Source organism: Cydia strobilella, chromosome 21 (genome assembly GCF_947568885.1).
Source record: "Cydia strobilella chromosome 21, ilCydStro3.1, whole genome shotgun sequence".
NCBI lineage: Eukaryota > Metazoa > Arthropoda > Insecta > Lepidoptera > Tortricidae > Cydia > Cydia strobilella.
This window is the reverse complement of record NC_086061.1, coordinates 9,319,440-9,463,618: the sequence shown is the minus strand read 5'-3', so window position 1 is coordinate 9,463,618 and position 144,179 is coordinate 9,319,440. Positions and strand designations below refer to the sequence as shown.

Below are 144,179 nucleotides of genomic sequence, written 5' to 3'. Positions count from 1 at the left end.
TTCAGGGTAGGTCCTATAGTAAAAGTTGCTCAGTATGACCTATATATTCAGCCCGTAAATTATTGCAGGTGAATAAATAAACACCCTAACGTAGTCCAGGGCGCCCCAAGTCCCTTTCTAACAAAAGCTGTAAAAAGTGACATCCGCTTGTATTACAAGTTAAAAGCTTTTGAGAAACGGGCCGTAACTCGCACACCGCAGCGGGGCACGGATACGCATAACCAGCAGGGAGCAGTAATAGCATCTTAAACATGATAGCTAATAAGCTTGATTGTCCTTTGATGTGGAAACTGTGTCAAAGGACAAAATCTATGTTTATTATTAAGTACTAACGTAGGCTAGGATCAACTAACACTCATTGGACCATTTGTTGTCTTTAATGAAATAAATAAATAACCGCGTAACACAGAAGTTACGAAATTCTTAAACCAGATGGCGCAAAATTCAAAACCCAAAAGGTTTGCGTTATTAAAATGGACGCCATTTTGAACCCTTTATTAATGTATGATCCCAAACCGGTTCAAAACGAGTTACAATTTTAAATATAGGTATTCGTCCTTCCTTTACGTATCGATTTCAAAGGAAATATAAAGAATGCGAATGAATGAAATAAAATGTGTTCTTATCCTTCTGCTGACGACCTACGAATCATTTGTCTTTATCTGTCATTTTGACTTGTGTATTTGTGAAATAGTCCCACTGGGCTGAAGCCATAATTTTAAAAGAAGAAGAAGAAGAAGAAGATTTTGTAAGATACGGTTCATGGAGACTATATAAAGGAGCCAAATCTCTATGTATGAAAAGTGTCCATCAGAAAACAGTAATTAGGCGGCGCCACCATACACCGAAATACTACCAAAAACAACCTACGTAATTTGGTCGGGTTATTTGTTGCCTTATATGGTTCATGTTATACTAATGTCCCAGAGCCTAACTAGCGCCACCGGAGAGATTAGGAACTATTATTTACAACTGAAAGCTGGTCACTTTTGCAATAGTTCTGCCATAAGAGATTGTCGTCCTTTCTATACCGTCCATAATACAGTTAAAACATATTTTAAGAGTCCCCGAAGCTCGGCCGAATTGCACCTTCCCAAACAAACGTAGTTCCGCTCTCATTTTAAAACTACGTATTCGATTGTAATGAAACTTTGCACATACAATGACATAAGGTATGTCTAGGTCTGAAATTAGTTTATATAGCTCCAGTTTATAAAACAAACGAAAACAATTACAGTCATAGATATACCTTATCCTATTGTAAGTACAAAGTATCAGAGCAATCTAGCTAGTCGTTTTAAAATGAGAGCGGAACTACGTTTGTATGGAGAACCGAGCTTGCCGGGACCCTTAACTAAATCAGGCCCGGAAAGTTATATGAATAAGGGGGTAAGTCTGCAAATAAAAGAAATCAGGTCAAAGCTTCAACGAGTTCATATAATTTAACATCATATTAACAGAAAGTTTTAATGTCAAGGCGTGCAACTACTGAATGCAAGTCAATGACCTTGCAATTAAGGTCAATAAGAGAATAAGGAACGAGGTAATATGGAAAACAAGTCTAATCGTAAGTTTACATAAGAAATAAGGGCACCTGCGTTAAATAAGTTCTGAAAACCATTTACTATAAAAGTACTAATTCCACTTTCTTGAGGGATGATTTCCGTAATAAAAACCCATATCCTTTGTCGGGATAAAAAAAAAAATCCATAGCAAATCGGGAAGAGGAGGAGGTTTATACGTTCGCATTTTGTAATAATTAATATATAAGTAGGGACCCACGGAACACCATAAATGGTGCAGGCCGGGTACAAGCAGACCGAAAAAAGATGGCGGGACGACTTGGGACGCATTTTATCAGGATTGGCGGGAAAGTACAAACGACAGGGTTGAGTGGAGGAAACGAGGCCTTTGCCCAGCAACGGGACACTAAAGTAGACTATAAAAGACCGGCCAAGTGCGAGTCGGACTTGCGCACGAAGGGTTCCGTACCATTACGCAAAAAACGACAAGAAAATCACGTTTGTTGTATGGGAGCCCCCCTTAAATATTTATTTTATTCTGTTTTAGAATTAGTTGTTATAGCGGCAACAGAAATACATCTGTTAAAATTTCAACTGTTTAGCTATCACGGTTCATGAGATACAGCCTGGTGACAGACGGACAGACAGACAGCGGAGTCTTAGTAATAGAGTCCCGTTTTTACCATTCGGGTACGGAACCCTAAAAACAGTAGGAATGTTCCTCTAGCATGACTACCAAAAAAAGCATTAAAAAATTCTTTGCCAATCCGCGAAATCGTAACGTTAACGTGCTGTGCTGACTTTCAGCTTTTATTTATACTTAAAACATCAATATAACTAAAGGTATTTATTTGGATGATCTACTTTTATACATGTTTTTGGAATGCGTGCACAACGGAAGCGACAGTCAACGGTGAAATGTACAAACAAGTTGGAACTTTAATTGCTGAAGGCTCAACCGGGTAATGAACGGATGTACCTGTGGAACTAGTTCCCGTTGCGACAACATTGATGATTAATACGCTATTATACTGGTTAGTTGGAAAGGGACGCAGTTATATGTTAGAATAAGAGCTAAACGGAATAATTAACAATAACACATAAGTTGTTTGAACCAAATTGCCACTTAGTTTATAATGGCCCGGAGGTAGGTCAACTGAACAGGAACCTAACCAGCGTTTTGTTTACGTAGAGTAATGTAGTTAGGCATTCCGCCCAGCCGAACATGACCCCAGTAAAAGTTGCATGGTTTTAGAGTTATCGATGCTGGTAGGTACTGGAAAATTCTCAATTTTTTCTTCGGTAATAACTCGAAAACCGTGCAACTTTTACTGGGATCATGTTAGGCTGGTTAAGGTTCCTCTTGAGTTGACCTACCTCCGGTGTGAGTGTGACGTGGTACTTCTGGGACAGCCTGTATATTGTTATATTCTTACACTCTTTGTGCTTTTTATAGCGTATTTATAGCTACTTCTTTTAGGCAATATTTGCACAATGTTTCGTGAAAGCTATGCCGTGAATAACTAAAAAAGCGCGCTTTCCGCACAGATGACTCCTAATTAAAAAACTTGCGTAAATTGGGTGCTATGGCGTAAATGAGATTGGATAAACACCTTTAGCTTTACCACGAGTTTGACACTGACCTGACAGTGACAATTTGCTAGCGTCTGCGTAACTTACTTTCTATGCAATATGCATCTCTGTCGCACTAATATTATGCCTGTACGAGCGAGATGTATAGAAAGTAAGTTGCGCAGACGTTAGCGAATATGTCAAGTGTCAAACTCTGTTGGTAAACTTGTCATGCTAAAAGTGACTAATTCTAATTTGTCATATGGACGCCACTGTAGCTCAAACAGTCAATAGAATTAAGTATATCCATAGTAAATATTATAAATGCGAAAGTGTGTCTGTCTGTCTGTCTGGTACCTCTTCACGCTTAAACCGCTGAACCGATTTAGTTGAAATTTGGTATACAGATAGTTGGAGTCCCGGGGAAGGACATAGGATACTTTTTATCCCAGAACTCATCCCTCAAGGGGGTGAAAGGAGGGTGGACATTTGGAAGGGGATTCAATAACCGCGAAACCGATTTAGATGAAACTTGGTATGGGGATAGTTTGAGCTGTGGGAAAGGATAAAGAATAATTGTTATCCCCAAAATCATTCCTTAAGGGTGTAAAAAATGGGGTGGAAATTTATAGAGTGGACCAATTTGGGGGTGAAAAAAAGGATGGATTTAAAAGCAGATTTGTTTAAAAATTAAGGCACCCAAATTACTAATTCCACGCAGACGAAGTCGCGGGCAAAAGCTAGTACCTAAATAAAGCAAGTTTGTATGTTTCTATACAAAATCAATGTTTTCCAGAACTCAAGCGTAAACACTGGCATCGTTCATCAAAGCCAGACAATAATGACTCACCAGAAAACCTATTATGGCTTCATTGATGAAACTTTGTATTACGAGATACCGCCGTAAGTAGTACACGATTCTAGAACTAAATACTCATGTCATAAGGACCGAGTTTGTGTGCATAACTGCATACAATCATATAGGCCAATTCGAGTTTTCGTTATTCTGTTTCCGATATGATACTGATCTGTCGGTGTCAAAGTGACGTTTTTGATTGAAGAAATGTACCTTTTGATACTGACTGATCAGTATTATATCGAAAACTGATCGAATAGCTAAAACTTGAATTGGCCTGTTAGTTAAGATAAGATTAGTTATGTAAACATAAATATTGTTCTCAAGGTGATTGTAGTCATCTTTGAAACAATGATCTACTGTGGGAATGGGTTTGTAGGTTATCTCTATATTTGTAATGTTGCTCAATTTCGCTGCATTTTTGAGTTACATATTTCTTCTAGAGGAGTTTCTACGGACGAGCGAGAGCGAAGACTGATATTAATATCTTAGTCAGAAACTATTGACTCTAGAGATCGCTCTTTAGCGATAAGACCGCCTGATGTCTGCCTCTAGCTTTAATCGACTGTTTTTCTAGCTGTATCTTTTACTGAAGTGTGCCAATAAAGAGTATTCTGTCTTTCTATATGTCTTACAGGGAACAGTTCGCCTTTGTACCTAATTTGGGGCATTTTCTATGAAATGGAACCTTATTGTGGATGGCGCTTACGCCGCACAGCGCCGCGCGGAATTGTATTTATATCGGAGCATAAATAATGACGTAAGCGCCATCGACAATAAGGTCCCTTTTTATAGAAAATACCACAATTTATGTACATGTGAACCTATTTTTGTACTACCACTACTATCTATCTTGAGCGTATATAAGTAGATTTACTTTACACATTACTTTTTTTTAATATCGAACAAAATTATTCTGCTTGATATTTACTTGATTATTAGATAGGTAGAGCTTATAGGGAGCGTATAAGGAGACTTGCCCAGGGTTGTCTAACAGGTATTTCAACATTTTACACTACCTATAGTCCACTTACTATCCTCCCCTATCATTATCTAATGTGTGACAGGGATGGCATAATATTATCTAGTTCACTATACTCAAAGCGTCTTTTGTGGAGTCTAGAGGCCCTCGAGACCTTGTTAAGGGGTCCGCCAAAAAATAACCTAACGAGCATGCACGGCAAGTGACGTCACATTTGTCGACTGAATGAGACGACAGGAGCTCTGAAAAGAAACAAAAAACGAGTCTCGACGTCAAAATAAGTTTGAGAACTGCTGGTCTAGTGGAAATAAAAGAACATACACATGTACATATCAATTTAAAAAAGATTTTACAATTTTCTTTCCGGTATAAGGTAGCGAATTGCATGACTTAGGCAAAGCTCTGGTAGAAAAGTGAAGTATAAACATTTTGGGCCCAAAAAAGTGTTTCCATTTCTCCCAAGCTGTCGCTTTAAGTTCCATTCCACCACGCACTTCGCCCGTCAATTAGATTAGGTACAGTCGAGTGAGTGTTTTTTAGTGACCCTCGGCCACTTCGATATAATCTGATCTGCTTGCGACTGTACCAACATATACAGACATATAATTTAAATAGAGGTGACACCATCCATCACGAGCCAGTGACAATTAAAGCAACTTACGAACTCAAGATTAAGCCGAGTCGACCTTGGACGCCGTTTACTCTTCTGTATCTTGTAAGTTTTGTATCAGATACATATAAGAGACATAAGTATCTCGGTAACCGCCGGATTACACACGAACCTAGGCGCCGCCATACAATCGAATTTACGTTCTCATTTTTAAAACACTTCCAATTTGGTCCGTTTGGAGAATATTTAAAAACAAACAATTACTAAAGAATTTAAATACACTTTAACTAAAACAAAAATTGTACCATACAAATGCCATTATGCCACACAACTCACTGTAAAAAATTTAATAGAAATTCCTTCTATATATAAATTAGTAGAAAAGAAGCTCGGTTCTTTTATGAACATTTTTATGAGTATAATTTTTTACACGTCATATACAGCAGCTAGACAGCTGAAATTTTCACAGATAATGTATTTCTGTTGCCGCTATAACAACAAATACTAAAAACAGAATAAAATAAATATTGCTCGCGCTCCCATACAACAAAAGTGATTTTTTGCCGTTATTTGCGTAATGGTACGGAACCCTTCGTGCGCGAGTCCGACACGCACTGGGCCGGTTTTTTGTATATCATAATGGTGAGTAATAGAAAATATGGACCACCCAAGACATCTGGCATATCAGATATAAATATAGGAAGTTGTAAAATATAGGTTGATCTGTTGTTGTGGAATTTTTAATTGGTTCTTTGCTTATTTTCATAGCTTCGTTTTATGACAGATATTTGGAAGCACATCGGTAAAGACATAAAAATAGGATAGAATTGAGCTCATCTCATATATTACTCATTATATGGGCCATCACACACACACACACACACACACACACACACACACACACACACACACACACACACATATTAATAGATTGGAATATCTATGGGTCATAAATAAATTAACATTAAAATACTATAAGTTATGAATATTGTCTGAATATCTATGATTTCAGAAAGAATTGTCTTTAGCCAATAAAATATTATCATTAATTAACAATTTATATACAAATAATCTGTGTGCAAAACAGTCACCTGAATTTATTCATAAGAACTAATATACATTCAGATCATACATTAAAATGTGTGTCATGGCTCTATATAGTGTAGTGGTGACGACGAAACCAACGGAGCGGCAGCTGACGTTCACGAGGGTTCATCATACATAGCCGTTAACCACTACGAGTTTTCGCCCGGGAGGCGATTGGTCATGGAAATCTGTTACTGGCCCGTGGCACAGGGCGAACACGCTATACACCAAAAATCACTTGCGTTTCTATGTGTGAACGGCACGTGGCACGTCTGTACACGCGTCATAGTGTGAGTAAGTTGCTTAAAAATAGTACTGAGCGGCCGGCAAACGGCCGTCAATCTGCTGTCGCAGGGCAAGGTAATTCGAGTCAGGGCGGGGCGGTGCGTGGCCGTTCTGTATGATAATACTATTACTTATTCTGTGGTCTATTGCCGCATAAGTCGCATGTATGGGTTTGTTGAGCCTCTGGATTTGAGACCAGGCTACCAGCCTGGTACTTGCACACAGCTATGTGATACATACGCAAAAGCTATACAATGCCATTGGGAGGCCATATTAATAATTAATTACAGAAATACAGGTGTATTGTTTCCCTTTGATTTTTTTATTACTAATCATAAATCAAGTATTAATTGCTTTATATTCCAAGAAGCGACTAGAAAGTTCAAAGCAAATAAATTACACATTCATATACTTTTTCTGAATTCCATACTAGCAATTACTGTTGACATCTTTCTGAGTTACAATGTAAATCTGTGTACATTAATAAAGTAAAAAAATAAACTAGTTGTTAACATAAAACAACAATTTTCTAGCATGATGTCACCAGCTCACTAGCAACACTGGAGTCAGAATTGTCACTTATCTGTCTGGACGTTAAGTCATTGTTATTTTAGACATTGAATAATAAAAGGAAGTAAGGGATTATTTTATGTAGGTACCCAAGATAGACAAGAGGTATAAAACTTATCTTAAGCCTCTTTTGTATGTAGTTGACACAGAGGTGACATAGTGAGGGGCGCTTCCAGAAGCACTGGAACCTTTTACATTGCTCGCTAGGTTATGTATGATTGTTCTTGAGTGTGTTATATTTTATTTTATTTAAGCTTTATTTGTTCTACAGTCAGGTTATTATTATTTTTGTTTTTTTTTATTTTAACTTTGTTTTGGGGCTGACTGCAGATCCCGTCTGCTGGGTTAAAGCCTCCTCACTTTTTCTCCACTCATCCCTGTCTTGGGCTTTTGTGAGATGTGAGGGTCGTGGTCTAATTCTCCACAAGGTCCAGTCAGCTTGATTGTGTTATTATGTACTAGCTTTTGCCCGCGACTTCGTCTGCGTGGACTTAGTAACCCCAGCTAGAGTAAGAACAGGGCCTGGAGAAAGTCTTATAGCAATTATTCAATTTGAGCATATTATGCACACAAATTAGCAGACACTTTATTAATTATCTCAATTCCACCCCGCTTTTTACTTTCTTAAGGGATGATTTTCGGGATAAAAACTATCCTATGTCCTTCTCAGGGACTCAACCTATCTCTATGCCAAATTTCATCTAAATCGATTCAGCGGTTTAAGCGTGAAGAGGGAACACACAGACAGACTTTCGCATTTATAATATTAGTATGGATATATTAATTTAAGGTACATACCTACTAATACTAGCTAGCATTATGTTTCCGATATAAATTATTTGAATTGAATTAAATAGTTACAAAGATGCATCATAAATTACTAAACATGACCTTGACAATTGTTTACTTGTCAGGAAAAATAAAGAGTAGACAGAATTAATCTAACTTTTTAGTTAGGTGAATAATGACACTGAAAACCTTGTATCCTGCCTGGGGATCAGAACCGGTGTTTTGCTAATCTTAAAAAAAAAAACTTTTTTTATACTTCAAATGTAAGACTCAGTTGTGTTTTAGGTAACAACTTCGTATTATCAGATTGCCCAATTAGAAATGAAATCATTAACAAAGAACGAAAAAAAAAACCGTTGCCCATACAAAAAATAGCAGTATCCTACCTGGTACCGTGTCCTGTCTATTCGTGTCCTGTCTATTCGGACACTTCACACAGGTTATTTTATTACTAATTGTGCTGTAATTACGGCTAAGGAATGGAATGCGCTCCCGCCATCTGTATTCCCTGATCAATATGACCTCAGTCTCTTTAAAACAAGAGTGAATAGGCTGGTACTGAACCGGTGAGCTCCATCTTAGGCCCCGTCTTCACTTTCCATCAGGTGTGACTAGGGCCAATCGCCGATCAGTTTATTATAAAAAAAAAAAAAACTTTTTTTATGTCTAGCACTAGTTTGCAAGCAATTTGGGTGGTTAGAGTATAGCAAAAGCATTAAATAAACAGCTTAGTGTTGCGATTAGCCGAGAGTATGAGAGTAGGTACTTATAGGTATACATATATTAAATATTTACAGCAGGTTGGTGTCTTGTTAAAAACTGTACATTTCTTAAACAAAGCAATGTATGATGACTGATAATTATACTTGTAAATGATATTTTTTATTTTTTTTTATTTATTGAGAAACAAACAGTCTTAAAGTAAACATAAGCAACTTAGCTAATAGCTACAAATTGATTTTTTATAGACCTATAGTTTCCTAATTCACATATCGAGGTACAATTAAAAAGTAATGATAAATAGTGCAAACTTGTAGTACCTAGTAGTTGTACATAATCAAAACAATACTATACCAACTAATACAATATCATATAAATGTATAAACAAGAGAAAAGACTTATACTTACACTTTTCACTTACTTAGACTTAAATTACTAAGATTACAAGTAATATCATGATTTAGATTAAAGTTTATATTTTAGCAATCAATCAATTGAGATTGGCTTTATTTAGAGATTTGATTACATTTCATATAGTATCTAAAAAAATGCCATTCATGTTGTTTGAATGTATTAATGGAAACTTATAAGAATTGTTTTTATAAGTCCGGTACAATAAACAAATTTTGAATTATAAACTGTAATAGATGTCATATATTAGGTGTAGTCGTGTGACTACTTATAAACACAAATCAAAAATATTTAATAAAATAATTTGATTTGTTCCCAAAGTTGAAATTTTGAATTAGTTTTTTTTTTATTGTTAACAAAATCTAACATTTGTAACTAGGTACTGTGCTGTGCAAAAATAGTCTGCAAAGTATTTTCGTTACTATTAAGATCTATGAAACAACTCTCTCTAAGTAATTTGGTAAAATTTAATGTATCATGACTAAATCCAACCATTTAACTTAACAACTGCTCAAAAAAACTCCGCAAATTCAGCACGCGACAAAAGCCACACGATAACAATTTCGTGACAAAAACTGACCATAAAAGCGTTGCCTTCGGACCAGCCTACGTGCCAAACTACCTGTGTGGATGTACTCAAAGAAATCTAGGACAACCGGCACCGCGCCCTACACGCTCGGTCCCAGTACATTCCAATAAGAATAAAACTATTTAGACTATTTACTACCTACTATACAAATTTTAATACTATAGTAACGTCATATTACGTGTTTTACACTTACAATAGTTTTTAATTAAAAATTTGCCCAAAATATGTATGAAAACTTAACATTTTCAGTCAGATAAGAACTGCTAAATCAAGAATGTTAAGTTTACAATCGTAATTCAAAAATACTGACCTGATAATCAACAAGATCCCATTAAACGGCAAGTGCGAAGCCCGAGCACCGCTATGTTAACTCACAATACTCCGGTTTTAGCACGTAAACACTTCAGTTTCAACAAAATAAAGACAGAACTGGTAAATACAACACCAACCACGAATCCACCTTTACAAACGCAGTTTCACAACGCACTTTTGAGGTCCAACAATCAGATTGTTACTTGAACAATTTCGTACACGAGTTATTCACCGTTTTTATTCATAGCAAGGTGAAATCGTTTGAGACGAATGGCAGTTGCCGAAGATACTACGGGCGCGGGCGGCAGGGTCTGCGCGCGTCATCCGCCATATTGGACAATTACGTCATCTTGCCAGTATGCCAGTGTTGCCATGCTGTAAACGACCGAACCTGAAGCCACCTCCACACTCGTGCGAGAATCGCGGCGCGAAGCCGCGAACGCGAGTGTGGAGTCAAGTTCGCTAATCAGTGAAATCAACTCCACACTCGCGTTCGTGGCTTCGCGCCGCGTAGTCTGGAGCGAGCTTTTAGTTCCGCAGGCCTCAATACAAGAACGTTTCGCACGCTGCATTTTTTAGCTGGAAATAATTTTATTGCAACAGCAAAATTTAACGACATCACCATGGAGACTAGACTAGACTATACCATCCATAGACATCACTATCAGATTAGTTACCAATCTTTTCATTCGTTCAATTTTACGTCAAAAGTGTCAAAACTCGATTAAAGTAAAGGGCGAAAGGATTTGTCATCGTCTTAGTAAAATAAAATAAATATGTTTTCTATTTATTCGCGTTAAAATTAGTGCGTGTTCCACTCAATTATTACCTTTCTAAGCTTGCCTTACGTTTAATCATCACCGGAATACGTTTACAATGCAAGGTTTGTACTTTTCTTCGTGATCTCATGTTTATCCTTTGTGTTTCCCAATTATCAGCAGTTTACCACTTTTTCAGACACAAGACCTGAGTTATACGAAGAAGTTAAGCTCTATCGCAATGCCAGAGAGCGTGAAAAGTAAGTATTTTACCTGAAAACCTCTTATATTCTCAAACTAACGAATTATAATCAATATTTGTCTATTGCTTCCAATTATCAATTTTTAGCTCATTTACTAGCTTTATAGCCTTGTTTAAGACTTTAGTCATTTATAAAAATGTTTATGCTATTTTTATCAGGCATGATAACATGGCAGAATTGTATGCTGTAGTTAGTACACTTCAGCATCTCGAGAAAGCATATATGAGGGACTTGGTGCTGGCTCCAGAATATACTGCGGCGTGTAGCCGCCTGCTTGTGCAATACAAGGTCGCGTTCAAGCAAGTGCAAGGCACGGAGTTCCCTAATATTGAGGCCTTCATTACTAAGTTCAGAGTAAGTCCACCCCAGTGTTTGATATACCTTTACATTTTCATTAAAAGGTTCCTGGTCAGTTATTCAATATTTGCTTCAATACTGATGTTAATAACTTCAAAGATGTTAAATAAAATTTATTTATAATGGTGTAACTACCAAAAAATGTGAGGTTTCGAATTTAAACTGTTGTGAGACATACTAACATTAAAATAATTATTAAACATGTCGTGCGAGTCACTAAAACATGTGAATCTAAACTGTAATAATTATTTTAATTTGAGGTTTGGCAATATTACTGACCTATTTTAGTAGTTAACAAGATAAGATCAATATTTCATCACTTTAACGCCCAATAATTTGTAACTGTATTTTTTTTAATACCACTAGAAACAATGAGTCATTTTTGTTTTATAAACCTAGAACAACAGATATATTATAGCTCTCATGTTAAATGACAGTTAATTTTTATATGGCTGTCATGTAAAATGATTGTACACATTTATTGAAATTTTAGCACATTAATATATTTAGTAATGGGGTGAAAAGTGCTTTTATTAACACAACATTAACAAAACAGGAATAAAAACTAAATGTAATGTAACATTTAAGTAATAGAAATAGTTAAAACATATTTAAACTGTCACATTTTGTGTTTTTTTTTCCTATCTGGCTTTTACTCCCTGCAATTTTACAATGTTGGTTTTTGACTTTCACATGTGAGGAGAATGTTCGGTATACATTTTGTGTTGACTCAGATATTTTGTAAATATTTCCAGTTAGACTGCCCGGCTGCGCTGGAGCGGATAAGAGAGAACAAACCCAACCTGATCAAGGATGACAAGGGCAACACCAACAAATACATTGCTGAGATTGTTTCAGTGAGTATCAAACATAGACATAGTATATACAAGTAGTTATAGACATGCCACCAAGCGACCGGGGGTAAGAGAAAGAATATTCATATAAAATTTGGGCAGCATAGGATTTTTCTCTTTCACTCTTATAAATTTCGTTATTTCGCCATCACCTCCTACCTATGATGCCACCCGGTCGGGGATAGGGACAAAGCATGGCACTATATTCTCTTTCCTCTTATAGCAATCGCAATAAGACTATATTTCTCTATCAAAGACTGGCCCTTGGTATCAAACAAGAGTGCCTGAGTCACCCTTTGACCTTTTCGCCGCCATCGACTTTATTTAAGCCAGTACATTTCGTGCCCCACACTCCACAACTTCATATGTTGTACTTGTTTACAATTTTTGACATCGCTTTGATGAAACTTTATTACTTCATGGCGGCGAAAATGTTAAATTCTAGTATGGTATTTAAATTAACCAAACATGTATTTTTCTGGTAGTTATAAGCCTTTTCCACAATGAGCCATCCATGAACCATTATTATTATTATTTGTATCTCCGTTATAAACTCTCGGGTTTTCAGGCCCGGTCATTTATAAGGCGTGCGTGGGGATATAGATCCAACACGTAGATGCCGTTTGGAGAGTTTTGATGTCATGTAGAACGCCTGCTGGAACCCATTCACGGGTACATAAATAGATACCCGTAAACCGGTTTCAGCAGGCATTGGGAGCTATTATAGAAAAGTGGAAAGAGTCCTGGTCTATGGCTTAAATTTGGGTGGAATATAAGACTGGGCTATTGCTAAGAGTTTCGGACACCTGCCATAACATTGTGCTATACAGTGCTATCGAGGCAGGCGGTGACTCGCCACTCGTTAGATGGGCACCTGATGCGCCATCGTAAAGACGGCCAGGCGCAACACCGGCGTGGGCGGCTCAGGGGTGTCGAGAGGTGTGCTGCGCTTTCTCCGAAGTTACTCGCGGCGTTATGCCCTTTAACACTTCCACCCCTGGAGCATATAGTTCTTACGACTCCCCTCTGGACGGCCAATGAAGGCAAGCCAGAGCTGAGAGTCCTACGGGTCCCCTTGGGGTCTACTCCGACCGACGAAGACACACCGGAGACGGAGCCCGACTCTCTGGAGCACTCGGGCCCGTGGGGTCGTCACTCCCCAACAGCTCGCCACAAGCTGCCCTGCGGGCTTATTATTATTATTATTATTTTTATTCATTACATTTCACGGCATAACAGTGATCCAAAGCACTGTGAAACCAATAGACATTTCATACACATAGTACACAAATCAAAATTAACATATAACAGAAGAAGGCCGTTCATTCCTCGTCTCGCAGAACCTCAAGCATTCATAACACACGATATAACCATGATAATATAATGTGGTACAATAGTTTTTCTTCTATTACTATTACAATAGTTCTTCCAAGAAACTGTGCTGCTATTGTCACCTGGCTGAGGGCTGACAGAAAAACAACAATAAATGTAACGTTTTCACCCAAGAGGTACCACATTGTCGGTTGTCGATAAGGTTGATTTCAAATAGAAGCTATATGGAAATAGCGCCTTATCCGTTTTGGTTGAAAATGGCACTAATAGTTGATTCACCTCTAAAGTATAAAACAAATGTTTAAGTATACAAAATTAATCCCGGAACCAGTATATCCCTATTCTTAAGACTGGGAGCATTCCCTAATATTAATAAACTGTTGTATGTTTCCAGCTATTCATCACCCTGATGGACAAGCTCCGTCTGGAGTTCCGTGCCATGGACATGATCCAGCCCGAGCTCCGGGACTTGCGGGACACCATGGACCGTCTCATGATGCTGCCCGAGGACTTTGAAGGGAAATTGAAGGTTAGTAATGTCAGCCACTCTGTTAAAGTGCCTCTGATGAGCTCCGTCTAGAGTTCCGTGCCATGGACATGATCCAGCCTGAGCAGCCTGAGCCTGCGGGACATCATGGACCGTCTCATGATGCTGCCTGAGGACTTTGAAGGGAAATTGAAGGTTAGTAATGTCAGCCACTCTGTTAAAGTGCCTCTGATGCGCTCCGTCTAGAGTTCCGTGCCATGGACATGATCCAGCCTGAGCAGCCTGAGCCTGCGGGACATCATGGACCGTCTCATGATGCTGCCTGAGGACTTTGAAGGGAAATTGAAGGTTAGTGAATAATAATACACGAGTTGACGGCTATTCTGTAAGCTTTGGTACCTCAGATAGTTTGAGTTGGTGTGCCGGAGCCACGCCAGAACTGAGAGGTGAAATCTCGTTCTGATTGGTGAACTTTTTCTTTTTCACCTATGAAACAAGTGACGATCTAAGAACGGAACTAGTGACGAATTAAGAAAACAAATTATATTTAATTGTTAATTTCTATTAGGCCCACTTGCACCATTCCACTAACCCGGCGTTAACCGGTTAAACATATAGTTACCAGTACAATGGTTACCAGTACAATTTGACACTGGGTTAACAGTTTAACCGCTTAACCCCGGGTTAGGGGGATGGTGCAAGTAGCGCTTAGGGAGATTATTTACTAATCCATCCATCAGCCTGTAATTTGCTAATTCCACATTTGGAAACAACTACCGTCATCATACTGCCCTGGCCGGTTTCGACCACGGCGACTGTTGCACTGATTAATGAGAGCGACGTTCGTGATTCGTGAGCTTTCAGGTGGCTGATATAACCGACTTTAGCAGCAAATGTACTTCCACACTCACTGCAAGTCAGCAACCCTTCAACAAAGTTGTATTTGATGACTGCAGGTGGTCGGGCCTTTAACTCGTCACGCTTTGCGTCGAGTTCCACTCGCCTCTGCTCTTCGAAGGCTTTCGCTTCTGTCCTCACTGTCACCAACCGAGCGTTTCTTTTTTTTTGCCATTTTTTTTATGTGACGTTTTTTGCCACTTTTGTGTTGTTTCTAGTCAGGATCGCGAGCCCTTTTAATGCAAAATTAATGAAAATGGCATTTTTTTAAAGAAATGCTCACCCACCACTACCATACTATTGACGAAGTGACAATGTTGACAATATGATCCTCATATTTTTTATGTATGACAACATTTCGAGCAGACCTGTCAAAGTTCAATTCTTATTGGCGATCAAAGTTAATGCAGTAACATTAAAACTTTCAGGTCGAAGAATGGCTGGACAAGCTATCAGAGATGTCGGCCTCCGACGAGCTGTCCGAGGCCCAGGGGAGACAGCTCATCTTCGACCTGGAGACCTCCTACCAGGCCTTCAACAAGTTCCTGCATAAGGACTGAAACTACCATGTAAGTTATAGTATGAATGGCTGGACAAGCTGTCAGAGATGTCGGCCTCCGACAAGCCTCAGTACATCAGTTTTGTTACCAAAACGACTATTATTTTCGTAGTTGACATCAGTCGGAATTATCAGTACTGCTACTTGACAATAGATGTCGCGACAAACGGAAAGTTAATGCTCAACGATTTTCAGCTAATATTATAACCGGAACTCTATTTTCAACTCCTTCTGCTTATAATATTAGTTGTAAATAGGGAATATTACGCGAAACTCTCGCAAGGGCGCCACTACCACAATCTGAGGGTCTATCGTGAAACAAGAAATTTTCTTTATCTAACATCTCTGTCACTCTTGCATATTCGAGCGATAAAGAGGCAGATAGCGAATTTTCGGATTAGCGTTTCCCGGTAGGTCCTCTGTAAACAAACCGCCTTGATGCATCAATGTCATAATATTTTATTATCTCTGAAAACTTGTCAAAAACCTATTAAAGGTACAGTATGTATAACTTACTCTATGGTTTACTAAAAAGGCTAGACCTGCACTCTGGTGGCAGAACATTGCAGTAATATCCCCTATTGTTGTGCAATACACTTTTCGTCAGTCGCGACACAAGTGACATCTAGTGTCGAGTAGCAGTACTGATAATACCGCTACTTGACGCTACATGTCGACTACGAAAATAATAGTCTTTTTGGTAACAAAACTGATGTATGCAGTGAGCACTCTATGCTTACTTAAGTCTCTTTGGTTTAACCAAAATGAACTTCAAATTGGTTAAAAATAAATTCTATAATGTAATTATGGCCCAATTTATAGACGTTAGTCAGAATAGACAATGAAGGGTGAAAATCAAATCGTAAAGAAGTAAATAAGTTAATAATATCTCTCACTTTTCTTTTCTCAAATTTTACCACGAATTATTATTAAAAGACATCTCTGATCTGTATTTTTAGCGCATTCATTCTATTTTATTTCGAAAAATTAAATAATCCTTAGATCGTCGTGTATCTATTTTCATCACAATGGGGTTGGCCGGTCGAAATGTTTAGCAGATGGCGCCAGCAGGAGCTTGCCCTGTTTGTTTTTTTAATGCCCTGGATGCCAACCCTTTAAGCCAAATCTCATAGAAAGAGGGGCAAGCTAGATGGCGCTATCTCTGCAAACCTTTGACAGTTGCCAACCCCATTGGATCATTAACAAAAAAGTTTGCAATGGCGTTTTTTTAATTTATTTTTTATATATTTGGAGATACAACAGCTGTGATAAAACTCACAGTTAATGAATTGTGGACTTTTTTTAATTTTGTCAAATCTAAATTGAAACTTATACGATTTTGACGTGTCTATTTATTGAAAAACACTTTTGAAAAATAAGTCACAGCAAATATGTAATGACAAACAGTCCAGTTAGGTAGGTCCAACTTCGAGAAAGAGGTCACTCGTCGAATCCGACTCGGTTGGGCAGCGTTCGGGAAGCTCCACAGTATTTTTCGTCCAAATTGCCGCAGTGTCTTAAGTCAAAAGTTTTTGACCAGTGTGTGTTGCCAGTGATGACATACGGATCTGAGACGTGGGCGCTAACGATGGGCCTCATAAGAAGGCTCAAGGTCACGCAAAGGGCAATGGAGAGAGCTATGCTCGGGGTTTCTCTGCGTGATAGAGTCAGAAATGATGATATCCGCAGTAGAACTAGGGTCACCGACATAGCTCGCAGAATTGCAAACCTTAAGTGGCAGTGGGCGGGGCACATTGCTCGCAGAACTGATGGCCGGTGGGGCCGGAAGGGTCTGGAGTGGCGTCCGCGTACCGGAAGACGAACTGCCGGTAGGCCTCCAACGAGATGGAGCGACGACCTGGTGAAGGTCGCGGGAATTCGGTGGTTGCGAGCGGCACAGGATCGGTCGGAGTGGCGAGCCTTGGGGGAGGCCTATGTCCAGCAGTGGACGTCTATCGGCTGACATGATGATGATGATGATGAAATATGTAATAATTATATAGCATATATGTTCATTTACATTCTTTTGGTTTCATAAGTATTAGTTACTATATTTTTAAAGCGTTTTTCAATAAAAAGACACGCCAAGATCGTGTTGTCTTCGCTAAATCCTAAAAAAAAAACCGACCAAGTGCGAGTCGGACTCGCGCACCGAGGGTTCCGTACTTTTTAGTATTTGTTGTTATAGCGGCAACATAAATACATCATCTGTAAAAATTTCAACTGTCTAGCTATCACTGTTCATGAGATACAGCCTGGTGAAAGCCAGACGGACAGTGGAGTCTTAGTAATAGGGTCCCGTCTCTACCCTTTGGGTACGGATCCCTAAAAAGGGGTTAAACATCCCACTGCCTCCTCTCGCTGTTCAAGAGGGGTTGGGCAACAGTACAGAAACATGATTATTTTTTGTTCCAGGTATCCCACGGAGCTCAAAAGTGTTGTGTATCTCATACCCATGTAGCTTCACTGTATCTATTACTTATAATTATTATACATATACACTGTTATTAGGCAACAATCGTGCAATCAAAAAATCCTTATTTTAAATAATAAGTTTTTAAATTACACTACATAATATAATACTTGTTTGCTAAAAGCATTAGAAAAAGGGTAAACAATCTTGACGTGTCTTCTTGTTGAAAAATAATTCACAGCGAATATGTAACAAATATATAGCATATATAATACTAGCGACCCGCCCCGGCTACGCACGGGTAGTTCAACTAATTTACACAAAACCTTTACAAATTATACAAATAAACCTTCCTCTTGAATCACTCTATCTATTAAAAAAAATCCGTTGCGTAGTTTTAAAGATCTAAGCATACATAGGGACAGACATACAGGTCAGCGGAAAGCGACTTTGTTTTATACTTTTAGTGATGATCATTTACATTTAACAATAAGAATAAGAAAAAAAATATTGCCACACAAAAAAAAAGAGAGATTACAGGAGTATATTTACAAATAACATTAACAATTGGCATGCGCGACAAAAGGAAAGGGCTCAGCATATGCTGCGCCAGCCATTTCATTAAGAATTGACCGCACAGCGCTGATTAGCTGAGCTTGATTTATTTGGTTTCATAAGTATTAGTTACTATTTTTTATATGCATTTTTCAATAAAACTACACGTCAAGATTGTTCACCCTTTTTCTTGTGCTAAAAAACGTTTTAGAATGTTTGAAGATTTAAAGTGAAGTGTATTAACAAAATTACTAGTGCATTCTCTGCCATTTAACCCTTTAAATGAAGTGTTTTAAAAATAGCAAAATAAAGACTTGGCTTAAAGGACTCGCATCCAGGCCATAAATGTAAAAAAAAAAAAAAGTAGCCCATGTCACCCAAGGACAAATCAAATGACATCTCAGTCATTCATCAAAATCTACTCAGTAGAAAACGTTATACAAAGACTGCAACTCTTTCTATCGTGTTAAAAAAAAACAATCAACAAGAAAAATGCTTCAAGTCTAAATGTAATTTTTTGGCATATGCAAAATTTTAAGGAGTGCTCCTGAAGTGCTGTGTTAGACCACAGAATAAATAATATTACTACCGTACAGAAAGTTTGACAGTGGTTCAGGGTCGAATCATGATGTCCCTTTCTAATGTATGGCACTATCCCTTTCGGCTATTTAGGGTTGTCAAAATTCAGGTCATTATCTTATCTGTGGTCGTGCACGCAAAGGGACGTCAAGTTGTGTCAACCCTAATAATTGCTCGGAGCAATGCTGAGCCGGGGACTTCCGGTTCGAGCGCCATCTTGATAGTTAGCATCGTGATTAATTACTTTGTTTTTTGCTTATTAATATTGTTTAAAGTGTAATATCGATAGCTTATTATACAGTAAACTAATGTGGTAGTGTGCAGTGAATGGAGAATTAATTTTGAAGCGCGTTTAACCACCATCTTGGAGTCAACGGCCGGTAGTCCACGTGCTTCTTGTAAAGTCTAGCTATCGATTTACAAGAGCTAACAAATCACCGTACACTGTCTTGTACAACCGTACAATTTTTGTCGTTTGTAAACCTCTCAATACCTTGATACTGGCGAAATAGTCCCACTGGGCTGAAGCCATAATTTTAAAAGAAGAAGAAGAAGAAGAATGCTGAGCCGAACGGAGCCGAGTTTGCCCGAAGCTAGGAGTTTCGCACCCCTGGTTGGACACAAATTTACATTGTTTTATTTTTTAATTTAAACGTAATTTGCCCTAAGCTAATTGTTAAGCATTTTATCATATCGATTAGTGATTTATGAATGTATACAGATATTAAATACTTCAGTTATGTATTCAAATACCTTATACTATATCGACAATACCATGTGTTTATAAGATACTTAAGTCATTTTTAATTAAAATTTGTAAAACTTATAGTTTTTTGTTTTAGTAGCTAATAAAAGAAATGTTTCATTGTCTATACAGAAGTAGTAGTGATCACTTTATTGTAGACAAGACAGTTTTACATAACATTTACAGAAATAGTTATAAAGTCGAACTTATCCCTATAAGGGATCTCTCCATGCTAACCTTCGAGTAGATGAGGGTAATTTCCTAATAATGACGGTAATAAGTGCAGAATAATCCCACGCAACCCATCATCATACAAGCGCAGCCACACAACTCGCAGATTATACAGGTGAGCTTTTGTAATCAATAAATTTTCCATTTTTCCAATTATGACGTCGCTGACGTCACTTTGCTGTCACGTCACTTTGGGAAGTTGGGAAGGGAAGTGAAGGCGTTCGGTAGTGTCTGCTCGAGGTCGAGGGACTATGTTCTACAAATGGATGGCTAGCTTTTTGTCCGGTAGACTCATATGAGCCGTAGTAGACGGAAGCTCCTCCAATCGCTGGCGTTCCGCTAGGTTCTGTGCTATCCCCAACGCTGTTATTGCTGCATATCAATGAATATCATTGCTATGCAGACGATAGTAGGTACTGGGGATGCGTATTACACAGGCCGTACTAATATCCCTCGTTCTGTGGTGCTGGAAAGTCGTGAAAATCTTGAACCTGATATCGAGAGCACTCTATCCCAGTTTCGGCATGTAATGCATGTTATTTAAATTTTACCAAAAAATAGGGGAACGGCAAAATTCTGGTCGACCCTGGGCAGCAAAATTAAATATTTTTTTGGCCCAAATTTGCCGCCCCCTAAAATCTGCCGCCCTAGGCTTCAGCCTACTCAGCCTAGTGGTAAATCCGCCACTGGATGGGCTTGTGATCCAGAGTCGCGAGTGAACCTCGCCCGAGACAGTGATTTTTATGATTTTTAAGAGGCCGGTGTCGATTTTGGAGCAAAAATGTAAAATTGATAGATTTGGTCGTTGAAATTATACTCGTTTTGTTACGTTATATCTAAATAACAAGTATGGTTACTATTAGCACGTCTTCTCATCTTGCCTAGGTCAATAATGAGGTCGCGAGCGTGCGTCGCCGGTAATATATGAAGGGGCAGTTTTTAAAATTCATCAAAAAATTATGGTGGTGAATTATACAAATTGACATCAATTTAAGAATAGTTTCAGCAAATGTTGTAGATTGTTTAAGTATCAAAATTACGTAGATTTTCGGAGAAATTGTCACTTGTTTTGAGGTCATTTTTGGAGAAAATTGAATTAACTTTCATTTCCTCGAGGGCCAGGAAATAAAAGGCCCAAAAAAAGGTATAGAGGGAAATGCAAGGAACACAATTTTTAACTTCGTAGCTTTGTTAGGACTAGTTAGGAGATGAACATATCAAAAGTCCCCGGTCATAACCCTGGTGCTGGGGGGGAGAGGGGGGTTTGAAGGTTCCATTTTTCGGTTTTCCGATTTTATCTCGGAAACTATGCGTCTGAGCGACTTGGCCACTTATACAAAATGAAAAGAGATTTAATTTGTTACAAGTTTTATTCAGTCAAGTTTTACGATATCTTGTAGTTTTTGAGATATCCGCTCTTCAAGGTTTATTTAGGGCTCTCATTTTTATCTTGATTATCTACATCGGTGAAGCTGCTAGGCCGGGTTTGGGATCGTTTTCGTATAAATCGGGGGTGCTGAATTCATTTATGGTATCAACATTGTCACCATTCCTAAGTAAAAACAAAATTTAAAAAAATGATTATCTGTAGTTATAATATCATTGCTTAATTTCCCCACATTTATCACGAACTATTCTGTGTCAGGACTGTCAGGTGTCATCGAAGGCGCAGCATCAGCCCCAACAACAATTGTTCCTGCAAGTAGCCAGCCAGGAAGACTCCTAGTAAACTCGACTCGGGACTTCAGACACGAACGGTTTTTTTTGCGCAATCTCGTAAAAACGACTTCTTCAAATTAAGACTAGTTCCAACCAGTTTCAGCCTTAAACTCAGCTACCTTCGACTAGAAACTCAGAGGGCTTACCGCGAACCACGTTCGACGTGTTCCCCCCTGCATGTCACGCTTACGTACGAAACTAACGAATTTACGAGTGCGACAGAGAGGTAACACGTCAAACGTGGTTCGCGGTAGGCCCACAGCAACTTCTTTACTAACCGCTTAACAGGTGGTACAGTCGCCATTGACTGATGACAGAAGCTATTAAACATGAAAATGTACAGTTATGTGATTTTGTAAATAATTTATTTTATATTAAGTTTAAAATTAATGTAGTTTCTTTCAAACTTTCGGTCAAACGGCGTCATGAAATAATTTGAGAAACACTGGGATAATTCGGTTTCGGCATACTATATATAGCCAGGTATACATATAGGTACCTACAAATATCCCACGACACCGCGCACGTCGGGTGCAGCGGCGCGACGCTGCCGGTCTTCGCTATCAAAAAAAATCAAACCAAAAAACACAAATTAACGTTATTAAATATTTATCATTCAAAATCATCATTTAAAATAAAATTCAACCGGCCAACATAAGGAAATAACTCAAAATAAATTGCAACTTTCTTATCTGTTTTTGAACAATAAAAAGAGCCTTTATCTTTGGTCTGGTGAAAAAGTATTTAAGGTGGTTCGATTTTCATACAAAATTCAATCTGCTTTAATTAAGGCACTACACACTATTACTACACAAATATTTGCTCATTTATCTACTTTTGAATATTCGTTTGCGCTAAATTAATAGAAAAACTTTGTTTCATACAGAAATCATACATAAATCAACGTAATTTTTTCATCAATTTTACGTATGTGTGTGTCACAAATGTCGTGTACAAATACGTTGCGTGCGGCGTTGCCACTCTATGACGTTGGCGACGTTGCCTGGCCGACCTGGCAGGATTTGCAGTGCCGTCATGTTTAGTGCATTTTTATTTGACAGTGTTGACACTGACACATAGGGTCATGTTTATTGTGTCAATTTGTTGGTATAAATTGAAAATGATAGCAACGTCTAAATCAAGTTACAAAAATCATCGGTGTTCTGGTCCGCGAAAATCCAGAAAAATTCAGACTCAATTGAAGCGGAATTCATGATGGTGAAGTTTCGTAAGGTAGGTACAGTTTCATTCCTTCATTGTACATTGTAATTTTCTCGTGCCGATCTTTTTAGAAAATAATTCTCACTTCTTCCGTAATGGTAGATATAAGCAGTGAACAATACCTATATAATGTAATTATTACTGTTTTGGTTGCCGAATAGTCAATGTGTCACTAACTCTAGGTTTTTTTTAGGTATTGTGCAAAATGAAGAGGCATTCTTGGAAATAAAATGTTTTCCTTCATTAGCCAGAAAAAATCAGGACATCCTCACTGCAATAAAGTAAAATAAAACATTTCCTGGGGATGAAAATTATGGAATTTTGTCTATGAATGAAAAACACAATTATTACTAGGTAAGTAAATGATAACTTTATTAGAATCCATATTGTTGCATCATCTTTCTTCCTATAACATTAGAGATTTTGTGCTATCATGATATTATTTTTCTTTCAGGTACAGGGACAACTACGGATAACAAATATGAAAAAATGTTATTTCATTTGTTGTGTGAATCCATCTACACCAACAAGACATCCACTGCTGGACATAGACCTCCCCAGGGATCTCCACAACGACTGGTCTTGCAAGACCGGCCAAAATATCGAGAAATAAATAATATAAATAAACATGATAAATATCCCGTTTTCTATAATAGTTATAATTAGAAGGCCATGCAATGTTGTTACTCACTGTACCTACTTAAATCCAAAAAAAATATATAAAAAAAGTTTTAATTTTATTTTACAATTACTACTTTATTATTAGTACATTACGATACAAGTGCGAAAAGTAGGAAATTGGCAACGAGTGGCGATAAATTGAAACACGACCGAAGGAAGTGTTTTAATCGACACGAGTTGCGAATTTTCTCTTTTCCGCACTTGTATCGTAAATAACTATTTCAAACTGCAAGGGTACGATGATAGATCTCAATTCAATATAATTTTGCAACATTTGGCATTATTAGGTTATAAATTGTATGGAGATGAAATCTATCATCGTACCCTTCCAGTTTGAAAAATACTATAGAGGCTGGGTAGTAAGGGATTGCTTTACTTGTAGAACTATATTTAGCCCTTTAAAAAAAACTGATACCTAACACTTACAAACCTGGACTTCCTTGGGCTAGTGCTACTAAGAATCGTCAGTATTCTCCATCCTTTCTGAGTTGGAAGAACCCAAAAAGGTGAGATTTGTGAAAGTCAGGTTTTCAATATATGTGGCGTTTTCAACCAAACGGGTACCTACTTATTGTTGTCATATTTCCATAAAGCTTCAAAATGAAATCAACCTAATCGACAACCGACAATGTGGTACCTTTTAGTTCAAAACGTCACATATTTTTATAAAACGTTATAAACTAATTTATTAATAATACTGAATATCTGGGAGAATAAGAAAACATAAGTAAAAACTCAAAAATGCTCGTTTTCCCAGAGATAAGACCTAGCTAGATCGAACCCCTTACAGCAAATTTCATCGAAATCGTTAGAGCCGTTTCCGATATCACTGAAATATATTTCGGTTATATCGGAATCGGACAAGAATTCGAAGAATAAAAGGTATAAGAAACATAAGATAACACAAAAAGGACAAAAAAAAGTACCCCTGTCGTACCAGTCTCGAACCCGAATCCTCTTGCACGTATTTCCACGAACATACCGCAACGCCATTGCAGCATACTTACACTGCATGAAATTGTCTACTACAAGCATCACGGAAACACTGTTTGCATGTGTGAGTAATAGTAGGAAATAGCATGACAGAAACACTCTGTCGACTTTAAAAGTGTTTTTTGCACTAATGAAGTATTCAATGTTTATTATAATAGTTCAATATTTATGTAAAGAGTGCGCTAAACATACTTTTAAGTATACAGATACCAACACTATTCCACAAAAAAATAAAACCTGAAAACTTGCGAAAGTGACGCCATCTAGCGGGGTTTAAGCTTTGGGTAACCTAGTCGAACCACCTTAAAAATAAACAAAAAATCATATGAAATAATTAAAAAAACAAACGAAGCACTTATATACCTACGTAAAACTGAAATACATATCAATAATATTTTTTTAATAAAACGCTTTGCGTGTTTTATGAGTAAGAACAGTAAACAGAGATAACTGACCCCCCTAAACTTAAACTTATTTGCAGGGGGGTCAGTTATTTCTGCAGCTTAACATAGATGACGCTCCCGATGGTATGTCCCATTGACAGATATGATGAAAGAACCTAGTGTTCGAATAGGGAATATTATGCATAACTGCGTAGGGGGCGCCACTAGCACAAACTCTAATATTTAATGTTTTAAAATTCGCTCGATATCCTCCTTAAGAAGTAACACCATTCGTGCCTTTTTCTCAGCGTCCGCACGTATGATGGAGCAATCACGATCCATTTTGTTCTTCATGTATGCGGTGATTTGCTTTTTATGGCTGAAAATTGCAATAAAAACAATTTTTTACATTATAATAGTGTGATGAAACACCGTGGGATTGTGATTGAAAATAATTCATTATTTATTATTGTGTTAATAATGATGAAATTGATAATTCAATGAATACCTATATTAGGTAATCTGTATTTTTTGACATTTAGATTTTTATTCTAGAAAGTTTCTAGACTAGTATTTTTTATACAATTTTGGTGTTTGACGATCCTTTTGTGAATTCTTATTATTAAGTTTGACATATCTATAATAATTCAATGTTTTTAAGAATAATAATAACTGCATCAATAAATTGCTCTGATATTTAGATTAAGGTAATATTTAAAACTTGACAATTTAAAAGTGCTTGTTGCTAGGCCTATTTGAATAAAGATTATATTGACTTTGACTTTGTACCGATTACCGCGCCGCATCGCGACCTTGGTGCGGTGCGGCGCACGTATCGATAGTGTGTGTGGTCGCCGTACGTGCGTTAAGGACACAGCTATAAGTGAGAGCGAGAAATAAACATTTTGACCGCACCAAGGTCGCGGCGCGTTGAGTTATGAGGTAGTCTGTTGCGGCTTTAAGGGGATCCCATGCCCCAATGACCTTCGATTTGAATCCCTTAGTTTTCTAATGTTTTTTGTAGCTTATCATATTAACAGCAACGGATTTTAGCAATATAGTATCCCATATTTACTTCAAAGTTCATTGTTTTCGAAATATTTGGCATCAAAGTTGAACAATTTTAGGCCAAAAAACTGGTTTTCTGGCCATAACTTTTGTGTTAATTAGTTTAAAATTAAAAGCTTAGACAAATTTTAAGAGACGTCTAAGACGAACCCAAATATGTAGATTTCGTATAAGTAAGATCTTTCACAGCAATCGAGATACGAAAAAAGTGTTTTTTTTTTAGACAATGTTTAAAACAATCATAAATAAATAAGTATTAATTTTTTTCACAATCCGGTGGACAAAAATGGAGATAAAAGATTGAAGAACCGATAGCCGCTTGTCTTATAATTCTATATGTAGTGCAAAAGTAGGAGATACGATTCAGAACTTGTCAAAAATCGATGAAAACGTCAGGTAGCCCCTTAAGTATTGTCCGACCGAAGTTTCACCGAATAAACTTAAGTGAAGTGTTCATGCCAAGTATCATGTAATATAAACGTGTCGTTTTATAATGAGAGCGTTACTTCGATTGTATGCGAGCGGCATTTTGGCGGCGGGTTCGTTTTATAAAACGTGCTCCTGATGCCTCAAGGAAATCAGTAAGATAATAAATTTTCTGAAGTGACGAGTGGCGAAAGACAGGGGAGGCCTTTGCCCAGCAGTGGGACACAATATTGTCTATAAAAAATAAAAATAAACTGATATAAATACCTTTCATTCAAACATTTCAGCTCTTCTAGATCATTTACGAAGGCCGCTTGCATCCTAAAAAGTGACGTTAAAGTCAGCCAAGGCAATATGGATTATTAAGCAAAACTCTGCGTATTAGAGGGCGTCATTAGCACAAACTGAGGTTCTATCGCGAAACACGAAAATCTAAAGTTCGTTATCTCCCTCTCTATCACTTCCATATTCGAGCGATAGAGTGGCGGATAATTTCGCGGTAGGCCTCTGTAAACAAACCGCTTTGAGAAAACCTACCGGGAAACTCTAATCCGAAATTTCGCTATCTGCCTCTTTATCGCTCGAATATGCAAGGGTGACAGAGATGTTAGATAACGAAATTTCGATTTTCTTGTTTCGCGATAGACCCTCAGATTGTTTTAGCGGTGCCTCTTACGCAGAGTATCGCGTAATATTCCTTATTGACCAGTTGCGAAATGGGGAAACAATAATTATTAAAGTAAAGTAAGGACGCCAACATAGACCCGCCTGTTCCTGTCTCTATCGCACGCGTATAATGTCTATATTGCTGCCCTGCCCCGCCGATGATGCCGGCGGTCAATGCCACTGCAGGTCAACGTGCTCACTAGCGCCACTGCTAAATAATTGTAATTATATAAATTTAACGATAGATATTTAAAAAAGGGGGCTACGTACTGTATTTTGTATTTAAGTACCTTTTGAATACATTATAACAGTTTTTACGTTGCTGGATTCGTCAATCTATGCGTCCGAAGTTAAAACGGTCGTTTTTGTTTTGAGTTCATAGATCGACGAATCCAGCAACATAAAAATTAGTTTGTGTATTGAAAAGGTACTTAAATACAAAATATGGTACATAGTGGCCCCCTTTTTTAAATATCTATCGTTAAATTTAAATAATCACAATTATTTAGCAGTGGCCGCTTATAGATGGGCGCCGGCGTGTAAATACCGGGAAAATACCCGGAACTACCCAATCTACTCGATATTCACCCGTATCAAAGATAGATATAACTCCGTAATAGATGGATACAGTTACAGTCTAAGGAAAAAACGTGCCTCGAAAATTACGAAAATTTGATTCTCGATCAGATGGCGCCACTAGTTTTGGCCTACTCTCGTATAGAGGGCATTGACGGTTTCGTTCGTTATTTATAATTTTAACGCATATCAGTGAAAGAACATGGGTCAAAATCATATAAAAATGAAAAATGCAAATATAAAAATCATTTATCCATATTTAAATACATTTAAACGTATTTTTATAAATCTTCATTGTTATTTTTAAAGTATGTCGATAGATGGCAGTGAATTTACAGGGGTTACAAAATTTACTATGACAGTACCGCTCTATCTTATTATATCCTCTTTGCCCGTATCTACCCAAATTGTTGGGTATATATACTTGTAATTTGTTCATAATTGACAAGATTCATTGTATAAATTAGATATATCAATATTATTATCGTATAAATATGAAAATAAATTAAAATACAGTATAGAAATCACACGACATATTTAGACACACTTTTATTTTCGACGAGTGCACTGTTTTGTTCACTGTTTTGTGGTTTAGGAATGAACATAACAACATTATCTCAACTCAATTTATTACTCCGTTTTAGTTTTATTTATCTACCTACCCACTCATTTGGGTAGAAAAGATAAATACCGGGTAGACTGCGTAAATAGCCGATAAATACCGGATATCTACCCCGGGTATTTACCCGCCGCCCATCTCTAGTGGCGCTAGTGAGTACGTTGATAGGCACCCTCTAGTGCATATATGTCACAAAAAATATTTGTTCGAATTTGAACTTTAATAGATGTCAATAGAGTTCAATATTATAACTGCCATATATGGCTTCTCATGAATTGGGAGGGATAAACGTGCGCGTGCGATAGAGATAGAAACTTTTGCTTAGCGTCCTGACTTTTTTTTAGATACATAAATAAAAATACTTACGCTTCATTATTTTTTTCATTGATTTCCACCAAGGTGTTCAAAACCTTCATCACCACTTTGTACAGCATTTCTATCTTTATTGATGTTTCCCCTGAAATGTCAGAATGCATTTAGCCACATATATAATAAATCTAAATAAAATAAAATATCAGCGCAATATACCGGATGAACCGATTTTGATAAGCTACCACCGGTAGGAAACCTGCGCTGAAATAAAATAAAAGGGTCATTCTACAAAAAACTCATTCCCCTGGCATTAGCATCTCATTTTTGGTGACTGTGTAAGTAGAGTAACCCGTGCCAAGTTTCATCGACAACCATAACTGCTTAGCGGAATCTCCTGGGAATTTGCGAATAGGTATACTCGGTATAGATAGACAGGTGAATGAGATTGCTGTAGAATGACCCAAAACCGGTTCACCTGTTTAAGAGCTATGGTGCCACAGACACACGGTAAAAATAGGTAAAGGTTTTGACCAGAGGTTTAACCGCCGAACTAAATGGATGGACATGGAACTGAGACATGAATGATAGGTACGTTAGGGAAGCAATTTTGTAGACATTGTCGGTCTTCTTGTTGTATTCGTATCGTATTGTCTATTGTATATATAAAGCTTTTAAACAGAGCTCGTCCGAAGAATATATTCAGTATAATTTTTAAAACCACAAACCGGATGCGCCATAAAAAAAGGGTCGGAACGATGTTCAATGTTTATATTGTTTATCAATTATCAACTGTTGTTACCCGGTACATTATTAATGAACAATCAGATGTAGGGGGTGGTCCAATCCATTATGAATCTACTGCCCATGTCCATAAAGATGATAATTGACAAACATTAAATAGAGCCATGAACCTTTTTTATGGCGCCTCCCGTTCGCGGTTTTAAACACAATAACTGAATAGATTGTTGGGACGAGCTCAGTTTAAAAGCTAAAGACTATATATATGTATATATATATACAGGTAAATACCTTTCTTCGATGACCCCGCCTCTGCATTCTTCTCTAGCCAGCTCTGGACGCTAGCCACACTACTACCCATTTCTGACGGATCCACAGTAGACCCAACAGTCCTATCATTAGATAAATTTTTTGTCTGAGCTGATTTGCCCACACTTTCTTGACTGCTTATACCTTGGTCATTTACTTCCTCTGCCAAAGACTCGACACCTTCTGTTCTTAATTTTTCTATATTTGATGAAGATCGAGTTCTGCTTCTGAGTGTCATGTTAGTTCTGGTGTCTCTAATACTAGTTTTGTTTGTAAGATCTACGGTATCGAAATTTAATTTCACTGGGGGAATGCTTTCGCATGAAATACAAGGTTTTAATACAGATTTTCGTCTTGCTAGGGTTTTTCTAGGGACTATCTCTGGTTCTTTTTCGATAACATCTTTCGTTTCTGGCATAGGAAGCCACTTGTTAATTTCATCAGACGTAATCCTCTTTAGAACGATTACAGGTTTTGATTCATTGGTGCTTGATTGGGTGGGAATTACTATTTTTTCTGTCTCTTCAGAAGACTGGAAACTCTCGTTCAGTGCGTCCAAATTTGGTGGAGATTCATCAAGGTCGTTATGGCCAATAATGGAAAATCGACTGCCTGTTTCTATTGAATTCTCCGAATTTACATCTGATATGTCCCCAGCTTGTAGCTTGTAAGCAGCGACTGACAGTTGCGTGCCACGGGTCGTATTCAAGCTGTCCACGTCTGTGTATATCTTTTTGAGTTTCTGAAGCAAATTGGCGTCTAAGGAAGTGTTTTCATCTTTTGGTGGTACTGTTTCTACCACAAGTCCAGGTAGAGGGCTTACCGTTGCACTTTCTCTTTCCGTTGGTACATTTTTAATTATTTCCTTGCTCCTCTTGGTTATAGTTGGCTTTGTGAGTTTCACGCATCTCTTTTTCGAGCTCTTCTCAGTCTTTATTTTGATTATTTCTTGTTTATTAGGTGTTTGTGGTTTACCTTTCGACACTATGGGCTCATCATATATATCAGGCATGGTTTCTAAAACAGGTACATTTACCGAAGGTTGAGGTTCTTCGGGTACATTCTTATTGCCCTTTTCTTGGACGAAGGAAGTTTCTAACACTTCAGGTTGATCATTTCTCATTCGTTCGTCAATCAAGTCAGTGCTCTGTATTTTTTTAGCTTTACGGCTTCTGGGTTTCGTTTGTTTACCCGCTTTTTTTACGACCCTCTGGCACTCATCTTCTGATGAATAGTACGAAGTATAATCTACGGGCTTCACCGATCTCCTACGTTTAGTTATGGGCTCTAGACTGGACAAACTAATACATTTTTGGCCTTTGAAATTTTTCTTCTGAAATAATTCATCATCGCTTTCACTCGACACATTATAAAGCGACAGATCTTTGTCACTTTTCTTATTGACGAGCGTTATTTTCTCATTATCAACAACATTATCTTTGATATTATCGAATATATCGTTCAACTTCCTGGTTTTAGGCGAAATTACAGGTTGTGTACTGGCTCTCCTCCTAGGGAGTCTTATGCGAGATTTGCGGGCGTTCTCCAATTCTTTGTAGCAAGCCGCTATTGGAGATTCAGTGGAACTTGATGGTCTTCGTTCTTTTCTGAATCTAGGGATTTCATTGTTTTCATTATCGTCGTCCTTGGGTGAATAAAGCTTGCGCTTTTTTTGAATTACTTGTTTTGTGGCATGCCGATAAGTGCTCTTTTCTGGAGTATCGACTTCGTTTGCTATGTCTTTGGGTGATTTTAATGTGTTGTTATTCATTTTCAGTATTTTAGACGTATTATTTGTCTTATCAATATTCTGTACAGCTCTCGAAATATCAATTTGTTGCTGCTGTTCTACCAGTAGATCAACATGTGTATCAATATCCAAATTCAGTTCATTTTCTTTTTCCGTAACTATTTCTATGTCATCAATTATATAGCAATCATCTTCGCTATCTTCGTCTCGAGAAAGACTTTCACTGATTCTCTTAATTGTAGCAGGACTTATTAATTGAATTATGTTTTGCTGTTGCTGGCAAAAGTGTGTGTCAACTGCTTTCTCATTTATAGTTTCATTTCCATCATAATTTTTTTTATTTGTTTTGTCACTTTTATTTCGACATCTTTTTCTCCAATCGTAGTCATAACAAGGGGTATCATCGACGACGTCAGAGTCATCGGTGGTATATCCGATCCCTTCAATTTCTTTAGGTTTGCGTTTTAAGCCCAACTTTGCACGATGCGCTGTTTCTGCAAATGGTGTGTTTTCAACGATGTCGCTTTCTTGTGTAATAGGCTGAAGATCTCTGGTATTTATTCCGCAGTAGCGTTTTGGTTCACCGCTGCTTAATTTTTCGTATTCTTTTTCTATGAGTATAGGTAGCTCGGGGGTGGCGGCGATTCTTGCGGGTACTTTGGTGAAATTTACTGGAGTAAATAAGGTTAATTTCTCGCGAAGCTGGAATAGGAAATCAGAAGGTAAAATTTGTGAGCGTCAGAATGGCAGGACCTTGTTTTGAGCCTAGCTCGTTTTAGGGATAGATATACTGATTTCTAATGAAAGTTTACACAGGTACACTGAAGGTACAATATGTGGTATTTTCTATAAAAAGGGACCTTATTGTCGATGGCGCTTACGCCATTATAAACGATGCTCCGATATAAATACATTGCCGAGCGACGCTGTGCGGCGCAAGGGCCATCGACAATAAGGTCCCTTTTCATAGAAAATGCCCCATATAATATAACTGCATACTTTTAGTGGGGTATAATGCAAAATGTCATAGGTCCACCCGCCATCCTGACGTCAGAATGGCGGGTGGACCTTTTTTCTTAAATCTCGTTTTAGGGAGAGGTACACTGGTTTTAATTAAAGGTTACACTGCAGTACACTTAAGGTACAATATGTTTATAAATATTTCGTTGAAATCGCCGAGGTCTACCCGCCATCCTGACGCTCACTAAAATTTGTACTGCCCCCCTTATTTCTGAAGCTAAAATTATTGCCTTATACGTTGATTTAGACTAATAATTGTAAAACGGGGCTTAATAGCGTGCACTTATTATTATTATTTGGTCTGACGTTTCGAACTTGACATCTCGTTCAGGCAGACTGGCGAGATAAAACTGCTGGCTGGGATAACAGAAGTAAGTGCACACAAACAAGTCCCGTTTCCGTGTTACAATAGGGAATATTACGAAACTCTGCGTAGGTGGCGCCACTACCACAATCGGAGGGTTTATCGCGAAACAAGAAAATCGAAATTTGAAGCGAGCGATGAAGAGGCAGATAGCGAAATTTCGGATTCGCGTTTCCCGGTAGGCCCTTTGTAAACAAACAGCCTTGATGCAGCAATGTCATATTTTATTATATTTATATTATATTTATTTATTTAAGAAACAAACAGTCTTTTATAGTGATACATAACACTGGAAATTTTCTGGAAGCTAGACTTACAGTATCCTTAATGAAAATATTTTAACATCATGTTTAATAAAGTTTCTACAGAGTAAAACAGAGCTATTTGTGCAAACAAGAACAAAAACAATAATAAAAATAATGAAAATAAAATGCAAGAGTATCAGAGTGTTGACAATTAATTTGTATATAAACATAAACCCTATATATTAAATCACATTTAGAAACGGGTCTATCGCGAATTTATTTAAATGTGATTTAATATGTGTTTAAACCGCGAAAGTTTTAAATGTTATATAAACCCTATATATTGAAAACTTATCAAAAACCTGTTAAAGGTACAGTATGTATAAGTTACTCTATAGTTTACTAAAAAGGCTAGTGCTGCACTCTGGTGGCAGAACATTTCAGTAATATCCCCTATTGTGAATTTGCCTTAAATGCCTTGATTTGAAGATTCAGTAAAAGGGTGAATTTAAAAACAAACCTCTAATATCTCCCTCTGTATCGCACTTATATGATAGACAGAAAGCGTTTTGTTGTCGTAGCGTAAACGATTGTCATCTTGGCTAGGCGCCCTGTTCGTATTTCTATCACAAGCGCATAATTATATTGCTCTTCTGCCATGATGCCGGCGGTCAATGGCACTGTGCGAGCGGGACAGCTATATAATTATGCGCGCGCGGTAAAGATAGGAACAGGCGGGTCAACGTACGAAATTAGTCGTCCTTACTGTTGTAATGCGCGGCTGTGCGCGCCATTACAGTCATCACACTGTATTACCTATATGCTACTCTTACCTGCGCTAGCGACGTTGTGGATGTACTGGAGGGCGAGTTACTACTGAACACAGGTTGAAGGGTCGACCGTGTGGCGAAGCCTGTAAGATACATGATTGGGTCATATCAAAAATAGATATAACTCTAAGGATACAGTCTAAGGAAAAAACGTGCCTCGAAAAATCAAGAAAATTTGATTCTCGATCAGATGGCGCCACTACCTTTGGCCTACTCCCGGAAAGATGGCGTTGACGGTTTCTTTCGTTATTTAACAATTTTAACGCATATCAGTAAAGGACATGGGTCAAAAACATATAAAAATAATTAATGCAAATAAAAAAAATCATTTATCTACATATTGGACCCGGGTATGTCCTTAAACTACGTCCAAAAGAGAGGTATGGGCACTGTGGTAGGGCACAGGACAGCGGATGTCATTCCAGATCTAGAGCAGAGCCCAACTGGGGAGGTACCTTAGAGAAAACCGCAGCCAAATAACACTAGACCCTTCTAATAGTGTTGTGTTCCTGCCGGTGAGTAAGGTTGCCAGAGCTCGAGGGAGAGGAGTGTTAGGGTCGACAACGCGCATGTAACTCCTCTGGAGTTGCAGGCGTGCATAGGCTACGGAGACTGCTTAACATCAGGCGGGCCGTATGCTTGTTTGCCACCGACGTAGTATAAAAAAAAAATATATATACATTTTATGGTGTTTTTATACATCTTCATTTTTAGTTTTAATCGTGTGTCGATAGATGGCAGTGAATTTACTGTGGTTACAAAATTGACTATGACAGTACTCCTCTATCCTATTATATTCTCTTTGATCATATTTCGACCACGGGGGCATATTGACAGGTCAGGTAGGCTTAGCACGCACTGCGATTAATTTGTGGCGGTTTATTCTTGCAAGTGCGTGCGCTTATAAAGCATGCCGTAAGTTACACTTTTTGCGGTTCTGAAATCGCAAAAAATTTATCGCATTGCGTTAAGCCTTAGGGAGTTCCTATATCGATAAACTCAACTATCGATGCTTCTCTCATGTGCAAAAGTTTTATATGAAACAAAATAATAACTAAAGTCCCTTCTTTATTTTAAAGGGATTTTTGAAAATTCTCTCATTATATAACTGATTTTTAAACTAGAGAGCATATAAAATATTGGGGAGAAGTATCGACAATTTATTTTATCGATTTAGGGCCTGTCACTAAATTATGCCCCCTAGAATCCCAGGTCTGGTCATGGTCATACTGATTTAACTTGCACCTATGGACGCCTCCGGACAAGACAGACGGACGGACAACAAATAAGTGATCCGTACATCGAAAGGAAAAAACCAGGCAAGTGCGAGTCGGACTCGCGCACGAAGGGTTCCGTAACATTATCTATAAAAACCGGCCAAGTGCGAGTCGTACTCGCGCACCGAGGGTTCCGTGCTTCTTAGTATTTGTTGTTATAGCGGCAACAGAAATACATCATCTGTGAAAATTTCAACTGTCTATGGTTCATGGGATACAGCCTGCTGACAGACAGACGGACAGCGGAGTCTTAGTAATAGGGTCCCGTTTTTATCCTTTGGGTACGGAAGCCTAAAAACGGCAATAAAATCACGTTTGTTGTATGGGAGCCCCCCTAAATATTTATTTTATTCTGTTTTTAGGGTTCCGTACCTCAAAAGGAAAAAACGGAACCCTTAAAGGATCACTCGTGCGTCTGTCTGTCTGTCTGTCCGTCTGTCACAGCCTTTTTTCTACGAAACTACTGCACCAATTAAGTTGAAATTTGGTATACATATGTAAGTTTGTGACCCAAAGATGGATATGTAACGTAAACAAATAAATTTTAAACATGGGGGCCACTTTTGAGGGGTAAATGAGAAAATTGAAAAATAAAGTTTTTTAAACTATATTGTGTTACATACCAAATGAAAGAGCTCATTGTAAGAATCTCAAATATATTTTTTATACAATTTTAGGACAAACATATTAGAAGTTATTCAAGAAAATAGGCAAAAATTGACCATTCCCCCCCCCTTTATCTCCGAAACTACTGGGCCTAAAATTTTAAACAAAATACACAAAATAGTTATTTATCTATAGATGACAGGAAAACCTATTAGAAATGTGCAGTCAAGCGTGAGGCGGAAGTCCGAAGTAATTACTTAGTTTTTGATCCGACCCCTGCGGGCTTTTTCAAGACTCACGTTTCACATAAAAAATACATTGCTTAAATTGTGTAATATACGGAACCCTCGGAACGCGAGTCCGACTCGCACTTGGCCGGTTTTTTTAGTATTTGTTGTTATAGCGGCAACAGAAATACATCATCTGTGAAAATTTCAACTGTCTAACTATCACGGCTCATGGGATACAGTCTGGTGACAGACGGACAGACAGACCGTCCGTGTTGTCCGTCCGTCTGTCTGTCTGTCAAGACCGTTTATCTCAGAAACGCGTGGTGATATCGAGTTGAAATTAAGACCATACTCAGGTCTAGCCCAGCCCCTTGAAGTTGTGAAAAAATTAAACTTCTAAGTTAACGTAAAAAAAAAAAAAAGATACGGCCATTTATGCCGCAAAAAACGTATTACTTAGGTATATTTCGACCATTCGACACACTCAAGGGGAATCCAAAGGCCATACCGGGATGAAATTTGCGAAATGGCGCTATGGGCACAATTCAGGCTGGCTCCAATAAGTATCATCTAATATTCGATATTATTCATTGCCTAAAAAGAAGAACATCAATTAACCCATATATGCCCATTGGGTCGTTTTCGACCCATGGGGGGAAACATGTAGATTCGATTGCAATCTTTCAAAAAATTCATGCATGAAGCTAATTGTAATTTTTATTACATTTACAAAAAAAAAAATTCTTACCTGCCCTTGAGCTTCGTAGCTTAGGAAGACTCCGTTCTTGTTCCTGGACAACATTTAAATGGTAAATATCACAATGACACAATTGTTATCAATGTTTTTATATACTGTTAACTAATGTGAAGTTCTTCTTCTTCTTTTAAAATTATGGCTTCAGCCCAGTGGGACTATTTCGCCAGTATCAAGGTATTAAGAGCTTTAGAACGACAAAAATTGTACGGTTGTACAAGACAGTGTACGGTGATTTGTTAGCTCTTGTAAATCGATAGCTAGACTTTACAAGAAGCACGTGGACTACCGGCCGTTGACTCCAAGATGGTGGTTAAACGCGCTTCAAAATTAATTCTCCATTCACTGCACACTACCACATTAGTTTACTGTATAATAAGCTATCGATATTACACTTTAAACAATATTAATGAGCAAAAAACAAAGTAATTAATCACGATGCTAACTATCAAGATGGCGCTCGAACCGGAAGTCCATGTGAAGTTTAATAAGTAAAATAAATAAATGACATTGACATATTCACGATTTTTTTTAAACTACCCTCATTAGACGCATTTATTATAAAAACGGGTATACACGGTACTGCTTGCGGCCCTGCAAGTAGGCGGGGCAGCTACCTATACATTCTATAGTATTGTATTGACAAGTATACAAGGCGCAATTTTCTTCGAGGTGAATAAATCCTTATTATATTATTATTCATTTTAGACTAGGCACCATAAAGACATTTTAGTTTTTGAATATCATCAGGAATAACAGTATTAAAAAATCTTTCGGGTTCCTCGTGAGCACGCTGTATATTATGGTAAATTGTGTCGTTTTCAATCAAAAGGTACCACATTGTCGCTTGCCATAAGGACGCTCTGACAGGTTTTTCGTATAAAGATACAAGCTATTTTCGTCCTTATGGTAACCGTAACTGACAATGTGGTACCTTTTGATTGAAAACGTCACAATTATTACCATCTCACTTGATAAGGAAAGGGGACGACCGGTTCTCCATACAAACGTAGTCCCCATTTTCCCCTCTGGACATTGACATTATGGAAAATATTTTGATAAAATTTGATGTTTATTAACTTATTAGTTACGCCCCTTCGTTTGATTTTATTACATTTGTTGGGTTATTCTCACTAGTTACCACCAACTCGGTTTGGTGAAAAGTGTGATTTTTAAATTAACTATTTTAGTTAATTTTAGTAGTAGGAGAAATTTACGTTTGGATGAAATACCAACCAAGAATTTTACTGGGTTTTTTTTTTCTTAGTAGTTACCACTGGTAACAACTTGGTGGTAGCTTGTGGGAATAACCCGATTTGTTTAATTGTTGTAACAGTTAGTAGCAAAAAACTAATTAAATACAAAATATTTAAAAGCTCCTGACTCTTATAATAATTAAAAAATCTAAAAAAAAGAAATCCCCTTCATTTCTTTTTTTTTTGATTTTTTAGTTAATATACATAGCTTTAGTTAATAAGCATTAAATTGTGTAAAAATATATTCCATAAAAACTTTTATAAAAAAAAAAGATAAACCGACTTCAAAAAGGATGAAATAAAATATTATCCTTTTTAGGGTTCCGTGTTTAAGTATATGCGTTACCAACTGATATTTTTGAAGTCGGTGCCAAGCCAAATTTTAAACCATATATTCATAATGATTTTGGTGCAATTCGATAAAGATACATAGATATAGAAGTGTCCTACGAGGGCGATCTCGTTGCGAACGCGAACGCCTTGGGCCGGCCGCGCCGTGCCGCGTCGCTTCGCTTCGCGTTCGCGAGTGTTCGCCTATGTAAGACGCAGCGTACACGACGACAATAAACGAACTTTCTGTACACCTCAGAACAGAACACACGGTTGAACCTTCTTGGCGCAGTTCGTACCATGCTTGTCGGCACGTTAGTGTAAATCTAATACGTTTTGTCGTCGTATTTTTTTAAAGAGCATTTCTTACTAATTCTTGAACAGTCATAGCACGCAAGTGTGGGATTGGGACTGTCGCTTATCCAGAGGACTACATTTCAAAATATAAAACAATTCAAGGAACCTTCATGCAAAATTTCAGCTAAAGCGGTTCAGTTGTTTAGCCATGAAAAGGTAACAAAGAGGCAGACATAATTGCTTTCACGTTTATAATATTTGTACAGTTGTAATGGGATTTATAGACATAAAGCTGATTATTTTTGACTGGTATTGTTACTACTTGGAGTACTTGGCTTGGCACCGACTTCAAAAATATCAGTTGGTAACGCATATACTTAAACACGGAACCCTAAAAAGGATAATATTTTATTTCATCCTTTTTGAAGTCGGTTTATCTTTTTTTTTATAAAAGTTTTTATTTTTCAATTTTTAGTTTTAAAACATTGTTAAGAGCGTGATGCATGAATGAAAAACATAATGATGTTTAACTGTAAATTCGTAAACTTTATTAAATAATCAGAATTTTCCTCGAGTCCGTCTGGGAAATCATTCCTGTCACTAAATCCATTCTCCGCCCCGCCACTGACCCAATCCCTCAAACCCGGTGATCACTCAACCTCACAGCACATCAACCCCTGATCACTGAACCCCTCGACCCTAAACCACCAACCCTTCAACCGCCATTCCCCGACCCCTAACCCCAGACCCCTTAACTTCTAACCCTAACCCCCGATCCCTTAACTCCCAACCCCACACAGTCCCCGACCCATCAACTCACCTCCCCTCAACCCCCAACCTCAAACCCCCCAAACACTAATACCCTCTACCTTCACCTCTCAGTCTCTTTGGTTGTTTCCAACACTACCTACATCAAAAATCATAATACACATACGAGGGAAGTTATCAGTAGCCTTACCACGAGTTTGACATTGATATATTCGCTATCGTGTGCGTAACTTACTGTTTATGCATCTCGCTCGTACTAGCATATTAGTGTACAAAGTAAGTTACGAAGAATATTTAGTGTCAAACTCGTGGTTAGGCTACAGTTGCACTACATCAAATTGGTGGTTTTGGGGAGGAAATGCTTGAGTTACTTTAGAAAACACCGAAATTACCACACACGTGCCTTTAAAAATTGAGGAGTTCCCTCAATTCCTCACGGATTCCATCATCAGATCAAAACCAAAAATATTACGAAAACACCTTGGAGAGGTAACTTCTTTCAAACAGAAAAAGAATAACTCAAATCGGATCATGGGTGCCGGAGTAATCGCTGAAATCATTATCATCAAAACAATCATCATCATCAGCTCCACTTCATCAAATTGGTGGTTTTCGAGAAAAAATGCTCAATTTGCTTAAGAAAACGACCAAATCACCATACATGTGCCTTTAAAAATTGAGGAGTTCCCTCAATTCCTCATGGATCCCATCATCAGAACAGCACCAGATTAATGTGGGACCACCTATGAGGTAGTTCCTTTCAAACAAAAAAAAAATTGTTCAAGTCGGACCACGGGTCTCGGAGTATTCGCTGAACATCCTACAATAAAAAAATCATCATCACTATCTTCAAAACAATCATCATCATCAGGTGCAATTCATCAAATTGGTCGTTTTCGAGAGAAAATGCTAAAGTTGCTTATGAAAACACCCAAATCACCATACATGTGCCTTTAAAAATTGAGGAGTTCCCTCAATTCCTCAGGGATCCCATCATCAGATCAGAACCAGATTAATATGGGACCAACTTGGAAGTAGCTCCTTTCGAACAAAAAAAGAATTACTCAAATCGGACTACGGGTCTCGGAATAATCGGTGAACATACATAAAAAAAAAAAAAAAAAAAAAAAAACAGCCACAACCGAATACAGAACCTCCTCCTTCTATGAAATTGAAGTCGGTTAAAAATTGACAATACCCATGGAGGAAAATAAATAATTAAATATTATAGGGACATCCTTACACAAATTGACCAAATCCCACGGTAAGCTCAAGAAGGCTTGTGTTGTGGGTACTCAGACAATGATATATATAATATACAAATACTTAAATACATAGAAAACGTCCATGACTCCGGAACAAATATCCGATGTGCTCATCACACAAATAAATGCCCGTACCGGGATTCCAACCTGTGACCATCGGCTTCATAGGCAGGGTCACTACCCACTAGGCCAGACCGATCTTCCAAATGCGAAACGTTTGTACTGAGGACTGGAGGAGGTCGTCCACTATTGTCTTAACTTTTATCCAATAGAAAATTTGCACTTCAAAGCTTTTTTATTTTATTTTGAAAGACCCAATCTAACGACATCCCACACTAAAGGTTTTTAGGGTTGTAGCATAAAAAACTACCCCACTTTACGTGTATTTAGGGGAGACTCTAATTTTACATATAAAGTAGGAACATATCCTACATATAAAGTAGGGATGATTTTTTTTTCAGTTCAACCCTATGGCCTGGTGTATAAATAGATAGGTCTTTGATCTGGTATCACGTAAAAAAATAGCGATAACAAATTGACTCTATACTTACAGGGCCGATGGAGAAGCGACGGGACCTGGCTCGGCAACTGTCTGTTGAGCCCAATCCAAGTTGCCGCGATCCCTGTGGTATTTCTTCTCGAATCCTATAGGAAAAACAAATATTATCTTTAAAATTAAGCAGACAGTGAGCTGTTTTATATTTGTAGTTAGACTAGTTAGCACATGGCTGACATTTTTGCACATATGGGAAAAGTTAAAAGCTGATCTCTACTAAACAACGGTTTAAAGATTCTTTATCTTCTTCTTTTACACATTTAGTCACAAAAGTAGCGACAGATACTAATTAAACATATAAAGCATTTATTATACTTTGCCGGATGGTAAATTTATGTATGATAGCATTACACTAGCACTTTTCCTATAAACAGTATAAACTTTGATACACCATGTAAATAGCTAAGTAAGACCATTGTAGATCAAAGCAGATCAAGCACAAATTAAGGCGCCAAGGTAGACTTTTAGAATAAAATAACACCTTTTAACTGATATAAATAAAATCACGGATATACAAAAAATATTTGGAAGTATTGTTATAAAGATTTCCAGTATTTAAAATATAATAGAATTGTCAGAAACACAAAATAGCTACTCATTACCTAAATATTTGGCAGAATAGATAGACTTCAACTGTTTTGTAAGATTATTCTATAAGGAGATTCACTTTATTCAAAATTCAAAATTCGTTTATTTTTTAACAAGGTTTATCCTGGGTGTCGAACCCTCCTTTTAAGTTTGACACTTGTGTTAGGAGGTATTCGCTCTTTCATACAAAGGTGAGAAAAAAATTATTATTTTTTTCCTGTCGGTGTAGGTGCATTAAGCGTTCGCGGTTGTAATTATAATATAATATATATACACATATATACACTATATATGTATATGCATACATACACACATACATACATATATTAAATAAATTGAAATTGAAATAATATATATACATTTAGATTTTACATAAGGTGTGTAACCTTACATTTCAAATAAAGAGGGTAAAGATCTTAATTAGGTAGAATAGTAAGTGTGTAAGAGTATGTGTGTATGGTTGCATGAGTCGTGCAAATCTCGGATCCGGTGCGATAAAGGTCAAGGTATCATTGTTTCGGTTTCTTCGTATGTTTTACTTTTTAACCATATCGTAGTCATGAAATAAAACTATGAAAACGGATTATATCGCGTATATTGAATTTATAATACATCCCGACGTTTCGAACTCTTTACAGCGTTCGTGGTCAAAGGGTGACTGAGGAAAAATTACAAAATGCAAAAATACCCACATACTAAAAAAATGAACAATCATAGACTACAAACTTTAAGGCTGGTTGTACATGCAAAATCGGTTCATAAGGCTAGTTATACACTATAATTATTTTTCAAGTAAAGATATATATATATACGCGATAAAAATAAACTATGCCGGCTCCAACCCTACACCACGGACCCGAGAAGATTTAATTCCCTCCTAAATTGTAGGAGGGTATCCCAATATGGGACCGGCAACAAACTCGGCGGGACACATCTTTTCAAAACATCAGAATGTTACCGCACCCAGCTAACCACAGTAATAGACAAACTAAATAAAACACAAAGACTAGCATGTGTGGCTGCAACGGGCTGCATGAGAACTACTCCGACTGCAGCTCTAGAAATAATGCTAGGACTCCTGCCACTACACATGTACATACAGAAAGAAGCGGCTGCCACAGCTCTTCGTTTGAAGAATCTAAACCTATGGACATCTTTCAGCTCATCGCACAAGAAGATCTATGAAAATACGATCTCAAAAATGCCCATGCTGGAAGCGCCTATCGACAAAATACCAAAAACTATGATCTTCTGGAAAGATTACGCCATATCCTTAACAGAAGATCCGAAAGAAGGACTAAACCAAACAAACCTAAGAATATTCACAGATGGCTCAAAAACAAACGAAGGGACAGGATGTGGTGTCTTCTCAGAGGACCTGAACATTCACATCACAAAACCCCTTGGTGAACACAATACGGTATTCCAAGCTGAATGTGTAGGAATAATAGAAGCTTGCAATGCTATTACAAGACGACAAGTGAAACACGAAACCATACTAATACTGTCAGACAGTAAATCGGTACTACAAGCGCTATGCAGCGACAAACTTACCTCAGAGCTTATACTTGAATGCCATCGGAGCCTCACTGAAGTGAGCAAAGAAGGCAACAAAGTAAGAGTACAATGGATAAAGGGGCATAGTGGATCAAGAGGAAACGATGCAGCGGATGAACTGGCCAGGAAAGGTTCAGAAACACCGGCATATGGACCCGAGCCAATTATGCCTCTACCAATATCCTACATACACAACCAGCTAGAACAACATCACAGACAACTGCACAACAAGTACTGGAATGAAATGAAGACATGCAGGCAAACCAAAGAAATTCTACCGGAACTGAACCACAAACTTACCAAAATATTACTGAAAACACCAAGAAGCCAACTACGTAAAATAGTAGGATTAATAACAGGACATAACACACTAAACAAACACCTACATATTATGGGTAAAACGGACAGCCCCATGTGCAGAGCGTGCATGGCAGAAGAAGAAACAACAAAACATATTCTCCTAGACTGTAAACAGGTAGAAGTATATAGGAGCAAATACCTAGGAAATCCATGCACACTAAAGGAAGCTACTAGCAACCTGAAGACCTTGCTAGGCTTCGTGGAGGAGCTGGGGTGGTTAGAGTAGCGCTACCTCGTTTCACGCAAAATAGGCACATTGGATGTCGAGTTGCGGAAAATGCCCAGCAAAACTAACTAACTAACTAACATCAGAATGTCCAGCATCATCCAACACTACGGTCTCACAGTCTATGTCTCGCTTGCTCCTTTATCAGGTGGACTACAGGATCCCAAGCTGGTGGTAGAGAAAAACCACCAACTATCGCGGTAACCGAAGACAATATTACATATCGTAGTCTTTAATTTACACTCGTTATATGATTTATTGTTTCTGTTCGCTTTGTTGTAAAGATGAATAGATGTTGTATTAAATTGCCTTTTAGCAAAATAAGTCCTACCAATACTTAGTTGATTTATAACTGAGTAAGGGGTATTACAAGCTTTTTATTATTTTATTTCTTTATTTATTTTATTTATTTTATTTTTTATTTTATTATTAACTTGCAATGTACTTATGTATATAATATGTATGTAACATGTTTGTAAGGGTCAAATATTGCAAGTTAAATTTGACCCACTTCCCGGTTTCCGATGAAGCTGAAAATTTGCATACATATGTAAGTCGGGTGACAATGCAATATTATGGTATCATCGAGCTGATCTGATGATGGAGACAGAAGGTGGTCATAGGAACTCTGTGATAAAACAACGCAACCTAATTGTGTTTGGGGTTTTTAGAATTGTCTCGATGAATATTAGTTGCCTGTGGTTGGTTGGTTCAAGGTCGTATTGCTTAATTCTTTAGATGGAGGTTGCAACTTGCATCTAAAGAATTAGACTGATAACAGTTTGCCGCGAAACAAAACGTTACTTACATGTCAAAATGCCTGTTATGAGATTCCAATTCCATAAAACACAAATCGTATTTATTAAATTTAACAACTTTTTTCTCAACACACTGAAAATGCACTCCAATCAAAATAACAAGTTCCCGCGAAAACGAAGGGAAGGGGACGTAAAAAAAAACAAAAGAAAAATAGACGCTTTCAATCTTGCCATACCAAAAAATTATGAATCTAGAACTGGATCGGGCATGACGGGTGGGAGGAAATGACATCATTTTTAGGGTTCCGTATCCAAAGGGGACCTAAAAACGGGACCCTATTACTAAGACTCCGCTGTCCGTCTGTCTGTCACCAGGCTGTATCTCATGAGTCGTGATAGCTAGTTGAAATTTTCACAGATGATGTATAAGATGTATTTCTGTTGCCGCTATAACAACAAATACTAAAAAGTACGGAACCCTCGGTGCGCGAGTCCGACTCGCACTTGGCCGGTTTTTTTTTTATTCCTCACCGATTTAGTATGGTTTATGCATGGAGACTATGGTTTATGGTGGGCTACTAATCTACTCGACCAATCATATTGTCGCATTGCGTATGTTCTGTCCCTCACGGGCGCACGCGTATAGCTGATCTATGTAAATGCTAGGTCTATAGGGCCCTCCACACTCATGCGCGAAACCGCGAACGCTCAGAATAATAGTAATATAAACGAAACGTTTGAAAGGCACATTTTTTGTACGGAGTTATCGTTCTTCTCCTAGTGAGCAGCGTTCGCGGCTTCGCGCCGCGATTCGCGCACGAGTGTGGAGATTTGTCCCTAAAAAACTTGACGTTGGCAAAGTGCCCTAGCCCTAGCAGCAAAAGCCATTATAACCAAAAAAAAAGGGCGGAAAGGATTTGTCATCGTCTTGTAAAATAAATAATAAATATTTGTTTTCTATTTATTCTCCTTAAAATTAGTGCGTGTTCCACTCAATTATTACCTTTCTAAGCTTGCCTCACGTTTTAGCAACACCGGAATACGTTTACAATGCAAGGTTTGTACTTTTCTTCGTGATCTCATGTTTTTTCCAATTATCAGCAGTTTACCACTTTTACAGACACAAGACTTGAGTTATACGGGACTTGGTGCTGGCTCCAGAATATACAGCGGCGTGTAGCCGCCCGCTTGTGCAATACAAGGTCGCGTTCAAGCAAGTGCAAGGCACGGAGTTCCCTAATATTGAGGCCTTCATTACTAAGTTCAGAGTAGAGAGATGGACCGTCTCATGATGCTGCCCGAGGACTTTGAAGGGAAATTGAAGGTTAGTAATGTCAGCTACTCTATTAAAGTGCCTCTGATGAGTTCCGTGCCATGGACATGATCCAGCCTGAGCTCCGGGACCTGCGGGACATCATGGACCGTCTCGTGATGCTGCCCAAGGACTTTGAGGAGAAACTGAAGGTTAGTGAATAATAATGAAAGAATTCACTGCTAATACTGCTATCATTCATTCATTTATTCCTTTATAAAACATAGTTTTACATGTCAAACACAGTATTTCGTATAAGCCTATAAGCTAAGCCTCTAAGCCTAAGCTTATCCTGTAAGCTTTAGTACCTCAGATAGTTTGAGTTGGTGTGCCGGAGCTGAGAGGTTGAATCTCTTTCTGATTGGTGAACTTTTCCTATTTCACCTACGAAACAAGTAACGAATTAAGAAAACAAATGATATTTAACTGTTAATTTCTTTTAGGTCCACTTGCACCACTCCACTAACCCGGTGTTAACCGGTTAAACATAGAGTTACCATGGTTACCAGTACAATTTGACACTGGGTTAACAGTTTAACTGCTTAATCCCGGGTTAGTGGAATGGAGCAAGTGGCGCTTAGGGAGATTATTTACTAATCCATCCATAAGCCTATTTTCCACATTTGGAAACTACCATCATCATACTGTCCTGGCCGGTTTCGACCACGGCGAATGTTGCACTGATTGATGAGAATGCGAAGTTCGTGAGCTCTCAGGTGGCTGACGTAACTGCAACTTCAAATCAGCACCCCTCCAACAAAATTGTATTTAAATTATTTTAAAACGGGTCACTCACGTATTATGAAGTCGAATAGCTCGACATGTTTCGTTCCAATTTACGAGGACCGTCTTCACGGAGCAACGACACGTCTTCACTGGTCGAGGGCGCGCGTGTGTGTCGTTTTAAAATAATTTTATATGTTTGAGTCTCTCTGTATTTGATGACCGCGCAGGTCGCAGGTGGCCAGGCCTTCAGTTCCACTCGCCTCTGTTCTTCGAAGGCTTCCTCTTTTGTCCTCACTGTCTTCAACCACCACTACCATACTATTGACGAAGTGACAATGTTGACAATATGATCCTCATATTTTTTATGTATGACAACATTTCGAGCAGACCTGTCAAAGTTTAATTCTTATTGGCGATCAAAGTTAATGCAGTAACATTAAAACTTTCAGGTCGAAGAATGGCTGGACAAGCTGTCAGAGATGTCGGCCTCCGACGAGCTGTCCGAGGCCCAGGGGAGACAGCTCATCTTCGACCTGGAGACCTCGTACCAGGCCTTCAACAAGTTCCTGCATAAGGACTGAAACTACCATGTAAGTTATAGTATGAATGGCTGGACAGGCTGTCAGAGATGTCGGCCTCCGAAGAGCCTCAGTACATCAGTTTTGTTACCAAAACGACTATTATTTTCGTAGTCGACATCTAGCGTCAAGTATAGGAATTATCAGTACTGCTACTCGACAATAGATGTCGCGACAAACGGAAAGTCTAATCTCAACGATTTTTTAATATTATAACCGGAACTCTATTTACAACTCCTTCTGCTTATAATATTAGTTGTAAATTGTTTTTTCACTTTTCGTCAGTCGCGACACAAGTGACATCTAGTGTCGAGTAGCAGTACTGATAATACCGCTACTTGACGCTAGATGTCGACTTTTTTCAATAAAAATACACGTCAAGATCGTGTAGTCTTTTTTAAATTCTAAAAAAGGGGTTAAACATCCTACTGCCTCCTCTCACTTTTCAAGAGGGGTTGGGCAACAGTACAGAAACATGATTATTTTTTGTTCCAGGTATCCCACGGAGCTCAAAAGTGTTGTGTATCTCATACTCAAGTAGCTTCACTATATCTATTCGTTATAATTATTATACACTGTTATTAGGCACCAATCGCGCAATCAAATAATCCCTATTTTAAATAATAAGTTTTTAAATTACACTACATAATATATTTATACTTAAGAGTTTTGAATGATTCACGGTTAGTTTCACTAGACTTATATTGACCGGGATATAGACCGTGATTACGTTTTGAATTGAAAAGGTAATCACGGTCTATATCCCGGTCAATATAAGTCTAGTGAAACTAACCGTGAATCATTCAAAACTCTTAAGTATAAATATATTATGTATTATGTAGTGTAATTTAACGGACGGAGCCGAGTTCGCCCGAAGCTAGGAGTTTCGCACCAACCATTTGGACACAAATTCACATTGTTTTATTTTTTAATTTAAACGTAAGACAATAAAGAATATAGTTGCCCTAAGACAATAGGCTATTTGACTAATTTTTGAAAATGGTTTTAATTGATTGTTTATAACTTAATAATTACACTACATTAATATTTCCGTGAAATTTCCTGTATTAAATATAAAAAAACAATGTTAAAGTTTGTTTATTTTGAACGCGCCTTAAACGCTGTTTTTGCAAAGGGGCTAATCACGTGACACGTGTGACGTCACACGCGAGTAAACTCAGTCAATGACCTTAGTAAATCTTATGGTTTATGTGCATTGAGTTGATTATTTCACTGTAAAATGGTATATAAATGGTGTATAGTGCCGCAATGTTCAAGTACGACTATAAAAAAATCCAGATAAATTGTTTGTTTCCGTTCCAACGAATCCCAAAAAAAGAAAAATGTGGTTAAAACTAGCGCGAAGAGACCCAAAGAGCATTTTAGCGCAAACAAATGTTTTTATGTGTGAAGACCACTTCAATGTAAGTAATATTTAACTGTAAATAAATATGGTAGTTAAAGCAGCGGATTTAGTTGTATTTAACGAAACAAGATCTGGGTATTTAATGTATTACTACATAACCTCATAACATAGCTCTTTCAGCATTAGTAGGTAGTTAGTAGCATACTTTTTCTTTCAAACTAAAGTGCAGTATGGAGATACTATTCTCGTCATCGTATTCTATATATATATCGTCGTCGTATTCGTATCATCGAAATCGAAATGTTCGTAAATAAACAATTTCTACGTATACTCACACAGCTGTTTTTACATTTCTAAGTTCCGCAGCATAGTAATCCGGTTTATCTTTAAAGAAAAGTGCAACCATTAATGCGTCTATGTCTGGTAGGTTGCCGCTATCAGCTTTCACATATTTCGGCTCCATTTTGAGATTCTTATGAATATTGTGCTACGTACTACGTACGTGCTGTGTACGGATAAATCGGAATATATCAGAAAACTGTGGAACAATAACTAAAATTAACTAAATACAAATAAAACAGTTAAAACACTCAAGGCAATCAAGAATGTTTACCCGCGTGTGACGTCATCCGAGCGTTGACCAATTACAGAGCGTTCACGTCCCTGATGAAATTTCAAAAAATATTAAATTTTCTTTCGTTTATATTCCAAAAACTAAACACAATTTACATTCAAATATAGTGAAATATACTTTATTAGTTTATTATCTTTCAGGATGACAGCAATTCGTTATATATTTTTAATGTTGTCAAATACCCTATTGTTAAGCATTTTATCATATCGATTAGTAATTTATGAATGTATACATATATTAAATACTTCAGTTATGTATTCAAATACCTTATACTATATCGACAATACCATGTGTTTATAAGATACTTAAGTGATTTAAAATTAAAATTTGTTAAACTTGTAGTTTTTTATTATTTAGTAGCTAGGTAATAGAAGTAGTAGTAGTGATCACTTTATTGTAAACAACACAAGTTTACATAAGATTTACAGAAATAGTTATAAAGTCAAACTTATCCCTATAAGGGATCTCTTCCAGCTAACTTCAAGTAGATGTGGGTATTTCCCCTCCCATATAGACAAATATCTTCGTATGTATGGCACGACATGTTTTTGGCCGGATTCTTAGTATCTCCATATATTCAAGTAAAAACAATTCATATGTACAAAAGATTTATTCTGATGTTTTAAATTAAGATATACCTACACATTACATATAAAAATAAATTAAATAGTATGTAAAATAAATTAAATCTGAAATCATACACTTTTATCGCTTTGTGATTCTATTATAGAATCATTCGCTTGCTCAGGATTCAAATATTAGCACTCACAGCAAAAACCCTCTTTACACAAATAGCTAAGTATTTTAAATAGGGCATATTACGCAAAACTGCGTAGGGGGCGCCATTAGCCCATACTGAGGGCCTTCCTTGAAACACGAAAATCGAAATTTCGTTATCTGCCTCTCTATCACTTGCATATTCGAGCAATAAAGAGGCAGATAACGCATTTTCGAGTTTCACGGTAGACTATGTAAACAAACCGCCTTGACGCATCAAAGTCATAGTGAAAACTTGTCAAAAAAACTGTTTATGGCATAGTATGTATAAGTTACTCTATGGTTTAGGATGTGCTAACCATAAATAAATATTTGTGTGTGTGTGTGCTACACTCTGGCGGCAGAACATTGCAGTAATACCCTCTTACTCTACAATGTGTGCTAGTGCTGCACTCTGGTGGCAGAATATTGCAGTAATACTCCCTATTGATTTCCAATTATTTCCCTAAGAATAAGAAACTACAGGCGCCCTCTAGTGTAAAAGTCTTCTCGTGGCATCGTCACTTGTATTATTGACGATGGCGAATATCGTTGCAAAGATTGGCTGATTTAACACATGGCTCGGAGATTTTAGTCTGAAAAGCGTAAAAAAAACATTATTAAGTATAGAACTGTCTCATTTCAAACATAGACAGAGAGAATCATACTATCTTTGTCGTACACTAGTACTAGCACCCAAAAGCAAAGGATGAGTATAGTTTTTTTTTGTTCTTATTTACTGCCAATTTGGTTTGACCAACTATACTTAATTAGTTAAGTACTCTAATCGATTTTAGTGTTGAAAATATTCTAATGTTGCTTTTATCAATTATATTTTTAATTAAATTTTAATTATTTCGAATTTTCGGCTGTTTCTGTTAAAAATATAATTGCCAAATACGTTACACTATCACAGGGTGTGGGGGGTGATTGCCAATGAGGGGGACCCCTCGGTCAGAATATCATGAAATTCGTGTGACGCAATTTGTGGATGAGCCCCAATACGAGTAGGGGCCGTGAGCGTCATAGCGGCAATTCGTTGTATGGTTAGTTACCTATATTTTTGAATGCAGAACTTACTTGGTTTTCAGCAGATCCGTTAACCGCTTCCACTTGCTCGGGAAGTGCGTCACGTTGGCCTTGTCTTTCATCAAGTCCGTGATTGACGCGTTCACCACCTATAGGTTAAAATAAAATATTAAGGCCCATTCGCACGAGAGCTTAAAAAGCGTTGCGTGTGTGACGCACCATAAGAGCGAGAAAGAGATATCGCTTTCTCGCTTTACTTATGGGTGCGTAGCACACGCAACGCTTTTTAAGCTCTCGTGCTAATGGGGCCTAAGAGGTCGAGATCCTCGGTCCGGTCTCGGTCGCGAGGGTTACCACTTACAGCGTATCTTCTTAGTAATTTGTGCTTACGGCTGACATAGCCACGAGCAGGGACCGGCCCGCTATCCCTTATCGGGGTTTTATAAGGGTATTGCATAAGGCTTAACTCACCATACCCTTTGCCAGACGAAACCCTTTGTTTTGGTTTTAAAAACCCTTATATAAAGCTACCACATTTGAGTGATCGGTAGCCCAAATACCCTTACAAAACCCGTATCATCCGCTCACCAACACCTTGCATATTGCTTATAAGGGTTAGCCTTATAAAGGGCTTCCCTTTTAGCATATAAGCGTGCTAATTTAAGTCGTCTACCTTGTTCATAAAGCACACATTACTTCGAATCCGAGCGATCGTCGGCGGCGACGGCGGCGTTCTTTGACTAGGCACGTATTTTCTTTCCTTTTCATACACTACCGTAGATATATACTACTCCTGTCTCTTTCACGCAAAGGGAAACCTTTATAAAAAGCGCTTAAAGATAAGGGTAACCCTTATTAAGGGCTAGCCTTATTTTTGGTTAGCATTTCGGTAAGGGTTAGTCAAAGGTAAGGGTATGAATGGGCTTGCAGTTCAAAAGGAAAAGTCTTTCAATGTGTTAGCCGTGTTTAAGTGTTGCCCATTGAAAGGGTTTTATCGCGGAAAGGGTTGTCCGGTCCCTGGCCACGAGTGCACAGGTAATTATTCATTTAATATTTTGTATTTAGTTTTAGATTTATTTGTTTTTTTTTTTGATTGGGTGACGGTACCAATCATGGACATGTTAAGCACAGTAGTACCCAGTAATGGACAGCAAAGGTGTAATGACTTATAGCCTACCATTTATGATCTTTACTAGTTATTAGGGCCATCAGTTATCTGAACATAGTGTGGTTAATTTAAAAATATAGTCTGTTTCTTAAAAATTGAGTTCACGGGGAAAATATGTCATTAATTGGTCCTTGTCCATTACTGGTGCCGCCATCTGTGTTTAAGTATCATTAAATACAGGTAGATACAAACAACGGATATCAACATTATCAACTCACCTATGGATGGTATAGAAAGGATGCACATCTCTTATGGCAGAAATGTTGCAAAAGTGACCGCTTTCAGCTTTAAATAATAGTTCCTAATCTCTCCGGTGGCGCTAGTTAGGCTCTGGGACATAAGCCATATAAGGCAACAAATAACCCGACCAAATTACGTAGGTTGTTTTTGGTAGTATTTCGGTGTATGGTGGCGCCGCCTAATTACTGTTTTTTGATGGACACTTTTCATACATAGAGATTTGGCTCCTTTATATAGCCTCCATGAACTCACCTTTAAATACTCGCATTCGTCTGTGTAAACATCGATCAGGAGTTGGTCGAAGAACTTCGGCACGAAGTTGTTGAGGCATGTTTGTACGTTGTAAATAGTGTCGTTCATATCTTGAGCGTGTTGTCTGGTCTTCACCGTCACTATGGTGCCCAGGCTTTGTTTCATTACTTCGTTGAATCTGGAATGTTTGAATTCATTTAGATTTGGATTTGATATAAATGTGTTTATGTTTTTTTTACGTATGTTTATTGATAATAGTTAGTTGTATTCAGATAGTGACTTTTATCTCTCTGTACTGATTTTCTTTTCCGCACCAATTGTAAATTTTCTGTTTGGCCCACTGGTTGACTGGTAGAGAATGCCTTACGGCATTAAGTCCGCCATTTGTGCTTTCTTGTACTGTGCAATAAAGGTTAAATAAATAAATAAAAATAATAAATTAATTCAGCACCCCCGATTTATACTAAAACGATACCAAACCCGGCCTAGAAGCTTCACTGATGTAGATAATCAAGATAAAAATGAGATGAGAGCCCTAAATAAACCTTCAGGCGCGGATATATCAATAACTACAAGATATCGAAAAACATGACGTAATAAAACTTGTAACAAATTAAATCTCTTTTCATTTTGTATAAGTGGCCAAGTCGCCCAGACGCATAGTTTCCGAGATATAATCGAAAAACCGAAAAATGGAACCTTCAAACCCCCCCAGCACCAGGAACGGCCGGGGACCTTTGATATGTACACACCTTCTAACTAGTCCAAACAAAGCTAAGAAGTCAAAAATTGTGTTCCAAGCATTTCCCTCTATAACTTTTTTTGGGCATTCATTTCCTGGCCTATCATTGGCGAAATACCGAAATTTATAAGGGAAAGAGAAAACATCCTATGCTGCCCAAATTTTATACAAATATATATTCTTTCTCTTACCCCCGGTCGCTCGGTGGCGCGTCTATAACTACTTGTCTATGGTTTGTACATACAGGGATAATTTTAAAGATAGACCGAGAGATGGCGCTGTACCGCACGCAAACTAGCGAACGACATGTCGACGTAGACTTCAATATATTCAATATACCAATTAAAAAAATTACAGGAAAATGTCAGTCTCAGATGTAATTGGACCATAGAGTAACTTATACTAGAGCGGTACTGTCATAGTAAGTTTTGTAACCCCAGTAAATTCACTGCCATCTGTCGACACACTTTAAAACTAAAAATGAAGATTTATAAAAATACGATAAAATGTACTTAAATATGGATAAATGATTATTTTTATGATTTTGACCCATGTTCTTTCACTGATATGCGTTAAAATTGTTAAATAACAAACGAAACAATCAACGCCCTCTATACGAGTGTAGGCCAAAACTAGTGGCGCCATCTGATCGAGAATCAAATTTTCTTGATTTTCGAGGCACGTTTTTTCCTTAGACTGTATCCATCTATTACGGAGTTATATCTATCTTTGATATTTATTAAATGATTTTATGTCGTATCTGTAATATGTAAATAAATTGGAATATTTTTTTAAGCCAGCGTCCGGTTTGAGACGCTGGAGGAAATATTACGCGAAACTGCGCAGGGGGCCCCACTGCCACAATCTGAGGGTCTATCCGCTATCGCAAAACATGAAAATCGAAATTTCGTTATCTAACATCTCTGTCACTCTTGCATATTTGAGCGATAAAGAGGCAGATAGCGAAATTTCGGACTCGCGTTTCCCGGTAGGTACTTTGTAAACAAACCGCCTTGATGCATCAATGTCATATTTTATTAACTCTGAAAAGTTGTCAAATGTATAAGTTACTCTAAACGGGCTAGCCATGCACTTTGGTTGCAGAACATTGCAGTAATATCCCCTATTCATTTAGACAAATTTAGATTTGGATATGCCCACATGAGCAATTTCAATCAATACTCTACAAAGAAATGTAGAGTAGGTATAAGTTGGTTTGTACATACAGAGAGAATTTTAAAGATACACCAAGAGATGGCGCTGTACCGCAAGCAAACTAGCGAACGACAAGTCGACGTAGACTTGTATAAATATAAATGATTAAATTACGCATTAATTTTCAATCTACGACAAATTGATAAGTCACAATTAAACAATTTTTAAAAGTCGGTGTCCGATTTTAGGCGCTGATTAATTATGAAATAATATTCATTACGAAAGTTTTGGGAACAAATCAAATTATTTTATTATATATTTTGTTTTGTGTTTTTTTTTTAAGTAGTCACACTACTATATATAAATTAAAAACTGTAATAGATGTCATATATTAAAGAAAAAGTGACGAAGCCTTCCAGTGGTGAAGGCCGGAATTACAGTTTTTAATATTTATTTATACATCAAATTAATCTATATCTAATATCTATTCTACAGGATGGCTAAAAAATAAGTGCATTCCCGTTGCTAGGGAGGTTTTGGGATTATACTGAGCAGCTTTTACTATGGGACCAACCACGAAATTGCGAAATAGTACATTTCGATGCTAGTGCGGAAAGTATGTCATTACTCCACGAGTACCGAGATATGTAAAGGTTGGTAAAGGTAAAAATAACGAGATACGTACGACGTTTAAAGGAAACTAATATAAACTAATACTCATCAATAAGTAGTCATGAATTGGAACAAGTAAAAAAAAATAAAAATTGGAAAAGTAAAAAGCACTAGTTCGCGAAAACCAACTTTCCGCACGCTAAACGCAGCCACGAAAAGTAGCACGTTTTGAGCAACTGTATTAAAAAAGAATTTACCCTCCCATAGAAAATGGACCAATTATTTTTTAGCCATCGTGTATAAAATTGAAGGTAAGCGGTAAGCGATAAAAATGTCTATATATCTATGGAAAGGTCATTTTGGCTACGAAATCCTAAATACGCTCATCATTTCTCATTCATTTCATAAATAAACTTGAAGAATTAGAAAAAACAAGAAGACTTTCGTAAATAATCAATATATTAGATAGAATAACACCGGTAAGTAAACGCATAAGACCGAACGTCCACCATCGTACTACTAGCGACTCATGGCCATTTTAGGAACCAAACATTAAAACTAAAGCGCTGTCTATGACGGCTATTGTATTCAGCCATTACTAGTATTCAAGTAGTTTATTAGCTTTCATGTTGTTGTACATAGGTTCTTATAAGATAAAAGTATCAAACATGAGCCCCGTTAGGGCATGGCAATTCTTAAAAGTAACTTAAGCTAACTTAAACTAATGTTTTTTATACACAAGGTAACAACTGTAACTAACTTATTAAACAAAAAATTACATTTTAGAGTTGGTCGTATAAATATTCATTTACAAAATAGTAGGTTTTTGTTACAAGCATTTGTTTTAATTTCTTCGCAAAAGTAGTTTCTTTTTCTTCTTTTTTAATTTCTTCAGGCAATTTATTGTACAATTTTATTGACATTTTTAAGGGGCCATACTAAATTTCTATATTCAATAAATAATACTTACAACACAGCTTGGTGAAGAATACAATGTGCTGTAGCAACCTCATCGGGCAACTGGTCATTGCATTTATTTACAGAGTCAAAGTTCCGGACATCCTCAAAGTTCTTGATGACATCGTGAAACTGGTCCCTGAGGTCTGCTAGCTTTTCCAGCGGCTCTATTAGGCAATGTTCTGTAATGTTTACTATCTGGAAAAAAAGGTTTTTTACATCATTTAGAAAAAGGGGTTTTTCTTCCCTGCTAGGAGGGATCAAAGTGGCACTTTTCTTCCCTGCTAGGGGGGATCAAAATAACACTTTTCTGTTCTAGGACACTATTTGTACATTTTTTTTGCACATTATTTTTTTAGCTTAAATAATATTTTTAAAACATCATAATTTGTACGTGTGTTGTGTTGTGTGTTTTGTTTTGTTTTTAATGTATTTACTAACACATAGCTATAACGATAGTACTAACAATATTGTATGGAACTTTGAACGTTCCGAAATAAAGATATTTTATTTTATTTTTATAATTACCTCATCGGTGATGTGAAAAGCAGTATGTGTCACATGGGAGCAAAACTATTTCCATCTTGGACGTAACACACTTAATCCCTCACTACGCTCAGGATTCTACTTTAGAATCCCTCGTTACTCTCGCTTCGTTTAAGATTCAATGTACGCCCTCGCCGTAAATATGTCATTTTGCTCCCTTGTAACACAATTTACTATTTCCTACAAGTGCAAAAAAGAAGTAAGTGAAGCAATATCCACGGTATGACGTATTTTTTGCTATCAAAATAGTTATTTGTTATACAAGGGTGCAAAGTTGTATTTTACCCGCGAGTGTTTTAACACACGAGAAGTAAAATACATTTGCACCCGTGTGTAACACAAAACTTTTCCCCTCACTATAGCGAGGAAAGTGCAACATCCACAGGCGTTAGATCATCTTCATCAACTGGAATCACTCATTTTTTTACGATATTATAACAAAAAACTCTGGAAATTCTGTACTTTTACGTGAGAAGATTTTAAGTAAAATTTTTGTTGACAATGTTGACATTTCTAACGTATGAAATGTCAATGATGCGTTTTGAAATTGCATCGACAACTTGTGCGTTCAGAATTATATTTAACATAATTATTAAAAAACAAACGTTTATGATGGAATTTTAAGGTAAAATTAAGAGATATCAGACAGCAATACTTTCATATTCAATATTAAAATCATTAAATAAAGCTAAATCTGGTATTTTTTATTAGATTCTCAAACCATTTATTTAATGATAATTAATATCGAACGAACCATTATTATGAGCGTTTTACGTTTTGTTATCTGTCAAGCTACTTAAACACGCTCCATTCAAGGTCAAATTACTTTCCCCACTAGTGGATAAAATGCGTTTTTCCCCGCTTGTTTTAAAGGATAAAAGACGGCTTTCCGAGCTAGTGAGGGGAAAAATATTTTGGTACTTATTAATGCCGTCAAATGGGGTAACTGGGGACAGATGGGATAACTATAGACAACGTTTTTTGAGTATGTTCTAATCTAGCTAGTTGAAAAATTGTCCCTTAGACTGATAAATCGTGATTCAAAGATTACAAAAAATATATACATACCTGTCAACCAAGTTTGCATAATTATTTTTTTGTCTATTGTTATCCCAACCGTCCCCAGTTTCCCCAATTGACGGTGCTTCATATTTCTAAACGTTGCTTAGAAGTGTAAAACTCATGCTCACCTCCTCCATCGATATCATATAATTCGTGAAATCATGAAAATACTTTATTTTATAAAACTTCACAATGGCGCCCCGCAACTCTCGTCCCATAATGTCGTTCATAATCTTCACCAAATCTAGAAATGTGTCGATTGTGTCTAATGATTTTTTCTTGAGTTCGTTATAACTATTTCTGCCTCGGTTGAAGATCATTTTGGACAAATTGTAGGCTTCTGACACGAGGTAATGTTTTTTGTCGATATCGCCGTACGATAGTTGCGAACTCTGAAACTTGTTTATTAGGTAAAAACTAGACAATCGTCCAAAAGTCGCTTGTGATCAAATTTTTTTTTTTTTACAACTTCAAACTTTAATAAGTGAACGCACCCAGGACAAAAAAAAACATCACCCTAATTATGAGTTTTACTGTGGAATACAGTTATTAAATGTACCAGTGATCAGGTACTAAATTAAAATATATATATATATATAGTTATCAATAAAATACTCACTTCATACACGTATAAAATTAAAACCAGTGCGACGTAACACATTCTCCTCCGCAGCATTATTAATTAAAAAAAATACTTTAACAACATAAAATAAACGTAGGTATTTTTATTCAGTTACAGTCAAGTTGTGATCTAGTTTTGACGTTATTTTTAATGACTCCAAATGGTGCTTGTGCTTTGATACTGAAATTCTGCTCCTACAACCTTGATGCTGGCAAAATTATCCCAATGGACAGATGCCATAAGAACCAAAAACTGAACTGAACTGAACAATGACTAGGTTTCAGAAGTCAGTGTATACGATGAGTAGTAAAATAATTAAGTAGAAGTATGTACATGTGGATACTTAAAATCGTAACTTTATGGTTTTTTGATTAGTTTTTGCCTACGCATGGCAATATTTTCCGATTGTAGTATTTATGTCGTGTGTGATTATATAACGAGTATCTACAAGTACAACTACGCAAGCTGCTGTAAGTATTTAGTAACAATTGCGCAGTATAATAAAATGCAAACGTGACGACACTAAAGTTAGGTAGGGTAGGATAAATACATGCAACTACATGTGTCTAAAGCCTGCCTAATTGCCAGTGCCGGATTAAAACATTTTGGTGCCCTAAGTATTTCTAGGCCAGGGTGCCCCCTCACCCTGGATTTTTTCAGATTTGACTGATTTGGTAAACCAGGTGTGGCTGCAATGAAGGACGTGACTAGGGTTTGCAATATCCGTCAATTTTTCAGATCCGGATATTTCGGATAATACGGATATGTATAAAAAAGTTACGTTCTACAAGGATTCGGTATAAAAAGGCTTTTTTCACTGATAGTAGGATTTATTTGAAATTAACGTACTGAAATCGGTGTAGAAAAGTATGACAAAAATTAAACATTTATTCGCAAATTAACAATTAAATAATAACAACCAGTCTTTATAGAAAAAAAAATACAATGCTATTATGTACCACATCAAGCACGTGTTATTTATTTTAACAGAAGATGGGGAACCGACACGATAACACAAAAAAGTCAATGATCACAACACGACACGCACAAGCACTAATGACGTTCCAGGTGACCCACAGGCGACTGGGCGAAAGCCTGATAACAAAGGGTACTACCTAGTCAAATCAGTTTTTTTTATAACTGTCAAAACGATTTACTAATATGGAATCTATATGAAAAATTAAATCGTGACGTCACGGTCAACCAAAGAGGACATAATAAGATAGAGCGGTACTGTCATAGTAAATTTTGTAACCACTGTAAATTCACTGCCATCTATCGACATACTTTAAAACTAAAAATGAAGATTTTTATAAATACGTTAAAATGTATTTAAATATGGATAAATGATTTTTTTATTTGCATTAATTATTTTTATATGATTTAGACCCATGTTCTTTCACTGATATGCGTTAAAATTATAAATAACAAACGAAACCGTCAACGCCATCTATACGAGAGTAGGCCAAAACTAGTGGCGCCATCTGATCGAGAATCAAATTTTCGTGATTTTCGAGGCACGTTTTTTCCTTAGACTGTATCCATCTATTACGGAGTTATATCTATCTTTGCGGTCAACTAACCTACTTTTTATACTTCAATCCAATTTATAAAATAACTGCTATCTATGTTTTTCTAATAATTATCTGGTGCTTTATTTCATGCATGGTGTGAAATAATTTATTTTAAATACAGTGTAATACCCTATTACTTTAAAACATACTAATACTTACCCTTGCGATTACCTTGTCGGTGCTACTAGTACTACTATTTCGTTAAAGCAATATTTTATTTAGTATTTATTTTATGACGTTATCGCGTGATGTACCTAGCTTGAGGTATTTGAATTTAAATAAAATAAATCATTCATTAATTTTATTCGAAAATTGTTTGTGCTATGCCATGCCATGTGCCATGAGTTCCATGACCAATATTTAACGGATCCGTGAGATCCGAAATATCCGGATCCCATGAGACGTTGGATCCGGATTCTAGATTCGACGGATATCCGGATAATTCGGATATCCGGATTGCAAACCCTAGACGTGACCAATCTACGACATTGTGTGGTGTGGATGTCAAATGCACTTAACTGAGCTTATTGTTGGTAAAAACTCGAGTCGAGGAACCCGACTCGCTTTTACGAGACTGCAGCGGAGTTTACAAAACTATCGATTCTATGTACTCGTACTCGTACGTAGTCTCGACTCGAGTCATTTGTTGTATTTTTTAAACTCAACTTAAAAGGACTCGAACCTTGGAATAATAATAATAACTGCATGATTAATTGATTAGTGTACCCTGTGTACCTACCTAATTCATGAATGTTATGTAAAATAATGTGTTTTTAAAATATTTGCGGAACGTGCTGAATGTTGTGTGCTTTGATACAGAGAAAAAAAAAATGTAATAAAAGTATGAAGTGGCAGTTGATGGCCTTTACTAAATTAAACAGCTACTTTGTTTCACTCCCTGGAGTGAGGAAAGTCGCACTTTCTTCACTCCCTGGAGTGAGGAAGTCTGTATGTCAGAGCGCGCTGAATGTCGGGCTTCGCCCGACCTTTTAGTGTGAAAGGCGCCCTATATTGAAGTGACATTTGACATTTCGAACTATGGAAAAGACCACCATCTACACTAGCGCCCCTAGCGACGAATTCACACGCGTTATCATGGCGTTAGCCCTCATTGTGTCAAATTTTTGTTTTTTTTAATGCCCTGGATGCCAGCCCTTTAAGCCAAATCCATAGACCTAGCATTACATAGACCAGCTATACGCGTGCGCCCGTAAGGGATAGACATAGATGACGTCATAAACGCGGGGATACCATATTGGTAAAAATAACCCCAATATTTGATATCACGTTGGGGCGATTACCCTGGAGGCAAAGTTAGCTTGTTTGACGGTATTAAAAAATTGTTAAATAAAATGTCAATGGGCCGTTCTTTTTAGGCGTATAAACAATGAAATACCTCCTATAATTCGCGCAGGTGGTACAAAACTAAACATGTTTAGTAAATAAAACGTAAAATAAAATTTATTATGGGTTTTAATTCAAAGAAATAACAAATCGCAATCACACCAATTAATGTACACCACATTTAATCTTCACAACATTTGTTTATTTATTTTTTGGAATTAGAAGTACGAAAAAACTTCGAGGTCTAAATTACCCATAAAATTATGATATTTTCATCTGGTATCCCTAACATGATTGTTATGCAGCTAAATTAAGAAGAAGTTTAAAAATGGCTGACCTCAGACTCCTACCTACCTACGTAATTTGGGCGGATAATTTTACAAATAATGTTTTGTTAATTTGCGTAAATAATTGTGATATTTTTATTGAAATCGTTTGATTCTACGTTGCTTTGAGTGTAACGTAATTTTACGATGTTATTCTCACATATTGCGTTAAGAGGAAGGTGTAAAATACCGTACTTACGTGTGAAAGGTTATGATCTCATATTTTTGCTCAGAGCGGCTATTACAGCCGATTACAGAACAATTCACCAGTATTTTATCAAAGTTCAAGCATACAAAACGCTAACCATCACTATATTTCATAAGAGAAAGCACAATTTCATACAAAACAACGATAATTAAACAAGCAACGAACAAACATGACATGTCACGTACTTATTTGTTTGCCACAACCTCGGTTGTGGCAGCGGTGGAAAAGTGAAACTATGACAAGGACAAACAATAACAGCGCTTTCTCTGCTACTCCTACTGAAAGATACATAAGACTATCCCGTTCGGTCATTTTCCCCCACTCCTCATGACCGATCCAGTTATACTAGATTCATGGCCAAATCTCATAGAAAAAGGGGCAAGCTATGATGGCGCCATCTCTGCAAACCTTTGACAGTTGCCAACCCCATTCATTTGCTCTTTCCATTCGTTCAATTTTACGTCAAATTTCATGTCTCTGGTCTCATTTTGTTGTTTGTGACACTATACATATACTATATACTCTTTGTTTGTGACTTTGTGTTGATATCTACAAAACGCGCGCCCGTTCTTGTTATTTCTTAGCAAAAGCTATATTTCCTATTAAAAAGTTCTTTTTCGATACGTACATGCTCTCAAAATGCCTAAAGCTATGCGTGAGATTTTTCAAAATGGGAATTCTTACGACGAAACGGACCGAATGCCCGATAACATTACAATAACCAATCTCGATATTATTATGTACGTTGTGGCGATTGTTGGGCACTTCGTAGACTTGGGAGTGGATATTAATGTGGCTGTACAGTATTCCTTGGCCGGCCATATGATGGAATTCGGATGGACGCTTGCTTTCATACTTTTACCAGCGTTCGTAAATACCGCAGTATCAATACGCATGTAAGTATACTTTTTAAGCTAAGTATTTTGTATTCCACTGCGATGCAAAGGTCTCCTGTCCGCCAATTCGATGATGAGCTTATTACACACTTGATGGTTATCAAGATCGGTTTGAATAATATGTCTAACGCTATAATAACACCTATGAAGTTTTGAATAAAACATGCATTCTGGCTTAGACCATTGACCATACTGCCTAAACTTAGTTGGTTTTTCTATAAGTGTAGAGCATACTTCAACTCTTCTCTCTGGGCGATTAATGTTAGCTTCCCGTGGGTCTTACTTTCATCAGCAATAACATAATATACCGTTTTTAGGGTTCCGTACCCAAAGGGTAAAAACGGGACCCTATTACTAAGACTCCGCTGTCCGTCTGTCTGTCTGTCTGTCACCAGGCTGTATCTCATGAACCGTGATAGCTAGACAGTTGAAATTTTCACAGATGATGTATTTTTGTTGCCACTATAACAACAAACACTAAAAAGTATCGGTGCGCGAGTCCGACTCGCACTTGGCCGGTTTTTTATTAAGCTTTTATAGCTAAATTAGCAAAACAGAGTTTACTTGCTTGTGTGTCACAGTTTTCTTATGGCTTGAGCAAATATCTATAATTGTGTAGTGTGTAGTAGCAGTGAGAATAACAAGCAATAGATTTATTGAATATCAACTGCAGATATACTTTGGTTGATATTATTAAACTGTTTTATTACTTACTTGCTCAATATTAACATCAAGTAGATCTGAAGATTGCCATAGCATCTTTGTGATGTATGTAACAAGGAAAACCCATTGAGATTGGGTTTGTACAGAAGTGCATTTTAATATTTGGCACCCTGGGCCAGTGAGCCTGGGCCGCTCCATGTAATAAGCACAAAAGCATACTTTTTCTCAGCACCTTCTGGAAATGTGGGGCATGTGCCACTCTTCGCCTGCCACCCCAGGCAATGGCCCCCTTGGCCCTAGGGTAAATACACCCCTGAATTTATATCTCCTTGATGAGTAGATTACTTCTTCTTCTTCCTCGACCTAGCGTTCTCCCAGCCTAGCACCAGGGTCCGCTTTCCTACTAAATCTTCTCCACTTTGCCCGGTCTTCGGCATCCTCAGGAGTGAGATTGTTTTCTTGCATGTCCGCTATCACGACGTCCAGCCAGCGCTTCTTAGGCCTACCGCGGCCGCGTGATCTAGGGCCTTGGACAATGAGGTTGAGGCATCTGTTTCCGACGTAGTCCACCGGTCTGCGGCTTATATAGCCTTCATCATATCAGCCCTTTATCGCCCACTGCTGAGCATAGGCCTCTCTTCCAGTACGCCACTTGTCCCGGTCCTGAGCTAATCTCATCCAGAAGTGACCCGCAACCTTCCGGATGTCGTCCACCCAACGAGCCGATGGACGCCAGGGGCTTCTTTCATTCGAAAGCGGCCACCATTCCGTTAACATTTTAGTCCACCTGCCATCACTCTGCCTAGCAACATGTCCCGCCCAACTCCATTTTAGTTTGGTAATGGCGAAACCAACGTCTTGCACCTTGGTGCGTCGACGGATCTCGACATTCCTTACTCGATCTTGAAGCTTGATACCGAGCATGGCGCGCTCCATGGCTCTCTGTGCTACGCGGATTTTATGCACAGCCTCCTTAGTGAGCGTCCATGTCTCGGCACCGTATGTCATAAGTAAATTATAATAAGTAGATTACTAGCCTTATAAGTAGATTACTATCGAAAGAAAAACACAATTGGTTGGAAGATACATTTTATATATCATGGCAATGAAATTGACAGTGCAGTTATTTTGACAATCTGAGACTATTTTTTTTTTTTAATCATAATTTTATAATTACATAGCTAATCTACAGTGATAAAAATCTTAATCCAACTTGTATTACACATGCTCTAAATACCTATCTGATATCACTTCCATTGATAACTTGTCATTTCTAATTAAGACTATCATAGCTACGGCTGTAAGGGCTACGGGAGATCGAGACTGATGTAGGTAAATCACATGAGCTGCAAAACCAAGTGGTCACGATCCTCAGTAACGAGGGACCGACAAAGAAGAAGCAGTCATACTAAAATTAAACAAAATTTTTGGTCAAAATTTTTGATATTTTAATCACTCGCGCGACATGTTTTGTAGAGCAAATCTCCATTTTACCAGTGCAGTGGTCATATATGTTGCCTGCGCGCCACATACTGTCACTAGTTGCATATGCATAGCTCGGTGAGCTAGTGTGAGATAACCAATGAGAGGTTTTAAATGACTAACAACACATGACAAACACCCGTGCACAGGGAGATACAGACGCGGAAATGGCATTGGATTGGACATATCCTCAGGAAACCTGACACCCACCTATCCAAAGTGGCCCTGACCTGGAAGATGCCCGGCAAGCGGAAACATGGTCGCCCTAAATCCACTTGGCGTCGTTCTGTGGAGCAAGAGCTGGGTGTATTGGGGATGGGGTGGGAGGAGGTTACCCAAGCTGCCCAAGACCGTAGTCAATGGAAAGACAAGATTCGGGCCCTACACCCCAGCAAGGGGTAACAGGAAAAGAAGAAGAAGAAGAACAACACATGACCCGTAAAATTTGTTAAATATAGGTTTGTATAAAATAAATCGTTTCCCCCCCGAGGGGAAACGAATAACGCAACCGTCGCTTTCGGTTGGAAACCGCCGGACGGAAGCCGTGGCTCCGGGCGCCCTGTACACTCTTGGCAGCGGTCCGTCATGAGTGAGCTACGAGCGGTCGGGTTGAGCTGGAGCGAGGCCAGAAGGGTCGCTGAAGATAGGAAGGAGTGGCGCGAGCTTGTGAAGGCCCTTAGCACCTCTGGGGTGCCATAGGACAACAACATAAAATAAATATCTTGGGGGACAGTCTTATACAGATCGACCTAACCCCAAACCAAAGATAATTACATGTAACTCCTATCATCATCATCATATTAGCCCTTTATCGCCCACTGCTAAGCATAGGCCTCTCTTCTAGTACGCCACTTGTCCTGGTTCTGCTCCGTATAAGATAAGTAGTCTAAGGAAAAAACGTGCATCGGAAAATCAAGAAAAAATTATGCTTGAATAGCAACACCTTTGGCCTATACTCGTGTAGATGGCGTTGACACCGTTTGATACTTAACAATTTTAACACATATCAGTTAAAGAACATGGGTGAAAATCATATGGCGTTGTAAAAATAATAATAAATTATTCATCTATTTCATTTTTAGGGTTCCGTACCTCAAAAGGAAAAAACGGAACCCTTATAGGATCACTCGTGCGTCTGTCTGTCCGCCCGTTACAGCTTATTTTCTCCGAAACTACTGGACCAATTAAGTTGAAATTTGGTATACATATGTAAGTTTGTAACCCAAAGATGGACATGTAACGTAAACAAATAAAATTTAAATATGGGGACCAGTTTTGGGGGGTAAATGAGAAAATTAAAAAATAAAGTTTTTCAAACTATATTGTACATATCAAATGAAAGAGCTCATTGTGAGAATCTTAAATATATATTTTTTATAATTTTAAGATAAACAGTTTAGAAGTTATTCAAGAAAATAGGCAAAAAAAGACCATTCCCCCTTTATCTCCGAAAGTACTGGGTCAAAAATTTAAAAAAAAATACACAAAATAGATCTTTACCTATAGATCACAGCAAACCCTATTAGAAATGTGCAGTCAAGCGTGAGTCGGACTTAATTACTTAGTAGTAGTACTACGGGTTTTTTAAAGACATTTAACATAAAAAATACATTGTTTAAATTGTGTAATGTACGGAACCCTTGGAACGCGAGTCCCACTCTCACTTGGCCGGTTTTAAGTTTAAGCCTGTGTCAAAAGATGCCAGTAAATTTACTGTGACTACAAAATTAACTATGACAATAACTCTATACACTATATTATCTTTGCCCAAACTAAGCAAAGCTTGTACTATACATTTTATATAGATGAATACATACTTAAATATATAGCAAACATCCATAACTCAGGAATAAATATTTGTGATTGTGATAAACAGTATTTGACATATTAATTATTATTATTATATTCACTATTTAAATTTATTGGATCGTGATTTCATTGTTGAGAGTTTTGTTTTTAATGAATTTACTAACACATAGCTATAACGATGGTACTAACAATATTGTATGGAAATTTTGAATGTTCCGAAATAAAGTTTTTTTTTTATAAATCCACAAATAAATGTTTGTACCAGGACTCGAACCAGCTTTGTAGGCAGAGGCAGGGTTATTACCGACTGGGCTAGGAGGAGCAGGAGGCCAATAAACTAATTCATTCATTTAAAAACCAGGTATGCTCAAGACAAGCAGCAAGACTCCATCAGCAACGAGGTGACAAAGCGTCACTGGCTGCGGATCTTCATTCTGGTGCTGCAGATGGCTCCCATACTCAGATTCATTGATGCTTTAATGTAAGTATTATTTGTTTAACAAGACAAGCAAGACACCACCAACGAGGTGACAGAACGTCACTGGCTGCGGATCTTCATTCTGGTGCTGCAGATGGCACCCATACTCAGATTCATTGATGCTTTAATGTAAGTATTATTTGTTTAACAAGACAAGCAAGACACCACCAACGAGGTGACGGAACGTCACTGGCTGCGGATCTTCATTCTGGTGCTGCAGATGGCACCCATACTCAGATTCATTGATGCTTTAATGTAAGTATTATTTGTTTAACAAGACAAGCAAGACACCACCAACGAGGTGACAGAACGTCACTGGCTGCGGATCTTCATTCTGGTGCTGCAGATGGCACCCATACTCAGATTCATTGATGCTTTAATGTAAGTATTATTTGTTTAACAAGACAAGCAAGACACCACCAACGAGGTGACGGAACGTCACTGGCTGCGGATCTTCATTCTGGTGCTGCAGATGGCACCCATACTCAGATTCATTGATGCTTTAATGTAAGTATTATTTGTTTAACAAGACAAGCAAGACACCACCAACGAGGTGACGGAACGTCACTGGCTGTGAATCTTCATTCTGGTGCTGCAGATGGCTCCCATACTCAGATTCATTGATGCTTTAATGTAAGTATTATTTGTTTAACAAGACAAGCAAGACACCACCAACGAGGTGATGGAACGTCACTGGCTGCGAATCTTCATTCTGGTGCTGCAGATGGCTCCCATACTCAGATTCATTGATGCTTTAATGTAAGTATTATTTGTTTAACAAGACAAGCAAGACACCACCAACGAGGTGACGGAACGTCACTGGCTGCGGATCTTCATTCTGGTGCTGCAGATGGCTCCCATACTCAGATTCATTGATGCTTTAATGTAAGTATTATTTGTTTAACAAGACAAGCAAGACACCACCAACGAGGTGACGGAGCGTCACTTGCTGCGGATCTTCATTCTGGTGCTGCAGATGGCTCCCATACTTCATTGATGCTTTAGTGTATTGTTCGTTTAACATTGCTTGCTACTTGTATTGAAAAATTATACCTAAGGTGACTTTACCAAAAACTACATATATTTTTAATTGTGCAATCTACGAATTCTTTGGGGCGCGAGTCCGATTCGCACTTCGTTTTTTTGTTAAAATTTATTTAGAGACACGATTTTAAACTTTTTTTTTGCCTTAGTTATGCTATAAAATCTCGCAAAGCTGAGAGAAAACGTGACCACGCCTCCCAGCGCCATTACTATAAGCTGATGTTGAAAGAAGACGCCGATGCGGCGCTACTCAGGATCTTCGAGTGTTTTCTGGAAGCTGCGCCGCAGCAGGTGCTGCAGACCAGTTTATTATTCGCTATGGCCAACCAGTTCAGAGGTAAGGAGCTTGAGCATAAATATTTAATCATCTGAGCTTGTTTTGCTTAAGTCTGTCTAATTTTGCCTTGGTCATCGACTTTTTTGGGCTGTTGACAGTTGGAACCTATTATAAACTCTGTTTTAAACCTCATTAACTAATTAAACAGTCATTTTAGTATTTGGTATATAAAATACAACTTAAAAGGTAATATTAAAGATGTCTATTTATAAGTGCCTAATATTAGTATAATAACGTCTTAATTGAGCAATAAAGGACATTAACTTTATTTTCAGTGCACCAAATCCTGTCAATCTGCTCATCCATCATCGGCATGGGCTGGTGCCTGGCCGCGTACCAGCGCGCCGTGCGTTTCGCCCAACAAGACAAGGAGAACATGAGTTGGACCGGTACTATACTGCAGACGCTCTGGCATTTCCTAGTTACACGTAAGTTTCGCAATGATTGCTGGTGTATGATTTTATATACTCGCAACAGAACGGAGAGGCTGAGAGGTTGATAAGACATTCGTCGCTGGTATATGTTTTTACTTATTACCAACAAGATGAGAACGTGAGTTGGACCGGCTTAATACTGCAGACGCTCTGGCGTTTCCTCGGCAAGATCTACCTATGTTTTTCTATTTATCCCGATGCTATACCACAGAATAAGTTATAGTATTATCATACAGAACGGCCACGCACCGCCCCGCCCCGACTCGAATTACCTCGCCCCGCGACAGAAATCTGGCGGACTTCTGGCGTGCTCTTTAAGCAACTTACTCACACTATGACGCATGAGCGCATGACGCGTGTACGGACGTGCCGTTCACACATGGAAACGCGAGTGATTTTTGATGTATAGCGTGTCCGCCCTGTGGCTATACCGCGTTCTCCTCACGCGTAAGTTTATTACAATCGTCGCGGTTGTATGGTTTTACTTCGCAACGGAACGGAGCGGCTGAGAGGTAGAACCTTAACCTACCGCCTCTACATATAGGCCTGTTTTTTTTAATATGTACTTATCTTGCGCGCTGGCATCAAAACGTACTATTTTTTGTTTCAGTGAGCAGAGTTATGTCAATATCAATGATCGCCTACCTCTTCCCCTATTGGACGATTCTCGCCTGCGCCATCCACATCCTAATCATGAGCACGTGGCTTCAACTCTTCGACCGGTCGCCATTTTGTTCACACAACAAAATGGCCGAACTGTCATTCTCACTCGCTTTAGGGGCTGTGTATCTTTTCACTTACATTCTACCGATTGAAGGTAAGACTAGATATAGATTCACTGTTTATTATACTGTATGTTTCATACAGAATGTTGTTTGTGGTATACTTTGGTTTTTATATGCGTCTGATGCCATGAGAGATTCAGTAATATATGTACCTGCGTTAATTCTTACCGTAGTGCCATATGTAGTAGGTTTAATTTTTATGGTGGTTTATTATTCCTTCTTCCATCCTAAATTAAGAAGGGAGAGTAAAGACGTTAATGTGACTTTTAAAGTTAATGAAGAGTTGTCTGAATTTAGTTAGCTGTGAGACATTTTTGCAGAATGTCATCTAATATTTTAATGTAATAATCGGGTTGGCCGGTCGAAGTGTTTAGCAGATGGCGCCAGCATAGCTTGACCTGTCAATCCCTAGAATTGTGTCAAATTCTTGCTTTTTTTAAATAGAATTTTATGCCCAGGATGCCAGCCTTTTAAGCCAAATCTCTTAGAAATCAACTAGAGAAAGGGACAAGCTATGATGGCGCCATCTATGCAAACCTTAGACAGTTGCCAACCCCATTAATTCAGTACAAATATCACCAAACTATTTTTGAATGAAATAGTTGATATCGTCAGGTGACAATTAAAACTTACTACCTACTTAATTGCAAAAGGACTTCCGGTTCGAGCGCCATCTTGATAGTTAGCATCGTGATTAATTACTTTGTTTTTTGCTTATTAATATTGTTTAAAGTGTAATATCGATAGCTTATTATACAGTAAACTAATGTGGTAGTGTGCAGTGAATGGAGAATTAATTTTGAAGCGCGTTTAACCACCATCTTGGAGTCAACGGCCGGTAGTCCACGTGCTTCTTGTAAAGACTAGCTATCGATTTACAAGAGCTAACAAATCACCGTACACTGTCTTGTACAACCGTACAATTTTTGTCGTTTGTAAACCTCTCAATACCTTGATACTGGCGAAATAGTCCCACTGGGCTGAAGCCATAATTTTAAAAGAAGAAGAAGAAGAAGTAATTGCAAAAAAATTATTAAACAAAAATTGTGGTATTTTCTATAAAAAGGGACCTTATTGTCGATGGCGCTTACGCCATTATTAACGATGCTCCGATATAAATACAATGCCGCGCGACGCTGTGCGGCGTTAGCGCCATCGACAATAAGGTCCCTTTTCATAGAAAATGCCCCAATTAACCTTATTATGATATTAGAATAACTTGTGATAATAATTTTATTAGTGAGTTTCGGTTCACCTGGATAAATACACAATGGTATTGTTTAGCTTATTAGTTAATCCAACTGTTTCTATTCTCTTCTCACTGTATAAGGTTAGGTTACCTACCTACTTTTGTCCTTCTCATATTTATGTGCTCGATAGAAAGAGAATGTTATATGCCTGTCGGGTTTTAAATATGAACAATTTTATGTACGTCAATATTGAAACTATATGTATGTCTAGAATATTTAATTTAACTATTTCTATTTTGAGGTACAATCTACATTCTACGTGATATTTTTTCTTATGAGCAAAGTGTCTCGAAGTAATGTTTAAATTAAATAATGGTTATATGTCATATCAAATAATGTGTTCTTAGTAGGTGGAACAATGTTAAATATGGTAAGAGCAAATTAAATTATTTTCTATGAAAATATTTTAATTTGTGGTTATTCAAGTAGACACTACTATTTAAACTATAAACTGAAATAAATGTCATATACGAAGGAAAAAATGACCAAAGCCTCCAGTGTCCAGAGCTGGAATCGAACCAGCGTACCCCGTTTACCGGACAGGTGCCTGAACCGCTGAATATAAAAGCATAAAAGCATGTTGAATATAAAACTTAGAGATATAATAAAACTGAAAGACATTAGAAAGAGAACAAAAATAATCGACGTAAACCACACTATTAAATTAAATTAAATATATCTTTATTTCAGACCCACAAGTCCATATATGGTTAGTTACATTAACTTAAAAGCTATGTTAGTTACCTACACTAATTATTTTTAATTAATTTTTTTTTTATATACACCTAGGTCACTTGATATAGGTCAAAGTAGACCTAACCTGCTCCATCCAGTGCCACATTATGGGGCAGCTAAATCTGTTAGCAATCACCTTCAGAATGCTGTTTCGACTTTCCCTTACGCGACCCATTAGCGACGTGATTTTTTTACGCATAATTGCGTGAAAATCGTCCGTGTGCGCTTGGGCGAACATTCCAGATGCACTGCACCACTTTGGAAGTCTCAGCAGCATTCTGAAAGCGTTGTTGTATTGAATGAAAACACTATGAAAAAACTAAAATGGAAGTGGACCGGCCACATGCTCCGAGACAAAAGAGAAAAATGGTCAAAAGACATCACAACATGGTACCCAAGAGACGGAAAAAGGGATGATGGAAGACAAAAAATGAGATGGGAAGACGAGTTCAGGCAGGTGGCTGGAGCCTTCTGGAGAAGACAGGCTCTGGACAGGGACTCGTGGAGGAATATGGGAGAGGCCTATGCCAAGGGCAACCAGACAAGACGTCTGCGGAGAAAGGCTAGCAGTAAGCAGTAAGCCTGAACCGCTCGGCTATCCGGTCACGATGGCATGGGTCGAAATTTCCAAGTATATGACAATTCCCGAAGACTTGTGGCGCCCCCTGGCCGTCTCTAAGGTAGAACAGTATGGTTCGACCTTCTAACTGAATCAACTCGGGTGATTACACCCTAGTTAGACACTGATTAGTGGACACTGGAGGCTTTGGTCATTTTTTCCTTCGTATATGACATTTATTTCAGTTTAATGTTAAATATTTTTGTACACAGGCTAATTAGATAAGTACCTAGAAAATTTTAGTCTGTGATTGATAGAATGTTTTTCATACATTGAATTTTGTACCTGCATACAGACAGATACAACTAAGTCAATATTTAAAACAAGCCGCTGCGCTCTGTGGTTCGATATGATTCTCGTAATATTAACTTTTATTTGTGGCAATAAGGTGAAAAACAACAAATGTTTTTACAACGATTTTCATATGTATTGTGATCAATTTGTGTACTGCGTTGATTTTAATTATTACAATTCAGAAAAACAATAAAAAAACCGGCCAAGTGCGAGTCGGACTCGCCCACCGAGGGTTCCGTACTTTTTAGTATTTGTTGTTATTGCGGCAACATAAATACATCATCTGTGAAAATTTCAACTGTCTAGCTATCACGGTTCATGAGATACAGCCTCGTAACAGACAGACAGACGGACAGTGGAGTCTTAGTAATAGGGGTCCCGTTTTTACCCTTTGGGTACGGAACCCTAAAAACAAGTCAATTCATAGTTCGTGATCACCAACGCAGGGCCTTCGTCAAGCGCTTACAAAAACAAATCAGCTAAAGGCTATTTGTGTGTCTGAATCTGAATGCTAAAAATATTTGTTTCAACGGTTTTACAAACATACACCTCTAATTTGTCTTTTCTGTTGCCGACAAATAAGTAATAATAAGACATTAAATAATCAATAAGGTTTTCCTGTATAATGTAACACATATTTTTGAAAAAATAACACATTTGATGCAACAATTATGACCTTATTATATTATTACATAGCAAATTGCCCATATCAAGTACCTTATGTGTTCTTATGGTGTGATTGGTGTGTAAACATAATTATCTTCTGTAATTAACTAAATGTAATGAAAAAATATGTCAACAAATTATTGTAATGCTCAATTTTTTGTAAATCAATGAATCTCAATGCATTTGGAAATATTTTATATTAAATGATTAGTATGTAATCTTTTAAAACTTATATGTTAAGGTAATAATAATACTCCATATCGTAATTATTTTTAAGCTACCTAATATGAATGAAAAATTACCATTATGTTGCCATTTAAAGTTTTATGAAAACACGCAGTTTTTTGTATTTTTGCTTAGGTAATACTTAGCATGCTATTAAAATATTACATACATAATGAAATAAGTACACCTACTTTTAAAATGCGGTTCGAACATGGTGTGCCAATAAGCAATACATCGCCAAACTACTGCAAAGGAGACAAGACTTGAGACTTAGCCGTAAGTGGCACTGAGCCATTGTAGCCACTTAGGAAGTCCGCTAGCTGGCGCGGGTGCACGGAGCGGGCGAACGGACGCGGGTGCCATGGTAGGTAAAATGCGTCCGCGTTTGTTAGCGTAGCTCATACCAGGGGTCGGAAACCGGTATTTGCTTCATACAAAAATACCGGTATTATAACGTTCTTTTGTTTATAATTTCATTTTTAATGGGTCGTTTTAATAATGCAAAATTGTTTCCTAAATACATGATTCAGTCCTACGTAATGAGCATAAAAAAATTCAAAATATTGGGCTATTTCGGGGTTTTTAAAAAATACCGGTTCCGAGCCCTGGCTCATACTACTCTTCGCTAACCCGCGCATCCGCTCCGTGAACCCGAGCCAGCTAGCGGACGCCCTTAGTGGCTCTGAACACTTGTGGACACTTTAGGCGCCAATGGACTGGATTTTTGATGGTGTCTTTTACACACATACACATACAGTGATAATTGTGAGCTGTGTTGCTAAACATATGAATTACGATATTGACAATTAACAATTGATTCATGAACAATTGATTGATGATGATTGGGGATTGAATTGATTTATTGCATTTTTATTTTTTATTACTTATAATAAAAATGGTTCCAGCTCCCGATATATCGACGCAGTTACATGCATCTTGTACACGGGTAACATGCAACTGCGTCGAAATATCGGGAGCTAGAAAACAATACAAAAGGTAATCACGGTCCATATAAGTGTAGTGAAAGTAACCGTGAATCATTGAAACTGTTAAAAATGGTATTCTCTAAAATTTTGTATTTTAATCAAACATGTGTCTGTGTGTGTGTCTAGATATTAGTTCTTAGATATGGTTTCAACTCACTGTAAAAAATATTTTATTATTTCTGATATTAATGAATGTTGCTATTTATGGCAAAATCATAATACTATAAGGATGTACTTAGTATCATAATGAACATCGCCCAATTTACAGTATTTTTTGAAATAAATTATTTTTGTACTTTTTGACACAATGTTTCATTACAATGAATATCCTATGTTAGTAATATGACCAGGGATTTAAGAGAACAACAGTATAATCCTTAAAGTATTTATTTCTAAGGCTACCATATAAATGGTGCTCTTTCCCTCAGTATTCTCAAACCAAACTTATTCCACTCCGTCTGATTAATCCACAGCTCCATAGCTGATTCTAAACAGGACATAACTGCAGCACCTTTCCATACTGTACTCGCAGGATCTATATCTTTCGGTGATGTCACAATTTCTAGCTGTTCAGTCTTGTAAGCGTACGGTATTTGTAACGCTAGTCTATTCTGCAACCACATGGATAATCCATGAATTTTTACACCTCCACCGACAATCAGAATACTGCTGTACATCTTACGTTTCAATTCCTCACTGCTAGCTCGGTCTATACTTTGCAATATAGCTGCGTCTAAAGCTAAAACTTGACCGGGAGCTAAGACGGCGTCCCCAGGACCTACTTCTAATGTATCAACCACAATATCTTCATCCGGGTTTGTCGCTAACTGACTCTCATTAACAGCTTCAAACTGCTGACTCTCATTCACACTTGGGTCAGCTGTTTCCCGTTTTCTACCAGTTTCCCTTAAAAATTCAGCGTCAAACGGATCTTCTGGGTCACTAGGTTGTCGATTCTGTATTTTAGTTGCTTTCAAGCCTGTTATCTTTAGCAGGTCTGTGTAGAACATTGATAGAGGAGATATGATGCATTCGTCCCCAACTTGCAGTGTGTATTTATTGACAATATCTCCTGGATGATCAACTAGAAATGATTTTTCTAGCGGACCACACACATCTAAGTTTACATGACAGAAGTTCTCATACAAATTCCTCATTAGTACTACATCTCTTGGTATGTTTTCGTTCCAATTCTTATAAGGGAACGCACTTTTATGAAACATCCAAGATAAAGCTTGGCATATATCGCCAGCCCCATAATCCATCCGCAATCTCGTAGTTTTATGAGAGATACCATCTTCAACACAGGATATAGCAGTTTTCTGGTCGCCGATGTCAACTACACATGCTGATCCGATTCCAGCCCCGAATGTTGCTCCAACACTTTCTTGGACTAAAAAGCAGTGACCGAATCCTAAATCCTTTAACAGCAGAGACATCAGATATTTCAAATGGCTCCTGGAATATAAATCAGGTATTAAAAGTACACATCGGTACTTTATGAGTTCTATTAAAGGTATCCCAAGCTTATGTTCTATTATGGAACTCCAAATTATGTATAAATCATTGAGAACTGAGGATATTGATCCTCCAACTTCAGAGTGTATGTTAAAATCGCCTCTTCTGTATGGGAAATGTATGTTAAAGGGTAAATCTGGGTCTATATCTAAGACTAGATCGCCAACGACGATGTCACATTCCACTTGGGCCCAAGGTTCTCCGTCACTGACTGTTTCCGGTAGAGATCTGCGATTAAAAGCAGCTATTTGTTGTGGAGGCGTGGCGTACCGCCGCGCTCCGTTGGACTGCATGCAAGACTGCAACGTATGCGATATTTGTAGGCGGCATTCTTCTAGTTCCTCAATCAACTCTTTTGTTTTCGGCACGCTTGGCGGTACGAAAGGATCGCGATAGATTTTGCCTCCGGGTCGACGTTTTCTCGCGATGCAGTGAAGTTGTTTCACTGGTAGGAGGTCGGAGGCTCGCCCGATGCGGACGTAGAGGGATCCGGGGTGTATTACGATAATCCTATTGGATGGAAATTGGTGAAACTGCTCTGGGCCGGGGTCGTGTGACGGCATACTCATTTTGAAATAAAGATGGCTGTTCGTTAATTGAACATATGCTGTAATTACTTTAAAGGAATGCGAGTACTTCTTTACAGTGAAATTACTCTTAAAATCAATCTTCTTGTCAAATAAACAATTCTATTGACGATTCTAACCAAAAATTATATCTGTCAAATGTCAATACTGTCAATAGTGTCGATCGAGCGTTTAGTGTTTTTTTTTTGCTATAAGTGCAGCAATATAGTTGCTCAAACCGAATTGGCAGTAAATAAGAACCAAAAAAACTATACTCATCATGAATCTAGTATAACTGGATCGGTCATGAGGAGTGGGGGAAAATGACCGAACGGGATAGTCTTATGTATCTTTCAGTAGGAGTAGCAGAGAAAGCGCTGTTATTGTTTGTCCTTGTCATAGTTTCACTTTTCCACCGCTGCCACAACCGAGGTTGTGGCAAACAAATAAGTACGTGACATGTCATGTTTGTTCGTTGCTTGTTTAATTATCGTTGTTTTGTATGAAATTGTGCTTTCTCTTATGAAATATAGTGATGGTTTGCGTTTTGAATGCTTGAACTTTGATAAAATAATGGTGAATTGTTCTGTAATCGGCTGTAATAGCCGCTCTGAGCAAAAATATGAGATCATAACCTTTCACACGTAAGTACGGTATTTTACACCTTCCCCTTAACGCAATATGTGAGAATAACATCGTAAAATTACGTTACACTCAAAGCAATGTAGAATCAAACGATTTCAATTAAAATATCACAATTATTTACGCAAATTAACAAAACATTATTTGTAAAATTATCCGCCCAAATTACGTAGGTAGGTAGGAGTCTGAGGTCAGCCATTTTTAAACTTCTTCTTAATTTAGCTGCATAACAATCATGTTAGGGATACCAGATGAAAATATCATAATTTTATGGGTAATTTTGACCTCGAAGTTTTTTCGTACTTCTAATTCCAAAAAATAAATAAACAAATGTTGTGAAGATTAAATGTGGTGTACATTAATTGGTGTGATTGCGATTTGTGATTTCTTTAAATTAAAACCCATAATACATTTTATTTACTAGACATGTTTAGTTTTGTACCACCTGCGCGAATTATAGAAGGTATTTCATTGTTTATACGCCTAATAAGAACGGCCCATTGACATTTTATTTAACAATTTTTTAATACCGTCAAACAAGCTAACTTTGCCTCCAGGGTAATCGCCCCAACGTGCTATCAAATATTGGGGTAATTTTTACCAATATGGTATCCCCACGTTTATGACGTCATCTATGTCTATCCCTTACGGGCGCACGCGTATAGCTGGTCTATATAATGCTAGGTCTATGATACTCATCCTTTTTTTTGGGTGCTAGTACTAGTGTAAGACAAAGATAGTATAATTCTCTCTCTCTGTCTACGTTTGAAATGAGACAGTTCTTTGACAAACTATATTTTAAAAGTTTTTCTAATGATAGTTTTATTAAACCACATATTTTAGTAAATAGTTTTATAGTCCTTTATATACACAAGTAATTTTACAAAAATATATTTATTGTTTATCCTCTACTTTTGTAAATTCTTCAAAAACAAATTTAATAAAACTATAGCAAACTTCGTAAACACCATTGGATAGTGACAGTTGACAATATGCAGATCTATTTTTCCATAAGTTTTTCACTTTTGTCATGTTTATGAATACCTGAAAATATATTTTATGAAGTCTTTCTTTCCGTTCAAACCATCCATAAGTTTATTGACTATTATATAATTAATATGAATGACAAATAGAAATTCACTAAAGCCTATATTTTATATTTAAAATCCTTATAAATATAAAATAATAGTTTCTATTAGTCCAATTAGGTTCGACAAAGTTGAGGTACAAAGTTAAAATACAACTGCCTGCTGTCAAATAAAACCGATTCACCGAAATGTCAGCCCCGATCTGTGTCAGACCCAGTGAAATAAACTAATAATTCCTATTTCTTAGCAAATATAGTGGTGAATTATTATTAAAATGGTATCGCGAAGTCTCACCGAAGTCTTCGTGCTAATGCGCAACAATGCTATCCACAGTCGACAGTTGTTTTCAGAACAGGTACACATTTTATCGATTAAAATGTAGATTAAGTAAGCTCTGTTTACCATAACTCGGTTAAATACAAGGTGTAATGTTTATGAGGGTGATAAAGTAAGTAGGACCTTTTTCTAAAGTACGTGTTTGCTACTATGACAGACAGTGAGCAGAGCTATAGCTAAGTATATGATGTTATTGTAGCTTGCATCATCTTTTCCTATTGGAGGTTTACTTATAATTTACAAACTAACACGGGACTTAATCGCGTACAAACTTAACCACCGCATACCATCGGATATCGTGAGTGTTGTGTGTACGCAAAGTGACAACCCTAGCGTACAATAATCAAGATCAAGTGCGGGTAGTTCGCAAAACCCGCGCGGCAAGAAGATGTTGATACAATTCCTCGCCAGTCTGCCTGTGACCACGAACGTAACGTCACGTTCGAAATGTCAGGCCATAAATAAACGTAAGTTAAGTGTTAGTTTTAAAATTATGAGTGAAAACGTGTTAGTTTAAATCAGTATACGGAGGTTTACTTGGTTATTATTGGTTGGTGTATACACTAAGGTATGTTATGTATGTATACTGAGAAAAAAAATAAGTGGAGGAATTATACATTAAGTACATACCTGGGACAACTAGTTTTCTTCAAAAACAGACTTGACAAGGAAGTAGACAGGATTAGTAGAGCGTGGCGAAAATATTGGTCTCTAAAATCAATTCTGAAGAGTGATATGTCGATGGCCATAAAGAAAATGGTATTTGATACTGCTGTCCTACCTACCTTAACTTACGGTGCCCAAACCTGGAGCCCCATTGAGAAACATATTCATAAACTGAAAATCTGTCAAAGAGCTATGGAATGGTCAATGTTAAAAATTAAAATTGAGGACAGAATCAGAAACGAAGTCATAAGAGAGAAAACTGGAGTAAAAGATATAATATACGCAATAAAAAAGAGCAAATGGGCCTGGGCTGGCCATATATGTTGAACAACGGATAGCCGGTGGACTAAACGTGTCACAGAATGGTCATCAATAGGAATAGCGAGAAAACAAAAAAGACCAAATAAAAGATGGAGAGACGAGTTAGTGACCTTCGACAGATACTGGTGGAGAACAGCAAAGGATAGGAAGGAATGGGAAAAACTGGGGGAGGCCTTTTCCGCACAAGCGACATGCAAATAATAAACCAATAATAATTGAAATTTTATGTAATTGTAAAAAAAAAGAAGCATGAAATAAAGGCTATTACTATTACAGTATACTATATGAAATGCTTGCATTAATTTATGACAAGATGAATAGCCGGGTCCACACAGAGCGAGCATACGCGCGAGGCAATTTCCTCGCGCACAAAACGAACAGTGTAGACGTGCCTCGGCCGAGGCGCGCGTGTTGTATCAACATTTATAGACGTGCCTCGCGCGCGCTCGCTATGTCTGAACCCAGCTATAGTCTATTAACCATTGGTGCACAAGCGCCCTCTATTGACATTCTTTGGGCAACCTGGGCAATGGAAATAATGAATAACAAAACATGAGTAAATTATTTACAGAACGAGTCAGAACGGGTCAGGCTCATGCGGAGCAACTCCAACGACATGGAGGCGGGGCTGGAGATACGGTCAGAGACAGCGCCACCACCCTGGACAGACGCCTTAGAGGAGGCCCATTATATTATTACTAGGTTTGTACATTGTCAGTATGTTATTTAAAAAAGAAACATGAATTGCTACACAGATGGAAAGGACACAGCCTAAAAGTAATAAGTAGTCTTTTGTAGATTCAAAAGTTGTCTAAAAAGTTTTGTCAATCTACTAGGTTCTTTAAGTGTCTGGATCTCTGCAGGACCTTTTATGTTTTTCAAATACTCTGTACCTAAAAAAGTACCTACTTTAGGCCCTTCTTAAAAAAAAAACACAAAGGGGTAGCATTAAAAATCCTTAGGTAACTGTTCGGGAACTTTGGAAATATTCCATTTTGGGCCTACTAGTGTTTTAATGCTAATAAAGGAAAAAGAACACGAAATAAGTATAAGCTAAATGGGTTTTGGCTTGGTTCTGATGCCTAATCCATGTAATTTTTCAGGCTAAGAACAAAATTATCTGAACTCCAATCCTGCCACTCGCGACAGATCCGACGACCGGCATTAGACGACACGGGAGAACAGGAACACATCGGCAGACTCACCACCGAGATAGGTCGGCACTTCACACACGCCTATACACATCTTACGGCTATCAAGGCTCAAGTCAGACATGGTATGTATATTCTATTTAATTCTGCTGGAAAAGAAAGGAAAGATCGGCCTAAAACTTTCGTCAGTACTAAAACTTTAGAGTATATTTAGAGTACAAGTGCCATTGGCACTTTACCCATGTACTCTAAAGATGAATTATACGTGAATAATAATGCAGTAGTGAGTTGGGAGATGTCAAAAATTTTTTTTAGTGTTAAGAGCCCATTAACATGCTCACTAGCGCCACTGCTAAATAATTGTAATTATTTAAATTTAACGATATATATTTAAAAAAAGGGGCCGCTATGTACTGTATTTTATATTAAAATACCTTTTGAATACATTGTAATAGTTTTTACGTTGCTGGCTTCGTCAATCTATGCGTCCAAAGTTAAAACGGCCGTTTTTGTTTTGAGTTCATAGATCGACTAATCCAGCAACATAAAAACTCTCTCTCTTCTTCTTTTCCTGTTACCCCCTGCTGGGGGCTGGGGGGGTAGGGCTCGAATCTTGTTTTTTCATTGACTACGGTCTTGGGCAGCTTGGGTAACCTCCTCCCACCCCATCCCCAATACACCCAGCTCTTGCTCCACAGAACGACGCCAAGTGGATTTAGGGCGTCCATGACATAAAAACTAGTTTGATGTATTCAAAAGGTACTTAAATCATCTTAAATACAAAATACTATACGTAGCGGCCCCCTTTTTTAAATATCTACCGTTAAATTTAAATAATCACAATTATTTAGCAGTGGCGCTAGTGAGCATATTGATGGGCTCTTAAGATATCATTATCATTTTCAGGTAACAAAACGGAGCAAAAACTAGCAACTAATGTAGTATTAGCACTAGTAACCACACTCCAAGAGCTAAGCGTCACCTTCCGAACCGCCCAGTCCAACTACCTAAAATCCCTCACTTCCAGAGAAGAACGGTCAAATGCCTACTTCGACTTACCCAACTTCGAAGAACTAAGTCTAGAAGATGACAATTTACTACCAGATCTGACAAACAATCAAACGGATTTACTTTTTTCACTACCTAGTACTTCAGGTACGCAGAAAAATAATTTCATGGATGATTATGAACAGCAGAATGATTTTGAAAAACCTTCTAATCAAAAGCAGTTATTGTTAATGCAGGAAGAAAATACTAGAGTGGTAGCAGAGAGAGAGCAGGAAGTAAATAAGATTGTTCGTTCTATAGTAGATTTAAATGAAATTTTCAAAGATTTAGGGCATATGGTGCATGAACAGGGAACCATTTTAGATAGGATTGATTATAATATAGAAGTAACTCAAGTGCAAGTGCAGGAAGGTTATAAGCAGTTGCAAAAGGCAGAGAGGTATCAGAGGAAGAATAGGAAAATGCATTGTATATTAATTTTAGCGGTAATGATTATCATTTTGATGGTGTTATTGATTATTATTAAGAGTTAGTTGTTGTACTTGTTGTTTGAATTTTGTTAAGAAATTTATGCGAGTGCTTTTTACATTATTTATGTTACAGTGTTACTTTTATTTATCTTGTAATGTTTGTATGTGTAGCCGCCGTGCAGATCTCGACGACAAATAAAAAGACTTCGATTTGAAGTAAACTTATAATCAATAGGTGCTGGTTACTTTACAAGGTACAGTTGACGTAAACGGTTAAAAGTGTAGAAGTTGTGGTAATAGTATGGAGGCTGATGCGAAAGTGGTTAAGCTAATTTTGAATGTTAGAATGGTAGTCTAAATTTAGGTGCCTCTAATTGGCCGCGATACAGGTTATGTGGAGCGCTCCTATTGGTGCATTTAAATAAGCCTCCGCATAGTAAGCGAGCCCGACGGCTGCGTTTTGCTACTGCATTATACACATAAAAGGTTGCGTTCGCAACAGTATGCATGTTCGGGTCAAATCTTGCAAGGTAAATTAGACCAACTTTCCATTATTCGATTGAGCTGGAACTTCACTTACATATTTATTTATTAACAACAATATATTTACACGGCATTACAGACAAGCCAATACACCGAGAAATTAAACATTACAAAAAAAACAGCATAGTATACAAAACACATAACATGTAACAGGACAGAATATAGGTGACCTCAAACACTTATATTCTATTCTATTCTACACGTATGTAAGTTGGGTGATCAATTAAACATTACAAAAATAACAGCATAGTATACAAAACACATAACATGTAACAGGACAGAATATAGGTGACCTCAAACACTTATATTCTATTCTATTCTATTCTACACGTATGTAAGTTGGGTGATCATGTAGTATTATTGTACCATCGAGCTGATCTGATGATGGACACAGGAGGTGGCCATAGGAACTCTGTGATAAAACAACGCAACCTAATTGTGTTTGGGTTTGTTAGAATTGCTCAGTGAGTATTAGTTGCCTGTTAAATGAAACGTACAGCCAGCGAGAAAAGCTTGTATCAAAAATGAAATCTGACAAAAAACTTATTACCAGTTATGATTACAAATGCACATGCATGCATGTCTTTTATAAATCATCCTTTATTCGTTTTTTTGTGTACTTCAATATTTAAATTAATCAAAATATTCATGATAGACATAATTAGTGTAAAAAGTACGTACATAGATTTGTTTTTAAAGTTTATATGCACTGAAAAATCCAAGGTTCAACATTGCCTTATATTACGTAGTTAAGTTCGAAATAAATATTCCCTAGACAACAGTTTTTTTTTTTAATTAAATATTTCATCAATTTCTTGTCCAAAAACTAATACGCAAATAATGTATATGCTCTATTTATTTGTATTAATTAACGAAGGAATTATTGTCGGTACCCCAGACCGTTTTGATCGGACTAATTCATGTAGATAGTTTTAGCACTTGAGTTATTTAAAGCTTAATCAAAATCATTCCTATTTAAGTATCAATATAAATTGTAAAATTTTTTTTTTTAATCTAAGTATTTTATTAAGGTTTCATTCCAAATCTACCTATATACCCCTAGTGTAAATTTTATTCTACGCGTATGCGTTAAGTCAATTTTTTATGGGATTTTGAGTTTCCAAAACGTCCCGCTTGTCGCGCTGTTCAAAATTCCATAAAAAACTTAGACTTATCGCAAAGGTACACTAGGGTACTAGGGGTTCTGACTGCAATTGATACTTTTAATAGTTAGAATTGGATTGGAAAGATACCTTTAATTTAACTTTTGATGTCAACCATTCTAATCAAAAACTAATTTCTGCAAAATTATAAAAAAATATTGTGTATAAATTCTCGCACGTGATTCTAGTCTTTACTTTAGCTATCGTGTATTTAATTGATATAATAATTTAATAAATATTCTTGTCGCCAAAAATATACCAACTATATAATAACTACCCGAATACAAAATAAATGTTCTAGCAAATTGTGCATGGCATTTGCAATGACAAAGTGTAGAAATGTCATCAATAATGTGAGATGCCTATGAAAATATGACGTTTATTGTCAATACGGATCGATCAGTTTTTATCACAGACCTAAAATTTACGTGGTTTTTATCACAGACCTAAAATTTATGCTCCTAGTTCTGTGGTTTTTATGACATAGTTGGACAGATTTAGTAACAGCATAGAGTAACTTATACTAGAGCCAGTAACGCTCTAGTATAAGTTACTCTATGCTGTTACTAAATCTGTCCAACTATGTCATAACAACCAATCAATTTACTGAAATTCACTGCCATCTGTCGACATACTTTAAAACTAAAAATGTAGATTTATATAAATACGATAAAATGTATTTAAATATGGATAAATGATTTTTTTTATTTGCATTAATTATTTTTATGATTTTGACCCATGTTCTTTCACTGATATGCGTTAAAATTGTTAAATAACAAACGAAACCGTCAACGCCATCTATACGACAGTAGGCCAAAGCTAGTAGCGCCCTCTGAACGAGAATGAAATTTTCTTGATTTTCGAGGCACGTTTTTTCCTTAGACTGTATCCATCTATTACGGAGTTATATCTATCTTTGGTAACAGTCACTTTTGGCGACAAGACCCAAATGCTTTTAAGTTTTATATTATTAAACTATTTTTATCGATATCGCCTAAATATTTGTATAGTTTTAAGTCGTACGTGCAATTAATGCTACTTTTCGTCAATATATTGTGAAAAATATCAGTTATGTTTAAATATCAGTTGTGTTAATGGCTGATTAAATATGAGTATGCATGGTGAAAATGATGAAATGGTTTTATTTTTTTCTGTCCCGCCCATATGCCGGCGGTCAATGCACACATGGGATAACTTGGATTCCACGTATTTAGAAGGAAGGTACAGTAAGCAGCAGAAGTTGCTAAGCGGGCGAGGTGTTTAAAATAGGGAATATTACGCGAAACTCTGCGCAGGGGGCGCCACTACCACAATCCATCATCATCTGACGGTCTATCGCAATACAAGAAAATCGAAATTTAAATTAAATATTAAATAAATAAATAATAAATTTTTATTCATTTGAAACCTTAGCCTAAGCCTTAGACTAATTACAAAAAAAAAAACTTATATTAGGTTTGTAACAGTTGCATTAGGATTGAGCCTTTGTTTCCTGAACTAGGACAAAGCCTGTGACTCAGGATTCAGTGATTTCGTTATCTAACATCTCTGTCGCTCTTGCATATTCGAGCGATAAAGAGGTTGATAGCGAAATTTCGGATTCGCGTTTCCCGGTAGGTCCTCTGTAAACAAACCGCCTTGGTGCATCAATGTCATATTTTTAACCGCCTTCAAAAAAAAGGAGGTTCTCAGTTTGACCCGTATGTATGTATGTTTGTTCGCGATTATCTCGCGTTTGGCTTAACCGATTTTGATGCGGTTTTCAGAAAAGTGTTTGTATTTTCTCTGAAAACTTGTCAAAAACCTGTAAAAGGCACAGTATGTATAAGTTACTTTATGGTTTACTAAACGGGCTAGTGGTGCACTCTGGTGGCAGAACATTGCAGTAATATCCCTTTACCTTATTACCTTACCCCATTACCTTGACACGCTCTTATTATCTTAACAATAAAGTCGCGTCAAGATAATTTTGAACACTTCGCCCGCTTAGCGACTTCTGCTGCTGACTGTAAATATCATTTTATGTATTTTCTTTGCGGTCGATCATGGAATAACACCTTAAACCTGTATAATGTTTGTAAATAGCTGTATTTGTTGCGATTTGTTCATTTATTTATATTAAGTGATATAAAAATGAAATCGATAACTACTCTTGTTTTCATTTTAATACTACCACACCACTGTAATTAAATTAAAGAAATTAACTACCCTCCTAAACGTAAATAATTAATTATATTCCTAAAGTCAAACCTGGTGGGCTCGAACTATCCGACATTAGGGAAAGTGCATGAATTGTAGGGGGCAGCACAGGACAGGAGCCCCCTGTTTATTGGCGTGAAGTGTAAATGTCAAGTTTACGCTTCTAATCTAGCCCGCAAGATGGCTGAACCTACAACGCAGAAGAAAACGTTTGTGAGCTATAGAGGGCAGCAAGTGTCTAGGTACAGTTCATATTTCCCATTCAGGCCACAAGAAGGCATGGCCCTGTAGGAGTAAATAATGTTTCATCAACATAGCTCCAATCCAATTTTGGCACTTTAGAGTAAGTACTTAATTTTCTGAAATAAAACAAAACCTATTTTTTTTATTGTCTATGTTTAAGAGTCCCCGGCAAGCTCGGCCGAATTGCACCTTCCCATACAAACGTAGTTCCGCTCTCATTTTAAAACTACGTGTTGGATTGTAATGAAACATTGCACACACAATGACATGAGGTATATCTAGGTCTGAAATTAGTTTATATAGCTCCAGTTTATAAAACAAACGAAATAGAGCAAAAACAAGTTTTGTATGAAATACTTAAATTCACTGTATTTTTTAAACTATGGTATCTGAAGCTACATAAACTAATTACAAACATAGATATACCTTATCCTATTGTGTTTTTTTTTTGTAAACGCCGATTTAGGCGGGTGGCCTACCATCAAAACTGCAAACACGAGTCTAAAACTGTCTATTGACCAAACGGATAAGCAGGTCATATATAGTAGGTAGGTATTGCTTAACTAGATCTAGATTTTTAATTTTGCTACAAAGCTGATTTATAATTTAAGGCAAGATAGTAAATATGTGAGCCAAATCCAAGGATTTAGTGACCAAAGTAATGAGACATTATGGTGATTACATTATACACTATCCCCTTATTTATAAACTTTTGAGCTTTTCTGCCTTAATTAATTAGTGGAAACTGTTTTGGCTCGTGTTTTATTAATATTAATTCATATTGTGTAAGATTGTAAGCTGTTTGTTTCTCAATAAAAAAAAAAACGTCTACTAAAGTTGACAAGCCGCTAATAATCGTTTGTCCCTTTCCATCATACTGATACGTCGGAAAGGGAGAAACGATTATTAGCGGCTTGTTGACTTTAGTAGACGTTTATGGATAAGGGGGTACGTCGATAGTGAAGAAAGTACATTACCTATTCGCACATGTATCGTACATACGTTTTACAGTACAAAATATATAGCTATTTAAATTTTCGAAATAGTTACGTTGTGCTAATCGCATTAGTGCGGTGAAGTAGCAGTTGAGTTATTTTTAATTTACAATACATACCTGCACCAGATTCTCTTATTCAACATTGGCTTACCCACGTACTTGTTGTGCCACCTTCTTCTTCCTCGGTCCCTCATTGCTGAGGATCGCGACCATGTATGCTCCGTCTCCATAGTGTGCGGTCATAAGCCACATGTCACGCACTGCATGTTGCCGCCAACCACCCTCTTCACACCATCAGACCATCTCGTGGGTGCTTTTCCTCGCTTGCCATCCATTTGACCCAAGATAATCTGCCTTTCTAGGTCATGCTTCTTAGACCACATGATATGTCCAAAAAAGCTGAGTGCGCGTTCTTGACATATTGTAGAGAGCCGCGTGGTGATTTTCAGCTCCTCTAGGATGGACTTATTGGTTCTCATAGCCGTCCAGGGTATGCGTAAGAGTCTTCGCCTTGTTGTGCCATATCGCCAGTTAAATATTCTAGTGACCTACCCCAGTTAAGAGACACACACACGCCGCTCAAACAACTTGCTTCAATTGCAAGAAACTTGGAATCAACATTTTAAGTAACATATTATCTGCACTAGTCTGATTGACTCGTGATTCGTGATTGGGTCGTGATTGTCTGGCACTAGTTTTCGTTGCTAAAAATTGTTATAGGTACAAAAAAACCGGCCAAGTGCGAGTCGGACTCGCGCACGAAGTTCCGTATCATTTCGCAATAAACTGCAAAAAAATCACGTATGGGATACATAGGAAACACCCATGACTCAGGAACAAATATTTGTATTCATCATACAAATAAATGCTCTTACCGGGATTCGAACCCGGGACCATCGGCTTCACAGGCAGGGTCACTACCCGCTAGGCCAGACCGGTCGTCGTTTGTTAGCTTGTTGCATCTGTCTGATAAATGGTGGTCAGAAGGTTAAACTGGGAGTCAAACAAAATCTTGTAAGTACTGTGAAAAATGCTGTTACTAACGATTTCCCACAGGGTAAGTATATAGAATTTTTTAAGATGTCCAAATAATATGAACATAACACTAACTTTAGCTAGGAATAAAGAAAAAGCAAATAGTGAATTGCACTAAAGAATTATATTTGTCAATGATCTTTCAATATACATTAATTCATTCTTCGGAATAAAACCAAGATTGAAGAGACGGGCTTATTGACAAAAATAAATAATGTTAGCTACACAATTAGAGAAGTTACCGAGAAATTAATTAGTTAACAATAATTACCATTTAAAGAAAGTTACTTGTGTCAGATAACAGTTTACAAAATAAAAAGAATAATGAAAACTAAAACGTAAGGAATGCTATAAAGAACAGCCCCGGTCAGAAATCTTACACGAGCTTTTTGTTAACAACTTATAGAAAATAATCACAAACAGAAAAACTTAAAACAAAAAGCTCCCGTCAACTCCATTCGGCAAACGCACAAACATTCACAACACAAAATACAACGCAAATCAAACCGTGATCATTAAATAAACTAAGAGTCTTTGTGTTTACTATAGAAATCATCTAAATGTTTCTTATAGGCGGGCTGGTTGGGCCAGAGGAAGGATGCTTGCTGATTCAGAGGACTCTGCGTGTTGGGCTCGGCTAACAAGCTCTGGATAGACAGTAATATCGTGCGAACGTCGTACAGAGCCGTCCACTTGTCTTTTAAAATATCTAAACATATTAACCCACAAGTATCCACGTTCGGGTGGAAGCACGGCGTCACGAATTTCACCACGGGAGGCGCGTACGGGTACGAATTAGGGAACTCCAGCGACAACTTGTACTTGTGTCCCGCGTAAACGGTATCCAAGGGTCCGTTAATCGTTCCGATCCATTTAAACAGGTTCTCGCTTTCTGGGAACGCGGATATTCCCTTGTCCGCGCAGCGCATCAGCTCCATCAACTCCTTCTGCAATCTGAAACACAGAAAACCACTCGTTCGTGACCAAACCCTTGGGAGAAAGCAGAAAATCGAACGCTTTGTTTCCAAAACTCACCGTTTGCTTACTGCGTGATTGTCCTTCAGTTTTATCGTATCCTCGTTCTGTTTAGCCGGATTTGACGATGAAGCGTAGTGTGGATTGATATTTTGAGCCATAATAACACGAGCAACAAAATCAGGTGTCTCCAATTTTCTGTTATAAAAGGCGACTTCCTGTTAATTTGAAAAAGCTCCAATCAAATTGCACATTTGACAGGAGACTGTAATGGCGTCAATCAACGTAACAAATCTTTGGCGCCATCTATGTCATCTTTTCGGACTTATGGTAAAGCAGTTTCAACGTTATTTTATTGTTATTTCACAAGATAACGCGTTACGCAATGTTGGATTACATAAATTACATTTTATGTCTAAGAATTAATTTCAAATGTATTTGCCGCCAAGTAATCATGTCAATTACCTAATTAAGCATAAATAAAGTTTCGATTACATCCAAGATAGATTTGTTCTGGTCTTTCTTTTTGCACAACTAGTTTGTGCTTTCACTTTCTTCCGATTATTAGGTGTTCATTGAAGCGTGAAAAAAGAGAGCAGGGTTCTTATTATTTAACAAAAAGCAGTTGTCTATTTAAGACCTCCCAATCATTGTAGAGTTCAGTAACAATAAAGATTTCGTCGTAGATATTTTGAGGTAGCCGCTAACTCCACAATGATTATGGAAGTGAGTATTTTGTAAATAATGTTTAATATAGATTGACATTAGCTTATGTTTTTGATTGTGTTGAATAGGTTCAGTTATCCGGTTTAATGTTCCGTATTCGTGCTTTTGAAACTCATTGGCCCAAAAAGTACAATGTCACCGTTATCGTTATTTTTTAGTTATTTTGCTACATCTGAATCTCGTCATGATCTGGCAATACAATGTTAAAAAAAAATGTCATAATTGTCATTCATTCATTCAACTACATTTTTCGTTCAATCAATTCTATGTCAAAATGACAATATGATTAATTTCATTCTTTTGTGTTTGCACAACAGTTACGTGGTGTTTTTCGATTTTCATTTAATTTTGGACATTTTCTAAACATCACCACCAAGCTTAATTAAAAGTAGTCATTATAGAATTATTTCATAAAAATGCCGTGCCAGATTTACTTCGAGGACACCGTCGTAACGGATATCAACAATGTCCAAGATGTGGCGTCATTGAAGTGCAATATTTCTCAAAAATATGATATTCCAAGTGAAGATTTATTCGTGACTATCAATGGGAAGGCTGCTTCAAGTGATTCCACGTTAGAAAACATTGATAATGTGGTCAGAGTTTTCACAAAACTCGTCGGAGGAAAAGGTGGTTTTGGGTCAATGTTACGTGCCATCGGGGCCCAAATTGAGAAAACCACAAATCGTGAAGCTTGTCGTGATCTATCAGGGCGTCGTTTGAGAGATATTAACGAAGAAAAACGTCTCAGGAAGTGGTTGGAAGGACAGGAAGAGAGAGAACGAGAAGCGGCCGAGCGAAAGCAAAAGAAATTAGAGCGGCTCATAGCCGAGCCTAAGATTGACGTGAATTTGCATCCTAGTTACGAACGCGAACGTCAGGAGCTACCAGAGCGTGTAAGCGCGGCTTTAGATGCTGGCTGGCAAGCGGCAGGGTCATCAAATGAGACTGGCCAGAAAAGAAAGCTTGTAGAAGAAAAAACTAAGGCCAAAAAGAAGAAGCTATGGATCGACGCAGAGTTGTCAGACTGTTCTTCGTTAAGTGAAGATGAGGAAGAAGAGGAAAGGAAAATCCCTGCACAGGTTGTGTCTACCGACAGTGGGAATGAGTCGGACAAGGTCTCGGAAAACAGTAAAGTGTAGAGATTTAACTGTGTAGCAGTGGTTAGGTGTCAAAATACTCATAAAGGATTTGGCTATACTAAAAGTACTCAATAAGCTGAAAATTAGGAATGCTCGTGGGAATTAAGTTCTACGGACAGTCTGCCACTGTTGTATATTGATATTTGTAACATTTAATTAAGTTGATACGTATTTGAGATTGTGGCTATTGGACTACTTTTGAAGTAAGATTATTTTTAAATAAATTATTATAAGTGAAAGTGCCTTGTTTTATTTCACTAATTTTCTCATCATAGATAAGACTGTACCTACTGTCCAGTGGAGCCCTCGTAAGGGGGAAAATGTTTTCTAATAAACCAATTGATTTCTGTACAATTCAGTGTACATACTGTTGAAATTCACTCACCATTCTGACAGTCGGTAATGGCAAATGGCAGGGCAAATTAGGTACAAACATTTGGTATGTTCCTTTTTAGGGTTCTGTATCTCAAAAGGAAAAAACTGAACCCTTATAGGATGACTTTGTTGTCCGTCCGTCTGTCCGTTCGTCCGTCTGTCTGTCAATTCGTCCATCTGTCTGTCAAGACTTTATCTCGGGAACGCGTGTAGGTATAGAGTTAAAATTAAAGCCATATAATGAGGTCTACAGCCCAGCCCCTTGAAGCAGTGAAAAGATCAAACTTCTAAGTCAACGTAAAAAAAACTTACGGCCGTTTATGCCGCAAAAAACGTATATTTCGACATTCTCAAGGGAATAAAAACTTATAGGGTACATCCCGTGTACCTAAATCTAGAACTATGAAAGGAGAGTAATATCGTCTAACTACAATTACAGGAAAAAATCTGAAAACTATAAACAGATCTATAACTAAAAAATAAAGAAAATAAAATAAAAAGTAAGTTAAATTTGTACGTAACCCTGGGTGGGCGAGTCCGACTCGCACTTGTTCGGTTTTTTATATTTATTTAGTTACACCCCCCGCCTGACCCGCCATCCTGACTCTCACCGCCATCTAGTGACCAGTAGCAGAAGTTAAGGCTATTTCTATGTTATTGCAGAAACGCTTATGTATCTTATTACTGCTGTCCCTGGTGGTCCTCTCCGCTGCGAGACCACAGGAGTTTGATGAAGATGAAGACCAAAGCCAAGCTGACGAGAAAAAAGGTAAAATAAAAAATATTGTAGTACATGCAGTTGGGCGAAAGATGGCACTTTTGTCAATCGATGTAATCAAGTTAGCGTTTATTCAAGATGAAACCCGCTCATACTGAAAACAAAGTAGCTAAGCAGGTGTAGTGTTCGACATGGCCACACTTTGTCATTGCAAGCTGTATGAACCTACCATACAGCGGTAATCATGTGCAAAGAGAATTAAGAAACATAGTGCTCACTCCATACATCAGTTTTGTTACCAAAACGACTATAATTTTCGTAGTCTACATCTATCGTCAAGTAGCGGAATTTTCAGTACTACTGTTTTTAGGGTTCCGTACCCAAAGGGTAAAAACGGGACCCTATTACTAAGACTCCGCTGTCCGTCTCTCTGTCACCAGGCTTTATCTCATGAACCGTAATAGCTAGACAGTTGAAATTTTCACAGATGATGTATTTCTGTTGCCGCTATAACAACAAATACTAAAAATAGAATAATATAAATATTTAAATGGGGCTCCCATACAACAAACGTGATTTTTTTGCTGTTTTTTTCCGTAATGGTACGGAACCCTTCGTGCGCGAGTCCGACTCGCACTTGGCCGGTTTTTTAAAATGTTAAAGGTTATTGAGCGATAGAGTGGTCAAATAACTAACCCATTCGACGGTTTCCTGTCCGGTTACCCCAATAAATCCCCCTTAGAGTCTATTTCCGGGCAGTTCCGCTCCAATTTTGTTTCCTGTTTGTATTTACGATAAAACAATTTACCAATTTAATTTGTTTTCAAACAGATGACGTATCCCGAGTACAAATAAAGGTTTACAGAGGACCCACCAAGCACGACGGATACGCACCATGGGGCTTTTGGGTCAAGCAGCCTTCCGACGATTAACGCTAGATGGCGCTACTAGTTATTACGTGAACCATAAGCATTTTTTATATTAATTAATAATAGACAAATATATGTATTTCTAGTATTAAGTTAAGTTAAATAAAAGTAAACGTAAGTAGCAAAAGATAAGATTGGATTATAGTTTTATAGTTTAAGTTTAGTAAGAGCTCGATTAGTTTATTAGTTTCTGCTTGGTTGTATAGATGGCGCTGTTACAGTTTGTGTTGTTTTTTGTAAAAACCAAAGATATCGTTGAATTGTTTTTTTGTTGAACTAGTTTAATAAAAATTGATTGTTATCCTCTTTTTTTGTTTGTGAATACCTAGATTTTCTCGTGATTTTTAGTGTTCCGTGCCAAATTTTGTTTTGACAAACGGAACACTTATGGGATCACTTCGGTCTTGCAAATCAGTTAAATGCGTTTTTCTCAGAGACGGTTTGTCATAGATACCTAAAATTTGAAACAGTTATAGCAATTACCACCACTAATATTGTAAATAAGTCAAAACCGCCTATTTCTTATTTTAGGGGGTTGAGAGGGGTAACCTGTTTTTTTTAAAGAAAGATTCACTCTTTAGTCTGGTTTATAACGCCTGTAGTTTTTGTATGAGCAATTACGTCGATCCGCCAACGCGTGCTCGTGCTCCCGTTGTAGTATCCCGTTATACTTACACATAAAAATAATAACAATTTATTTACACACATGACAGACAACAAAATCTCCCTGTATATACTACCCTCAGGTTACAGGCTTACAGCTAATGGTGTATCCACACCACTTTTAACTTCTGTAGAGCAACAATGTGCAACACCGTATCATTATAAGTAGGTAACTTTCCTAGTTACTGAGTACTGTTGTAGGTACAGTGTTTCTGCTCCACAGTTAGAGCGTTTTCACATTGTTCGATCCGATATCGGATGTAGGATCCTACATCCGCGTAGTCAGGCCGCGGGGGCGCGCCCGGGCGCCGTCTTCAGCGGTCACGCACACTAAAACAAACATTATGCCTACACATACGCACACAAACAAATATTATCGGTCCGACAACTGACGGGGGGCTCCGACATGGTTGAATTTATCGGAAGCGCTTTCCGATATCGGTTGTCTGAAGGCGCCTATGACAAAAACAGCTGCAGGAGATTGCCGTTGGCATTAAGTCCGCCTTTCTTGCGTTTTTTAGTAATAATGATTTATTAAATGCATAAATAAATACAGATAAACACATATATCTTACATTTCACAACCTTCCGATATCAGATCGGACAATGTGAACCCAGGTAGCAAAGTGACGTCAGCGACGTCATAATGACGTATAAATGCTAACCTGGGAAAACGCTCCACAAAAGAAGCCCGGTTCACATTTGTCTGTCGTGTCGTGTTGTGTTGTGTCGTGACGCATATCGGTTTCATACATTTAATATGGTTGCGTTCACATTTCTGATGCGCGCTGCATCAGACAAATGTGAACCGGGCTTTAACTGCGTTGTGCATGCACCTTAAAAATGGTAAACTTACTCCATTCCCCAGCCACCAATAACGATGTTTACCCTCGGACATACACCGTGAATCTACGTGTCAGCTGTCCATTATCAAAACATGGCGTGAAAACACGTGCATGCACAGCTAAATGCCGTTTATATATAACTAGCTTTTGCCCGCGACTTCGTCTGCGTGGAATTAGTAATTTGGGTACCTTAAAAACCTTAAACAAATCTGCTTTTTAATCCACCCTTTTTTCACCCCCAAATTGGTCCACATTATACAATTCCACCCCATTTTTTACACCCTTAAGGGATGATTTCGGGGATAAAAGTTATTCTATATCCTTTCCCACAGCTCAAACTATCCCCATACCAAGTTTCATCTAAATCGGTTCAGCGGTTATTGATTCCCCATACAATTTTCCACCCCCCTTTTCACCCCCTTGAGGGGTGAGTTCTGGGATAAAAAGTATCCTATGTCCTTCCCCGGGACTCAAACTATCTGTATACCAAATTTCAACTAAATCGGTTCAGCGGTTTAAGCACACAGACAGACAGACAGACAGACAGACAGACGACAGACAGACAGACAGACAGACTTTTGCATTTATAATATTAGTATGGATAGGGCAAACACCTACTCCTTTTCTAGGTAGCAGTCCGGCAAAGTTTAGAAACTTCCGACACTGAATTGGTATTCTGTCGCTTTCTGCTCGTTTCAAAAACACGTATTTTAATGCATTTCATTATGTAATTTATGTATCAGTCATACTACTATTAACAACAGAATCACACTATTATAGGATCAATGTCATGGTCTTCGAACACCTAATTTATTAGGACACATTTTTGACGAAGCGTCTTAATAGTATAGAATATCTGGGAGACATAAAAAATCAAAAATATGCGTTTTGCCAGAGATAAGACCTAGCGATATCGATTTTTCGCCCATGAAATCTCCCATATAGCAAATTTCATTGAAATCGTTAGAGCCGTTTCCAAGATCCCCGAAATATACAGGGTGATCAATCCAAATGGGTCAGTTGGGAGAAGAACTATGAGAGATAGCGAAATCTGTTCTTAGGAACCATGGCGTTGATTTTAGATTTAATAATAATGACATTCAAACTTTTTTTTTAACTCTCATACATAACCGGGAATCGAACCTGGTCAATATTCTTTATTGCAAAGATAGATATAACTCCGTAATAGATGGATACAGTCTAAGGAAAAAACGTGCCTCGAAAATCAAGAAAATTTGATTCTCGTTCAGAGGGCGCTACTAGTTTTGGCCTACAGTCGTATAGATGGCGTTGACGGTTTCGTTTGTTATTTAACAATTTTAACGCATATCAGTAAAAGAACATGGGTCAAAATCATAAAAATAATTAATGCAAATAAAAAAAATCATTTATCTATATTTAAATACATTCTATCGTATTTTAATAAATCTTCATTTTTAGTTTTAAAGTGTGTCGACAGATGGCAGTGAATTTACTGGGGTTACAAAATTTACTATGACAGTACCGCTCTAGTATAAGTTACTCTATGTTTATTGTAATCGCGTGAGTATTTGTTTGTATTATTGATCCTGAAATTTGAATGAAAAAATTGAAAAAAAATTGAATGCCATCATCATCTTCCTCGCGTTGTCCCGGCATTTTGCCACGGCTCATGGGAGCCTGGGGTCCGCTTGGCAACCAATCCCAAGAATTGACGTGGGCACTAGTTTTTACAAAAGCGACTGCCATCTGACCTTCCAACCCAGAGGGGACACTGGACACTAGGCCTTACTTTTAAAGCGTTGGTGGCCTAGCGGTAAGGGTGTGCGACTTGCAATCTGGAGGTCGCGGGTTCAAAACCCCGGCTTCGTACCAATGAGTTTTTCGAAACTTATGTACGGAATATCTTTGATATTTACCTGTCGCTTTTCGGTGAAGGAAAACATCGTGAGGAAACCGGACTAATCCCAATAAGGCCTAGTTTCCCCTTCATTTTATTAATCATCAAAATAACATAAAACCAAATAAAACACATTGTGCCCAGCTAAAGTTAAACCTTATTGTTACAGTATTGTACACAGTTAGGGCACAGAAATCCAACTTTATGATCTTGACTTATTATGTGTTCAAAGTTAATTTTACAAAAGTATGTCACACTTACCCATATTGACTTTATATAAGTTGGGTGACAATGCATTATTATGGCACACACACAGCAGGCAACTCTATGATAAACAACGCAATCTAATTGTTTGGGTTTGTAAGAATTGTCTCGATTAAATTATTAGTTGCCTATTGAAACAAAACTACCTAATATATCATTATCATTATATTTTGAAAAAACTTATCTCCTGAACCACTGACCCATTGGTTTATTGTCAGTCTGTACGTACTTACATAATTCTACCTACGAATACTAATTAGAAATTATACCTAAATCGATTTCATTTGGCTTTATGTGTTCTCATTTCTTTCATTTCACTATTAATTCCTATTAAAACTTTTAATCAGTACTGTCGAAAAAAAAGTATTTTGTACTTTGTTTTTTAATGCCTAGGTACTTTGTTTATTTTTTTTTCTACTTCAGCACTCATTTGTCGATTAAATTATTGCCAGTGAGATGGAAACCAACTTCATAAAAAGCGCGGCGCGCGGGGCCCCGGCGCAGTGTTCTTAGGATCCTAACAGCAGTGTTCTAAGGGATATTCATACAATATTATGCAACTGTTGTTTTTTTTTATTCTGACTTCTAGGCAAAGACTTACAATAGTTATTTGTTATACAAGGGTGCAAAGTTGTATTTTACCCACGAGTGTTTCAACACACGAGAAGTAAAATACATTTGCGCTCGTGTGTAACACAAAACTTTTCACCTCACTATAGCGAGGAAAGTGCAACATCCACAGGCGTTAGATCATCTTCATCACTGGAATCACTCATTTCTTTACGATATCATAACAGAAAACTCTGGAAGTTGTGTATTTTTAGGCGAGTCGGTAAGAAAAGGTTTTAAGTAAAAAAATTGTTGACAATGTTGACATTTCTGATGTATGAAATGTCAACGATGCGTTTTGAAATTGCATCGACTCAACTTGTGCGTTCAGAATTATATTTAACATCATTATAAAAAACAAACGTTTCTTATGGAATTTTAAGGTTTATGACTCAAAATCACTAAATAAAGCTAAATCTCAAACCATTTATTTAATGATAATTAAAATCGAACGAATCACTATCATAAACGATTTACGTTTTGTTATCTGTCAAGCTACTTAAACACGCTCCATCCAAGGTCAAATTACTTTCCCCACTAGTGGATAAAACGCGTTTTTCCCCGCTTGTATTGAAGGATAAAAGACAACATTCCGAGCTAGTGAGGGGAAAAAAATATTGTGTGCAACGCGGTACCTAGGTACATAATTAGGTTTGAAAATTCTCTGGCCTGTGTGATACTTTGCCCTTGAATTTTAAGAACCCTTATTATGTACCTGTTGCACAAATTACTATTGTGATTGTATTAAATTTAAGTGATTCATTTCAAACATAGACAGAGAAAATCATATATACTTACTATCATTATCTTACAGTAGTACTAGCACCCAAAAGAAAAGGATGAGTATGGTTTTTTTTTGTTCTTATTTACTGACAATTTGGTTTGACCAACTATATGTATTTTTTGTCCTATTGGGATCATGGAGACTATATAAAGGAGCCAAATCTCTATGTATGAAAAGTGTCCATCAAAAAACAGTAATTAGGCGGCGCCACCATACACCGAAATACTACCAAAAACACAGAGGCGTATTTAAAAATTTGGCGCCCCGGGCCATTGGGTCCCTGCCGCCCCCCATGACCCATGAAGCACCCATGAAGTAAACACAAAAGCATAATTTTTTCTTAGTGCCTTTCTGCAGAGCTTGGAATCGAACCTATAGCCAATTAATATAAGGGAATAAGGGTGGCTGGTGCGTCCGATTGCGGTGTAGTGCTGCCCTGTGAGGCTGAAGGCCGAACTGCAGAAGAAAGAGCTTAAAGCACTGGTCATGTCTAAGGGAGGCTGAAAGCTACGAATATGATTAAAGTTTTCTGCGGGCCCAAGAGACCGCCGGAGATCTCTCTCCGGCCGGGCGGAGGGCGAGTTTCAGAGGAGCTGAGCTGGGACAAAAACCTATGTCCAAGTAGACGAGCTCTGTATAGTGCTAAAGTCCCGGATCGTCCAATTGCGGCACTCTTCCGTGCAAAGCCAAAGGTTGATGTGGGAAAAAATCAATGTTGGGATTGGAACAATGACCATGTGACACGTGACACCAAAGGCCGAGCTATGCAAGGCCGAAGACAGAGCTGGAGGAGGGGAGAGTTTGGAATTGGCTTGGAGCTTGGAACTAATGTGATCTCGGCTCTCCTGCTACTCGACCTTTGGCGTTCGCTCCAATTAAAGCGAAGGCGCAACTTGCTGGAAATGCTGGAATGCTTCGGGTCTTCTGGAAGGCGCGACTTTTAAGTTTTTCAGGGCTCGCAACCTGACCTTTTAGTCCGCCATTCTTATTATGACCGAAGCGTCAGCGAAGGTCTCCGTTTTAACTCGGGCATTTTGCTTTCGTATGTCCAGGTGTTTTCCTCTACAGGTCGCAGATCTTAACCGATTCTCGTGAAATTTTGTGACCTGATTCTATGATAAAATAAATTTTTTTGTCGATCCAGGTTTAGGAATTTTTTCAAAATACGTAAATTGGCATAATGGACTTAGGGTCTCCCCAGATATCTCGACGCGCATTGAGCAAAAGCCGATAGTAAAAAGCTTTATGTCCGCGCAATAGGAGCGAAAAAGCAGGCGCCGGCCGATGCGAACCGAGCCGAATTACGACTTTTTCGCTCTTATTGCGCAGACATAAAGCTTTTTGCTATCGGATTTTGCCGTGTCCGCGTCGACATACGTTGGGGAACCCTTAAGCGCCAAAAGCTTCTATATGGCGCTTAAGACCATTGTGAGTTCACTGTGATAATGACTCAACGAACTAAGTTTTTTTCAATTTTACATTTTCTAAGCTAATTAATATATATAGTGTACGGTTTCCGGTTGACGTCGGCAACAGCGTCTGGACGCTGTGCGCCACAGAGGTACGGACGGCGTACACGATATAGCGGCTGCTGACGCAATGGATGGCGCCTAGATGTTGGTCACGGCGTTTATGCCGTCAAGCATGCAGCGCTAAAAAGCATTAACTGGAGCCCGCGGCCTTAAGGCCATGTGAAGAGCGACGTCACAGGGTGACATCATGAGTACTCGACGACAATCCGACGTGGGTAAAGATGGTAGAAGGCAAAGGGGCGTAAACGCACTGTAAAAATTGTTATGTCTACTGGAAGTAGACAACGAATAAGTTACTTACTTGAAATTAAATTATGTCTAGTACCAGTAACACCACAAAAAATAAATTGGGGCGCCACAGAGGCACCCAAAATTGAAAGCAACTGAAAGGCAGCGGCGGCCTGCGCCGCCCCCCGCAGCCTGCCGCCCCGGGCCATGGCCCCCTTGGCCCTAGGGTAAATACGCCCCTGCAAAAACAACCTACGTAATTTGGCCGGGTTATTTGTTGCCTTATATGGTTCATGTTATACTCATGTCCCAGAGCCTAACTAGCGCCACCGGAGAGATTAGGAACAAAGCTGAAAGCGGTCACTTTTGCAACAATTCTGCCATAAGAGATTGGCATCCTTTCTATACCATCCATAATTGGGATTCAAGTTATTTTTGTCAAAAGAGGATTGGTCAGAAACGTCAATTTCATGGAATGAAAAAAAAAAACAAATGTCACCCTACTGTTCGCGTTTGAAAAAGACATACTTAATGACAAATGTTTATATCAAGTTTATATCGTGTGTGTTGTATTAAGTATCAGTGCTAGTGTAAAAGTTTAGAATGATTCACGGTTAGTTTCACGGTTGGTTTCGACTTAAAGCGACCGGAATATGGATTGCGATTACCTTTTGTATTGTTTTCGAGCTCCCGATATTTCAACGAAAACAATACAAAAGGTAATCACGGCCTATATAAGTCTGGTGCTAGTGTATTTTTAGAGTTCCGTACCCAATGGGGAAAAACGGGGGTTGGCCTAAAGCAAAGGGGGTGCAAAAAAAGACTTAGATTTTTTTTAGTAGGTACAATAACATGTCTGTTCTGGCGTTCGCCGGCCGCTGCCGCGGCACGCTCGCTTCGCTCGCTCGGCTTCGCGCTCTGTTTGATCGCGATCATCGCGGTCAACCTAACACACTCCTCCTCGCTTCGCTCGTCGTCGCACCTATCTTGTCTCTGTTACTTAAATTTACTGTTCCAAATGATTGATTTTAATTTGTCAAGTAGTGGTTTCAACTTGCGGGTCAAATATCTCGGCCATTTTTGATTTTAGAAAAAAGTTTTTCGTACAAAACATGCTTATTTTAGCGTATTCTCTACGATAACACAATAAAAAATACGTGTCATAATAACATCACTCCGATGAAAGTGTCGGCACCCCCTTTGCTTTAGTCCAACCGATACGGGACCTTATTACTAAGACTCCGCTGTCCGTCTGTCTGTCTGTCTGTCGTCTGTCTCATGAACCGTTATACCTAGACAGTTGAAATTTTCACAGATGATGTATTTCTGTTGTCGCTATAACAACAATAACTAAAAACAGAATAAAATAAATAGGTATTTAAGTGGGGCTCCCATACAACAAACGTGATTTTTTGCCGTTTTTTGCGTAACGGTGCGCGTGCTTCGTGCGCAAGTCCGACACGCACTTGGCCGGTTTTTTAAATTTAATTTTACTAATAATGTATACAATACTTTTTCTACGAGTCATCTAAAATAACAATTTTTCAACTATAAAACCTAAATAATTAAAGAAAATTAATAAAGGTAATTATCTCAGTAGTACAAAAGACATCAACGCGTGCATAATATATGAACAGGTATTACTCATGAAATAGTCGCGCGTTGGTGTCTTTTCCACTGGACCGCGGCGCCACGTGATTGGTCAAATTCATTATAGTTGACTACAGCGTTTGCTTATGAATATTATAGTTGAGTTGGGAGCCCATACACGAAAAGTACGTAATTATAGTTTGGTATACGAAATCCTAACTCAACCATTTACAGATGACGAGTAGAAAAATAAAATATAAGCTATAGATCTAAAATTAGGAATACGTAAATATTGCATAAATCGTCTCAATTTATTTCTAATGTTGACACCTTAAGATCTCTCTACCCATTACACCGTACCATACCATGACCGTACTATAATTAAAATACGATCTACCAAAGATTTCTACCCAAGATATACCTACCTTTGGTAGACATATTTATAGGTTATATTTATATATTCATGTGAGCCTTGAGTGTCCCACTGCTGGGCAAAGGCCTCTCTCCTCCCCTTCCACGTATCCCGGTCTTGACCCGTCTCCCACTCTCCCACCAATTCCTACTTCCTATCAAAGGCGTCAAGATCATCTCGCCAACGCCGTCGAGGTTTACCGCGACCCTGGGTTCGAGTTTGTGGTTGTTTTAGCCCACAAGTCAGTCGGCAATACGGCAAACGTGTCCTGCCCAGTCCATAGGTTATATACCTTTTTCTCCTCAGCAGCTCGAACACTCCAGGGAGTGAAACAATGTAGCTTTTTAATTTAGTGAAGGCCATGATCTTCATACTTTTATTATATATTTTTTATGGTACGGTACGGTACGGTCCGGTCCGGTCTCGTCTCGTATCGTATCGTATCGTATCTTATCGTATCGTACATATTATATATAATACTTTTTTTCTGTTTATTCTGTGTAATTCGAAATACATTTTAACCTTTAATATGTTCTCACTACTGAGGTGAAAAATTATGTGTGCAACACGAGAGCAAAGTTATTTTACATCTCGTGTTTTTGAGTCCCTCGCTACTCGGGACTCAAAATAAACACTCGCAAGAAAAACCAACTTTCCTCACTTGTTGCACAAATAACTATTAAATTACTCATGCCCATATTTCGTGCGTATCGTCACATTCTCAATCACTTTAACAATATTGATAAGTTCGAACAGATAAGCCGGCGACTATCTTACTTTGTTTGTCCAAGGCGTTTAGTGATCATTCGAATTCCGCTGGCGCGGCCGTATAGGGTAACCTACGAATAGCGGCAAAAAGAAAAACAATTAAAAAATAACAAAGCGCGCGCGTCCGCGGACTCATTCGGCCATGAAAAAATTGGGCGTGACTTTGTGACTTTAGTTGTGCTACACTTCCTCTCTCTTTCGGTTTTTCTTGAAAAGAAAGAGAAGGGTTGAACATGTGGGGTCACGTCAGTCACGTAGAAGTTTATTTATAAAGTTTGTTAGTCTACAAGATTGCTTCCAACGACGATAACGTCGTTTCTTTCGAAGTATGCTCGAATTTAGAAAAAAAAACAACTACGAAAGTGACCAAGGTTTTTTTATTTCTGACAGTTACGAATCTATTGTGTGTTTATTATTAGATTAGTTATATTTAACATCGTTTAGATTATTTGAGTGCTCCAAATATTAAACTCCAGTGAGTGAAAATAAAAATAAAAAACAAACACATTTAAGGTTATAATGTCGTGAGTGAAGTGAAAATGTTAGAAGATAACATTCAAGTGAAGTGGTGACGGAATATTTGAAAAAGTGATGTTTACGAGCTGTTTTTCTGAAGGGCAGTTGTATTTTATTATTATGAGACGAAGACGGATATGCAAATTTATAGGTGAGTGTCAAAATACAGAGTTTGAGTTGTTTTTTTTAATGATGTATAGGCAGGCGTTTGACCACGATCCCACCTGATCGTAAGTGGTGACGCGGTCTACGGTGGAGCACGCTTACCTATGAGATACCTATATATTAACTCACAGTCACTGTGCATTTGTTTACCTATAATAAATAGATAAGGTAGACGTCCGAATACATGCCATCTTGAATATAATAGCAATAGAGGTAAGTAGAGAGTAGTGTGTCAATTATTGGGCATTAGCATGTCGAGCACTGGGAAATTTGGCCAATTTAGCCGTTACTATTTATTCGATGCTGTAGCAATGTATGGCGACTTTTAGGCTATTATTTAGCTATTTAGACTTTTATTGCATATAAAATAAAATAAAAGTAAAAATGGCATTCTCTGCCAGTCATTAGGCCATTAGGCCGAAAATATACGTTTTTCTATACCACGCTAGTGGCAAACAAGTATACAGCCTGACTAACTAAGGTTTGTGTTAGATTACGTCCAATTATAGGAGATGCCAACTTTGAAATGCGAAAAAAAATCTTTAACTAGTCTTACTTAAATGTTTTACATTTGTTTGTATTGCTCATATTGTCTATTTTGGATTAATATTACTTGATCTTAAATAATATTTACGGTTTGTTTTATAACAAATATAATTTAAAAAGGTAGTGTCATTTAGTTTCCGACCACTGCATTATTGAGTTAAAAATCGATTATATATTTCGTTTTTAGTTCTTAAGTTATATAAATAATTTTTAGTTGGTTTTATAGCTTCTGCCCGCGACTTCGACCGCGTATAATGATTATTTTCGTGATAAACCTAACCTATGTCCATCCTTGGGATTCAAGCTGTTTTCATACCAAATTCAACAATCCTTAATTTAAACCGGCCTATAATCAATTGTACTAAATACCATTTTATTCACGCACCGTTGACAAAGGACGTACACTAAATGCCGGCTTTAATAGGCGAAGACGAAAAACAAATGTATTTAGTAGATATATTTAAATAAAATTACCATAATAAATATTCGCCTAGCTATTTCGGTTTCCGTCCGTCCGTGGACGAAAACTAAAAATTCATTAAACTGATCATTTTTGGTTTCATTATATTTCTAAGTATACATCGGTGCTTAAAATATTACTTAAAATAGGTAGAACAGTTAATAAACTTACCATAAAAATTTCCTGCCTTAACTTTTTTCTCTTGGTTTTATGACTTCTGAAAGGCACGGATGCGTAGCTGCGACTAATAGGTATGTTTTATTTTTAATTCACTACTTGCGGAATATCATTTTTATGTAAATATATCTATTTTTAGCAAGGAATGGTCCTTGATTTTTAGACATTAAGGATTGCAATAAGTCTAAACTTGTGCGGTAAGGTAGGTTTATATTCAAATTATACGCAATTCTTTGTAGCAACTCCGTCAAGTGGACGGAAACTAGCACTGGACGGCAAACAGGCACAATTACCCTATGTGATCAAAATTTCGCCCTTACATAAAATTTAGACTTCCAAATCAATTATTATTCGATTAGACCATCGTTCTATTTCCAAAATGGATTGGCAAACGTAAACAGATCGAGGGAAAACCTTGATTAGATAAATATTTGCCGGTTAAAAGGCGAGTCATCGCCATTGGGCGCGTAACCATTACGCTAATGAAATAATATAGGTACCTAAGAACGTTATATATATTTGTGTATTTTAAGGAAATATAACTCAAGTTGGACGTCCCGTCCAATTAATTTTGCTGAGGCACGAAATTTAATATTGACCTTTAATGTCATACTCCATTTACTGGAAAATGAAAATGGTTACTGAGTGGGACCCACGGAGCACCATAGACGGTGCAGGCCGGGGTTCAGGCAGACCAAAAAGGAGATGGCGGGACGACTTGGACGCATTCTACCCCAAATGGTGGGAAAATGGCGATGACAGGGTCGAGTGGAGAAAACGAGGGGAGGCCTTTGCCCAGCAGTGGGACACCAAAATTGGCTAATAAAAAAAAAAAAAAAAAAATGTCATACTCATTATCTGTAATAGATGTGATAAATATAACTACATATATGCCTCCGGTAACATCAGGTGATTCGTCGTCTAGTTTGCCACTTACATCATAAAAAAAATAAAAAAAACAGGCTTTTGGTAAATTGTGCGGTAGTTTTCTAGGTAGCAGATTAGTTTTGGAATTAAATATAGTTTGTATTTAATGTTTACTTAATTAACATAATACAAAGCGGGCACAGGAAACCACACCTATAATCAGCCAGTTAATTAACCATAACTTATTATTACCGCCTCATATTGATAATTAGAGGAAGTATAAACACATATATAGTAGGTATTACTTTTAAATAAATTATTTCACACCATGCATAGATGATTTTTGATTTTTGATTTTTGTATGATTTTTGATTTTTGTATGACATTCCATTTAAAGTTAGTTTATCTGAAATTCTACGTGAATCATGTTTTATTTATTAGTTAATTTTTATTCTTTTATTTTTGACATGTTTCCAGTAACTTAGTTAATATTTTAGTAATACATATTTTAATTTTTAAGTTCGTATTTTAATTTTAATAGATCTTTATGTTTCAAAGCTTTTATGAGCCATGTTGCTTGAATTAAATGAATACAATACAATACAATACAATAAAATTAAGCACCAGAACATTGATAGAGGAACGTAGACAGCAGTTATTTTTAGACACAATTTCTATTTTATATATCGTATAGAACTAGTAGGTGATGTCATTTGCTAGTGTTTCATATAAATTCCATAGTGGCACATCGTTTTGACAGTTCGAAAAAAGAAACTGGGCTTACCGCGAATACCGAAGTTCACAAATTGCGGGCGTATTTCTCTGTCACTCCAGCCTTTAGTTTTTTTTCCGACCGGCGACCCCTGCATTATAATGTTAAGAAAAACCGGCCAAGTGCAAGTCGGACTAGCCCACCGACGGTTCCGTACTTTTTAGTATTTGTTGTTATAGCGGTAACAGAAATACATCATCTGTGAAAATTTCACGGTTCATGAGATACAGCCTGGTGAGAGACAGACGGACAGCGGAGTCTTAGTAATAGGGTCCCGTTTTTACCCTTTAAGTACGGAACCCTAAAAAATGCACGGTTAATTCCTTAACTTTGAGGTCTTCCACTTTTTAAATAATATTTTTTTCAACTAATTCTTTATGATTGTTTATTTTCTCTCATTAAACTAGATTATACCATTAAATCAAATACGTGTAACCTCTATTATACCGCCTTTACCCTGCATTAGCATACCCGACCCACTTTCGTCAATTTCGATTCCATGATGTCACGCTCGCCGAGCAAGGGCAAATTTCGGCGGACCGGCGCCTAAATGTATACAAACTACATCTACAGCCGTATGTAGCCGCCGTGCAGGTCTCGACGACTCAAAATAAAAAGCCAGCCAAGTGCGAGTCGGACTAGCCCATCGACGGTTCCGTACTTTTTAGTATTTGTTGTTATAGCGGCAACAGAAATACATCATCTGTGAAAATTTCAACTGTCTAGCTATCACGGTTCATGAGATACAGTCTGGTGACAGACAGACGGACAGCGGAGTCTTAGTAATAGGGTCCCGTTTTTACCCTTTAAGTACGGAACCCTAAAAAATGCACGGTTAATTCCTTAACTTTGAGATCTTCCACTTTTTAAATAATATTTTTTTCAACTAATTCTTTATGATTGTTTATTTTCTCTCATTAAACTAGATTATACCATTAAATCAAATACGTGTAACCTCTATTATACCGCCTTTACCCTGCATTAGCATACCCGACCCACTTTCGTCAATTTCGATTCCATGATGTCACGCTCGCCGAGCAAGGGCAAATTTCGGCGGACCGGCGCCTAAATGACAAATGTATACAAACTACATCTATTGCCGCATGTAGCCGCCGTGCAGGTCTCGACGACTCAAAATAAAAAGCCAGCCAAGTGCGAGTCGGACTAGCCCATCGACGGTTCCGTACTTTTTAGTATTTGTTGTTATAGCGGCAACAGAAATACATCATCGGCGAAAATTTCAACTGTCTAGCTATCATGGATCATGAGATATAGCCTCGTGACAGACAGAGGGACAGCGGAGTCTTAGTAATAGGGTCCCGTTTTTACCCTTTGGGTACGGAACCCTAAAAAACAGGCTACGATTTGAAGTTGACTGATGTAATCTTCCAAAGATACTGGTAGTTAAACGGTTAAATGTAGAAGTGGTGGTTATTGTATGGAGGCTGAAGATACTATGTACACTTTATGTATAAACCGATATCGATGGACCGACAGACTTTGAAATGACATTGTACTCGTAACTAAAATCTAACAAGTTGCTTTTTTTAAATATTATTTCTTCACATAAACATCACGCTCACAGAGCAATATTTCGGCAGGCCGGCGCCGTCTAACAACTCTAGGTTCAGTGTTACACTATGAATAAATATGTACCTAATAGTACCTATACAACGTGCCGCTGATAACCTGACAGATTTAGAAATGACAACCGTACCGTTCTTTTAAAGATAAAAATAATGTTTCCTATGTAAATATTCCATAATTTTTCTTTGGTAATTTTCGGACTTAGGGACATGGTATTTTTTATACATAAACATTTTGTTTTGTAGTGTACGATTAAGCTCTTTTAAATGATACCCCACTTGACCTAGTAGGTAACTGAATGATGAATGATCCTTCCGGCCGATTTCGACCATAGTAACTAAGCTAACTGTTACAGTTAGCACGGCGCTCGTGCGCCCGAATATGGCTGACGTAGCCGATCTTCGAGGCGAACCTTCGCGCACATTGAGAGCACGTGAGGACACCAGCCACATAGTGGTAATGAATGGAAGCAGGCTGGCGTGCTTTCCGCTCGTCGCGTTTAGCGTCGAGGTCAACTAAGCGTTGCTCCTCTAAATCGCGGACTTTGTCCACTCAGGACGCTGTGCTGCCAAACCTTCCCACTGAGAGGGCTCGATGTTGCATCTTTTCATGTTTCGTTTCTGAACATCTTTGTATCGGAGGAGTTGTCCGCCAGGTTTCCGCTTACCCTCCTCTAGTTTAGAAAAAAAGATGCGCTTCGCCACTCTCTCCTCCGCCATACGTGAAACGTAGTAGGTAACTATACTTTGAGAAACTACCGTAAAACGTGTAAGAAAGACACTCAGAAAGTAGGACTTAATACGGTGGTATTTTATTAAGGCGGTTCCCTGAGCCAGAAAGCGAAAAATCTCCTTATATGATCATGTTTTTCTCAGAGCCGTTGATATTCGTAGACGTGGAAAAAATATATGTAGTTCTTGACTATATTATCTTTAACATCATAGCTTCCCATACACGAATTATGACACTTCGCTCGATACAATTAATTCCCAAAGTAACCTCTAACTCGGACTTTTAATCCTACTTTTACTAGATGAAAAAACAATCTTAACATAAATAGTAATTGCATAGCTTTAGAATTTCGATATTGTAAGGTAACGTTTTTTAATATAAATAAAAACCGACAAAATTTGATCTAAATTGACACTTGGCGTGTATGTTCTTTCCCGTTCTTTCTTGCGAAATGTGACAAAGACAGCGGCAAACCGATGGAACGGCCTTAAATACTGGTTCGTACAAGGACCAGAAGCTACAGCTTGTTCTCATTTTTTTAGGGTACCCAAAGGGTAAAAACCGGCCAAGTGCGAGTCGAACTCGCTTTCCAAGGGTTCCGTATATTACACAATTTAAACAATGTATTTTTTATGTGAAACGTGAGTGAAATGTCTTTAAAAAACCTGTAGGGGTCGGATCAAAAACTAAGTAATTAAGTCAGACTCACACTTGACTGCAATTTCTAATAGGTTTTCCTGTAATCTATAGGTAAAGATCTATTTTGTTTATTTTTTTCAAAATTTTAGACCCAGTAGTTACAGATATAAAGGGGGGGGGGGGAATGGTCATTTTCTTGAATAACTTCTAAATTGTTTATCCTAAAATTATATAAAAATATATTTGAGATTCTTACAATGAGCTCTTTCATTTGATATATAACACGATATAGTTTGAAAAACTTTATTTTTTAATTTTCTCATTCATTCATTCAAAGTGGCCCTCATGTTAAAAATTCATTTGTTTGCGTTACATGTTAATCTTTGGGTCACAAACTTACATATGTATATTAAATTTCAGCTTAATTGGTCCAGTAGTTTCGGAGAAACAGACAGATAGACAGACGGACAGACAGACAGACAGACAGACGCACGAGTGATCCTATAAGGGTTCCGTTTTTTCCTTTTGAGGTACGGAACCCTAAAAACGGGACCCTATTACTAAGACTCCAGTGTCCGTCTGTCCGTCTGTCTATCTGTCTGTCTGTCTGTCTGTCTGTCCGTCTGTCTGTTACCAGGCTGTATCTCATAAACCGTGATAGCTAGACAGTTGAAATTTTCACAGATGATGAGGGCTCCCATACAACAAACGTGATTTTTTGCCCTTTTTTGCATTTTGGTACGGAACCCTTCGTGCGCGAGTCCGAACCGCACTTGGCAGGTTTTATTTTCACGGCTAAAGCGCTTTGGATGCCTTTTTGAGGTGATCCCTAATCTTCTTTGAACTGTATAATTATGAATAACACTAACACATAATATCTTTTCGCGAACGCTATGGCTATATAGAATTTTCTGCCTGCCGAGATTTTCTCAAGGCATTAAATTCGCTGTTCTAGAAAGTAGGTTTTTAAAGTATCGGCAAAGCGCATGTGACACTTCTCGAGTTGCAAGTGTGTACCATCATGTATGTATAATTCTTTGCCACCGACGGATATAAAAATAAATTGATTTGCTAGTTGCGTGCGATTTCGTACAAATGAGTTCAGTGGTGGTGGGTGGTGGTGACTTATCTACATCTAACCTCTATTATTAGGTTTGACTTGACCCGCGGATTCCGAGGCCATACGGGGTGTTTTCACAACATTAGACGTATTTTTCGGGGTGAATATAGTCATAATAATGAGAAACTTTTATGATGGGACTAAACTATAAAGCACTCTTCCCTTTGTAGATTTCTAATAAAGTATTATTTTATTTAACATTTGCTCAAATAGGCTTCTTTACTATAGAAATCCTCAGAATAATATTGGCGGCTTGTTTTAATATCTATTACTAAGACTCCACTCGTCTGTCTGTTCGTCTGTCACCAGACTGTATCTCGTGAACCGTGATAGTTAGACAGTTGAAATTTTCACAGATGATGACGCCGCTATAACAACAAATACTAAAAAGTACGGAACCCTCGGAGGGCGAGTCCGACTCGCACTTGTCCGGTTTTTTTGAAATCATCTCTTAAGGGGTTAAAACGGGGTTAAATTTACTACAGAATTACTAGTGCAGACAAAATCGGGGGCAGAAGTTAGTAATGAGTATCTTTAGCTAGCTTTTTCCCGTAATTGTGTCCGTGTATAACTCATCATAGCGAATTTTTCCCAAAATTGCATAAAACCCGTAGCAACAATGTGATGATGATTGAACATGTTTCAGCAAGCCGGAAAGGCCTCCTCTTCGTGCTGGCCACCCTGCCAGTTTTGTACTTGTCCTGGCAGCTCAGCTGTGCGGTGGGCCAAGCGCTGATCCCGCCGCCACCGCCAGACCAGATTCTTCACCATTTGCGGGCTAATAGGAGTTTGATTCATTATTTGGACAACATGTGAGTATATAATAGTTATTTGTTATACAAGGGTGCAAAGTTGTATTTTACCCGCGAGTGTGGAATTGAAAACGAGCAAGCGAAAGGATTCTATAGTTGAACCACGAGCGAAGCGAGTGGTTCTAAAATAGAATCCTGAGCGTAGCGAGTGTTTTAACACACGAGAAGTAAAATACATTTGCACCCGTGTGTAACACAAAACTTTTCCCCTCACTATAGCGAGGAAAGTGCAACATCCACAGGCGTTAGATCATCTTCATCAACTGGAATCACTCATTTTTTTACGATATTATAACAAAAAACTCTGGAAATTCTGTACTTTTATGTGAGAAGTTTTTAAGTAAAATTTTTGTTGACAATGTTGACATTTTTTACGTATGAAATGTCAATGATGCGTTTTGAAATTGCATCGACTTAACTTGTGCGTTCAGAATTATATTTAACATAATTATTAAAAAACAAACGTTTATTATGGAATTTTAAGGTTTATGACTTAAAATCATTAAATACCTATAAAGCTAAATCTAGTGTTTTTTATTAGATTCTCAAACCATTTATTTAATGATAATTAATATCGAATGAACCATTATTATGAGCGTTTTACGTTTTGTTATCTGTCAAGCTACTTAAACACGCTCCATCCAAGGTCAAATTACTTTCCCCACTAGTGGATAAAACGCGTTTTTCCCCGCTTGTTTTGAAGGATAAAAGACAACTTTCCGAGCTAGTGAGGGGAAAATGATTTTTTTATGATATTGTAGGTAGTTACACACTGTAACCTATTGACATGTAATTTTATATTATCATTAAATTATTATGATTATATTACACAGACGAAGACGTGGTTGGAGGTTAGTAAATGAATAAATTTCATTTCATTTTATTTATTTTTTAAATCTCCTCTTCTTTCAGAAACCTCCTCATAGAACCATCAGCAGTCTGCCAGAAGAAGGTCCCAGTCCTCGTTCTAGTGACCAGCACACCCTCCCACTATCGTCATCGTGACGTCATCAGAAACACCTGGGGGAAGCACCAGGAGACGTACTTCTTCGTCGGACTTACCCAGGATGATGATCGATTGGTGAGTATTTTGTATTACGAAAATTCCTCGTAAGTAAGAGTTCCTTGGTGAAGGCTCTCACCATTCTTCTTCTTCCCGCTAGACCTGTTCCCATTTACTTGGGGTCGGCCTTCCTTGTCCTCAATTTCCATCTAGCGCGGTCTTGCGCTACGTCCTTATTTAAATGAGCTTCTTTTAGGTCTTTTTCAACCGTCGTCCACCAGGTGGTAGGTGGTCTGCCTGAGCTGCGTTTAGTGGTTGGCAGTTTTAGGGCCAGTTTCACCATATGGTCTTCTGAACGCCTTTGGACATGACCATACCATCTTAAGCGTTTCTCCTTGACCTTTTCGATAATCGGGGCGATCTTGAAGCTTCCTCTGACATACTGATTTCGGATTCTATCCAGTAGCGTTGTTACGCCAGCGACCTCTGACCAGCGTAGCATACGCATTTCTGTGGTGTGCAGCTTGTCTAGATGCTGCTTATTGGTTGCCCAACATTCAGATCCATACAGAACAGCCGGTCTTATAGCGGTCTTATACAGATGCCCTTTCACTTTGAGCGGCATCTTTGAAGGCTCTCACCATAAAGGATTTAAATTCAAATTGTGTTAAAACTATAAATTCTTCACTCGTATTCACTTTATGACTTTGTTAGCCAATGAAGACGGGATTAATTCAGCAGCGTCGTATAGTAAGTTGGTCGATCACCGTACTTCCTTCTCTTCCTTTATCTTCTTCTTACTTTGCTTGCTAGCTTTTGAAATTTCTGCCAAACTTGATATTAACACTTCATGAAAATATGTTCTGCTGATCAAACTACGCGCGCGCCCTGCGTATTGGAGAGCCTGCCAAATTATGGTCAAAATTGAAAACTTAAATTTGTGATTCCCAAGGTAGTTTACACACGCTTCTTACAGTGCTACCCCCAAATATTTATTATTATTTAAACGAGCAATTCTTTTACTCATATATATATTTCGGTGATCTCGGAAACGGCTCTAACGATTTCGATGAAATTTGCTATATGGGTTTTCGGGGACTTTTCGCCTAGCTCAGTGCCGGATTAAGCCAGCGCGGTAGCGCGGTGCCTGTAGCAAATTATATCAGTTTTAATCTTTTCGGACGAAGTGAACTAAGTGAAACTTAGATTTTTTACGGCCACAATGCTTAGGTGCGCGGGGCCCCCAAACGCGCGGGGCCCGTGGCATTTGCTACTTTTGCCACGTGGCTAATCCGCATTATCTTTGGTGAAAACGCGCATTTTTGAGTTTTTATATGTTTTCCGAGCAAAGCTCGCTCTCCCAGATATTTTATTATTATTTGCAGACTTGAGCCTTATTTTGTCTTGATTAAGTATGTTTATGGCATAGAGAATATATGGGGCATTTTATATGAAAAGGGACATTATTATCGATGGCGCTTACGCCGCACAGCGTCGCGCGGCATTGTATTTATATCGGAGCATCGTTAATAATGGCGTAAGCGCTATCGACAATAAGGTCCCTTTTTATAGTCCCATATTTTGGTTTAACTTTGCCTAAAAGTTCTGACATCTTTATGCCCGTTAATCAGGACATTCCATGAGTCAAATAACATGAACTACCCGTCATCCTCTCGGTTCCAGGCAGACGCCTACATCGAAGCGAAACAGCACAGCGACCTGATAGTGCACGAACTCCAAGACCACTACCAGAACCTGACGCTGAAGGTGGCGCTGATGCTGCAGTGGGCACTGCACCGTTGTCCGCGGGCAGAGTTCGTGTTTAAGACTGACGATGATGTGCTGCTCAACCCGAGGACTTTGGACACAGTGCTGGAGGATAATAAGGGTGCCGCGTTGTTTGGTAAGGATTATGAAATTCTATACGGTAAAACCTCTTTAAGAAGATGATACACATTGAAATTAGGTCAGTAGTTGAAAATATCCTGCAGAAATTACAAAATAAGAGAAGTTAGTAATAAATAAAAAACCGGACAAGTGCGAGTCGCTCGTCGCTCTCGCCCACCGAGGGTTCCGTACTTTTTAGTATTTGTTGTTGTAGCGGCAACAGATATACATCATCTGAGAAAATTTCAACTGTCTAGCTATCACGGTTCACGAGATACAGCCTGGTGACAGACAGACGGACAGCTGAGTCTTAGTAATAGGGTCCCGTTTTTACCCTTTTGGTACGAAACCCTAAAAAAAGTTACAAAATAATAAATGAATGATTAAATAACTGAATTCATGAAGCATTGAATAAGTGAATTAATGAAGGAATGTGTACTCGTACGTACAGGTGTGGCCCTCGGGTGAAAAACTTGAAAAACTAATTTAGCCTGAGATCTTCTTTGATTGTGTTTAAAATACATACTTACATAGATTGCAAGTTAAAGAAAAGCTTGTAAAATCACATTTTGTCGTTTATTTTATATGATTTGTAATATTAGCTACGAAAGCTAAGCTAGCTAAGCCAATCAACTGGCGATGTTATACGAGACTAGAAAAAGCGTATTTTGTACAAGAACACGAGCACCACGAGAGTAAAAAAAACGGCAAACAAATTGCTGCTGCAGTGGTCACTAGAGAATAACCAATGGTTTTTTAGGTCTTTAATATTTATTTGATTTCCTTCCAAAGTTTATGAGATTACTAAACATGAACTTCTGATGTGTGAAATTGCTATCTCTTTCAGGGTACAAGAAAGAGAACAACGTACCGCACAGAGATGAGTATATCAAGTGGTATCTGCCTCGGTGGCTGTACAATGAAGACCTGATCCCAGAATATCTATCCGGGACCGGATATATCATTAATGGTAAGTTTGTTATATAAGCCTGTCTTTATTTTAGGGTAAATCGTTAATTAATGTTAAAGATTGTAGGGGAAAATACAGAGCCTTGTGGAACACCAGAGCTTATGTTATTGGATCAGCTTGCATCTACTAAGGCCCGTATGCGTCTGCTAGACAAAAATACTGGCAATCGATGTGCAATTGTGCATAAACCCTCGGGGAGTCCGTAAGCTTGTAATTGCAACAGAAGGCAGATGTCAGATTCAATCGAACGCTTTCGCTATATCCAGCAGGCTGTTTATAGACCAAAGTGGTCCCTGCCGCTTTATAGTGCAGCGAATCTTTATTACTTGATCCCTGGAGGTCAGAACCAAGGAGATGTTTAATCAATTGAAAGTAATTTATAGAGCTCTGGGTTTTTTGCAGTATTATGGTAATTGTTTAATTTGAGTATTTAATTATTTAATGTGAATTATCATTACCAGGCATTGGAGGAAACTGAAATATAATTCGATAAATTGATAGTACAGTAGGCATTCCGCGGTCTGACACAAACATCTGTGTTAGGTTAGAAATTTAAAACATTTTACTAACATTCCAGGTAAAAACCTAAAAGAAATCTTCACCGCAGCCCACCACATCCCTCTCATCAATATGGAAGACGTTTACTTCACGTACCTCGTCGCCAAGAGAGCCCTAGGGCACCCCCTCACCCACGACCGACGACTGAGTCCATACAAGCCTTGGATATCCACTTGTCCATACAAAAACTACGCTTCCGTACATAGTCTTAGTCCCGAAGAGATGGAGATTATATGGCCGAAGATTCAAAGTTTAGGGGAAAGTAAATTTTGTAGTTATTTCACTAGTGAGTTATTATTGTATTAGTAAACTTTTTAAGCCCTAGGGCTCTTCTCATCCACGACCGAAGACTGCCCATACAAGCTTTGGATATTCACTTGTCCATACAAAGACTATGCTTCCATACATAGCCCTAGTCCAGAAGAGATGGAGTGTTTATTTGACTGAAGATTCAGAGTTTAGGGGGGAGAGTAAGTCTTGTAGTTATTTTACTAGTGAATTGTTGTTGTATTAGTGTTATCGAAGGTTTACGTGTGTTTGTTATTATTTATTGCGTTATTGACACAATGAAAGACTAGGTTTTTAGGTTTTCCTTTTTTTAAATTTGCAATAAAACATTTTTATTATATAGAATATATTATGCTGAACCGATCGACATCAAAATCAAAGTGATTTGTTAAGATTGAGTTAGTGGAAACCGTTTTCACCCGAAATGGAAATTGTATGAAAAAAGTGCCTATTGTCAGTAGCTATTCTTCCCACTTAATATAAAAATAAGAAGTGTAAAGTGCCTATTGTAATGTAAAAACTAGATTTCTAGTTATTAAGTTTTTTTGTACTGGTATATTAAGATCGTTATCTGATCGTTACGTGTACAATCGTCATCAGATATATCGGAGCGGCCGACGCTCATAAATATCTAAACACGTCTCTATTGTCAAGGCTTTAGAGTGCGTGTTCAGATATTTTTGAGCACCTCGGCCGCTCCAATATATCTGTTGGCGACTGTAAGTCACGGTCAAATTTATAAAAAAAAAATACTTTTAAAGGAAAAAGTGTCTATTATTTCTGATGTACAAACGGACATTCCTTATTTTATACGATAAATAATAGAGATGCCCCGGTCCCTCTCTCGGCCGCAGCGCCGAATATTTGTGGTATTTTCTATAAAAAGGGACCTTATTGTCGATGGCGCGTACGCCATTATAAACGATTCTCCGATATAAATACAATGCCGTGCGACGCTGTGCGGCGTAAGAGCCATCGACAATAAGGTCCCTTTTCATAGAAAATGTCCCATTTGTTGTTGTACAGAATTAATAATTGTAGTCAGATCCATGATAAAAAGAAAATATTTTGTAATCAACAAATGCTCAAAAACACCGGAATACTGTCAATATCCAGAGAGGAAAATGAGGACTGTTTGTATGGAGAAACGGCCGTCCCCATTCCTTTTAACCATCCTCAACAGCTGTGTTCTCGTTCTCAACTCAGAATGCGTTGATTGCGAAATTCCATGCATCTCTCGCAATAATAAGTCACACGAACCCGCCAAATAGCCGCTCGCATACAATCGAAATTACGCTCTCATTTTAAAATATGTTTAAATTACATGAAACTTGGTATGAATATTTACGTAACATGTATATATGTCCTGTGTACAGTCGCCATCAGATATATCGGAGCGGCCGAGGTGCTCAAAATATCTGAACACGCTCTTTAACACCTTGACCGCTCCGATATATCTGATGGCGACTACTGTACTAGTTTTCATTGCTAAAAATTGTAATACAAATAAATTAGAGCGAGTATAATTTTTCACATGCAAGCTTCTATTGTACCACTAACTTGGATTATATGGGAGCGGCTAGGTTCATGTGAATCTTCCTGTTGAACGCCAATGACCGATATATACGCACCGTAGGTTCAACGCCAAATACCGATTAATCGGTCATAGAGCACAGAGCAACATAGACCTACATGCATATGCATAAAGTTCAATTTCAGTTTTGACACTTCGGTGACGTGGCGTCTGGATGACTGCTTTTGTGTTTGACGCGGCGTCAAAAAGGTTAAAGGATGATACGCTAGACCAGGCCGGGGCCGGGCCGGAGCTTCCAGCGGTCGTTTCCTATGAAATGCACCACATCGCCGTCAGAAAATGACGTGTCAGACGCCTCTGCCCGGGCCGGTCTAGCGTGAGTCACCCTTAACGCTGCAATAGTCAATCCTTTCCAGTCAATCCAAATGTAACCATCGGGCTAAGCACGGTCGCATTTTTATTTCCTATCACGTTCTAACAAGTATGTAAGTGCGAAGTAACAGGCGATAAAAATACAACCATGCTGCCACCGCTGTTGTCTTGTCGTAGTCTTGTCGCTATCGCGTTGTCAATGCGTGATTGCGAAATTCCATGAATCTCTAGCAGGTGCCGATAACGATTAATTCTCTTATTGCCCGATTACATTGTGTGCTTGGTTTCATTCAGTCGGGGCAGGGACGGAATTAGAAATGATGAAATATATCGTTTATACCACGATGGTGGCAAACAAGCGTGCGTATCAAATAGCAAGCGACTTAAGGCCAAAGCTTGTGGACAATTGCAAGCGCAACAACGAGTAAAAGAACATTGCTGACTCTTTAAGTAGGTACATCAGGGATATATTTAAGTAGGTATATAGAAACATAGATATAGAAGGCGAGGTCCATCGTGAATATTCATCAATATTCACGATTGACCTCGCCTTAAAGTATATATGACTGACCACTGCGCGTAATGCGCCCTTTATCTTATGAAAAAATGTTACACTTAACTCTCGCGTTTTGAACATATATTTAATTATACGAATGGGTCTACGGGTTTCCGTAACTGCAGCTGGTGCAACTCTGCTGAAACGTCGGAATTTAAGGTAGATAAAAACAATGAAATTAAATCGCGGTACTCGTTCGTATAATTAAATATGTATGAAAAAATGTTTGGAGCACAACTTGTCGCAAATTTTATGCTCTTCAATTCTTGCCTACATGAAAACGATATTGGAGTTATAAAACTTTGATATCCGCAAAAAACCGTATGAAATTTGACTGAATAACTTCCGACGCGCACACGATCTAAGTATGCGTCGACTTAAGAACGCAACAATAAAGATGTTTGTATACGAGTTTCTAGGTTATTATTTCTCATTCTCATTTTGTCTGCAACAAAGTCAAAGTCAAAGTCAAAGTCAATATAATCTTTATTCAAATAGGCCTAGCAACAAGCACTTTTAAATTATCAAGTTTTAAATATTACCTTAATCTAAATATCAGAGCAATTTATTGATGCAGTTATTATTATTCTTAAAAACATTGAATTATTATAGATATGTCAAACTTAATAATAAGAATTCACAAAAGGATCATCAAACACCAAAATTGTATAAAAAATACTAGTCTAGAAACTTTCTAGAATAAAAATCTAAATGTCAAAAAATACAGATTACCTAATATAGGTCTGCAACGATTTTGATAGCATACGCAGTGCAAGTGTTTATACGTCATAATTTCGTAGAAGTTTTACGTTTAAAATAACACTTGCACTGCGTGTACTATCGAAATCCTTGCAGATTTTTCTTAGTCTAACTTTACCCTTTTTGTGCCTAAGATGACTGGGCAATAAAAAATATATGAACATAGAAAATATGACAATTTAACTGTGGGCGTTTGTGTCACCAATGATCTTAACTTTTGACATTAATTGTGCCATTTGTACTTTCCTGTCTGGTGTAAATAAATCTGCGTACTCGTTTAAAAATGCTAATTATTTATTCACGCAACCCAAATCCGTCCGCCGTCCGAAACAAAAGCATCAGCGCTGCCACTGACGCGTGAAATGCTATAAAACTGCATAACTCCATCATTGGATACATCACTCGCCAACATGCAGCACAAGCTCCTCTGCCTTGTCGTCGTTGTCGCCTTGGTCTTCATTCATGTTGAAGCTGGTAAGTTTACATTAAAGTACCTACCTATAGAAAATCTTTACGCTAAACTCAAAATTGACAATCCAAAACTAACGCGTTCTTTGGAAGTGACGTGGAGATCCGTAAGCGTCATTCTAGATATGTGGGAGATCCATAGGATTATCTACATATACTTGGAGTTTCGTGTGACAGAAAATGTATTACAAGTCAAGAACACTTGGAAGGTTTTTGACATTTCAGCCCCTTAAGTCCCGTGGACGCGATATCGGATTGGCAGAAAAGTTACATCTGAGTTCCATTGACGCTAATCGTACATGCGATTATTGACAAGTCAAAAACACCTGGAAAGTTTTTGACATTTCAGACTGCTTGGGGGTTAAAGGTAAAATGACCGCCCCTTTTTGTCACCATGGTTGTCACTTTCCTACTAATTAAATGCGAGAGGCGATAAAAGCGCTATCATCGTGCGTGCTGATGTGCTCCTGAGGGTACCTTGCGTCACCGGAGATCCAGTCGGATAGCTACGCGTTTGTGATACCTAAGTTAAGGCTGTTTTCCTTAGAAAACCTTTGTCTTCAACAGTAAAAAAGGGTTTGAACCTATGTATTTATTAGTACATTGGTTATTATACTCACCAAACCCAAAGGACTGCCGCTCTAGTTTATTCAGCTATTACCACTGAGAGCATTTTTTTGATAGCTATAAAATGATATATGGATCTCTGTTTCTTTATTCCGGCTTACAAATAGGGCCAAAGGAGGGCAGATTTGTCTTGACAAATAGAAATCTAAATGGACTGACAACGCGCAGCCTAAACCGTTGAAGGTATAACCTTGAAAATAAAAACAAATGAATTAATTCTTCAAATATTGTAAAGCTCCACTAAGAGAAATTCACCCATTAAGCGGATGACAATGATTAAGATTGAAAATTAAAAATTTGAACGAGTCATATGCGGGCGAAGTGCGGGCTAAGACTAGTAAGATATGATTTACTGGAAATAGTTTACGATGAAATATATTCACCAAATGAAATTGGAATTCAAGAGGACTCAAATGCTCCGGCTGTGGAATAAACCAAGGTGGAATAAATTACAAGGTTCCACGGTTTTTCAAGAGTCTACAGTGTTTCGAAAAAGGATTGTAAGTTTATGTTTTCAAAGGAACGGCAACAACTATTTGACACTAATGAAAGTAATGTATTTGCAGGCGTCCATAGGCGACTAGCGATTACCATCAGACTCCACAACAGAACAACTCTGACAACTAGTAGAGTACTAGTGCAAAAAAGAATTGTTACCAAATATTGAGGCAGAGGCCATTCTATGGGAGAACGTTCTTATTTTTTGTAGTAAAGGAAATTTTAAATTGGGATTATTAGCATCACTTTATAGTTAGCTAATTTAAAAATTCGCTCACAAAAATTTTTGGCAAGCAAAACATCTACATATATAGTCTCTGATAGTATAACTGATTGTGATACAGTGAACGGAAATATTGTGATACCTTTAGTAGTAGTAGTAGTAGTAAATCACTTTATTGTACAAAACAAAAATTGATAACATGAAATTCATATAAACCTTTAGAGCAAGTGTATAAAAATATCAAATCAAATAACCAGGTGGTTCGAATACCACTCACGGACAGTTTGGCTGTATCATAGCATAGAAAAATTATGGACTTGAATTGAATCATCAATTAATACATTTTGAATTAAAATCAAACCGAAATATCTTAATTTTAATTGTAATTTTACAATTACAAATTTATAGCTATTGGAGCAAAAAAGACAATTCACTTACTTGAATTAATTTGAAGTGTCTTTTTAGGTTTAAATCCAGACAACAGTAAGTTTATGTTATAAATTTTGTTTATATTGAATGGCAAAAAGATCATTTCTGTTTATATTTGGTACCAGATTCAGATGATCGTCAATTATTGTACCTTTTTGGTCTAATTAATTTTAGTTTTTTTTTGTATTTATTTGTTTTATTAAAGAAAAACTAAAACGATCATCGCATAGTATAAAAGGCTTTTTTTTTAATTATTTGTCTGAATTAATTTTAATGATCAACTATTTAGGTATGGAACAGATCCATCTTTATGATGCGGAGGAAAAAAAACCTGAAATTGAAACACGTAAGTATAGAACGATAAAAAATTAAATGATATAATATTAATATGAAACTAAGCGACATTACGCGGCGCGGTACTTGAAAATGCAGGCCTAGGCTCTCTGAAATATGTCGTGGCAGAGGAAATATTTGATTTAATTGTATAAAGATCTTTTTCACCTTTTAGTTAATAAAGACAACGGTAAGTTATAAAACTTTGTACTTAACTGAAATATTTTTTAAATTACACAAATATGAATAAATTTAATTTTAATTATCGTCAACTAGATGCAGATCTGGCAGATCATGACGAGATAAATGAACAGGATATTGAAAACCGTAAGTTCAGAATTGTAAAAAACATGAAATGTAATAAAACATTATTATCGAAATAATTTGATTTATTTTAGCCGATTATCAAAATGAGGGTAAGTTAAAAAAAATTGTATTTAACCGATTTTGTTTTTAAATAATGTATATGAATTCATTTCAATGACTGTCAACTAGATATGGACATGGCACCACCTGCTTCTAATGAAGAGGATGCACAAGAAAATAAAAAACGTAAGTTCAGATCCACAAAAAATTCAAAGTAAAACTAAATCAAATATAAATATTGAATGAATCTAAATTCGTTTTAGCTCAAAATTGGGGTAAGTTACATAAAAACCTTCGCATGAAGTAAATATATTGATTGTATAAATGAACTGATTTTAAAAATCCTCTATTAGGTAATGATATAGAGCAAAACAAACGTGAACGTAAGTTGACAATCTAAACAATATATTTTTATAAACTTGACATATTAAAGTATAACGTCAGATTAATTTAAACTGCTTTTAGCTATAAATACGAATAGGGGTAAGTAAAAAAACTTTGTAATTATTCAATAACCAATAAGTTTTTGACATTATTATGATGTATTAAGTATGTAAAATAAATTTGCGGCGAAATTCTGCATTAAATGTATCATTCTCGAGCAAAAGGTAACTTATTGTTACAGTATGTCGCTACTGTAATAAAGATGCAAACCGGCAAGGTACTTTTTGCTTAAAATATCACAAATTTATACTCATTAAAAAAACCTTATAGGCCTAGATTTCGAACCAATGAAGCCAGACGTAGCAAAAGCGAGAGGTCTTAAATGCGTTCCTGGCCGCACCGTAATACGCATGGAACGAAAACAACCAATGAATCAAGAATTAGAAGATGATGATTATAGAAGAACCCACATGAATTGGCAAGAGGACAAGATGAAAGAAGACTGTAAAATATGCACCTGCTCGATTGAAGGGAAGGATGAGTACTGTTCTGGAAGGCCGGCCAGAAATGTAAATGAGTGTCTGATGCTGGCCAAATTAACTGATGAAATAAGCAGTAATATGCCGTTCAGTCATGAGAGGGAGCTGTCAAATATGATAAGGAGACATGGTGGTAAGAGATGACAGTGCAGTGCGATAAGGTGCAGAAATGTTTTTTGTAGTATTTACAGTGCACTTCGGAAAGTGCAATGGGGATGGTGGGATATGTAACGCGCTCAAAAATAGACAATTATATTAATAAGTAATTTTATTCAAGTTGCATACATTTTAATTCAACGGAGTAATTAAATAAGGTTTGAATTGCTGCTTTGACCAAGAATGATCTTTTGTGATTGCCTTTCGTAGATCATTACTAAGTCACGTTGATTTTAGACATTTCCAGATTTTTTGAACAGTAACTATCTACCCCGCGTGGTTGCAGTATGTGTCCACCCTAAGTACTTATATCTTTTGTGTCATTAATGTTCCCCGGGAGCAAAAGATGATTTTTGCTGTTTGCTCTGACTTTTGGCTTAAACTTAAGCAGCGTTTTGTTTCAATCCCTGTTTTGGATTGCCATTTTTGCTACATAGAGTGAAAGTTTTATTGTCATTGTCACAGATCTACTCTGGCACAACGATGAAATCCCCTACGAACCAAAAGCGAAATGCCGACGCGGCTTCTCTTACTATTCGAACAGCATAACAGCCAACGCCACAGACATTGACGTTCCTGACGACGTTAATTCCCTTCTGAACTATCCAGATCTCAACGTCTGTTTCTTTTGCGTCTGTTCGGCTAGTGCGAGATTAGTACACTGTATTCCCCGAGACCCCTGGTTCTGCGAGCATTATAGAACTGTAAGGCAAAGAGGCGCCATGAGGGAATACTATGCGAAGTTGTTTCAACAGGACCGACCTTCGTATTTTAGGACGCTGTCGTTTAGATTGAGGAGGACTATGGATTGGGGGTTGATTGATATGATTGAAATCGGTATGATTGGTTTATATTTGAATATTTGGTGCTTTGGGTTCTTTTGTTTTGTTTCATTCTTCATTTTAGTTTTACTTCGTTTTGATTACGGAAAATCTTACGTGATTTAAAAAGTGATGGACAACGCAATTATTAAATGCAATAAAAAATATTAACATGTTTTTTATTAGACTTATATTGACCGGGATATAGACCGTGTTTACCTTTTGTATGTTATGTTTTTTATATTTATTTTATAGTGATATTTAATGTGTTGGTGTAATGTATATAGTTGTGTGTATTATTTGCAACACAAAGAATCGCCTTTTGCTACCAATCTTTAACATTTAGAGATAGACATATATTTTTTTCAAAATTGTTCATGTTTATTCATACAGTTTTAATCGATTTATAATTATACCTGCAATGTATTTTGAAAATACATATAACCTAAAATTTGTCCCAGAAATAGGCATAATCCCCTATTTTACAACATCCCGTACTTTAGAAACATTTTGTCAGATTTGTAAAAGAGATTGGTCTTGCAGGAGGCGATTCGTTGTGCTGCGGCCATTCGGACGGCCACCGTCGCAACATCCACAACAGGGTCCGGGAGAAGATCCGTACGCTCAGAAGAAGGCTGCCGAAGGAGGACCTCATGGAAAAAAGTGCCAATATTAGAGGAGATTACGATGATTTCATTGTTAACAACGATAAGTGAAGAAATGATACGATGAATGAAGAAGTCGAAATTAATAATCAATGAAGAATGGAACATGAAAGGAAATTAAGAAGTGAAATGGGCAGATAAAGAAGAAAATAAACAAGTATCTATATTTCTGTCTGCAAGGGACACAGCACTAAAAATCATAAATTCCCCTTGTGACAAATTTGGGACAAGTGAAGACAAAACAAAATGTTTTGTCCTGAATTACCAAATAACAGATTACATATAGAAATAAATAACGATGCTACATCTACAATTATGAATTTGCATCGGAAAGTATAATATTTGGGCTACATTATATAAAAACTTAAATGATCATCATAACGTGTTGGTGTACTTTTATATTTGGTGTATCACATATAACAGCACTTATTGTGCAGACATAAAAGATAAATTAGAAGAATAACATAAGTCAGTGAAAATGGAAGAATATTGAAAAAATGCTGAAAGAAAAAAATAATTAAGAAACGAGAAAGCAGGAATACTTATATTTAAAAGCGTAAAAGAAAATGCAGTGCATGACAATTGTCAATTAACTCGCAGAATTGAAGAATAATCAGTTTCACGGTTCAGTGATTAGTGATTTGAAATGTTATCATTATGATTATTAATTTGGACTTTACCTACTTATGTGTAATTTTTTAATGTTTTCTACTTTTGTATGGTGTTTTAATAAAAAAATTACAAAAAATATATTATTATTAACTACCTTATTTAATTCACGGTGCATTTATCATGACCACATTGCACTTTTCTGCAAATTATTGCACATTTCTGCACCTAATAACACTGCACTTACACGTTGATGTTTGTTGGAGTTATGTCACGATTTATAAATTAGATTTAAGTTTTATCAATAAGTACCTACATTTTAAAAATACAATTTGTCAGAACGTGTCAATTTCTATGTAACACAAATATATGCCGAGTGTGTCCATAATATGAGCAAAAAATTAAACTGTAGGCTGTACTCCTCATGCTGACCAACATTTGTTCAGCGACTTTTAAAAATAACTTGTATATTAGTTTTAGCACACTTTAAAGTAATATTCGTGTAATGTATTGCGAATTTTGTTTTGTTTAAAGCGTGAGAAGCAACGTCCATTGCACTCATGACAGCGTACATTGAAGCCAATATTTAACTTGTATGAAAAATACGAAGATTCATTATTTTTTAAAGTCGCTGAACAAATGTTGGTTAGTTTGAGGAGTATAGCCTACAGTTTAATTTTTTGCTCGTGTTATAGGACACGCCCGCTATAATATGATTGAATAAACTCCTCTTAAAGGTTAAATTTTATTACCGTGTGACATGTTCTTACAAAAATATAAAATAAAACATTTATCAGATAAATTAGTCAACGGCATGTCAGCATCTTCATCTAACTGTAATATTTTTTTAAATTATTCGAAAAAAAAAATATCTCAAATATATATTTTTTGCTCCAATTTAAATACTAAAGCGGAATTTCGATAAAATGTTATGTCGTTGAAATAATTTAACTGTTATTTTTTCTAATATTTCTATTATGCAACAATAAACTGCACCTGGATATGAACATGGCAAGATTATTTTCTATATATTTACAACTATAACACTTAAAGCCATTATGATGGTTAACAAAAACTATTAGCACAGGGGTTCCTGTTCACCCCGGCGCCTTGGGGTGCCATAGACAGTAGAGAGGAGCGCCGTGAGGCAATCCACCTCACCATGTTACCTAAATATCTATTTCGAATAACCTAGCTAGGTTAATTTTAAACTTGTAAGTGTGCCGCGGACTGAAAAAGATTGGGAACCATTGTAAGCAAGTTATGTAATACCTAAGAAATAAATAATTGAAAAGAAAAGCAGTCTTCCAGGCAACCTCAAAAATCGACTTATTTGCTAAGAATACGTTTTGCAAAGACTATGACTGTTTAAATATTAATAGGTAAAGTCCGTCTAAGGTGGTAGTGCCACAAAAACGTCATATTTTCATAGACAAACTGGCTTTACTAAAAACTTGAATCTAATGCATGTGTTTGTGTATATTCTTGTACATTTTCAGCTCAAAAAGGACGCAGCCGACCATCATGTATTCCATATGTCTCTTCATATACCGACTGCAGTGAATGTAAGCCATTTTTTGTAATAAAAAATAGGGATCAACTTTTTTTGGTCACTAGTTAACATGGTAACCTTTTTTTGGGACAGTCATGGATTTAATTTCCATTTCCTTTGCCACATGTAAATTATACTGTATTTACCACAGTAAATCATACGATGTAATGTATTTCCAACGGCTCGCCAACACAAACACCGCGTGACAAAACTGCTCTGCTCGCGGTCTGTCATCGACTGACTCTAACTGTCAGTGATGTCACCATGACGTAAGCGCTCGAGACGTCTATACACTACATCGGGGCCACAAGTTCTCTGCAAATCTGACAATCCACTGATTTTGAAACATTTCGCGTAATCGATTCGCACTTGAACCGCGATATGAGGCGGTGCACCATCCTGCTGGTACCAGGTCTGGACGTTGTGAGCCAGAACCAAATACATCCACAGTAAAAATTAAAGACGTCGTTGCGTTGTAGTTAGTCCTAGTAATATATCTATTTATTTATTTGACGTGACCAAGACGTGACACTCAACTACAAATTTAATTAAAAATAACAAACCTTATATTTATGTGGTCATTATTTATCCATTTTCGGCTAACGGGACCAAATAAACAAATATACATTATGTAAAGATCACCATAGTATTCCGGTAAAAAAAAAAAACATCGTGAATAAATCTGCATTCATATGCGAAGAAATCCTCATGTACGTCTGAGGGCAGGGACTAGACAAACACCAGATAAGGGACCTGTACTTCGTAGTAGGACGTAGGTAAATAGGTTGATGATATTGATGATGAAGAGCATGATGGTGAGGTTGATTAAAATTATGATGATGCTGAAGATGGTGATTATATTTATAATGTATAAAATGAAGAAATTACTGGATTGCAGACACCACATGCCGTGGCTGCAATCAATGCCGTTGCAGTTCGGAGGGCGAGTGGGTGTGCCACAAGAAGAGAAATACGTGCGGTGATGATAATGAGTTGGAACTTTATGAAGATGGTACTGAGGATAATGTTGTTGGGAATATTTTACAAGGTAAGTCTAACCATATAATAACACCTTTATCCTATACTATCAAAGGGGTAATCCATTAATTACATCACACGTTTAGGGGGGGGGGAGGGGGTCAAGAAAATGTGACATGTTGTGACAAGGGGGAGGGGGGAGTCACAATCTTTGTGACGTCATATTAACTTATTTAAAATATTTTTAATCGTTTAATTTTCTTTCCTAATCTGTTTTGGGTTATATAATTACTAAAACCTTTTGTCAAAAATATTTTGATAAAATATTAACAATACTTAATTGTATTTGCCGATTTCATTGAAAAAATGTGACGTCACACCAGGGTGACAAGGAGGGGGGGAGGGGTCAAAAAACCTCGAAATTCGTGTGAGGTAATAAATGGATGAACCCATGAGCAAGAGGTATTTCTTGAAAGGAGCTATAACGATTACTAAAGTGAGTTTATGATTTAAAAAAAAACGATCAATTTATCAAGATCTAAATACTGCTCAAGTGTATTTTGTATTTGGTCTAATTGTAAGTGTATTTGGTCTAAAAGCCATTAAGACAGGTATAAATTGAGCCCAAGTACGCAAGACGCAACGTATGCAAGGCGTTATTTGAACCCTGAAATTTGTATGACATGTATGACAAGTATGTTTTCAAGCATACAAATTTCAGGGTTTAGATTTCATAATGCATCGCATTCGTGGGCTCAGTTTGTCTGTCTTTATAATGAATTTATTCCCATTTTAACTTGTCGATTGAAGATTACGTAGAATGTCCAATCTTCCATATATCTAAGGGCGGAAGAGATATTTATATGACACTAGCCTTCGCCCGCGACTTCGTCTGCGTGGACTTAGTGACCCCAGCTGGAGTAAGAATAGCGCCTGGAAAAAGTCTTATAGCAATTATTCAATTTGAGCATATTATGCACACAAATTAGCAGACACTTCATTAATTATCTCAATTCTACCCCGCTTTTTACTTTTTTAAGGGATGATTTTCGGGATAAAAACTATCCTATGTCCTTCTCAGGGACTCAACCTATCTGTATGCCAAATTTCATCTAAATCGATTCAGCGGTTTAAGCGTGAAGAGGGAACACACAGACAGACAGACAGACAGACTTTCGCATTTATAATATTAGTATGGATATTTGATTGCAGAATTGGCGCAACAAGAAAGGGACGAGAGATCAAAGAAACTCCCGACGCATCGTGCACCCCTACCAGAAAAGAGGCAGAGAGCGACAGAATCACCAGTTCTAGGTTAAAACCATACTTTACACTTGCTTATGATAATTCTTCTATTTCTTGCTTAATTTTATTCCTCGAATTAATTCTTTTGCAGGTTATCTCATCGCCGTTCTTCAATAAAAAACACCGTGTGTTGCACATTTTTAATAAATGCACGTTGCACTTTATTTTTATTTTAATGCCCTGGATGCCAGACCTTTAAGCCAAATCTGATAGAAAAAGGGGCAAGCTATGATGGCGCCATCTCTGCAAACCTTTGACAGTTGCCAACCCCATTCAGCCGACCGATGAATTACCGCTATGAAATGAAACTAACATGCGTGTTCTTACATGGTCTAAATTAGCATAAAGTTTTGTGACCACAGTTTTGATGGCTCAAGTAAACGGCACCGTACCTACAGCGCTGTAGGTACGTTTCGTGACTAGTAACAACACTTGATTACCTAGCTACTGCATAATGTTCTAGACCTGTACAGCGTCATCTACATTCTTAGGCTGTAAATATACCGGGGGGCGTTGCGGATAGAATGCCGCAAGCGATCCCATGACGCTCCCCTAAGGGTAAAGAGGGTGACGCCGCAGGGGATGTTAGTGGGTATTCTCCTCCCCTTCCTCTACCTAACAGAGGATGTACGAGAGGAGCGAGTCCCACAAACCACCCCCCAATGGGCTTCCCCAGCCCGGGGGTGAGATGCGTAAATGCATTAACCCCTGCGTCAAAAAAAAAGGCTGTAAATATGCGGTGCACTGCTTTGCTTACGCGTTAAATGTCACATTTTTGCACTGATTTACCTACCAGTAAACTGGTTACTTTTATTCGTCGGGTAACATTGATCATCGATTTTTAAACCTACGAGTATAAGGAATTCGTTTCTGCACCACTCCACTCTTTTATTATGTATTTCTGTTAAATTTACCAACTACATTAAAAAATTCTTAAGCTCGCGTTCAAAATGCCAGATAAGTGTAACCCCGTGAATCTAAGTAACCTCAGTTTGGTGCGCGTTGGATGTCGTTATAATATTTATATACTTACTTATTAGTGTTGCTGTTATTAACCTTGAACAGTTTATAAAAATTAAAAGCACTGATATTTCTTCTTTCAAGTAGGGAGTGGGGGACTTATTGGATAAAATCTATTTTCGATCTATTTCATACCTAATCGATTGAATTAGGTATGAAATAGATGTATCTTCTCTTGTTTAAATACTTTTTAGTTTCTTTCCAGTTATTTAACAGATATTTTACCCAGAGGGTAAGTAAACATTTTTTAACAGGAAGTCATATTTGGAACTGAAAAATTAAAAATCGAACCCTACGTCTTTATTTATGTACAATTTAGAGTAAGGCCAATGTAATAAATGAAGACTGAATGGAATTGCAACAATAAATTATTGGTACACGCACAAAAAATATAGAGATAAGAATTCTACATTTGGATCACACTGAAAACTTCATTCATTTGATTTTTATGTAAAAATATATAGATTGTACTATTTCCTTATAGACTTTGACGCCGACGACGCAATGAAGGAGTTACACGAGATTATGCGGGGAAAACGCTCGTTGAAAGAACTTAATGAAACAGACAGACCTATACAATTCCATCACACAATAGACGAAATAAATGAAGGTAATTATGATAAAGTGAATCATATGGTGTCTACTAAAATAATAAATTCGTATTAAATATAACAAAGCCAAAGACAGAAACAGATGGAGAAAGATCGTAAGAGAAAGTGATACAAAATATTGACGAATACGACTCAAGGAGGAGGGGGATTATGTAAATATGTGTAATAGTTTACAGACCTAATAACTAATAATATTTTTTTGTCTTTATAGATACATTGAAGAACTCCAACATATCTGGAACCCTTGGAGTAAGAAAAGTTGACCCTGCCCTGAAGACCAGCCGAAGATCTGGTGTGTTTGTTAATTCAACCAGTGATCCCCTTCATATAGAGTATAACCATCCAACAATATACACTAATCACATTACAGATAACAAAATTGAGACATCTCATAATGCTAACCAAGACGATGCTCTGGCCAACGAGAAAATGCACAATATTGTGAATTACACCCAAAACGTTAAAGATAAAGAACTATCTAAGCTTGTAGTAAATGAATTGAAGAAAGGAGAAGAAACTATAGGCGATCCAAATGCACCGGTAGCGTCTAATATTACGTTCACCCCTGAAAAAGATACCCTAACTGCAATGGCGTACATTGCCGGTAACCTATTGAATAAGCTTTGGAATTTGGAGAGAGATGCAACCGATGATTCAATCGAAACAGATAATATGAAAAATCAGAAAATTGCGGACTTGCTTGATTTATTTAAAGAACCCTTGACTTATAGACAGGAAGTATTCTTAAAAGACGCTTTGGAACACTTATCGGAAGCCGTTCATAAGAATAAAGATAATAAACAGTTTTCACTGTGTGAAACTGTAGATGAAATGAAAAAAGATATTGTTGGCGATGTCAAAATACAAGAAGTAAAAAAGGAAGAAACAAAGCCGAGCAAGAACCTTAAAGAGTCAAGTGCGGATAATGCTTTGTCTAAATTAATTGAAGTTCTTGATTTGATAAAAAAATACGAAGTCATACAAACAAATCTTCAAAGCATAAAGCATCCAAAAGATATATCGACTCTCTCTACTGAAACACCTAAGTTACGTACAGATAAAAAAGATAGTAGTTCTCTTAACCTGTTTGGCAATATTTTGGAAAAAATAACCAATTTACTTATGCCAAATAATAAAAGGATGAAAAATAAAATAAGAAATCAAAATATGTTAAGCAACATTCATAATTTGGAAGAAGATGTTAAGAAAACATTTAATATCAATTTGGATGGAATGAAACTTACATCTGCAGATAAACTAATTTTGGATTATATAAAAAGACTACAGTCGAACCCATGTCCATTGTCTAATCAGCAGGAAGATAAGTCTGTTCGGAATAAACAAAGCGAAATATTACTTAATTTATCTGAGTTTTTCAAAATAAAATCTTACTCCGATCTTATGAACATTGTTCACCCAAAACTACAAATAACTTCAACTCAACAAAGACCAACGACGGTAAAATATCAGGAGAGTCGAAGAACGTCAGACAATAATACAAATACAGATATCGAAAACAATACGTTAAGTATAAATGATAAACTCAAATTTCACTTAAAGGCCATAGTTAATGACCTAATTGAATTACAGAAGGAAAAAGGAAAAGATTCTAAATTGGGAGATTTCAATATAACTGATGCTTTGCCATGTATTTTTAAAATTATTAATCAAGAAAAAGATCAACCTAAAGGAACTAAATATTATACACAGAGTGCATTATTAAATAAAATTAAAAGTGTATTAGAAGCAGTTAAAAAAGATATTAGAGAAATGCCTCAAAGTCGCAGGAGTATGAATAATGGTCCAAGGCCTAAATCAGTCGTAGTCTGGGAGCGTGTAGTTAAAAATTTAGACCAAAATCCACAAGCAAGCAGAAGATTCTTAACAACGGTCAAACCTCAGTCGTATGAAGTAGTGAAAAAAATGATAGATAATATGGAATCAAACAACTCTAACACGTACAAATCTGTAGCGCTAAATAAAGATATACCAGCCGCTGATAAGCAAATGTTCTTAAAGACTTTATTAATGGAGACTTTTAATTATGCAAATATAATAGGAAAGTTGCTTGCATTGAATAGTGAAAAGAAGCTACCGGAAAAAGAAATAGACGACCTACTTGAATTTGTTGATACTGCAACCACAAATTTGGATTTAAACACAAAAGTCGTAAGGGATCTCGATAAGCCCAAACAAAAAAGATTCAATGTTCTGCCTAACAACCAAGCTATAAAAACAAATTTAAATAAAATGTCTGATATTAATGATAGCTATAAATTAAACAGCGAACTTACAATGAATCAACTCATTAAGAATAGAGTTAAGCAATATATGAAAATGCAGGAATCTGAAAAGGCAACTGAAGATATGGGCTATGACATAGCTCAAAGGATCCTATCAAATTTAGAAAGGGGAAGTGAGAGATTAGCTCGGGAACTCTACAAAATTTTAATTGAAACCAGTCAACGAGAAAAGAGTGCTTCAGGTAAAATATTAAATTATAATTTGCGGAAATTTTAGCAATGAAAGAAAACTTTAGTATTATTGAATTTCTTGTTATTCAGACTTTCCATGCAGAAATATACCTAGTTAAAAAATAATAGTTACCTATTTGTATTACAAGCTTTACAAGGGGGCAAAGTTGTTGTTTAACCCCTCGTGCTAATGTTGATACCCGAGCAAGCGGAACATTTAAAATTAAAATTGCACCACGAGTATATTGAGTGTTTCGAGAAGTGGAATCTGGAAGGAAGCAAGTGTTTCAAGGCACGAGGGTAAATAACCTTTGCTCTTTTCATAATTCAGAATCATCACTTAAAAGTCAATTCTACCAGATAGGTAACATGAGTAAATAACTCAACATATAGGTACATCAGACTACTTTGATCTTCTTGTGGATAAAATGCAACTTTCTCATAGATAAAAAAAATATTTACATACAAGATATATACAGTGGTACTACGTAAACGAAATTAATAACTAGCTTAAATCTAAAATAGGCCCTTGAGGCATTGCATTGGCAAACTTTCTCATTAGTTTTGAAATAATAAAATGAAATGAAAGCCATTACAATATCGAGAAACACGGCAATTTTGCAGGCAGACATTGCAATTTTAATGTTAGACCTATTTAACCAAATTTCTAATTCAGAATTTGTACAAAATATGACTTTATAGAATATTTAGTATTATTTTGTGTTTTCAGCATCGAAACCAGTCATGAGAAGTCGCATATCAGTTAGCAAACGACCTATTCGTTTAGAAGATCCATCGAATAAGCAATGGGCCTCAGAAGACCTGTTTCTCAAAACCCTGGAATCCGCTTGGGCAAATGTACAAACCGCTTAACAGATTTTTAAATAAATAGAACCCTTGCATTGTAGAAACACCTTTAAGTTAAGTAAATTTATATTTTTGTACATTTTTAGATGAAATTGACGAAATAAAAAACATACTCATAATATTTTACTTTATTTTTCTTCCTATTGTACTATTTATATTAACGAATTAGGGTTAGCGGGTTTCAATGTGTGACTTGGCCATAATATCTCAGTCGTGGGACTCGTGGGTCGTGGGAGGGATTGGCTTATTCAGTGTTGAGTGTGTTGGGTTCTAACGCCTTTTTTGGATTTTCCTGAAAGGAAATTTGAGAGACGTTAGAATAGTGTCTATAGATATTTGTTAAGTTAATAAATGTACCAATGCTTGCACATATTTATAATCCCCCAAACGGAAAACTGGACTTGTACAACTTCTCATTCACACTTGCATGGTCGTATTAAGAGTGGACGAGATAGTGATATGACCTCGGTTAGCAGTTTGGCTTGCTGATATTTCCTGAAGTATTTTTACTTTGAGCGACTGATCTTGAAAAGAAAGCAACTGATCTGGCGCTTATGTTGACTGACAGCCTCCATTTGGTCCACAGTCTGTCCTGGGGCTATGTGCGGCTAGAAATACTTGAGCAGAATCTTTAAAAGGTACCTTTTTGAGGTCGCAGAGTAGGGTGTTGTTGGGAGAAAGTTCTACTAACTTCCTTCCTGCCTTTTCGGGTCGCGGCAGGACGATGAGTTGTCCTTACTTTCAGATGCGGCAGCGTGGTACTCGTGGAATGCCGTTTTATAGGCACGCCACTGTCATGGTGTTTAGCAGGTGGCAGAGTGTAATATTTACGATATTGAGGGTGAGTTGTTGTTTGATGGATGACTGGACCTGCAAAGCAAGATCCTTTTGTAACTGGACGCGTTGTAGTAGTTTCGCACGTGAGAAGAACAATAATTCTTTTTTATTACCTACTGTCGAGAAATGTACTGTCTCGAGTGTCTAGCACGATAATAGCTTGTGGTGGACGCTGAGAGAATACATGTCATATTTAAATACCTGACCATACTCCGCAAAGTGAATTTGAATATATAAATGTCCTACTGAAAGACTTTAGCTAAAGGTAACCTCGAAATTACAATAAATGCTTTGCCAATAGAAAACTTCGAGTAGATCAACATTGTATGAAACCTCCGAATCCTTTTTTTTCGATTTCGGGGTTATTTCCCATAAAAAAGTCATTGACATTCACCTAGGTGTTAAAAAATAAATGTGAATATTATTCCTTGTTTTTATTACATACCTTTGTCTGCCACCTGTATTCGTTTATTTGATTTAGCATTTAAGGTCTTATTTGCTTTAATATCTCTTAAATACTTTGGTATAATGTGATTTAATCGTTTTGTGTACTGTTTTATTGATCTCTTATTTCTAGCACGATAGGCCTCAAAATTGTGTTGCCATTTCTTCATGACTCCTAAGAATTTTTGCTTATTCACTTCTTCAGCTCTTTTTCTTACTTTATCATTTACTATGTATGACTTAGGCTTTAATTTACTTTGAACATATTTTCGCAAATTGTTTCTTGAATTCGAAAATGCGCTTTTTATGTGATGCCATAGGGATTCTGTTTGCTCATCTCTTCTATTAGGAGTAAATGCCTCTGTTACGATAGTATTAATAGCGAAATTTTTTATACGTTGATCAGTGCTGGCTAAATACTTCGAAATGTCCGCAATTAACTTCTTGCCAACGTACTCTTCAATAAAGCTCATTCGTCGACTGAACCCAAATTGGATAGAAACTAAAGCATCGTTTATTTTGTCTATTCCTTGCGAAAGAGATAAATGCATTAATTTCATGTGATATAGTTGATCCGCTGGATCGAGTGTATGCATTTCAGCTGACATGTTTTGCCATTCTTCCACAAGGGATGTTAATAATTTTGTTAAATTAAAATTTTGATCTCTTATTGATGGATGAGTATCAGCAAAACCTTTTACGTATTGCGTATTGACAATTCTCTTCAAAATGTCCTTAATTTTAGATGATAGAGGACTTAAAGCATTTGTGGTTAGCCGGTCGTTATCTATCATTACCAGCATTCTTGTGAGCGCTCGCTTTATAAGCTTTATTTGATAAACATTACTGGTACTTGGCTGGAATATTCTTCGTTGGGGTTTTGGTTCCGAATCATACATTTTGTGTATTGAAGAAATATTTATCGATGGTGTAGTATTTGTTATAAATCTATTATCTATGTTGCTTGAATTATTTGCATGTTCAGTTTGTCGATAATCTCTAAAGTTTTTCATGTAATAAGATGTTAACGCAAATAACAAAGGCTTAATATTTGAGACACTTTCTGCAACAGAATTCACTCCTAGCTTTTTAAGTTTAATAATTGCGTAAATGTCTCTTAATGTATCTTTCACATCCCTTTTCAAATTACTCATATAAAAATTTAGCATATCAACTCTCCAGTTTCCATGTTTTATAGAATTTTCGTCAGAATTTTGCTTGTGTATGATATCAGCAACGTTTGAATTAGTTTGATATTTCTTGAGTAATTTTAGGAGACTCTCTCTAATGTAATTTAAATGGTTTATTTCTTTTCGTTCATTACCAATTAATACGGTTACGACATCTATAATGTGTTGTATTTCCTTTTCTGAATATGTTACGTTTATTTTCTTGATGTCAAAAGTTGGTGTTACGTTACTTGCTTTTGTTTTTTGATTTTCTATTGTTTTCGTTCGATTTCCTACTGAAGTTTCATTTACTTCTCTTACGTTTCTTTTTAGTACTACAGCGACAGAATTAACATCAGATGGCTGTTTGTCGGGATCAATATCATCAAAGTCGGTTAAAATAGCATTAATACTATTCGGTTGATCATTTGAAGGTTCTAGAACGAAAACAAAGCCGATTAATATAAAAATAGACAATAACAATTATTTAAAACAAATTATTTTTAATATAGAGATTTTAAATTAAGAAACAATTTTTTTTTCTTACCATTCACATAAGTCTTTTCTTTGATATATTTTTTTAAATCTTTAAGCAATTTTATATTTAGATGAGGGTTATCTACTGGCGATTTGTCATCTTTGCCTTCTTCAATATTCCTAAGCATTTTTAAAAACTGATACGAATCATTGTTTTCGTGTTTTTTGCCATAGTTCATATCGTTTTCCGAATACTTTATAAAGTCATCCAGATTATCATTACTTAGTATGTCATCAAACACCAAATTATTATTGTCGTCATTGGTAAAATTTTTGATTGAAGCTGTGGCTGTCACTGAAAAAATGTATCTTTGAATAAATATCCAATGTTTGAAGAATACATGTAGGTATGACAAATTATGCAGGAACATTAAGGATATTCTTAAAAGCTATTTAGCATTGTTTGATTTGAAACAGGACCAAGATTACTTTTACTAATTATGGTTACCTTTTAAAATAACTAATCTGTATCATGTCATCTCTGACATTTTGCCTTACTTTCAAGCTATGTTTAGTATCTAATTAATTATAAAATAGTAAGGATATTTTACCAATAGCTGTAGACCGAGGAGTGATACCATTGATAACTTTAACATCATTTGCTTTCGAGACGCCCATCCAATCAATGAGGTCATCAAACATGCTACGAGTCGATGTTTCTTCCGAGCCTTCGTAAGATCTCTTATATCTTGATGCTAACAATACAGGATTATATATTATCATGAAATATATCACACTAGCGACCCGCCGGGGCGGGTTACACAAAACTTTACCAAATTATACACCTAAACCTTCCTCAAGAATCAATTTATTGCTAGGTGTAAACCGCATGAAAATCCGTTCAGTAGTTTTTGAGTTTATCGCGAACATACACACAAACAGACCCCGGAGGACAGTACAGAAAGAAAACTTCCTACAAAACCGAAGTTTGACACTATCCCTTTCGCCTACTTAGGGTTGTCAAAATTCAAGTCATTATCTTATCTGTGGACGACCACGCAAAGGGACGTCAAGTTGTGCCAACCCTAATAATTGCTCGGAGCAATGCTGAGCCGAACGGAGCCGAGTTTGCTCGAAGCGAGGAGATTCGCACCCCTGCTTTAGGCTGGTTTTTGACTGAAGCGGAGATGAGAGGTGAAGTGCAGGGATCAACCAATAGCATTGGTTGTAATCCAGCGGAGCGGAGAAGAGAACCAACATGCTATTGGTTCAAGCACATCTTCTCTCATATCCACCTCAGTGGAAATGCAGCCTTTAACAAAACTGTGATTTCACACGCCAACCCGATTTCGCACTTATCGGATTTGAACTATTTACCGCTCAATCTCTTAAGCTGTGAATGTTTGCATGTCGCGCGGAAACACGAAAAATCTGCATGTTATAAATTACAGTTTTATCGTAGGGACCTGCCATTTGCCTTTAAACTTTATTGATAAGTATGTGATTCTAGAATAGTTTACGTTTCACATCATTTAGGGTCTCGGCGACTGATGTGATTATTCGATGGTCGATGTACAAATGTAGGTTGCTGCATTTCGAGGTCTCACTACAATTCCAGTGTCCTGATTCGTCGCAGTCACACGTTTCGCAGCCTAGGCAGATGTTGTCTGAAAGGTATAAAAATCTGGATATAAGTATAGGCACAGAATAAATAATAGTTATATTTATAATTATTATTATTGTGTTAATAATGATGAAATTGATAATTCAATGAATACCTATATTAGGTAATCCGTATTTTTTGACATTTAGATTTTTATTCTAGAAAGTTTCTAGACTAGTATTTTTTATACAATTTTGGTGTTTGACGATCCTTTTGTGAATTCTTATTATTAAGTTTGACATATCTATAATAATTCAATGTTTTTAAGAATAATAATAACTGCATCAATAAATTGCTCTGATATTTAGATTAAGGTAATATTTAAAACTTGACAATTTAAAAGTGCTTGTTGCTAGGCCTATTTGAATAAAGAATATATTGAATATTGAATATAGTACTAGGTACAGAAGGTTCACTCTCTAACAAAACGTGTCTATTACGACAGATATGACCGCAAAGTGGCGCAAGCGCGAGGAGGCGTCCGTTCCGTAGCGGTGCGCGGCAACGCCGTCAAATACTATGGCTAGACACCAAAATTGGTGTGGGCCACGACGAAATCGCGGAGTGAGCGACGCCTAGTACAGGTAGCAAGTAAGGAAATGGGCGTAGCTAGTGGATATGGCGCCCGGGGCAGTCACCAAATTTGCGCCCCCTGACGACTGCCAAATTTTCCCTGCTGCTGCCTTTTGCCCATTTTGGCGCCCCCCCTTGGATGGCGCCCGGAGCACCTGCCCCCTCTGCCCCCCCCCCTAGTTACGCCACTGGGGCATATGTCCACACACAATGGAGGGTTTGTAAGTAGATTGAGCAACATTCATTACTAGGGAACAATACGAAGTATTTTTTTCCACCGCACACGCTCGGAAAGGCTCTCTAACTTTTGAAATCAGTGGTAAAGTTGCATTTTATCATCTAGATTGTTTCCTCACGTTAGCAGCGTTAGCTAGTAGGATGGTCTTTTTAAGACGAAAGGGTACGACAGCCTCGAAACCGGTTTTACATACAAACGTATTCCCCATTTTCCTTTCTGGATATTAACATTATTGCAAATATTTTTACACAATTTGATGTATAATCTAAGCTATGCCCGACATCTAAATTTTGAGGACCTGCGTCGTTCCGGGCTTTATGGTATGGAGGCTCTACTAATGCTATCAGCTAAGGTGGTGTGGGAATGTCCTCCGTATGAATGACCGCCGCTTGCCCAAATCCGTATTTTACTCTGAATTGGTTTAAGGCAAGCGGAAGTGCGGCGGTCAGCATCTGCGTGATAAGGACGTGCTTAACGACACATGAACGCTTGCAACATCGACACTGAGCGTCGGGAGGAGCTTGCTACAGACAGGTTTTTAACCGTATCAAATCGTTTGAGGAAAACCGCCTCAATACCTTAGATGCCAAACACCAACAACGTAAAGAGAGACCGAAGCCCTCTTATACGTATACGTACAGCAGTACAACGCGTCTGGCCAACTCTATTGTAACATTTGTAACGCCTGCAAAATAGTCTACAAGTTCGGCCTAGCCACATTCGGGCCCATAATAGGCGTAATCTGTAATTGCTGAGGTCGCCGTCATCGAAATCGATAAGGAGGACTATATTAGTGCCTAATGCCAAACATGTTTAAAAAGTTTTTTTTTCATAGATTTGTCGTAGAAACGGGGTTTGGGGGGGTCGCGAAACAATTTTAGTGGTCGTAAAGGACCGTGACACCATAAAGTTTGAAAAACACTGATCTAAGCTATGCCCGACATCTAAATTTTGAGGCTCTACTTATTTTATACAATCGTGATATAATAGAGAGCCTTTCAGTCGAATACCATGTTAAGGCCATGAAGCTTGCTGAGTGGCCTAATGAACGAATTCAATATTATAGTTGAGTTGGGAGCACATGAAAAGTAGGTACCCAATTACAGTTTGGTATACGAAATCATTCAACCATTACAGTCAACGAGTAGAAAAAAAGTATTATAAAACAGGACTTCGTACGTACCCTTATTGCAAGTTGTATACGATGAGATGAGAGGAATACATACATTGTATTCTTTTAACGAATCTGTGAACAATATTTCGTTTTAACAAAAAAATACATACTGTAAACAAATGTATTTAAATAGTTTTTTGTTTATTACCTTCCAAAACTAAATCATACATCATTGAATCCATTTTAGTCTTCAATCCATCATTCACGATTTTCTAAAAAATAAATGGAAGTCAGTTTTAAATTCTGAGATGAAATAAAGTACTGAAAAGTCTTTCTCGTTTTATTTTACCGTAATAGATAAGTAGGTAGTTATATTTGAAAAGCACAACAGTACTTATTCAAAACCATTGAGTTATTATTACTATAGAGAAGCCATACCAAACAATAAAATTGTCGCAATTGCAACCTGTACCACGCGACCAAAACGTCGTAAGCGCCGTGAAATTCATGGCGCTTACGTGTTTTGGTCTCGAGATTCACGCTCCGCTTCCATAGTTTGTTGTCGGCCGTCAACAACTCATCTCATGGCGCAGAATACTCGTTCTGTGTGCCGGTTCTATACGTAACAATAATAGTTCAATGTTCGAAACCCCTATTGTGGTATTTTCTATAAAAAGGGACCTTATTGTCGATGGCGCTTACGCCATTATAAACGATGCTCCGATATAAATACAATGCTGCTCGACGCTGTGCGGCGTAAGCGTAAGCGCCATCGACAATAAGGGCCCTTTTCATAGAAAATGCCCCAGTTGTATTAAGGTCAGAGGATGGGTGTAGCAGCATGTGTCAATGGGCATTGCGTAGCTTTACACCCTGTCGCTTGCCAAGAAAGTCTGTGCAGTTAGTTTAAACAGTAGACAGACTGCAGATATAATAAAAACCTGTGTTCTTCATCACAAATAAAGACAAAGCAAGAGACAGCATTCCGTCTCCTTACATCATTACTGCGGCGTTGTAGCCTAACCGCTCCATGCTAAGACAGTCAAACTCATAGCAGACCGAAGGGTACTTTTTATAGAGTATCATCATTAGACAGATATAGATACCATTCCGTCTCCTTCTTCCAAGACGTCTGTAACTGCGGCGTTGTAGCCGAACCGCTCCATGCTAAGACAGTCAAACCCATAGCAGACCGATTGGTATTTTTTATAGAGTAACATCATTAGACAGATATAGATACCATTCCGTCTCCTTCTTCCAAGACGTCTGTAACTGCGGCGTTGTAGCCGAACCGCTCCATGCTAAGACAGTCAAACTCATAGCAGACCGAAGGGTACTTTTTATAGAGTAACATCATTAGACAGATATAGATACCATTCCGTCTCCTTCTTCCAAGACGTCTGTAACTGCGGCGTTGTAGCCGCACCGGTCCATGCTAAGACAATCAAATTCCCCATAGCAGACTTGGCAAGCCATTTCATTTCGCCGGAAAACTCGAGGGTACTTCACGTAGTGAAACGACAGCGATGGGTCGAAGGCTGAAAGCAATACGGTTGGATTATGATCCTATACAAATACTCTTTTCTGTTCTTCGTGTGTTAACGAAGTTGCCGCTTTCCGGCTCCATCGAACAGACATACACCTCGTCCAGTAAATAAGAAAGCCTCAGATCACATGTTTGTCGACTTCGGCTTCGCCTCGGCCGACAATTCGTCAATCAAACGTCATGTGGTCTGAGACATTTCTTACTCTACTGCCTTAGGTATGTACTATTACTGATCACTATTAGAAAAAATAATACAGTAAGAAAACAGCAACATAAGCTAAGATGTCTTTCTTTAGAAAATTAATAAATTTACACATAAAAAAATTAATTTACATAAATTAATTTACAGATAAATTAAATAATTTCACAGAGGTCATGAAATAAAACAAAATCAAAAACGTTTTTGAGTTTTAAGTATTTTAAAATGAACAAAACTCATGAAATAAAACTATGAAAACGGATTATATCGCGTATATTGAATTTATAATACATCCCGACGTTTCGAACTCTTTACAGCGTTCGTGGTCAACGGGTGACTGAGGAAAAATTACAAAATGCAAAAATACCCACATATCATAGGCTATAGCTAGTTCTTACAAACTTTTTCCGTTAGCTTAGCTCGCTACCACCACTGAGCGTTTACTTATTTCCTGTTATTGTGATTTAACTTCTTGATTTTAGGTAGCTGAATTCAATATCCTTCTACAACCTGCAATCCAAATAACATTTTGACTTTTACAGGAGAGTAAAAAAACAATCATTTCTTTTCTCGTTTCCGTGCGGAAAGTATCAACTTTCGACACGCTGTGCTATTAGTACCTACATTGTGCAACGAGGGGGGTAAGTGAGATTTTGTAAAGGAGGAGTTTACAATATTCTTACCCCCGGAGTTACACACAATGGTTTTCGTTACACTTGTGATGAAAAACTAAATTTTCAGGGAAATAATTATAAAATACGGTGACATTTCAAATATTCGTCCGCCATATTGTCATTTCTTGACAGGTTAGGCATCTAAGGCACAGACCTTCGGCATTCAGCCACGATTGAAAATTTTGTGTAAAAATATTTTAAACGGCTATTAAATTAATCCAATTAAATATTATAAACAAAAATACTAAATTATAATTGTCAGTATTTTAGAAGTAAAACTCCCTTACACACCCTTATACTTTAAACAAAGTATTTGACTTATAACTTACTTGGTTCGTACTTCGTATGAATTAGTGACATATCTAATTAAAAAAAGAAAGCTATAACTCCCGCGGGAACAATATAGGCCTTTTGTTTTCCCTTCAGTACACCTGCATGAAATAAGATCTTTTCGAGCAAGTGTGATGAAAAACAAATTTGTCGCTCTCCGGCTTCGTTGATTAGAAAAAAAGAAAGCCTCAGGTTAGATAAAATTATCATAACAAAGAAACATGTGACATGAGATATTTCTTACGTTGATGTAATTATACAGTTTTATTAATGGTCCGTTTTTTATTTAT

At 37.4% G+C, this 144,179-nt stretch overlaps 12 protein-coding genes, 1 long non-coding RNA gene and 1 pseudogene across 15 annotated transcripts in view; 8 read left to right on the top strand and 6 right to left on the bottom strand.

Moving 5' to 3' along the window:
• The window catches only part of LOC134750944 (protein 4.1 homolog), a 117,893-nt gene extending 107,277 nt beyond the window's left edge, over nucleotides 1-10,616 (bottom strand). The window contains exon 1 of the mRNA XM_063686205.1: nucleotides 10,304-10,616. The gene's annotated coding sequence lies outside the window, so the exon portion shown is untranslated. The remainder of the gene's footprint in view (nucleotides 1-10,303) is intronic.
• A 410-nt stretch (nucleotides 10,617-11,026) lies between these two features.
• Nucleotides 11,027-20,183, top strand: LOC134750987 (vacuolar protein sorting-associated protein 28 homolog). Its single transcript, XM_063686290.1, has 7 exons — nucleotides 11,027-11,188; nucleotides 11,263-11,323; nucleotides 11,485-11,680; nucleotides 12,439-12,540; nucleotides 14,264-14,398; nucleotides 15,682-15,822; nucleotides 18,228-20,183. The coding sequence occupies exons 1-6, from the start codon at nucleotides 11,182-11,184 to the stop codon at nucleotides 15,811-15,813; spliced, it is 633 nt and encodes a 210-aa protein (XP_063542360.1). The 5' UTR covers nucleotides 11,027-11,181; the 3' UTR covers nucleotides 15,814-15,822; nucleotides 18,228-20,183.
• A 5,130-nt stretch (nucleotides 20,184-25,313) lies between these two features.
• On the bottom strand, nucleotides 25,314-42,732 carry LOC134751283 (uncharacterized). The gene is made up of 8 exons (XM_063686666.1): nucleotides 42,722-42,732; nucleotides 41,590-41,683; nucleotides 37,117-37,159; nucleotides 34,259-34,338; nucleotides 30,029-32,498; nucleotides 29,054-29,144; nucleotides 27,094-27,147; nucleotides 25,314-25,711 (listed from the first exon to the last, which is right to left on the bottom strand). Exons 1-8 carry the CDS (start codon nucleotides 42,730-42,732, stop codon nucleotides 25,576-25,578), a joined length of 2,979 nt encoding a protein of 992 aa, XP_063542736.1. The 3' UTR covers nucleotides 25,314-25,575.
• A 3,401-nt stretch (nucleotides 42,733-46,133) lies between these two features.
• Nucleotides 46,134-47,705, top strand: LOC134751282 (vacuolar protein sorting-associated protein 28 homolog; annotated as a pseudogene).
• Nucleotides 47,706-50,398: 2,693 nt separating this feature from the next.
• On the bottom strand, nucleotides 50,399-59,050 carry LOC134750937 (uncharacterized). The gene is made up of 6 exons (XM_063686191.1): nucleotides 58,838-59,050; nucleotides 58,347-58,610; nucleotides 56,624-56,808; nucleotides 53,145-53,322; nucleotides 51,536-51,633; nucleotides 50,399-51,051 (listed from the first exon to the last, which is right to left on the bottom strand). Exons 1-6 carry the CDS (start codon nucleotides 58,892-58,894, stop codon nucleotides 50,949-50,951), a joined length of 885 nt encoding a protein of 294 aa, XP_063542261.1. The 5' UTR covers nucleotides 58,895-59,050; the 3' UTR covers nucleotides 50,399-50,948.
• A 3,784-nt stretch (nucleotides 59,051-62,834) lies between these two features.
• LOC134750889 (XK-related protein 6) lies at nucleotides 62,835-70,872 on the top strand. Its single transcript, XM_063686127.1, has 5 exons — nucleotides 62,835-63,188; nucleotides 67,504-67,623; nucleotides 68,814-69,001; nucleotides 69,277-69,429; nucleotides 70,046-70,872. Exons 1-5 carry the CDS (start codon nucleotides 62,932-62,934, stop codon nucleotides 70,519-70,521), a joined length of 1,194 nt encoding a protein of 397 aa, XP_063542197.1. The 5' UTR covers nucleotides 62,835-62,931; the 3' UTR covers nucleotides 70,522-70,872.
• Nucleotides 70,873-75,366: 4,494 nt separating this feature from the next.
• Nucleotides 75,367-77,232, bottom strand: LOC134750821 (actin-related protein 8). Its single transcript, XM_063686051.1, has one exon. The coding sequence runs from the start codon at nucleotides 77,080-77,082 to the stop codon at nucleotides 75,394-75,396; it is 1,689 nt and encodes a 562-aa protein (XP_063542121.1). The 5' UTR covers nucleotides 77,083-77,232; the 3' UTR covers nucleotides 75,367-75,393.
• Nucleotides 77,233-78,993: 1,761 nt separating this feature from the next.
• Nucleotides 78,994-84,991, top strand: LOC134750910 (syntaxin-16). Its single transcript, XM_063686151.1, has 4 exons — nucleotides 78,994-79,164; nucleotides 80,704-80,834; nucleotides 81,236-81,408; nucleotides 82,190-84,991. The coding sequence occupies exons 1-4, from the start codon at nucleotides 79,084-79,086 to the stop codon at nucleotides 82,822-82,824; spliced, it is 1,020 nt and encodes a 339-aa protein (XP_063542221.1). The 5' UTR covers nucleotides 78,994-79,083; the 3' UTR covers nucleotides 82,825-84,991.
• A 4,054-nt stretch (nucleotides 84,992-89,045) lies between these two features.
• Nucleotides 89,046-90,218, bottom strand: LOC134750839 (ubiquitin-conjugating enzyme E2 C). The gene is made up of 2 exons (XM_063686073.1): nucleotides 89,977-90,218; nucleotides 89,046-89,895 (listed from the first exon to the last, which is right to left on the bottom strand). Exons 1-2 carry the CDS (start codon nucleotides 90,075-90,077, stop codon nucleotides 89,466-89,468), a joined length of 531 nt encoding a protein of 176 aa, XP_063542143.1. The 5' UTR covers nucleotides 90,078-90,218; the 3' UTR covers nucleotides 89,046-89,465.
• A 187-nt stretch (nucleotides 90,219-90,405) lies between these two features.
• On the top strand, nucleotides 90,406-93,896 carry LOC134750843 (uncharacterized). The gene is made up of 3 exons (XR_010128583.1): nucleotides 90,406-90,642; nucleotides 92,823-92,928; nucleotides 93,709-93,896. It is a non-coding gene; the product is annotated as an uncharacterized LOC134750843 (long non-coding RNA).
• LOC134750842 (splicing regulator SDE2) lies at nucleotides 90,934-91,985 on the top strand. Its single transcript, XM_063686076.1, has one exon. The coding sequence runs from the start codon at nucleotides 91,059-91,061 to the stop codon at nucleotides 91,782-91,784; it is 726 nt and encodes a 241-aa protein (XP_063542146.1). The 5' UTR covers nucleotides 90,934-91,058; the 3' UTR covers nucleotides 91,785-91,985.
• A 9,575-nt stretch (nucleotides 93,897-103,471) lies between the features above and the next one.
• Nucleotides 103,472-117,150, top strand: LOC134750980 (beta-1,3-galactosyltransferase 5-like). The gene is made up of 6 exons (XM_063686282.1): nucleotides 103,472-104,047; nucleotides 111,608-111,773; nucleotides 112,686-112,854; nucleotides 114,460-114,679; nucleotides 115,511-115,633; nucleotides 116,211-117,150. Exons 1-6 carry the CDS (start codon nucleotides 103,972-103,974, stop codon nucleotides 116,495-116,497), a joined length of 1,041 nt encoding a protein of 346 aa, XP_063542352.1. The 5' UTR covers nucleotides 103,472-103,971; the 3' UTR covers nucleotides 116,498-117,150.
• A 2,855-nt stretch (nucleotides 117,151-120,005) lies between these two features.
• LOC134750946 (uncharacterized) lies at nucleotides 120,006-134,738 on the top strand. Of its 3 annotated transcripts, XM_063686207.1 has the most exons (9): nucleotides 120,006-120,174; nucleotides 124,189-124,560; nucleotides 127,318-127,383; nucleotides 128,269-128,418; nucleotides 129,561-129,662; nucleotides 131,158-131,283; nucleotides 131,496-131,576; nucleotides 131,655-133,769; nucleotides 134,489-134,738. In XM_063686207.1, the coding sequence occupies exons 1-9, from the start codon at nucleotides 120,111-120,113 to the stop codon at nucleotides 134,629-134,631; spliced, it is 3,219 nt and encodes a 1,072-aa protein (XP_063542277.1). In that variant the 5' UTR covers nucleotides 120,006-120,110; the 3' UTR covers nucleotides 134,632-134,738. The 3 variants fall into 3 exon arrangements, with proteins under 3 accessions (XP_063542277.1, XP_063542276.1, XP_063542278.1); XM_063686206.1 differs by having other exon boundaries at nucleotides 120,007-120,174; nucleotides 131,496-133,769; XM_063686208.1 differs by lacking the exons at nucleotides 120,006-120,174; nucleotides 124,189-124,560 and adding an exon at nucleotides 123,343-123,700 and having other exon boundaries at nucleotides 131,496-133,769.
• Nucleotides 134,739-134,832: 94 nt separating this feature from the next.
• On the bottom strand, nucleotides 134,833-142,316 carry LOC134750952 (uncharacterized). Its single transcript, XM_063686234.1, has 9 exons — nucleotides 142,247-142,316; nucleotides 141,349-141,412; nucleotides 141,210-141,272; nucleotides 139,073-139,219; nucleotides 138,164-138,307; nucleotides 137,623-137,907; nucleotides 135,908-137,512; nucleotides 135,268-135,495; nucleotides 134,833-134,917 (listed from the first exon to the last, which is right to left on the bottom strand). Exons 1-9 carry the CDS (start codon nucleotides 142,304-142,306, stop codon nucleotides 134,874-134,876), a joined length of 2,640 nt encoding a protein of 879 aa, XP_063542304.1. The 5' UTR covers nucleotides 142,307-142,316; the 3' UTR covers nucleotides 134,833-134,873.
• Nucleotides 142,317-144,179: the final 1,863 nt, after the last annotated feature.

What these genes read in the sequence shown, in the direction of transcription:
- LOC134750842 (XM_063686076.1), top strand. Translation starts at nt 91,059, where the DNA reads ATGCCGTGCCAGATTTACTTCGAGGACACCGTCGTAACGGATATCAAC.
- LOC134750952 (XM_063686234.1), bottom strand. Translation starts at nt 142,306, where the DNA reads ATGGAGCGGTTCGGCTACAACGCCGCAGTTACAGACGTCTTGGAAGAA. An exon ending in AGAAAAGACTTATGTGAATG is followed by an intron (nt 137,513 to 137,622) that starts GTAAGAAAAAAA and finishes TTTTCGTTCTAG; the next exon opens with AACCTTCAAATGATCAACCG. An exon ending in TACTCTGCGACCTCAAAAAG is followed by an intron (nt 134,918 to 135,267) that starts GTACCTTTTAAA and finishes ATTTCCTTTCAG; the next exon opens with GAAAATCCAAAAAAGGCGTT.
- LOC134750889 (XM_063686127.1), top strand. Translation starts at nt 62,932, where the DNA reads ATGCCTAAAGCTATGCGTGAGATTTTTCAAAATGGGAATTCTTACGAC. An exon ending in ACCGCAGTATCAATACGCAT is followed by an intron (nt 63,189 to 67,503) that starts GTAAGTATACTT and finishes TTTAAAAACCAG; the next exon opens with GTATGCTCAAGACAAGCAGC. An exon ending in CTGGCATTTCCTAGTTACAC is followed by an intron (nt 69,430 to 70,045) that starts GTAAGTTTCGCA and finishes TTTTTGTTTCAG; the next exon opens with TGAGCAGAGTTATGTCAATA.
- LOC134750910 (XM_063686151.1), top strand. Translation starts at nt 79,084, where the DNA reads ATGGTATCGCGAAGTCTCACCGAAGTCTTCGTGCTAATGCGCAACAAT. An exon ending in GACAGTTGTTTTCAGAACAG is followed by an intron (nt 79,165 to 80,703) that starts GTACACATTTTA and finishes AATTATTTACAG; the next exon opens with AACGAGTCAGAACGGGTCAG. An exon ending in CAAGGCTCAAGTCAGACATG is followed by an intron (nt 81,409 to 82,189) that starts GTATGTATATTC and finishes TATCATTTTCAG; the next exon opens with GTAACAAAACGGAGCAAAAA.
- LOC134750946 (XM_063686206.1), top strand. Translation starts at nt 120,111, where the DNA reads ATGCAGCACAAGCTCCTCTGCCTTGTCGTCGTTGTCGCCTTGGTCTTC. An exon ending in GATTGATATGATTGAAATCG is followed by an intron (nt 124,561 to 127,317) that starts GTATGATTGGTT and finishes GTACATTTTCAG; the next exon opens with CTCAAAAAGGACGCAGCCGA. An exon ending in ACGAGAAAAGAGTGCTTCAG is followed by an intron (nt 133,770 to 134,488) that starts GTAAAATATTAA and finishes TTGTGTTTTCAG; the next exon opens with CATCGAAACCAGTCATGAGA.
- LOC134750980 (XM_063686282.1), top strand. Translation starts at nt 103,972, where the DNA reads ATGTTTACGAGCTGTTTTTCTGAAGGGCAGTTGTATTTTATTATTATG. An exon ending in ACGGATATGCAAATTTATAG is followed by an intron (nt 104,048 to 111,607) that starts GTGAGTGTCAAA and finishes AACATGTTTCAG; the next exon opens with CAAGCCGGAAAGGCCTCCTC. An exon ending in TAAGGGTGCCGCGTTGTTTG is followed by an intron (nt 114,680 to 115,510) that starts GTAAGGATTATG and finishes TATCTCTTTCAG; the next exon opens with GGTACAAGAAAGAGAACAAC.
- LOC134751283 (XM_063686666.1), bottom strand. An exon ending in GCTACGAAGCTCAAGGGCAG is followed by an intron (nt 34,339 to 37,116) that starts GTAAGAATTTTT and finishes TGTATCTTACAG; the next exon opens with GCTTCGCCACACGGTCGACC. An exon ending in AATGAAAAAAATAATGAAGC is followed by an intron (nt 27,148 to 29,053) that starts GTAAGTATTTTT and finishes GTCACTTTTTAG; the next exon opens with GATGCAAGCGGCCTTCGTAA.
- LOC134750821 (XM_063686051.1), bottom strand. Translation starts at nt 77,082, where the DNA reads ATGAGTATGCCGTCACACGACCCCGGCCCAGAGCAGTTTCACCAATTT.
- LOC134750937 (XM_063686191.1), bottom strand. Translation starts at nt 58,894, where the DNA reads ATGCTGCGGAGGAGAATGTGTTACGTCGCACTGGTTTTAATTTTATAC. An exon ending in TAATTTTATACGTGTATGAA is followed by an intron (nt 58,611 to 58,837) that starts GTGAGTATTTTA and finishes AACAAGTTTCAG; the next exon opens with AGTTCGCAACTATCGTACGG. An exon ending in ACGGATCTGCTGAAAACCAA is followed by an intron (nt 51,052 to 51,535) that starts GTAAGTTCTGCA and finishes TACGCTTTTCAG; the next exon opens with ACTAAAATCTCCGAGCCATG.
- LOC134750839 (XM_063686073.1), bottom strand. Translation starts at nt 90,077, where the DNA reads ATGGCTCAAAATATCAATCCACACTACGCTTCATCGTCAAATCCGGCT. An exon ending in AATCACGCAGTAAGCAAACG is followed by an intron (nt 89,896 to 89,976) that starts GTGAGTTTTGGA and finishes TCTGTGTTTCAG; the next exon opens with ATTGCAGAAGGAGTTGATGG.
- LOC134750987 (XM_063686290.1), top strand. An exon ending in ACATTGCTGAGATTGTTTCA is followed by an intron (nt 12,541 to 14,263) that starts GTGAGTATCAAA and finishes GTATGTTTCCAG; the next exon opens with CTATTCATCACCCTGATGGA. An exon ending in ACTTTGAAGGGAAATTGAAG is followed by an intron (nt 14,399 to 15,681) that starts GTTAGTAATGTC and finishes TAAAACTTTCAG; the next exon opens with GTCGAAGAATGGCTGGACAA.